The sequence below is a fragment of the Netta rufina genome, assembly GCF_964035555.1.
Source record: "Netta rufina genome assembly, chromosome: 5".
In the NCBI taxonomy this organism is placed as follows: domain Eukaryota; kingdom Metazoa; phylum Chordata; class Aves; order Anseriformes; family Anatidae; genus Netta; species Netta rufina.
In genome coordinates, this window is record NC_140128.1 from 18442869 (window position 1) to 18566797 (window position 123929).

A 123929-nucleotide genomic window follows, 5' to 3' on the forward strand; every position below is an offset into this window, starting at 1 on the left:
TTCTCTTCTGCCATTCAAATCCAGAACTCTGTGCCTCAGGCTCTCAGTGGACTAACCACTCAGAAGAGGAAAACATAAAAGACCTTAAAGTGAAATATCACTGTGGACAAGCAGACACATCTGCAACCCATTGAGGAACAAATTGTATGCATTACAAGCTACAGACAATGTCAGTGTTCTTCTAAGCGACAAATATTACCAAGTCCATAAGTTAAAGATTCCAAGAGGAAAAAGCAGAAGGAGTTTGGACTTTTAAGAACATCTCCGCTTTTTTTATTTATTTACAACTTGCGTGTGCAGGTACTAATAGCACTCATTTGTTTATTTCCTAAAAATAGCCAACAGATATCATTGAAAAGGATTTAGATTAAAACATACAGTTACTCAGAAACTGCTTTGAGTGTAATTTGAAAATCCCTTCTAACTACTACCTAAAATAATTCTGTTTTTCTAAAGCCTAGGTCAGTTATCCACAGTTATGTGTAACAGCAGTAACATTTTATAAGAAGTGTTTAAGAGATAGCAATGTCTTAAGATGAATGCAGGGGTTTCTGTGCCTCCTCTACTTGTTAAAATATGAAGACATCATAAAATGCACGTCCTGGTGAAGGTAATTTAAGTATTAAGGATCCCTATGCTGTATTACTAGTGAGACTTAAAAGCTGTGGTGATCTTGGGTCCTGCTGAAATTCTCTAAAGACAAGACTGGCACAAAACAGTTCTTCCTCATTTCAGTCTCATGAATCAATGTGATTATTCATTTCATTTTGGTAGTGTTCTACTTGTCTGAATGTATTAATTGATTGAGTCAGTCTTGCAACCTCCTTTTAATTAAAATATTTGTCTCCTTAACTGATCCTGTAGTGGGCTCTGTGTCAATATTGATTTCTCTCTTTACCTGTTTCGTAAAGGCTATTAACATGCATGAAGCTGGTGTAGCTTTGCCTAGTTCTAACATAGTTCACAAACTTCAGGAGTTTGGGGCAATTCCTGGTGAGCAGTTGGCAAGCCACTTAGTTTGGCATTCAAAGTTCTTCGTAAACTTAATGTTCCCCGAAAGGCACTGTGTGTAATCTGGAATGCCTCGAAGAAGGAAGGAAATCGGGGAAGCAGTTTGCAGAATACTGCTTTCTTCATGAGTTTATGCTAAGATTTTGCTAGTAGTGTTTTTTCTTATACAGATACACCAAAATTGTCAGATTCCCAGGGGTATCTCAGAGGATCCTTTCCCCACAAGTCAATGATGGCCACCCTGTTATACAGTAAACAAATATCAGCCTTCAGAGGGCTCTAACAGCAAGGAGGGTTGCAAGAACTGTAGAGCCAAAGAAACGTGACACATTTGTTAGGAAATGAATTCTGCTCATTTAAATATGATGTGTCATGCAGGTTATGTAGTGTGCTTTTTGTTATACAACAATCCTATTCCCAGATTCTCATAGGGTTTCAAAGTTTAATTGAAATAATGGGAACTAAAAGCCTGACAGAGTTCAGCTTGTACACCCCACTGTTTCTGCATCCTCAAAGTTTCTTTGCCTTATTCCAGTCATTTCTGGTAGATTTAAATTCGTAGTTATTTGATTTGTTGTTAAACAAAAATGTTTGTTTCAAGGTGTTGCCCTCCTGAATAACTGAAACTATGGAGTCCAGAGACTTTTGAGGGGGGGGAAAATAAAAAATGAAAGCCCTGACCTCTCTCTTCCAAAGGAAAAAAATAGTCCCATATTAGACTTGTTCATTGACTCCTCTTTCCACCTGCCCTTGCAAAATATTACTGGAGTTCTTCAGTGTTATTTCATAAACTCTTAAATAATTGACTGGAGGACAACTTTGACATGAAGGAAGTCACAAAGTATATATAATAAATATCTGTTATGGGGCAATCAACAAGAAATAGACAACTTTTCCAATAAAGTTGGATGCCATATGGAGCCATGTCCTAGTCTCCCACCTAAACTATCTTCAAGTGTTGCTTGTATCTGGCTCAGTAGGTTCTGCTGTTATTCTAAAGCTCTTCAAATGCTGAGTTATACTTCTGTGCATGTACAGAAGTGTCTCACCAAGCAATTTTCCTCTTATCATCCACTTAAGGGTGGAGCATATTAGTTTTTCCTCTCTGCCATATTGCCTGAGGGGCCTAATCCCATAGGCATGCTTGAAACAACCTTGACATTCTGTGCTTTTCAAATAATGTGTATGTTTGTTTTCTTTCTAAAATGGATAAAAGAGGTGTTTCTCCACTTTTTCATGAGAGTGGTTATGTGTGAACCAATATGCAGTTGCTATGCCACAAGAATTGCCTAGGTTCAATTCTCTCCCTAGCCAAAGGGATTCAAAGCTATGATGCCCACCCCTCTCCTACCTGCGGTCTGGGTGGTGTCGTGTTCCTCTCTCCTTAGAAGTTGTACCACAGTGCTAAAAAGAATTCAAGAGTGACAGAGCTGGCCTCTAATTTAGGGGGTTTCTTGCTGGGTTCTCAGCTTACTCCTTGAGTAGGAGTTCTATCCCCATTTTAGTTGTCCTTTCTAAATCTCAGATACAATGTTTAGTGATAATTGCAAGAACAAGATTGATATAATATCTAAACCATTACCTTAGGCACTGTTAAGTTGTACTTCTGAGCCTGTTCTTGCTTCAGTCTCAACCAGGTGCGAGAAAATGGTGTGCCAAGCCTAAGTCAATTGTTCTGATGCTGTTTCTTGACATCCTTCTTGAGGAAATTGCTCTTAAGGAACATGCCTTGTGCATATGCTGTAGAGTTTGAGAAGATTGGTGATATGTCTCTGGGGCCAGAACAAAGCATTTTAAAATGATGAAAGTGCTCTGTTCCCCCTCTGTGGTCATTACTGCCACCTAAAATAAGACAACAATGTGCCTTGAGTACTAGAGGCTGGATACTTGTATGCAGAAGTCAGACAAACTCTGACTGAGAAACAATGAAATTGTTGAAAAGACTACAGATGCTTGTGCAATAGAAAGTGGCAACTTTTATGATACTGCTGTAAGAGCCAGCTGGAAACTGGTATGTGATGTCTTAGTGCTTCCACTCTTACACAGTGCTCATTCTGTCAACTACCTGGTAGACTCTGAAATGTAAAAGCTGGAGTAGAGGCTGAACGAAGCCAACTTGCTAATTCCCTGGTTCTCAACAATGTGTTTGGTACTGAATATGACAGCTTTGCCTGTTTGCAGCAAAATCAAGAGCCAGGAAGGAGCTTTCTAACGAACTTTTGAGTGCAAGTGGTCACATGGACACAGGGGAATAAAGTGGGGAAGATGCTAGAGTGATGATTTGGCTTTTTGTGTGATATGTCATGCAACAGCCAGAGGAGAAGTATTACTGGACCTGGTGATCACCATCAGGTGAACTGATTAAAGAGATCAAGATTAGATGCAGGCTGGGCTGCAGTGATTACTCCATGGGTGGAGTGTGTAACCATGAGAGATATGGGCCTGGCAAAGAGTCAGGATCCTGAATTTTAGGATAGCAAACTTTCAGTAGTTTAAAGAACTAGTGGATGATATTCCTTGGGAAATTGTCCTTAGAGATAAATTAACTGATGGCAGCTCTTTAAGGACACTTTTCATAGAGCACAAGAGGTATCGGTTCCCATGTGCAACAAATCAAGCAGGGAAGACAGGAAACCAGTATGGCTGAGTAAGCACCTACTGGTCAAACTGAAGTGTAAGAAGGAAACACATAAGCAGTGGGAGCAGGGACATATGTCCTGGGAAGAGTACAGGGATGGGATCAGGAAAACCAAGGCACAGATGTAGCTGAACTTGGCAAAGTTCAATATGCAAAGAATAACAGGAAGGTATTCTACGGGTACATTAGCCAGAAAGGGAAGAGTGAAGAGAGTGTACCCCTCTGATAAAAAGATGGGATAATTAATGACAGCAGACATGGAGAAGGCCGAGGTCCTTAACAATATTATGTGATATGTTGAAAAATCAGAATGTTCACCTTTATTCACGTTTATAGTGAGCCAAATAATCTTTCTGTGCCAATTAATCGAGTTGATTTATTTGAAGGTGTTGACACAAAGGTATTGACTAGATCTGTTATTGTGATCTTTGACATGTTAGAAGACACTCAGACTACTGAATTTATTAGGCAAATAACAACAGGGGTAATTTTTAAAAATAGTATTCCTTTCCCTTTGGCTTTCTTTATTGTATAAAATACCCAAGAAATATAATATGAACCTTTAAAATCTCCAGCATCATACTCCAGTGTGAATTAGTCTTTGATCTGTTTTAGAAACCCCGTTTCTTAGGGAAGCCATCCTTGTATGGTGACTGGTGATGTGAGTTCTCTCGTGTGTAGAATCATGTTGGCTGGTCTGTATCAAACTTCACAGTACAGTAGCAGTATTAATAATTGACAGATGAGCACAAAAGAGACTGTGTAAGGAAAAGCTGCAACATAAACTTTGTTCTTTTTGTTATGCGATACCAGAGGATCTCTCTGATTCTTTAATTTTGTGAGAGCAGCTTCACTCCGCTTTTGTTTAAATATCTAGCGTAAAAAATACTGTGAATTTTTATTTATCACTGCACAGTTCTTGTGCCAAAAAATGATGTGCTGGTACATGCAGTTTTATACCAGCACAGTATGGAGAACATTGTGTAAGAACAAGCTAATTATGCAAATCAAGCCTATAAGCTTTGCAAGACTTGCCACATTCAGAAATCTACATGACTGTAATTTTTGCTCTGACTCATAATTCCACTTTTGTGAATAGAATTGTGCATGGTAGTTACATACCATTCAGTATGTAACTGGGGCTTGCTTACATGGGCATGCTTACCCATATACAACCTGCTATATCAGCATCACACAGTCAGGTCAAAGCTTCAATTACCTATGTCTTTGGGGCTATCTACAATGATATTTGTTCTAGACAATCTGAAAACTGTTTAATAAAGGTAGGTGCCTTGGTAAAGCAACACTGATAGCAGCTTTGCATTTTAATGTAAAGTATTTTACAGTTAGCATGTGGTGAGTGATTTTAAGTGCCTTATCTCTCACTACTACATAATATGAGGCATAACATACTGCTTTACACTGACTACACTGAACTTGACTGGGTCTTTCAAGTTTTGCAGTGAACAATCTAAAGGAGATCTTTCCATAGTTGTTATACATTCTTAGCTGTTTAGGCTTTAAATCCATTGAATATATTCTTTAGAAATTTATTTATACGCCCAGTTCTAATACAAGTCTGGTGCAGCTTTGTCCTATGCATACATTCATCACTCATAGACTTAGGCTCATATAGGAAGATATAAAATCAGATTCAATACTGATTAATTACAATGTCTATTTTATTTTCATACATGGACTTATCCAGCGGGGAAAGAGAAGAGCAGCAACTCTGGCAACTGAAACTTTTGTTGGCAGTGATTTAAATGGTAGCTTTTCTCAGAATTTAGTCATTCCTCTTCCATCAACCTACTAGGATGTTTGCAGTCACACCCTCTCCAAGTCCTAGTCTGTCTTCTATTCCTCTTGAACTATGAATTAGCCATAGCAACTTTGGCTGGTTACAGTAGATATGATTTTACAAGGCTCTGGGTGCTCATGAAGCTAAAAAAGGATTTGTCCTCTTTTTCTTTTCCTTTTTTTTTTTTTTTTTTTTTAACACTTGTTGAAATGGGCACTAGGGTTATGCACATGATGAAGAAAAAAAAACCTCAATAATAATATGTATGAAAGCTAATAAAATATATGAAAAAAATAATTACCACTTTGTTTCTGCATGATTTTTCCTTCCTGTGTTTTGAGAGAATGCACATCCCATTAAAAATGTGATTTCAAGCTGATTCCCTTTTTTATCAACATTTTGCCGGGATGAACAGAGGTAACAAATTTCAGACTGTTGCATCTTGCCTTCCATTGGTGCCTGCTCATATTTCTGATGCAGTGTTTCAACACACCATTATGAAACTCCAATTTGCTGAATCAGAAATGATTTTATACATCACCTATACACATGAATGAACAAAGGAAGGGAGGCATGTACGGATCATAAAAATATTCATTATAATAGCTTTAAATGTCAGCTGTGGGACATAAACTAAAAGTTTGATATTGCAGCATACAAAATTTGCTCAATCTATGGGATGATGTAAATTAACCCTGTGAATATAGTTGCAAGCTGTGGGTGTGTGAAAATGAAAGAGATGTTCTCAGGGTACTTTCTAAACCTTTTTTTATTAATTCACTTGTTTTAACTGCTCTTACCAACTTTGAAACAGAAAACAATCTTTTGTAAGAAGCTGTGACAACTGATAGCCAGCGAGGTAAAACTCAGCCTTTCGTCACTGTGTATATTTTTTTAAAAAGCCTATACCCTGTTTCTTTAAAAGCTTTTTTTTTTTTTTTTTCCTTTAAAATTTTAACATTTTAAGCTTTAAAATGTTGCTTTAAAAGCTTTAAAATGTGCTAGAACAGCATGGGAAGATTATTTATTTATTTATTTATTGGGGGGTGGATGGGTAAGGAAATGGGGTAGTGGTGTGGAGAGGGTGCTGTTCCTAACTCCTATTTTTTTCTGCTCTCTTGAAATATGTGAAGGTCATGGCAGAAAGAGGAGCAGAACACCTGCTCTGTCGAAGCATATTAGAATAATAATTCTCTTGAGAGATGTGAAGGAGAGAAGGCTTTGTCCTTCTTGCATTTCTTGAATATATGCTTCTGCTCAGCCATGCTGCCACCCAACACTACAGAGGTTAGAGAGGCTCTTTAGGGATTGTTGGAAGAAAGAGGGCTGCCCACAGGATTGTGATTATAGTCAGGGATGTACTATTACATAAAATGTTAGCAATCAGTGTAGCTTATAGTTTTTTTCAGAACTTCTAGCACTTACCATAGCTTACAGTTACAATGAATTTCTAGAATTCTCAGTTACATGGACTTTTTAGTCACCTGGACCTTCTGCAGATTGGGTCAAATCCTCATTTATTAGCACACAGTACAATAAAAATAACCTAGATTCCAGCTTTGCCTAAAAGAACATGAATCGCTCCCTCAGTCCTTGGAGGAAACAGACAACAGTGGAGGCATTCCTGACCTCTGGCAGGTCATGAGTTTTGCTATTCAGCAGCAGTTCCAGTCCAAGTCCCACTTAGGGCTTGGAGCTGCCTAATTGTAGAGGCAGCAATCTGTGTACTGTTATGACTCCCAGTTCCATGATGGGTGTTACCACAACCTGGTGACCCAGCACCCGTGTTTTGGTAATGCTATTGGATTTACATATTACAAGGGGTCAGGAGAAGGGATATCCTGCAAGCTCTAGGTAGGACTTAGACAGAAACTGGAGTAACGTGTTGCACTTGTTAGATTAAAAATCCATTCAGCAACAGTCATATTGCTAATGGTATCAGTGCTCCTTTTATATCTTCTTTCCACAGAATGAAGACAATGAAAAACCAAAATTTAGACTTTGAGCTTCACTTATGTTACTCGTAATTTGGGACTAATCTTTTGAAAAGTAAAAACAAATACATATCCATTTTTTTCTGACTGAAAAGGCAAAAATGCAAACATACTGTTCAGCTAAGCCCAACCACCAAGCACAGGTGAACCTATTTTTATTATTATTACTTCCTGGGACTGTGCCTAAATACATCTGAACAGGTATATACTATATCGATTTTGGTGGAGGTAGGATGATTATAGCATTTTAGTTTGTAACATATAATCGGTACAGATGATTGAACAATTGAGACAATCATAATTAAGAAAGATTTAGATATAGTGTGAACACACATTTAAAATTGTCTCTCATCTCAAATTTTCAAGTAATTTAACTTCAAATATAATCGACCAATCTTTTCAGAAGATTAGTCTAGGAAGACTATACTTACTGCTAAGTTCTGGTTAGTCAGCACTTAACAATCGTGATAATCAAACCTTTACTTATTTAGTAAAGTCACAGCATCTATAATTATACAAACATGTTACAATCTCATTTTTGAATTTAAGAAATCAGCTCTCTAGTCTCGTTTTTATTTTCAGGCTCTTGCTCAATTAAGGTTTAAATATAACCCAAAGACTTACAAAGAAGGCAGCAAATAAGAACACAAAGCTGATAAAGCAAATGTCTTGGTATATTTCTAGTACAACCGCTATTTAAGCTCCCCCTTATTCTCTGCTCCACGCTAAGTTGAATTTTATTTATCTATCTTAAATGAATGGATGTAGTAATTGTTGGAGATTAGCCACTGGTTCCTGTTCTATACTCAGATCTCAGGGAAAGCTGAAATAACAGTATGTTGTGAATTTGCAGCACTGGCCAAGAGTGAAAAGGGCTGTAACCTAATAAGAAGTTCGGTGGTAAACACAGATAAATGGAGCTTGTTTCCTTGTAATATGAACAGTGTGTAACTTATTAATTCTTCCTTTTCCAGTCTTATACATTAAAAACTAGTTTACTTAGTATATAATTTTAAAATATTTTTATTTTTCAGTTTACCACTTACAGAAAGAAACCACTATTGGCAACAGCAAGACAAAATATTTGAAGATGGTAGGCTGTATCACAGTGAAAAAATAGATTTGTATGTGTAGGTTCATTTATAGCTTTCTTTGGCTTGATGGTTTTGTAACAACATGGGTTGTTACTATTTACCTCCTGGCAGGTTAAAACTTGCATTATGATGAGTTAAGTGTGTTTGACTCTTATTTTAGACTTATAAAATAAAATGAAAGATGAAAATCATCCAATTAAAATTGTGTTTCAGTCCCTGCTTCTTAATCCTTTGAATTACACAGAAGACTCCACTTGCCATTAGTTGCTTCTAAGGCACATTGCATGACAGATGAAAGGAGGTCAGTGGATTGAAAGCCTGCAAGTTCAGCGTTGACATCTCAGCCTCACAGGTGTTGCATGAGTTTGGAGAATTTTACGTTTTCTATCAATACCTATTGTTTGCAAGCCTAAGCCATGTATATTAATTTTATTTAGTGTGCAGTTACACATGCAAGCAGGGTTGTATGCACGTTGAGTCCACAGCAATTATCTTATTTATAGTCTGCCTAATGCACACAGTAAATGGCCAGGATCAGCACAGTGCTAGGCAAAGCACCACATGCTCACCAATGCCAGTGAATGTCATATCCATGCAGTCATTATCTGGGTGGGGAAATGTCAACTGCTGCAACTCCTTGGAATGGGCAGATCCCCAATCCTGCTGAGCTATTGTCTTCTTTCTCCCTGCTTTTATTCCACAGGTCTTTATTGTCTTTCATGTCAGTAATTTCCTCTTGAGTCCTTGAGGTACTTGCTGCTACTGATTCAATGAATTCTTCACTTCTGCTTCATTTTTAGTTTTCTTACCTTCTGTGAGCCTACTTAAATACTTACTTGCATCATCAGCATTTTATTCATTTATTTATTAAGCAAAATTTAATGAAGAAGAAAAAACTAAGGTTCAGCAAACTGAGGCCTACATCACAGACTGCTCAGTCTCACAAAACTGAGCCATGGGCTCAAGTTTCTTTCTTTGGTCTCAACGTTTTTTTGATCCTTGACAGCATGCTCAATCCTGGACTCCAGTATCTGTTGTAAGCCTGCAGAGTAGGTGGATGGTGGTCACCAGCAAGGTCTCCTGTTCTGGAAGCAGTAGTTACGCCAAAATCCTCTCTTTCCTCTACTGGTTCACTCAGGATATAACACTGCTCTGTTCTAACAGCATAAAACAACTGTTGTCTCTACTTAGTAAGCAAGCTACATCAAGGATAGAAATAGTAGAACATGTAATGGTAGAAGAACTGCTAGAAGATAAACTTAGGTGGTGTTATCAGAAAGAATTATTTCCAGTGATGACTAGCTGTAGAATAACTTCAGATATGACATCTTTAACTTACTTTGGGAATGCTGTATAATGACTGAAGTTTCTCTTTGTTATTCTGCAACTATGGTAGCTTAAGATATTAAACATGCTGCTACACTGCACAATGAAAACTGAGATCTGTACCTTAAGGTTATAGCAAATCTGGCTTTGCATTTTCTTTGGTCTCATTGTGAAGCTTTGCTTAACTAGTATCATAGTGTATTAATAACCTTAAAATACAAAAGGTGATTTCATTAGCACTGAACTTTTGCTCTTCTTTAACTTGCAACATTTCTGTACAACATTCTAATTATTTTTGTCACATTAATAATTAAAAATTATAGTATATTGGAGAGTATATTGTTATGTATCACTCTTCAAGCATCAGTGGTTTGTAATGACACTATGGATATGGGTTGATACACCTATTGCAACTGAGATCTGAAACCAATACACTTTTTTTTTTTTTTTAAATCTGTTTTGCATAGGGTTAATAAAAGGCTAAGCCTTATTATCAGCTCAAACCTCAAGCTCATTGCTCCTAGGTGACTGGACTTCACTGCTGTTGCTTTGACTGGTTTCTCTGATTTCTGTGTTAACATGCTGCTATTAATTGATCTGTTGGTACTATTTTCTACTCATTCAACAGAAGGGAGAAATAATCTTTCCCATTTTTTTCTGCGTATCTCAAATTAGCAGCCATCAAATCTAGGTAACGTTCAGTATAGTGGAACTGAGATCAGCAACTGATGGAAATGTCACATCTCCTAACACAATCTGCCTATCCTGTCGCATAACTTGCTAACACTGTTCTTTCATTCTTTGCTCCAGTTTACCTGAAAAGTCTTCTCCTGTCCTTGGGAGTGTGACCAGTGGTCTATGATATAATGAGAGGAAGTGTTTGTAACTATGTAAAGAGGAATCTCTAGTATTCTTTCTTTTGCTCTAGAGAATAGGTTGTTTCTTAGAACTCTATATTTTACAGACTTAGCCCTTAAAAATGCTAAAGTGATAATTGTAAGTTCTCCTTATTAAACAGGTGTTATAATCCAAATAATTATAGACATCTCCTTACCTTCAGGGTAAGCTTTGCACATCTCAGTTGCAATACTTATCTGTTCTCATATTGAACATCTGACAACATGTTCTTGTCCTGTGATTATCTTCTCAGTCAGAAAGGGAAAAAGCAGAGCTAATGTACTGAAAGGTTGCTGTAATAAAAGATCAACTGAGCTGTACATTGTGCTCACTATCTCCTCTAACACTAATCAGTAGCTCACTGAGTTTCAGCATTCTCACTGGAATCTTGCTGTTGACTCATCCCCAGGAGGAAATGGAGGTCATTTATGGTTTGCTCGTGGTCCCCAGAAATGATCCTCCCAGGTTTTGCTTGGTGGTGGTGGTTAAGATTCTCCGACCTACGACAAGTTTCACTAAGTGCTAACAGCACACAGAATAAGGACTTCAGTTTCACCTGTTTTTCATTCTGTGATTTGCTTGTTTGTTTTGTTAAGGTGTTGTATCTGTAGCAATTCTGTGCTTTCCTCTTGACTTTTATTCACACCATTTTACTTGAATATATTTTTAGTAGCATAGCCTTACTGCAGCTAACGTATAAAGACAGAGACAGTTCGGTGCTATGAATTGTCCTTGCCTCCTAAGTGACAAAATGTATTGTGTGATAGATTCATCAGGAACAATGATGTCTTTGCATTGGATCAAACCTTTAACTGATGAGCTGCAGTACTCTATTTGTTTGGTCTTTTTCTGTGCATTTTGCACCTTTTGCTGCACAATGCCAGCTTTCTCAGAGTGAAAGAGACCTCTTAGATTTTCAGCTTGTGAGGAAGTGCACTGAAAAGTGAGGAGACAGCTTTGAGTGAGTTATTTAGTTACGAGGCTATTACACACATCATAAATGACATCTCTTTCTCTACGCTTTTTCTAATAAAGATGGAACATGTGAGGGCCCTGAGTACACTAACAGGCCTTAATGACCCTGGCCAGCTTCACTTCTGACCTTCACCTTGCCCAGGGGCTCATATATTTGTCCCATATAAGCTTAGTGTTCGGTCTTCTCTCTCCCCCTGAGCTGCATATTCGGAGTGCTGGGCTTCAGCTCAGCTGGCCCCTATCCCTGACCTGAGGACCCCTCTTATAACCACAAACTATTTTCATGGTGATCTGGCCTCAGTTGAACTTGGCTGTCATCGCAGGTCTGCCCTTCTCTTGGCCTTGAGACAGACCCTGGCTGACATGGCCCTGCTTGGCTGTGGCCCTGCTGGCTCCCCATCACACAGGGAGCTGCTGGGCTTTGCTGCATCCTGACAGAATTCTCTTCTATTTCTTGATCTGCAGCTAAAGCTTGTGCCTTGAGTGCCACCTAGGTTTTTCTGTGATTAGCCTTAGCAGCTTCACTGAGTATTTGCAGACTTCTGAGCTGACTTATGTCCTGTTGTTGACAGGTCATTTAACCTTTTTACTTGCTGAAGCGTCAGAACAGGTGGGTGATCCTGGCATGAATTCCACAGGAAAGATTATTATTATTATTTTTTTCAGTCTGAATAGAACACTATACATAGGTTCATCCGGTATCGAGGAAAAGCTTTAGGAAAAATATTACTAGTTTGCCCCCTTGTGGTACTGTCCTAGAAGTTAGTCCTAGAAGTGGATTGACCTTTCATTCTTTAATTTGTATGAACACCTCTCTGTTTACTGCTCAAGCTGGACCATCTGTGTCCATAACAGATAGCTTAGTGCTTCCTTGGCCTTCTGAACACTCTCAGTGCCAGCCAGTATTATTCAGACATGACAAGGAGAGAATGCAGTTTTGCCTGCCTTTGAGACACTGATAATATACAATACTAGTAGTCTCGTGTTGCTTAACATGGAAATGTTATCCAAAAAATACACTGACCATCAAAGTAAGTGAGAACAGAGTACAGTTCAGTTGGAAGGGACCTACAAAGATCCATTTCCTTACCAAATTAGTGGTCAGTTAAAGCATACTAATGAGGATATCAGTGCCTCGTGAACATTGCCAGGCATGGGGCATCAGCCACCTGTTTCAGTGTTTTTCCACCCTCGCAGAAAAAAAAACATATTTCCTAATTTTCAGTATGAATCTCCCGTGGTGAAGCTTTGTGCTGTTTCTATGTGTTCTGTCACTGATTACCAGGGAGAAGAGATTGGTGCTTCCCTTTCCATTTCCCCTTCTCAGGAAATTGTAGAGAGCAATGAGGTCACCTCTTAGCCTCCTTTTCTCCAAATTAGAGAACCCAAATGTTCTCAGCCTCTCCTCATAGCACGTGCTTTCCAGCCCTTTTGCCAGATTTGTTGCCCTCCTCTGGACACTTTCAAGGACCTTAACATCCTTTCTATATTGTGGAGACCAGAGCTGCACACAGTATTCAAGGTGAGGCCACATCAATGCTAAGTGTAGTTGGAAAATCACCTCTTCTGACCAGCTTGCTACGCTGTATGTAGTGAACCCCAAAATGCGCTTTGCCCTCTTGGCTAGCTCATGTTAAGCCTGCTGTCAACTAGTACCTCACTTCTTTTTCTGCAGAGCTGCTCTCTAGCCACGCATTTCCCACTCTGTACCTGTGTCTGGCATTAATCCATCCAGGTGCAGAAACCTGGCATTTACCTTTTCTGAACTTCATGCCATTGTTGATTGTCCAGTTCTCCAAGATATTTAGATCCCTCTGCAAGGTCTCTCATCCCTGTTGGGAGTCAACAGCACCTCCCAGTTTAGTAACATCAGCAAACTTGCAAGTGATTCATTCAACTTTTGCATCCAGATCATTGATAAAAATGTTGACCAGGACTGGCCCTAGAACTGATCCCTGATGAATATCACTAGTGACCAGCTGCCAGCCAGGTGTAGCCCTATTTACGACAATTCTTTTGTTAGCACCCAGGATAATCTTCTTCCTAACTTTTCCAAGGATGGACGTTAGACTAACAGGGCTGTAGTTTTCTGGGTCTTCTCTCATGCCCTTTTTGTATATGGGTATAACATTGGCTACCTTCCAGTCAGCAGGGACTGGACTTCAGGCTTCTAAGACCTTTGTTAAATTGTTGAGGGGAGTCCAACTATGACATCCACCCTCCCTCACTACACCGGGGTGAATCCCATCATACTGCATGGAAAAATCTGTTAACCACTTTCCACAGCCAATTGCCATGTGTAACCTCTGCATCAGCAGCAGAAAAATAAGTGAATATTTTAAAAGCTGTGTGTAGTAATTCTGCATATGGGTACTTAGCAGAAAGTACTTAAGCAGGGAAGTGGCTTGTGCTTACTGTGCATATTCAGTGCTTGGCCTTCTGCTTCCAGGGTAGATGAAGGCTCTGGTTGCATAAGGAAGAACAGCAAGTAAAGTGAGGTGACAAGTGGCTGGGTCACATATGGGTCCATAGATTCCCTATGGTGTGATGCTGGCAGGACATCAAAATCTGGTTCACTGTGGAAAACTAATGGCAAAATCACAGTGACTGCAGAAGGTGTTTCCTTTGAGGTAAAATTGTAATACCTTAACCTGTTCCAATCTGTCTCATGAATGATGTGGGAACACAGGAACATTGTCAAAAGTGGATTCCCGCTTCCTCATGCAGGTTCTTTTCTGGAATCTCTGAAATCAGTTTGTCAAGCCCCAAGATTCAAGTGACAGAACTCAATAGCTTAGGGCTTTTTAAAGCTTTAAATACTATAAAAAAATAAGTGAATGTTTTAAATACTGAAGTACTCCTACTCTGACCTCAAAAAACATCTTTGAGCTCTGACTGGTTTTTGGGTTCCTCTTAGGCACTGAGATCAAAGTTTCAACCTCATCTGATCATACAGAAGATGGAAAATTATTGCATCTCTTCCCCTTCTCTCAATTCTATTCATAAATACATAATTCTACTCATTTTTTTGACTACTGAGGGCTGAACTGTTAAGAACTCAGAACTGCAGAGCTCACAATAGAATAACAAATGCTGGTACCACAACGGAAAATGCATCCACAAGAAAAAAAAAAAACAAAAACAAAAACAAAACCGAAAACAACTCAGGTCAGTGTCTTGGGCTAAATGCCAAAGCATTAGAAGTAGCAGGAGTGCTTCAGCTCTCTCCTGATTAGGTTAATGTCTAGTGGCAGACTATGGAGAGAACGGATATGGTATCATGGTCTTGGAGTAGTTTGCATCTCCTTTGCTCCCTCTGTATAATATACCCTGTGACACTCTAGCAGTGGTGGTTGGGACCGACTCCAACAGCCTAGGCTAATGAAATTCATTTCTTTGCCTCAATCTGCAACTCACAAAACCACTGTATGCCTTCTACAAAGGAAAATGTAATTTATGTCTCTGATATATTCAAATTAATTTAATTATGTTGCCTGTAGCCTTCTGTCTAAGGACACTGGGAGATCTTGTTTTATAGGTCCTACTTCAAGATTCAAATTATCCAGGTGTAATCCTAGCTGCTGTCAAGCTCTATGCTTAATGTCCAAAAGACAGCACTTGCAGCACTGGGCCAACCAATGTGTTGTGGAGTGCTTTGCTTGTCTGGCATCACCTCTTCCTTAGGTTTATAGTCTGTGAGCAATCAGTATGTAAGCAACTAGTAGCTGCCCAGGGCTAAGATTAAACAATTAGTACTCTGCTTGGATCTTTAGAGGTAACCCCCAGGTGTAGTCCAAGGCCTCTGTCTGATCAGGCAGGATTATGAGCAATTAAGAGAATTAAAATGAAATATGATAGCCACTAATATCCATCATGCTGGGCTACACTTATGAAGACTAAGCATTTTTAAAATGCTATCAATTTCCTCCCATGGTTAACCGTCTAGGTGGATCACAGTACATCTGAGGACAAAACATTAGAACATGGTGTCTATAGACATAAATGAAAAAGAAAACCATTCAATCTCATTAACCTATGTGACAGTAATCCACAAATCCAAGCAGACATCTAGGGTTTGTGCCTCAGTGAGCCAGATTCAGCTAGGACAGCTCTTGATTCATTGGTTTCAAGGATGTAGATCCAAAAAGAAATGGACTGCAGTCCTGTGCCTGAAATTCAGTGAAGGACTACATACAAACTCTGCTTCATGTTATGTAGGAAGTAATATCAGCTATTTTGTGAGTCTTTGCAAAAGATGAAAAACAGACACATAACAAGGGTGTTGTTGAGGACAAACTATTTTCTTTCACAGTTAGGTTGTTTCTCCCAACTACTTACAAGGAAGTTCACAGTGTCCCTTCTCTGTCTATGGCCATGTATGGATTCACCCTTTTTGAATCATACCAGAGTTGAATCATACCATAGCATACAGCTTCCCATGTTCAGTAATAAGGCTGGTCTGTATCATATTAACTCTAAAGAGCATTTGAGAATGGTAGGACCTAGTTGCAGTGATTCAAAAAAAAACAGAGAACACCAACAAGAAGAGCATGAGTGGTCTTGGGCCTTTTCAGATATGGAGGTCGCAGTTTGTTGTTTTTTTTTTTCCTAATTCCAGTTCCCATTTTAATTGATCCAAATATCCTTTCAGAGATCAGTGCACAGAGGACTTCCAGCCCACCAGATAATGGCCTGTTGCTATAATGGTTTTAGGTGTTCATTTTCCTAACATTTAATATCATTTATCTGTTACATTGACAAACCAAAAGGATAGTTCATCTGCATGTTTCTAATGGCCCAGGTGTCTGCTGGACTAAATGGGTCAGCCTTACCAAAAGCCAGTGGATCTTGCCCTGTTCCCTAGAGTTTGGCTGTATGTTCAAGCCTCTGTTTCAAGATCTCACTTATAGCAACTGAAAAATGAAAAATACACTGAAATCTGACCTCATGGAACTGATGCATATGTAAACGTGGCTTTATAAAAATGCCAAGTTTAAAACATTTTGGGACATAAGACTATGTATCCAATCCAGATATCCTCTATATCTGGTTTTACACTTTTTTGTTGTTGTTGTTGTTGGTTTCTTAAAAACAAACAAACAAACAAAAAAAAACCATTCTGTGAGGTCACTGATCTCAATCATTTTAACACCTCTGTGCTGTTTCTTTTGCAATGTCTTCAAGCAATTTCTGTATTTCCTGTAGATGCTCAGGTGTGAGCCTTTCACCTTCATTGCTCGGGGCTCCCTTTTACCTGGCTCCATTAGAGTATGGAGAGGGTCTTGTGAGATTGTTTCTAAGATATCTGATGAGCATCTTAAATTACTATCCATATTACACTCTGGTATAATTGCTTCTTATCTTCACATTATATTGGTTGACAAGATGTGAGAAGCATTCTTCTGAGACACAACTTCCAACAACCTATCACTAACCAATGCTCATTACACAACAGATATTTTCCCAGATCCTTATTTGAGTCTGGCTTACCTCAGTAAACTTAACTTTTCTTACCTCAATAACAGCTTTGTCAACCTCAGGTGTAACTATTTTTTTTTTAATCTTTTTATGGTTGCTTTTTTACCTTTTTACCAAAATCTTTTAACTTTTTTTTTTTCCTTAGATATTTTCAGATTATGCAATACTGTTTACACTACTTCTGAGAGCTAGGATTAGTGTGGAAGGGGAGAAGCCCTTCCTTAGGGAGAAGCAATTTTGGTTTAGAAACATATTCTTTAGAAATAGTGGTGGAATACATATTAAGATTTTAGCTGTGCTTCAGCATTTGTTTACACCTCTGATACACAAAATCAAAATGTAAGTTGAAGCAAGACAGCAGAAGTACTGTGGATTTCTTTGGCAAGGTGATGGTATGTTGACTTCTGGTGGAACCACGTGAATTCATGAAGGCATTATGATACAGAGCAAGTATCTGAAGTGGCTACTCCCAAGTCTGGAATATGAGAATTAATAGAGAGTTTTGGCTAGGTACCTAACTTTGAAAAGAATATGGGTAACTTGTTACATCTTTATTCACTGCAGAAGTGAAAGGTGTTCCCAAATATGCAGAGAGTAAAGAATCTGTTTTGCTTATAGTTACCAGTTTTTAATATAGATTTTCCCAAGATAAAATTCTACACGTGCTTAGTAACGTGATTCTTCTATAATATCATCAGTTCTATTGATCTGGTGGTCATGTGCAAACCTAAGCCTGGACTGTCTCACAGCAACGCATGAAGGCCTTTCAGAATACAGCTCCTAGCTCTACTTAGTTAGCCTTCCATATTCCAGCATAATTGCGTAATAAGAACAGAACTGAGCTAGACAGATGAATTTAATAACACTCATTCCATACACAAACAAACCTTTCTTTAATGCCTCATTTCCCCTCAGATCATTACTCGCAATTCTCAGTTGTCTTTTAATGTATCATTTAGTTAATTCCTACAGAAAATAAATAAATAAATAAATATTTGCCATAATTTATGAATGTTTTCTCTTATGCCTGCTTGAGACCCATCAAACTTTCCATAAATGACCACTAGGACCAGAGAGCTGAGCTTAAACTCTGCATAGAACAGTGTACAGTTAAACTTTATGATAAGGGGCCTGGTAGCAGAGACATGAAATTAAAAACTTTACCATACTAGTTATGAAACTCATTGTAAATACAATAAAATTGGAGCAATAGCTCTTGTATTATTGATTCTAGTAGCAAATTCAATTTGCTGTGTTCTCCTACATCCTCACTTAGCAAGGAAGCAGAAAATCTGAAAAGAAAGGATGAATTGTGATTAAATGTGGATCCAATCATTTCGGGTTACACCTGACAATGAGGTAACCTAGTAGGTGCTAAGCAAAGGTTGTGCAAGAAACCAGTCCAGCTACAAAATATAGATCCTCCCTTTTAATCTTGATAGTGGTTCCAAACTGACAGAATGAATTACTTTGCCCTGCTTTGCTCCCCCTTGTTTCCCTCAAATAAAAGTGACTAAATTGTTCTCACAAAGTGAGTAGGTGTTTAGGATTTTGTAAGACAACTCTTAAGTGTTCAGTGCACCAGTTCTCAGTTGAGATTGGCTGAATGATTGACCATGATTTTAATATTTTCTTTTCCTTGGGAAGAATAAGAAAAATCAGACTCATTACTACAGCTGAGGTGTGATGAGTGCACATGGTAATTGTAAGAGGGCAATTCTGCAAAAGTTTGTTTGATTTGTTTGATTTTTCTATTTCTTAAGACTTTTCCTGAAATTTGTTTTGATCATTCAGGGAAACATAAACAAGTGTGGTAAGAGTTGAAAGTACAGTTCCTTAAAGACCTCTGTAATTCCATTTATGAAAGCAAAGGTGCAAAGGTAAGATCGTCTCTAGATCAAATTTATGCTCTCCATTTTTCTCAAACAATTACAGAGAAAGAATAAATAAGTCATTTAGACTATGTGGTTTTAGTCAAATAAAGCTAAGTGAATTAATTCATTCTTTGTACCTGAATTATTCCGATGCTCACTTTATCCTGTTTTAGACAGAGCGATGCCATGGAGCACATTCTATCTCTGCACCACTATAGAGAAAAACTTTCTGATACTGAAGAGCTATATTCACTAAAGCACTAAAGGATTTTTTTTTTTTTAAGTTAAAAAAGAAAAAAAGAAAGAAAGAAACCACTACCACACACGCACACAAAACAGATCTGATAATGGGGTAAAATTCATTCATCCATTCAAAATTAAAACTGAAAGTAGCATTCAGTCTGTAACATGAATATTATCATGAAATAAGGCCAGTTTGCCTTATAAAGCCCTTAAATCAAGTGCTACTTGAAAACTAGTCCTACTGGTATGCTTCAGTCTTCCTTTTTTTTTTTTTTTTTTTTTTTTGCTATGATTTTGTGGTCACGTTTTTCCATTATTTCATTTTCAGGTCATTCTGTTTCTATATTAGTCAGTCATAAAAAGAACAAAGACTGCTGCTCAAAGTACTTATCCAGTGTATTTATGCAGTCTGCACATTCATTATTGTTCATATAATGCCTGAGTGCCCTCTAGAGGTAGAAAGTTGTTGTTGTTATTATTACTATTATTATTATTATTTGCAGTGTTACCATACTGGATAAATTACCCCAGGAAAAAGTTGTGTAGCTATACTTTTTCCAATGCCTCAGTTATCTAAAAGAGTTAACTCCAGAGTCATATGAGCTCAGCCTCACTCAAGTTAACACGTTTTTGTTTGTTTAGAGTACGCATACGTGTACACTGAGTTTTTCCTTTGTCAACATGATATGTCTGGGATCACAGAGGAATTCAAAGTCTGTGGAAGAATGTAATAGATTTCCAAATTGGGGAATAAAATCCTAAGTGCTGTCTTTGTTAATGATATCTTAAGATGGACAGGGCTACTGTCTGATAATAACCTGGAAGCAAAAAGCGGGGGAAAGCCTTGGGAGACCAATGACCTCTGTGATCCAATACTGTTGTTCCCTCTATGAAAAACAAAAATACAAACTTAGAAACCATCAGACAAGAAATTATCAGCAGTTAAAGACAAATGCTAGGGCTCTTGTACAAAACTAGGAAAATCTCTTCTAGATGACTGTGCAAACTGTTGGTTGCCAGGACCCCAGGAAGATTAATTCAAACGTGAAAAGGGGCCTCTATTAGGTAAATCAGAGAATTGCGGTGTTGCTCATATGACAGGAAACAAAAGGAACCAAGCACATTTTCAGGTTGTTTTTCTTCAGTATTTTTCTCCAAATTCATATATGTGTAAGTAGGTATGTATCTAAATTCTGTCGAAAAACAATGATTTTCAGCTGTTCTTTGAAGGCTTAAAGAAATGCTACATTTACTCTCACTGATGCAGTGCTTAAAGAAAGGAAGCACCTTTCATGAGATCTAGTGAAAGAAGCACGTATTATGTCTTCATTGTTGCAGAAGTGACTTCTCATGAAGATAAATTATAGCGTTATGCAATGTGTTTTCACCTACTATTTGATGTGACTTGTCTGTACCTGTTGACATACCTCAGGTGGGAAGGCAGGGTGGATCTTTACCTTGTAGGTCAAGTTGTAGTAATCAGTTTTCTCCAACTACTAACACAGAACAAGCTTTCTCCAAATGATATCTGTGAGTCTATGCAGAATGTGGACACAAGCTATAAGCTCCATGTGCAGGAAATCTTTACTGGATTACTAATATTGTGCTGTTTTACCTCTTGAAATTCATAACTCCTGTCCTTTGTAGGTGCACAAGAAGGTGCAGTGGCATGTATGTAAAGAATACTCCTCTTTTTGTCTTTCTTTCCGGAAGAATATGCACAGTAATTGTGGACACTGTCACAACTTTCTCTCAAGAGTTCGTCTAAATGCATGCATGATTCCTGGCTTCTTAGCACTTTCCCATCCCTGCTACTGGTGTGATGGTAACAAAACTATTATCCTTAGGAAGCTTCTCTGCTGACTCTCCACTACCAATGAGAAGCATGTCTCACCTTCTACACCATATCATTTGAGATTGTTTTTGTTCCTTTCCTTTCATCATTTTTGTTGTTGTTGTTGCTAGACTGTTTTATTCAGCCTTTTCCATATACTATCCACATCAGAACATCAATCTCTGAAGATTAGGAAAATAAGTAATATGGTTATAAGACACATTTATGAAAACTGAGGACTAAGAAAATAAGTATAAGTATATATGCAATAGTAATCACTCTCTCCACAGACTGGCAGTGTGAAGTGGAAATCAGCTGGAAATTTTCCAGGTATGCCTTCCAAGTTAATGTTATTATAATAATAACCCAATAATTAATCAATAATTAGTCAATAATCCAGTTAATGAACTGGATAATGAGAGGGCATCTTAGTGGTGCTGTGATAAAGGATTATGTGGAAAGACTAAGGTTTTCTATGGGATTTCAACCCCTCTCTCTGATGTTTTGCTGAACAGATGACAGTGTTACGTGCGTCCTTTGAAACACTCAGTCATAACTCATATTTATGCTGCTTTGCATAGATTATATCAAGTAGCAGGAAATAGGGATTCTCGTGCTGTGGAGATTACCAGTTGTTTGGTCTGTGTTTTTGATTCTAGAGAGGTGAAACTGTGGTGCCAGGATCATGGCCAAGAGGTTAAAAGGGTCCAAATTTTGAGTTAGTGTGTAGAGTAAGATACAGCCTGCCAAAAATGGAGTCACCCACTCAAGGCATGTATTCTCATTGCACTAGCCATGGAGAGTCTAACTGGCCTCTTAATGCAGGAAGTTAATTGAAGTTAGACACTTAAATTTAGGTATGACTCTAGACCTAAATATTTGTCCTGGTATGGAAAATATAGACAAGTTCTGTTCATTGTAATACTAAATTAAATTGAGTATGTGTGTATGTAGGGGTAGAGAGAGAGAGAGGAGCTGGCAGAATAGAACATCATTCAAATAATATAAAGATCTGGGTATAACTTTAACTCTTTTTTTTTTTTTTTATTTTTTTTTTTTTATTTATTTTCAGTCTCTTCATGCATCCTGGAGTAAGTAAGTGATCATGCACCTAATTTTGTGTATAGATTTGAGTAGAAGTGTTATGTGATTGTTTAATATGTCTTCCTTTTCTACATTCTTTTGTATTAGCAAGATAATTGTTGTCAGGCATTGTAAAGTTTGAGATGTGAAAAAGAAAGCTGATAAGAGAAATCATATCTCCATTAATGTTACAATGTCTGTTATCTTATGCATCTTTAAGTATGTGACTACAATAATCTCCATAAGTTTTGGTACTTGGCTTCTTTTTCAGCTTATCTTCCATTTGCCATATTAGCAGCACTAGAATTTATTCTATGTTAACATACCCCAGGAACCAGAGTGTTAGAGGAATGTCCATTTCCTTTGCCATGTTGCATGAGTTGGACAGAAACTTGAAAAATATTCAGACTGTTTGGGTACTCGCTGAGCTATCCTTCCCCACTTGCAACATGTAGTGATAGTTCCCCAAACCACCATGCCACAAGGAATATACATTCTTTGTATATTGTATTCATCTTATTCATCCTATTCTTCTGACACAGTATTTAGAGCTTGGCTCAAATGACTTTTAAATTGTTTTCTGAGTTTCCATCACCTTGAAATGCTTCTCCTTCATCTTGACACACTTAAGTGTTTGTTCAGACATGTAGAGACACATATTTAGTAACTCTTCAGCACTGAATTTGTGACAGGGAACTTCTGGTCTTAGATAGAAATATAACAAGAATGTTTTAACTGGTCACCTGGTGCTTTGACAAGCAGTCTGGAATGAAGTAAATGAGAGCAATGCAGGGTTTTCTTAAGAGTTTAAAAAGTTAAAAGAGGGGACAAAGTGTGAGAGTGATCCATATGATTCCATAATTTCTTCAGGGGGTTAAGGCTTAAGTCCCAGTGACTGTGGGTACAGTTATCAGCAAAACAGAGCATAATCAGCTGTACTAGCGAAAAAGGGTGTAGCATGGTGTGACAGAAAGGAGATGATATCACTCTTTCTATTCAGCATATGTTTGTACAGCAAATCTTGAGTCATACACTGATGCTTTTTGGGGGGGCAGTAGATAAGATCTGTTATTATGAAAGAACACATTGCATCACATGAAGATGCAAGGTGTTACAGTGTTGTTAATATAATAGCACAAAATAGCATAGCATAAAATAGCTTAGCACATATTAATTTAAGAGTGGAAGAGACCTACAGAGGTTATCAAGTCCAACTGCCTGACCACTTCAGGGTTAACCAAAAGTTAAAGATTATTATTATGGGCATTATCCAAATGCCTCTTGAACACGGACAGGCATGGAGCATCAAACACCTTGATAGGAAATTTATTCCAATGCTTGACATCTCAGAGGAGTGGGCAGCCCAAGTTCTGTCATTACTGTGAAAGACTGAGGCAAAAAAGACATTAAATGCCTCTCTCTTTTCCTTGTCAGGTGGTCGATTTCATCAAGTATCAGTCTACTATTTCCTTAGACACCTCTCCTATAGATATCCCATGGAAACATGAGAGCCATAGCACAACTGTATGTGACCATCTTGACTGCTGTGCAGCAGCAAGGTAATAGGTGTAAGCATAACAAATCTGTCAGTCAGAATATTATCTTTTGCATATGCTTTGCCTCTTTACTGACCCCCACTGGCTTACTTTATTTATTTTTTCAGAAATTTCTGCAAAGTAGCACAAATAGAAACCAACTTTGCTGTGTCATTAGCAAGAGGACCTCTCAACACAGTGCTAGTTAACCAGTTGAGCACACCCAAATTGTGTCAAACATCTGGAAGGAATATGTCAGCATCAGCTCTGTGCCACATCAGCTGCTCTAAACACTATGAGAGGCTTGCTCACTTGAGTCTTTTCTAAATCAGTGATCAGGACCATGAAAAATGCTCAGTGAAGAATTTCTAAAGATGTACAACAGGCCACTGCAGAAGTGGCTTAGTGCTCCATAATGTGCTTCTGCTGTGTGGCTCTAGAGGAGCTGTTCTGATCAAGCTACATGCCACTGGTAATCTCTTCTCTAAAACATGATCTTAAATTCACAGTAGAAAAAACAGAGTTCATGGTCAGCATTTTGAACTGGAGGGGAACATGGAGCAGCCTGCTTAAGCCCTCATGAAAGCTATGAAGAGTTTAAGAGATGTTCTGTTATACTTTTATATGAGTCCACCACTATTGACATTTATCCTCAATGAAAATGAAAGTTAAAAAGCACAGGATAAGGACACCTGTCTTGAAGATGAAGGACATAATTTTTGGTTAGTTGTCAATGACAAGTCATATTTAGTAGATGTTAATTTGTGCAGCACTCAACAGGAAAGGTAGAGGGGTTATTTCTTTGTAGAGATTTGTTCATAGCATCACTCACACTGGTTATTTACAGTGTTCATTAGCATTCTTCTAAGACTTAAAAATACTTTGAAAATAATGTTTATGCAGCTCAAGTCCTTGATACTTGAGTAGCTTAGCTAATGAGCAGATCTTGCTGAATCACTTGATAACAGAAATGTGTACATTTGTGTGCTGCAAAACTACTAGACTTTTTAGAAGCTCCTGGTGAGGCTACTCTCTCCTTCCCACTTAGAAATATTTCACAATATTTATGTTGTTATGTACTACCTTGCCTGGAGCCTAGACACAGTGTCTTGTCTAGCAAAAGACATGAAGACATTTAAGCCTTCAACGTCTCTTTCTCTACCTTCTCCCCACCCCGTAAAAAACCTGCTCTGTCCTTATCACAGAAGCCCCTGGCTTTTTCCATGGGCACTCCTGGGGAAAGAACCCTGAGTCTGCCTCCTTGAATTACACGAATTACACTCCCTGGAGCTCCTGCACCAGGGAAATCAGAATAGCAACAAACTTTTTGATGCTGTCTATGTAGACAAGGTATCCTGGAGGGCAGAAGATCTGTATCTTCTACAGACCCACCAGTTCCAGTAAAAACCACACTGTTATGGGTGGCCCAGGGCAGCCAGACATGACAGTATAGGCTGCATTGGAGATACTGCAGACAGCACAGGACACTGATGCTGGCTCCCAGGACCAGGAGTGAAGCAACCTGGCTTCCACACTCTGGAGCTCTACCAGAAAGTATTGTGACCTGGCATTGTTGGCCAGGCAGGAAAGGCATGTCTAGGAGGACAGCTCCCCCAGTGCAGACTACAGCAGACACAGCAGTTTTAAGAGCTTTGAGCAGTGTTTTCTGCTGGCTGACAGGAACTGGAGCATGGGCGTCACACAGCTTCATGTCAGCTCCAGCCACCAGCCGGTGCAGGTGGAGTGAACATAGCAGACTTCCCCATGCTGTGGGTAGTGAACAAGTTGATTTTCTGCCTGACCTCTACAGGTCAAGGATATCTGTCCCACCAACTCTCACTAATCAAAAAGAGTAGCTCCAACACCTTCCTGCAAGGTGAGAATGTGCTGCAGCACTTTTGTTTGTTTCTGTTGTTATAGTTTGTTTGCTTGTTTTTGTTTGTTTGGTTGGTTGGTTGGTTTGTTTTTGTTTTTTGTTTTTGTTTTTGTTTTTTTTTCCTCCAGTTTGTGCATCATTTTGCTGTGTTTAGAGATCCCTGTTTATGGAGATTTTGGTGTCTGCACTGTGGCTGTTCTGGCTATATACATCAGTTACTTGTATTGAAATTCACAGTGACATAGTGAAATTGTTACCATTGCCCACACAAATGTAATGAAGGAGTAAGCCATCAGAAAGATTTTACTCAGTTACAAAAACAAAGGAAGCAGTCTACGCAATACATTGAATTGATTTTCTACCAGTCCAGAATAGCAAATGCAGGAAGGCACATTGAGTCTGATATGCTGATTATCAAGCAAATCAATACCTTGTCTTCTTTCTTGTCATTCAGAACAATTCAAAATATTTGTTGTAGGCAAACCATTGCAAATATGTTGTCAGTTGCCCCTCCTGCCAGGGTAAAAGAACATCCCCCCAGATAGTGTGTTAGCAGGTAGGGACATATTTAGTCTAAAGCATAGCAGAAATGCAAGCACTATTATAGTTCTCATCATCTTGGATTACTTATTAGGACATTTTCCAAATGTAGAAATTGATTATGGAGTCCATCAGTATTCAAGTCATAATCTGTATGGAAATACAAGACTATTTTTTCAGCATTTGTGCATGCTAAAGAAGGCTAAAGACATGACTTTGGTGTCATTCATCTAGCTAATGTTTCTCTGGTGTTCAAGAATCTGCCATGTGGTCCATGGCCTGCAGAAAGGGAACTAACAGAGTTCCTTTCGGAGTCAGCAAGTATTTGAATCACTTATGAGGTGCAACAGCTCAGTTTGGAAAATCAGTGTTCAGACTCTAACCTGTATTCAAGATTCATTTAGCTCCACCCCAAAAACTATTTTTACTTTTAGGCTTGATGATTTACACATTGACATGACACAAGAGTTTAAGAGAGGACCATGATGCAGGTTTGTTCCACTTCACCCTGATGAAAGTGGAGAGGAAGAGTGGATTACAGAACGAGATGTGGGATACGTGAGAGAACTGGATAGCAGGTAGGTAGATTCTCCGGTCATTATTTGATGTTTATCTTTTTAGCAGCTTGATCTGTTCTTGTGAAATGACATTGCAAAATGTGAAAACAGAGAGTAGCAATACTGTAAATACCTAAGTTTAGCTTAATGGCGGGTGGGAGGGTGTTCCAATAAAAAAAAATTGAATAGCTTCATGTAATAGATAGCTGTGACTCTGATTAATGACCTGTTTGTTACCAAATGTATTGTTCAATTGTATCAGTTGGCTGATGCATTAGCAATTATTATTAGCATTTTTTTCAGAGTAATGTCTATAGACCGAGAGGAATGGTGAAGTCATGAGTTCCATACAAACTACATGGCAGTTTCTTCTCTGACTGTATTATGTGGTGCGTTCTGGAGTAATTAAAAGTTCAGTTATCCAAGGGTTCAACATACATACATACATATGTGAAAGTACTTAATAGATTGGCTAACTATCTCCTGAAAGAGGCAGGTTCTCAATGCTGCTTTATACCTCTCACTAAAGTTTCCAACCAACAGTTTCTGAATGAATCATGCTTTATTTATTTATTTATTTATTTATTTTTTTAGCCTCACACCTCTAGTAGTCTAAAGGCATACACATTTTCCACTCTGGCCCCATTCAAGAAGCTTACCAAGTGCAGCTAAGCACTCAGTAATAGTGAGTACTTAGTGTACTAAAAGCCGTAGCATACAGGGGGGAGCTTTTCCACACCCATCTTAGTTATCCAGTGGTACCTGCAGCTTTATGTAAAAGATGATTGGGGGAAAAAAAAAAAAGGTACTTTCTCAGGTATTTTACTTAGTAACCTGTGAATCATTAAAAAGTTAAAGTATCAGAGGGATGTGACTTGTGTACTGCTAGATTTCCCTGGCCATCTCGGTATCCTCAGAGAGGCAGAGATAAAGTTGAAACAGGAAAAATAGGAAATGTCTCAGTCATATTGTTGAAGTTATTTAAATTCACGTGGAATTTATGGTCAGAAAAAGCAGATAAGGAGGAATCAGCTAGGGCAAGAGGAGCTGAATTCTTTCTTTATTGAATATTCAACATTGAGCATTCAATGTAGGAGGGATGTTGAAAGGAACACGTTGTGCTGTAGTCCCAAAGGCGTGTACTGGTGCACTGGAGATGGCTTATCTCAAACATAGTCTGTAAAAAGTACCAAAAGTAAGACTGAGGGATGGCAAAGCCCAGAAACAAGAAGAAAAAGATGTTTTCTGACTGCCTACTGCAAAAGAAAAGAAGAAACAAAACACATCGATGATAATGACTGCTAAACTTTTTCTAAGGCATCTTATTCTATTGGCTGTCATTGGCAGCTGTGCTGAGAATTCAATTAGAGTCTTTTCACCTCTTCTTATAAAGGAGAAAAGCCATAAACACTATTTAAACAGCTTAACTGTGTTAGCTGTAAGATTTCTGATGGTTATTTGGATCTAATAATTTTCTAACCAGAACCATGGACTGCAGAATTATTACTAAGTGAGAACTTTGTTATCCCAAGCAGACTCAAAAGTAAAGGAAGAAAAATGCAAGTGTGTGAGAAATGCTACAAATGTTTAGGAATTAGATCAAGTAGAATATTGCAAATTATGAAATAGCAGTAACTCTGACAAATTAATTTTTCAGATTTGATAACATCCTTTGAAAATTATCTGAATTGTGTGCTTCTCCATCCTGACTGATGTTGATACAGGCTTTAACATGAGTTCTCTTTATATGGAATAATGAAATCATTGATTCAGGTGTGTTTTTACAATATTTTCATGACTTTATGGCCTGTTGTTAAATTAAAAGAGAAAATTATGTGAATGTTATGACCTTTTTAAGAAAGATAGGAAAAGCTGAACCAAGTGCTATTTTGTAATTAATTCTAATTTCCTGGAATTAATAGTACTATTTTTCCCCTGACAGTTTACTTAGTAATTTTAGAAGTGGGAGGGAAGGGCAGGGGGAGAAAAAAACAGTTTAATAGCCTACCATCACAACCTCACATAACATTTTGTGTTTGCCATCTAAAGTTTACCTGAGGTAAAAAAAAAAAAAAAAAAAAAAAAAAAGAGCATAAAATGTGGAGGCCTGAGGAGACTTTCCAGTGCAAAGGGCACCGTGGAAGCCTCCTCCTCCCTGCCCTGCTCTTGGTATATAAATCACCTTTTTTACAAAGAGGTTCATAGGCTGCAATATCCCAACAGAGATACAGAGTGATATTTTTGGGGAGAGGTAACAAGTTACCTCCTAAATTTTTCTTCATAATGTGAAGCCTGTGGGCCTAGTTGCTCCAGCCAAAGTATCACTTCTTCATCCATCTGTTTAGCAACTGGGCTGTGGACAAGAAAATCATCTTCAAATTCTCTGCTACTCCAGTGATACCAAGGTAGTACTACTGCTACAAGTTAAAGCTGACAGAATGTCTGAGAAAAACTCTCCTCCTCAAGGATTAATTCATCCTGTGTTTGGAGCTGTAGAAACCTGATCATTCCCATATTTTTGGAAAGTTGCAGTGCTGCATGCTACGTCTCTGTTTTGCTGAATATCTTTTCTTTGTTCAATTGCATCAGAAAACAGTGTTTTGATTATTCCTGAGAATATCCTAACTTCTCCATCCCTGAGAAGAATGTTGATTTTGGGGAATCCTTCCCATTTTTCTCTGCATTCTGGGTGTTCATTCTTCTTGGAGGAGGTAACGAGGTATGTTTTAAGCAAGATTTTCCCTGATGGTTGGAGAGCCCAGTACGCACATCTTGAGAACAGAATGAGCTAGGTGAGAAAAAGTGGTCTAACACTCAATAGTAGTGCATTTTTTTATGCCTGGGTTGCAATGCAGGGGCCAAGACAGGGAAGAGGAGGCTGTGAGTCTGTCTGTCTGCTTGTTTGGGGAATAGGTGAAGCCCAGAGGGGCTCTGCCTGCATCCAGGCACGCTCTTCAACACTTCTGTCATTTCTCTCAGGGCTGAAAAACTGAGGGAGGCGTGGGCTGGGGGGGCGGGTCGGGGCTTGACTCATCCCTTATACACCTGGGGAGACACAGGGCACGGTGGCTGCCTTTGGAGGAGAAGCAGCAGGAGGATGGTGCTGCTGCAAGGCGATGGGGACTGGGCAGCTGGAGACCAGGACCAGAAACAGGACCAGGACCAGAAACAGAACCGGGACCCGGACCCAGAACCGGTGGTGGCTTCTTCAGCCCTGTGGTCCCGCCGCTGCTTCACCTGGGAGGAGATCGCGCAGCGCTCAGGTCGGGGTCCGCCACCCCAGGACCGGTGGTTGGTGATCGACAGGAAGGTGTACGACATCAGCCACTTCTACAAGAAGCATCCCGGGGGTGCCCGGCTCCTCAGCAGCCATGCCGGGCAGGATGTCACGGTGAGGGATGTCACAGGCTGGGGATGGATGGAGAGGGCAGCGAAGACAGGGGGCACCAGGGTTGTGGTTGTAATCCAGATGAAGACTTCAGGATGGCTCTTATCTCTTGAGCTCACTTTAGAGCTACTGGAAGCGTACTGTGGTGGTTGCATATGGTGAGGAATCTGCAAGTGGTACTGCAGCAGTCCTGTGGCAACTGCAGCAGTCGCTCTCCTTATCTTAGTAAAGGAATCTCTTCCAAAGTGCTTCCCCAACTTAATTTGGAAGGGAAGGGAAGTGAAGGTGGTATGCTCTCCCAAGCAGTTTTCTAGGAAAGTCGCTGCAGTTACTGCCCATAGTCCCTCTGATACCTGGAATGAACCAAATTGGACGAATCAGATGGCTAGCTGATGTCAAGCTGCTGGTCAGTTAGTCTGTGGGCAAAAAGACATCTGCTCATCACCTTTCCTGTTTGACCATTATCTTTAAAGCTATGGAAACCTGTAGGAACACAGGAAATTGTTCAGCAAATTCTCTGGACTTCTGGTGTTCTAGTATGTACAGGTTATGCTGAAAATAGTAGTAAATCAGCATCTATACAAAGATGTGACAAACAGGATTGCATCCTTGCTCTGTATTTTGAAAAGCAACTCGAGGCAAATAGGTTCTAAATCTCTCACACATGGGGGATGACTGATATTCATGAAAAAAAAATATAATAATTTTCAGTCCACTGAGTTTAAACTTCAAATTTTATATTAGCAACATTTTGCATTCCATATTTTCCATCATTCATTTTCTTTAGTTAGCACTGTCAGACGTCTTTCATTTTAGGATACTGGATAGCCCCAGATAATGGATGAACTTGAAAAATACAGGTGCTTTGTTTCTAGGATCTGAGCTAGCTCTTACTGGTTGATGCCATATCCAAATAATAAGCCCTGTCAGAATTCAGCCAGTTTCGTGTGACGAAAGCTCAAAGCTAATTGATACATGTGATACTGGAGTATCTTGTCCTGCTTGAACTGTGTGTGCTTGCAGGCTGTGCATCTCGGCCTCAGAAAAAAACGTGAAAGCAAGTAAAAGATGGAATATTTGCTATAGGCACGGCTAGACTGCAGGATCATGGAGCAGAAAGAGCCAAGCTGGCACTGGTCAATCTATAACAGAAGCAAGATAAATTAGGGTTTGTGGAATTCGGTACTCTACTCTGTATCCTGTTTATATGTGAACCTGAACTATCCTGTTTGGAGCAAACTTTATTTCCACACTGAGTTACAACCTGAATGTTGCAGGGAAAGTTAACATCCCAGACAGACCCAGTACAGAAGTAATTCCTCTTCAGTATTCAGTGGAGTTTCATGAGATGGTATGAATCTCACAGGCCCTTTAGTTGTAGTGGATGCAGACAAAAAGAGGAAGGAGCATTAATTAACAAAATTGAGAAGAGGAGTGGAAATACTGAGTATGATTAATGCCACAATATTAGCAAGGGTCGCACCGCACAAAACTGTAAAGAAGAGCCCTGTTACTGCTGATGCTGTTGAAGTGTCTTCACACAAAGTGTAGAAAAGCAGAGTTAAGGAACGAAGTAACTTAGGAAACAGGAACAACTGTCGTGAGGCTGGGTTGCAGTTTAACCAAATTTGCTTGAGTTTTGAAGGCTGTAATGATGTATAGTGTTGTATGAAATACAGTTACTTGCTGTAGATTGTTTTGCAGAGACACTTCTTGCTTGTTGTTAAAACTGGGATTTATTGCCAAATTTCATTGCTGGAATTGCTGGCAGAGATTCACTGTGATAGTGACTGTGTGCTCAGTACTTAGTCTGAGGTGTATATGCAGCATAGTTAGTCATGCAGTTGCCCAGGCCTGTGTTATTTTGTTATTTCAGAATATAGGACAGATTCTGTAGCAGTTCACTCAAAGCGATTAGCTGAACAGTGTTTTGTTTTGTTTTGTTTTGTTATTTTTTTTTTATTTTTGTCACACAACCATTCTTAATTCACACTTGCACAGAGTAGCCCTGCAGGGTTGGAACACAGTAAAACACTTACTCTGTTCGGGTTAGACTAACAAAAATTGATGCAGACGAAAGATGGTGCAAAAGCAGACATGCCAGCAGAGCAGTAAGATGAAGTAAGTTTGCTTGGTTGGATAAAAGCCATTCTCCACAGCTGGAGAATCTTTGGGAGGAGTTTCATTCCCATGGAGTGAATTCACAGCTTAGCTCAGCCTCAGCTGTGGCATATCAGCATACTCCTGTCTTTTTCAGGGCTCCAGCTACTCCCTACATGCTCTCTCTGTCAGTGAAGTTGTTTCCTCCTCTGTGTTTCTGCCCTTTCTGTCCCTAGCCCTGCCTGGAAGCTATCACACTGTTGTTTTTTCATGCTTTTATCTTTGTGAGAGATCAGTAACACCTAACCAGGCTTGTTCATATAAATTGCATTCTTGCATTAATTTCTGTACAAATATCTCCAAGTGCTAGAAAAAAAAGCTCCCTACGTACATCACTTAGTCCTCAACGAAATCCATCCTGTATTAGTTAATTTGGGAGTGGATTTCTCTTCCCAGGGCTGGTTGGATTGTTGCTGTGACACATTTCCTAAAGCAGGCTTCTCATTGCTATCACCTGTCCATCTCCTCCTCCAGAGCTTGTATTACTTATAGTTTAGTTTTCCATCATTACTTAGCCTTAATATAACATAAGTCTTGATGCTATTACTTGACTAGTTGCGGAAAAGTAAGAATTTACTCTTTGAGAATGGTATATTTCTGAAAGGTCAAAATCCTTTATGTCTGTGAATAACAACCACCAGATTTTTTTTTCCTTTAAGAAGTTGGATTTAAAAGGCAAACAGTCTTCTGAAAAATTTACAATAAATATGTTTTTAGTTTGATGATGGAAGGTATTTTGGACACCTGACTGTCAAGGGTGAGTGAAAGGTCACTAAAATTGGGGTTAGAAGGGGAAGAAAGGCAAGGAAACTAAATTCCACTTTAGACATGTAATTGTGTTCAATTCAATTTTGTATTATGCAGCTTGCATATCCATAATAATTTCAGTCTTTGAAGCCAGATCTTCTCTGTTTGCCAGTTAAATAATAAAATCTCATTTAAGAAGAGATTAGGGTAAAGGTGATGGAGGGGAAGGTGAAAAAATGAGGAGATAGAAAGGTCTTTGTTACTGTGGTTCCTCCACCGTGAATGTTTTAGCATGCACAGCATATTGAGGAGGTCGGGGTCAGTAACATGATGTTTTTTCTTATCTCTTTCTTTACTCTTCTGCATTTGCAGGATGCATTTGTAGCATTCCATGTTGACAAGCTGCTGGTGAACAAGTACTTGAAGCCACTGCTGATCGGGGAGCTGGCACCAGATCAACCCAGTATTGAGCCCACTAAAAATGTAAGTTTATCCTCATAAACCAAAGATTAAAAGCAAATATTCTGAGATTATAACTTGATTTTCTAGATCAGAGTAGTTTCTAGAACAATGTGATCCAGGTTCTTCACAATTTTTTGTTACCACTTAAAAATCCTACATGAGTATTGGTCTAAATCCACATTATTTATCAGAGAATGAGATTCCTAAGAATTTTTTATCCCAGCAACTGCATAAGGTATAGAGGCTTGTTTGGCTCTCATGAATATTTGTTATCAACTTTTCTTTCCCCTGCTTTGAGAAAGAGCTAAGCAACCACTCAGTAGTTCTCTTCAACAGACAGTAACTTTTCAGACTGTATTCCCCTTCTGTTGTAGGTATCTGTAGGGACAGAATGCAGGTAGAGTGCATCAGCCTTGAAAATACACTGTGAAACTTAATTCATTGCCCTTTTGGACAGCCTACTGTAGCAGTCTCAAGGTCAAACTGTGTAACTGCTGATGCCAGTGTGTGAATAACCAATCTTACATGTCAAAGAGGGGTGCAGACAATAGATCAGAAGCAGTCTTGGAGTGCAATTTTCCACAGGGTTGTATGCACCTAATTGCTTTCCTATACTCAAGACTGTTTTCTTCTATTCCTCCTTGTCTGCCCTGACTTCCTTTGCATAATTTCATGCTGAAGGGGAACAAGGTAACGTGCCATCATGTAACCCAGGCATTAGAAACAATTCCCAGAACAGCAAGTTCATAATTCCTATATATATGGATAGAATGTCCTATCCATGTGAGGCTGTGCCTTGCCGATTTCCCACAGCTGGCCTGCACTAGAGCCTGCATGTGCCTTGCTCCTTGCAAACTCCATTTCCCAGAAATGACTGGCAAACTGGTCTGGGCTTCATGGAGCCAGGAGTCAGGCTTGTGAGGTATCTGCTGAGCTGGTAAAGACAAAGGTAAGTTGGTCTAGTATGTGTACTGTGGTCCCTTCTTCTTCCATATTACTTCCTCAGTGACCAATATGAGGTCAGCTGGGCTATGGGTTCCATTTTTTGTACAGACGTTTGACCCTCCCCTGTTAATTGTGGGAAGGGTAAAGTGAAGGCATGCATTGTTCTGGTGAAAGTGATGGCAGAGGAGGATTAATGTCATTATATGCATACAGTATGCCTTCTAATAAGTGCTTTACACACATGCACTTCTTCCCCTAATTTGACTATTTGAGGATAGGTTCTGGATGTCTTTTTAATCTTCATGCCTTCACTATTGCCTGGCAATGTTTGAGTAGTGCTGGGCTCTGGTGACTATGGACCAGTTGCACTCAGAAGATATTACAGCCCTAAACATCTGTTGCATGACCCCTGTGTTATTGCCAAGGAGATGGTGGAAGAAGCACAGGTGCTAGACATAGTCTTAGGAGCTAGGGGTACAGACATTTTCCTCTGTAATAGCTTCTGCTTGCTCCTCTGCTCTATGTGCTTTATTGGGCAAAGGCATAGAGTAGTTGTAGGAGAACAGTGATGAAGTTTACTGGTGTGCAAGTCCAGCTCTTGTCCATTTGAACAGACTTTGATCTTTCTTTCCTCGCTTGAAATGTTTATTGGCTTTTAAGGCTGCAGCGCTACACTCTAGGAGCAGGGAATGTGTAACACTTGTGCTTTCCACAGAAAATGCTTGTAAAAGACTTCCGTGAATTGCGTGCCAGTGTTGAGAAAATGGGACTTCTGAAGCCAAATAAACTCTTCTTCTTCTTGCACCTTGCTCACATCCTCCTGTTGGATACTGCTGCTTGGCTCGTTCTCTTCTACTTTGGAACATCCTTAATGCCCTTTATTGTCTCTCTGGTGATGCTGAGCACTTCTCAGGTAAGCAATAGAGTCCACAACATATATGCATGGACTTATGTCAACTTTCATACACATACTATTGCAGTTTTGTAGCTCTCCACTACCTTACTTGGTACAGTTCTCCTTTGCTTAAGATGACAACTTCTATATGACTTGTGTTTCACAGAAGATGCAAAGAAGAAATTCTTAATTGTGGTGAGCTCCCAGTATGCCTAATCTGTAGCTTTTTTTTCCCTTTTTTTTTTTTCCCAAGATGTATTCACAGAATCATAGAGTGGTTTGGGTTGGAAGGGACGTTAAAGGCCATCTGTGACTTTTTACACAGGCAGATAACTTAGAACCATTCCTCCTTGTCCTAGCACTGAAAGAGGGGAGGCTTAGATTAGATGTTAAGAGAGAATTCTTTACTCAGAGAGTGGTTAGGCACTGGAACAGGTTGCCCAGAGAAGCTGTGAATGCCCTCTCTGGAAATGTTGATGGTGAGGTTGGATGGGGCCTGGGCAACCTGATCTAGTGGGTGGCATTCTCCCCCAAGGAACCGGGGCTGGAACCAGGTGGTGTTTAAGGTGCCTTCTAACCCAAGCAATTCCATGATTCTGTGATATGATCAGGCCATTGACCACAACTATGAGTGTGGCTATGCAGCTATTTCCTTATCCACCAAGTGGTCCATCCATCAAATCCATGTCTCTCCAATTTAGAGGCAATGATGGTCTTGATTCCCCTTTTGTGCTACTCCCAAGATTTCCTTTTTCCTCTTTCAGGTCCAGGCTTCATGGCTACAACATGATTTAGGACATCTCTCAGTCTTCAAGAAGACAAAGTGGAACCACTTGCTGCATAAGTTTGTCATGTGCCACTTGATTGTAAGTGATTGATCCTGGAACAACTTGCTTGATTTGATGGCCTTTCAGCAAGCGTGTGTTCTGAAGATTCTGTAGGAGTGTGCTCAGCACTGGGTGAAGAAGGGAGAGAATCTGGCTCTGAGAGCATTGTGGTTCTCATGCTCTGTTCTTCACTTAAACAGGGAGCATCAGCCAAATGGTGGACTCTTTTGCATTCCCGACACCATGCCAAACCCAACTGCTTCCAGAAAGATCCTGATATTGATATGCACCCGTTCTTGTTTACTTTGGGGAAGAAATTCTCTGTGGAGGTCAGTGTCTGTGTATGCATGTGGTCATATACTAGCAACTGAGAAGAACACCCTACTCAACAAAAAGCACAGTATATCATAAATATCTAAAACTGTAATCATAGTTTCTGAAAAAAAGATTTTCATCTGTCGATTTTCTTTAGACATTGTGAGCAGGTCATAGTTTATATTATACTATTTAAAAGTTGCTCAAGCATTTGAGAAGTTGCTGTAAACAAATAAGAGACAAATGTTCATTACATATAGGAGGGAAAATCCAGTAGGAAAAGACTACTAATGGTTATAGCAACTTAATGACCTACTAGGTTTTGTAACAGCTCAGTAATTACTGATTATTAGATAACTTGTGAATACTAATATAAAGCACGTATGCAGTTAGTCTGGGATTATTTCTTAATATTAATGTCTAAGGCTCACAGATGCAGGCTGCTCTGGTTTGTTTATGCCTTGATGTGAAAGGCAGCTGGCACAACAGTGCTGAAGAAACAGTGGCTGGCTGTTTCTGCAGTTTTCTGGGACTGGTTATTGTCAAGTGCCTCTCATGTGCAGAAGTCATTGACTACATAAGATGCTCTCAGCTTGTACTGCTAGTCCACTGCCAGCAGCAACGGCTGAGGACAATGCTGCAGCCCTTTTACTGCACAAGTTAATCAGTTTTTGAGGCCTTGTCAGAACTACAGCAGTGATTTTATTTTTTCTTCTATTGAAATTGTCACTTAAGTTTACAGAATCAAAGAAAAAAGTAGAAAATGAAAACAAAGAAAACGACTGGTTTTGACTGGTAGTATAATTTAGTGCTGTGGTATGTAAGCTTGTGCCAAGTGACTTATGAATGAACAAGGAACACAAAAACAATAGATTCAACAGTTAAAGTTCACCTCAATTTACTCTCAATTTTTATCATAACTCATGCTTATGGGTCACACCATCTTTTAATGGATAACACAATCAGGTATAGCTTTTACTACCTTATTCCTTTCCAACACAGATGGTGGTATCTGATGGTAATTTATTTCCTACTATGTCCCAAGGTATGTTTTAAGTATATGTAGAACTACTTTTCAGCAATCACATTTCACTTTTCTCCTACTGAAGAAAAGTCTCAGGTTTGCTTAACTGCTTATTTCTGTAGGACTTCACAGAGTAAAGCATTAAAGCAGTCACTGGAGTGAGGGTTTATAGCAAAAGCATGTATGTAAAGTAATAGGACAGGTGCATGAGAGGGAGACAGTACTGATGGTTATGGAAAGTGTGCAAAAAGGGCGCTTTCTGGGGAAGAAAGATGGAAAATGGCAAGTTACCTGTACAGATTACTTATATTCCACTCATTGTTTTATTGTTTATTTTCATAGCTTGGAATCAAAAAGAAAAAATACATGCCATATAATCACCAGCACAAATACTTCTTCATTAGTGAGTATCTTCATTCTCCTGCGACACTTATTACTAATGGGGCTTATAGATCTTACTTTTGAGCTGCAGTCAAACTTCAAAGAGCTTCTCATATTATCTCTGTTTTACCTCCTGAGACCAGCAGGCTCAAGGATCACTAAATGTTAGTCTTCTTTGATGCATGTTAAGATCATCCAGAAGTTTCTGGATGATAGCAGCCCTAAAACTCTTCAGACTACTATCTATATCGAGTAGTTGTTCAGGGATCCTTTGCTTCCAGTTCGCGATTTGATATGTCATTCAGTAAACGATATTACCAGTGATAATGATTTCTCCATTACAGCTCTTCCTCCGCTCCTGTTTCCCACCTACTTCCACTGCCACACATTTTATATCGCATATACCAAGAGGTATTGGGTGGTAAGTATTGCTGTTTGTGCAACCATGGGGTTAGCTGTGGGCTTTCAATCCTTCTCCTGAACATGGAGCCTACTTCTCTCAAGAGCTCAGGCCCAAGCTGCATGACCCAGCTTGCTCATCAGTTAGGCCTAATAAGACAGTCAGGTTGGTGCAGCATTTTTCAGTGGCTATGTATCCTTTCTGCTAAACACATTATGTTCCCCAGCTCGCTGATAAAGGCCTGGAAACAAGCAGTGGGCTATTTGATCTGCACTGCCTTGTCTTGCTTGCAAAATCATGGAGTGCATGTCCACAGTGTTCAGAAACAGGAGAATGTGGATTTGCAGGAGCTGCTGTCCTCTATTTGTCAGCAGCATGCATATAATTTGCACTGCTTCCTATGCCAGACAGACAGTGCTTATGCTTCATTTTTCCTTCTCTTGCATGTGTTACAAATACAGAAAGGTAGAGCAACCTCCAGGCAAAATGAAATAGCTGGTCTAGCACTTTGTTCACTGTGGAGTCATTGTAAATGATTTGATATGTCTTATACTTGGGTTTCTGAATGCCTAGCTATTTGCTAACATATTAATCCACTTACTAGGAATAAATGATAAAATTTAATTCAATTATAGAGTGAAAAGAAAGCATTGATACTTTATTGTAACTTGGTTTTCTCTAGTTCATTCAATTTAGCAAACAACTACAGCAAAAACCTACAGAAGTTGAATGTATAAAGTTTTCTTTTACATATAACATGATGCTTAGAAAAAAAGATTTAGGAAATGCAGTTTCTAATGATTTTATTGTCTTCGGGTTTGGTAGGACTTGGCCTGGATGCTGACCTTCTATATCAGATTCTTTTTTACCTATGGATCATTATTAGAAATAAAGAGTCTCCTGGCATATTACTTTATATTCAGGTAACGTCTTTTAAAAAGATACTTCAGCCTTCTTTTGTGTATTCTTTCCATCTGTCTGCCTCTGCCTTATTCTTATTCTTCTGTGTTCTCTTTTACCAACTCTTTTTTGCTGTTTATTTTTTTTTAAAGTTAAACTCTGCTTAATCATTTTCTGTGAAAGCAGAGATGTAACCGAATGATTACCAAATAGAGAAATGCTCACCTTATGTAATGTTCAGTGCTTTTGATATTGGTTCTGCTACTAATTAAAGAATGTTTAACAGGAAAAAGGGTTACCCTGGGCTTGCAAATGTTTTAATCAGCAGCATAGCCTTCAGTGGACATACTCTGCTTAGATCATTTTACTGTTTCTATCTAGTTTGGTCCTTAGTTAAAAATAAAACCAGGATGAATGCCAGGCTACTTCAGTTTCATACCAAGACATATTAAGTAATGATGAGTTTTATAAGGAAATATGAAACTTCCAGGTGCTGGATTAGTCAGGCTGGTGCTCTCCCATGCATTTGTAAGCCTGGCTATGCTGTCATTTCAATGGCTCATCATTGACTCATTTATTTGTTACTGAATTCTGGCCTCTTGTTTGGTTGTGCAGGATGCTGGAGAGCAGCTGGTTTGTCTGGGTTTCACAGATGAACCATATCCCAATGGATATTTACTACGACAAGAATTTGGACTGGGTGTCTACCCAGGTAAAATATTTTCCCCTTGGGAACTGTGGCCATACAGGTACAAATTCTAACCACAAGACGAGCAGCTACTGTATTGCACTAAGGGTGAATCCTGCTGGTAACTGGGAAGTGAAGGTTAATAGGATGACTGCAGGAAAAAAAAAAAAAAAGAGTTGCTGGAACATGTTTAGAGAAGAGCAATGAAGCTGGTTAAGGGACTGAAAAGCAACATGTGAGGAGTGGCTGAGGGAACTGGGCTTTCTTAATCTGGAGAAAAGGAGTCTGAGTGGAGACCTCATCAGTCTCTACAACTACCTGACGGGAGGCTGGAGCAACATAGGTGTTGGTCTGTTTTTCTCAGATGACAAATGATAGGACACAAGGAAACAGCCTCAAGTTGGGATAGATTTAGATTAGATATGAAGAAGAATTTCTTTGTGGAAAGGGTGGTTAGGCCTTGGTATAAGCTGCCCAAGGAAGTAGTAGAGTCCCCATCCCTGGACATATTTAAGAGATGTGGATGTGGCACTTAGGGATGTGGTTTAGTGGTGAACCTTTTTTCCTGAAGAGATGGAAGTTCATGTTCTGCTCTGGCTGAGCTCCTTTGCACCAAGATGTCAACTACTATCCCCTCTTTGCACAGTGACTTACTGGAGGCTAGCAGTAAAACCATCACAGAAGCACCTGTCCATATCTGCTTTTTCTGGAGATGTAGGTTTGAGAAGACTCAGAACATGACTGTGTTATTCATATGCATTCACAGGAGCACAGAGCCAACCCCTAGTTTTACCATGGTCCATGCTAGCTGGTCTGTATAACTGCTGCTACACAAGGGAAGGAGGATTATGATTCTTGCCTTGAGGTAGCTCAGCTTGGGCTGAAAGAGAACAACAGAACAGAGTAGCACAGTATAGTGTGCTCTTGAGACAAATGGAAAAGGCTGCAGTAACAAACCTGTACATATTTTGCCTTTCTTTTCCCCTTCTCCAGCTCCAGGCAACATGTAATGTTGAGCAGTCCCTGTTCAATGACTGGTTTACCGGGCATCTGAACTTTCAGATTGAACATCAGTGAGTATACACCCTGAGAGTGTTTTGTTTGTTTGTTTGTTTTGTTTTGTTTAAAAAAAAAAAACAAAAAAAAAACACTATTATCTGCTCTGAACCAGTGAGTTTGTCTAAATCTGAAAACCCTAAAGATCATGATAGTGTTAATTCAATACCTTCACTGTGGGCCCACAGGAAGATTGGAATTATGATTGAAAATGGAATATGGGCAGGATCTGTGGAAACATACAGGTAGCAACAAGTATTATTCAAAGTGGTAGTTCATATGCATCTGTGAAAATGTGTGTGCCAAGGCAACCTGTTTATACCCTGATGGAGTAGTGAGATATGCAATTGAAGGATATACCCATCTCCATTCCTGTGCTGACTAATTATGGAGATGATTACAGCTGGAGAAAGGGGGCAGAAGTGGATTCTGCTAGTTTATGGTATCACTTAATTTGGAAAAAACAGAGATATGAAAGACAACAGTAGAAGAATAAGGGAGGGGTAAAGCAGGAAAATATTATGAGTTCCTTGGGCTACAAGCACAACATAAGGAAAGAGGAGACAGGAGCAGCAAAAAGCTCTGTTTAGTGTGGGCTGTAAGAGTCCTAGGAAGTAATAATGAACAGAACAGGAACGTTTGAAAGGTAATATTTCTTGTGGGGGCACTGAAAGAGAACTTGTCTCCTTTCACAGCCTATTCCCCACAATGCCAAGACACAACTACTGGAAGGTGGCTCCTCTTGTGAAATCCTTGTGTGCCAAGCATGGCATTGAGTACCAATGCAAACCGTTGCTCACCGCCTTTGCAGACATTGTGCAGTAAGTAACAGTTAACACATAGGGAACAAAACTGAAGAAGGATATAGGAGAGACTGAATTTTTAAGAACAGGGGTTGTCTTGCTCTTTCTAACAAATCTGCATGTGGAGATGCTTGTTTCCCTTGTCCTCACCAACACTCCCTTAAGCACCTACATGTAATGTGCCCATTTTCTCTCTCTCTCTCTCTCTCTCTCAGCTCTTTGAAGAATTCAGGAGAGCTCTGGCTTGATGCCTACCTACACAAATAGGAAGACAAAGTTTGATGGTGCCACATATAGCCTACTATGTCTTTGCATCCCCAGTAAGCTGAGGAGCAGGGACAACGAGGGACTAAGGAAGAATAAAATGGATAAGAACTGAAGGATGCGATTCCAATCCATGTGAAGTTATCTGAATATTTCTTTTGTTCTTTCCTGATATTTTGGTTCAGATATGTTAAAAGTGAATAAGGCCAGCAGGAGCTGAATGGTTAGATCAGGGAGAAACTTTTTGTTAACAGTGTCTGAGTAAACAAGGCCAAGAAGCAGTTCTGAGCATGTGTTCAGGTCAGATCTACGGACTGGTGTAGCTGCACACACAAGTTCATGGCAGTCTCCTCATGTGCAATGTTTAACACCTAATACAATGTTTCCTTACTTGAAGTCATTTGAAATTGCACAAGATTTTGAATTAGTGTGGTGTCCTAACAATGCACTTACATCATAATAAACTACAAACTACACTTGGAGTATAGCAGTTGTAATATGTAGTTGAATAACAACATAAGCGTTGCTCCTATTATTGCTCTCTAGAGTATTTGCAACAACACCAGGCATTCCCAGTTGCCACGCAAAAATACAGTTCAAGCTCAATTCACTTTTCAAAACTTCTTTACTGCCTTTTTTTTTAGCCTCCTACTTAGGTACTCTTTGGAGCATTCCTCATGTGTGTTTCTTTGATCTGTTATATTTTACAAATCTGATCCAAGCTCTTTGATAAGTAAAATAGCTAACTTTCTTTTGTATTTCTTTTTGAAGGATTTTTTGAGGAATTATAGCAAAGGAGGCATTAGTAAGTAGTAAGAGCAGTGAAAGCCAGCTGCTAATATAAAATACTCAGATTGGTTTAGTGTTTTCTATCCATAAACTATATTTATGGTTATTAGCCATAAAGATAAAAATAACAGTATTATTATCCAGTAGCGTGTATGAGTAATAAAGTAAGAAGTAATGCAACTGAATTCCTGGAACCGTGCACTTGCAAGCAAATGTGTATTAGTGCTAGTAATTTTATAGTAAGAAATAATCCTAGTTTCTTTAAGGAAAAAAGTCGCATTCTCTTCTGTTTAATGAAGGCAGAACCGGAACAGATTCTCAAATATGCAGCCATACTATATTTCCCTCTTGAGGGAAATGCTGTGATTATTGGCATTCTTAGTCCCCAGTACACTTCCAATATATTTTCAAACTAGTACAAAATGATCTATGCATTTCAACATAATCATTTTGGAAGTGTGTGTGTGGGGTGGATACATTACATGTATCTACATGTATGCCTCTAGAAAAATACCTTCTTCAGTTCTGTTTGTGGGAAGTCAGCTGAGAATTTCTTGTAGTAGATAAGAATTGGACACATGCCCTGTAAGTCCTCAAACTGGCACTGGTTTGAGAAATCTAAATGAACCTTCATTTAGGGGTGTGGTAATGATGGTAAAAATATAATAAAGGTATGGGCTAATTGAAAACATGGAAAATAAAATTTTTCCTAGTTTTTGGAAAAAAAGCATGATTAGCTTAGACAAAAAAAAAATCTATAAATCAACTCTGCCTTCTGAATGGATTGCCTTCCACTCAGCTTTCCGCATTGGACTGAAGAGAAGAGGTTTGTATTACAGACAAAGGACTTTGGAAAAAACATGAGGTACAGAGATCGTCTGTTTACCAATCTTACTGCAACTCTGAGGATGTACAGGGGCTAACAAGGGGGGGGCACACTGAAGGCCATAGAGTATGTGAAAAGGTACATGGGTGGCTCTTAGGTGCATCAAAAGGCAAATCAACCTCTCTGGTTTAGACCACCAGGCAAAACAAAGACTCTGGGGAGCCAATAAAAGAGAGATTCTGGGATCCTAACCCAAGACTTACCAGAACCTTGGCTGAGGACCACCCCCTACCCTGATAGCATAGGGAAAAAACCACTTGGGGAAGAAACTTCCTTGCAGCCTTGCCCTTCTTTTGGCAGCTCCTTTGCAGCTACACATCAGTGGGTGCTCTAACCCCAACCCTTGGCTGAGCTTTGTCCAGTAGTAGAAAAGAGCTAGCTGGGATAAAAGATTTTGCAGTTTATCCTGTACTTTGGTAACTTGCAGATGGCTCCAGAGTCTCAAAGAGCTGTAAAGGACAGCACAAGGCAAAAATATGTCTGGGGTAAACTAAAAATTGCACAGAGGACTCTGGGTCTCTGCTGCTTTACCTGCATCCTCAGGGACGGGCTACCAGCACCTGCTGGCAGTACTGGTCAAGCAGGGCCAGAAGAGCCGCAAAAAAAGCGGTAGAAAATGCCTAAAGAGTTGAAGTGGCCAAAGGAAGAAGAGGCAGCAGTGACATTGCTGGGGGATGGAAAAAATACAGGTGGTGCTGGCTGAAGGGAAACAGCTACCTAGGCTCCTTGCAGAGATAAAGCTCTTTGTGCCCCAAGTAGCAGAGGCGTGAGGGCTCCTGGTAGGCAGCAGCAGGACCAGAGATGTCCTGCTTAGATTGTTCAGCCCAGAGCAGGCTGAGGGGAGGCCTCATGGCGGCCTGCAGCTCCCTCATGAGGGGAGCGGAGGGGCAGGCGCTGAGCTCTGCTCTCGGGACAGTGACAGGACCGAGGGAATGGCATGGAGCTGGGACAGGGGAGGGTCAGATTGGATATGAGGAAAATGTTCTTCACAGAAAGTGGTCAGGCACTGGAACAGGGTCTTCAGGGAAGCAGTCACAGCAGCAAGCCTGACAGAGATCAAAAAGCATTCAGACAACACTATCAAACATATGATTTGATTTTTGGGTTGTCCTGTGTGGAGCCAGAAGTTAGACTCAATAATCATTTTGTGAATCCCTTCCAGCTTTGGACATTCTGTGATTCTATACGTTTCTTGCACTTCAAACAAATATTGGATCTTCTGCACAGCAAATTACTCACAAGGCCATGGAGAACATCTGAAGGAACTTGTGAACAACTGCAAGTGGGTTAGTGTTAGGATTAGGGCTAGCGTTAGGATTAGAATGGTGGTTAAAGTTAGGATAATGGGTTAAGATTTAGGGTAGGGAATAGGATTAGGGATGGTGTTTGGTTTAGGATTAAGGTTAGGGTATGGGTTATGACTGAGTTTTGAATTTGGGTTAGAGTTTCAAATAAACATTAAAATGGGACTGGAGTGCACCAAAGGCATTCAGGGGGCCACAGTGCTGCACAGAAGGCCCTCGTAGAAGACTGGGTCTTGGTTATTTTCAGTCTGTGAGTCAGGGTAAGCACTGGGTATAGTGAAAAGGCTTCATGTTAGGATAGGGGTTTTACAGCTGGAGTCAGGCATTGGCACTCAGAGGGACCTGGCACCCACCAAAGACATGTAAAACCATGCTGATCTGGAGCAGATACTTGTAAACCATCGTGGAGGGCAGAAATGTGCACAGATGCCCCTCCTGCAGTTCAGTGCCCTCTCACAGTCATGTGAAGCATACAAGAAAAATACTCAGAGGGCCACAGATGGCACTTAATCCACTGGAAGTGGATCAGTGGCCTAGTTTGGGATTAGGTTAAGGGTTTAGAAGTAATTATATTTGAGATTTTACATAGTATTTGGATTAGTGTTAGGGATATAGTTAGGATAAATTATAGGACTGGATATAGGTACTCTGAGGCACCTGGGGTGTATCAAAGGCACTTCCAGATTCCTTACTTCCGATAAAAGATATACAGAGCCCTGTTGGCATACCTAAATGCATTTGGAGATTCCTGGCATGCCCAGAAAGTCACCTGAGATCCTGGTGCACATTAGAAAGCACCAGCAGACCTCTCTGGAGCACAGAAAAACCCTATAAGGCCACACGTGCATCAAAAGATTCTGGTTGATCACAGTCCCCTTGCTGCAATTCAGAGCTCTCTCAGATTCAGGTAAAGCACACCTAAAAGCAATCAGAGGCCATGGTGCTCATGATAGAGATGAGGCACCTGGATTTGGTTTAGGTTTAGGGTTTGCAGTTTAAGGTTAGCATTAGTTGGGTTAAATTTAGTTTAAGGATCAGAGTTTAGTGTTCCCATTGAAGTTTAGGCTAAATTTTAGTATCAATTTAGGCTTAAAATAATTGTCGGGATTAGGTTTTGAAGTCCAAGGCACCTGGGCAATACCAAAGGCATTTCTGGGCTCTTTAATTCTAATGAAAGACACACAGAGGGCTCTGTTCCCATACCTAATTTTAGATTCCTGGCATGCCCAGAACATTACTTTAGCTCCTTGTGAGCATCAACAAGTACTCATAGGCCTCTCTGGAGCACAGAATGTCCTTCCAAGTCTGCAGGTGCACATCACAAGGCACTTATCTGTAGCAGAGAATCAAAACAGATATAGATACCTCTGCTGCTCTTCACAGCCCTCTCAGATTCAGGTGAAGCACACCGAAAAGCACGTGGATGTCCACAGTGCTCATCAGAGGACACTTGAAAATTATTGTAAGTAGGTCAGTTTCTTGGACGCAGTTAGGTTTAGTAGACATTAAGGGTTTTATTTAGTAACTCATCTATGTTTAGGGTTAGGATAAATAGTAGGAGTAGGGATTAGTACTCTGAGGCACCTGGGGTTTACCAAAGGCACTTCCACATTCTTAAGTTCTAACAAAAGACAAAGAGAGGCCCCTGCTGGTATCCAAACTGCATTCAAAGTTCTGGTATGCCCTTAAAGTCACCTCTGCTGCACGTCAAAATCTCTCCAAGGCTCCTGGTGTCCACCAGAGGGCTCACCTTGACAAAAACAGAGAGACGTGAACACAGATTCTCCTGTTGGTCTTCAGTGCTCTCAGCTTCAGAAAGCACTCGGAGGGCCACTGTGCTCATCAGATGGCACTTGAAGACTCCCAAAAGTGGGTCCGTGTCTGGATTAGGATTAGGTTAGGGGTTTAGAAGTAGTTGGGTATTTGAGTCTCATTTAGGATTAGGGCTAGAGTTAGGGTTATGATTAATGACAGGACTAGGGTTTAGCACTCTAAGGCACCTGATCTTGGTTTAGGGGTAGAGTTTAGAGTTAGTGTTGAGTGTTAAGGCTAGTGCTTTGGGTTAGGGTAAATTTTAGGGTCAGGGAAAGTTTAGGGTAGTTGTCAAGAATGGGCTTTGGCACCTGGGAAATGCCAAATGCACTTCCAGGTCTTTTTCGTCCAAACAAAAGCACACCAAAAGGCGCTCAGAGGACCATCACACTCATCAGAAGGCACTCAAAGACATCTGGAGTTGGTATCTCTCAGGTTACGTTGCTGAATGCAAGAATATGTGTATGCTGCTGCGGGTGAGGTGTCCAAGCTCCTGTCTCCTTGCCCTTGCAGCAGTGCTGAGGAGGCTGGTGTGTGGAATCCCCATGCCCAGGCCCTGCATCTGCACTGAGCGCACTGCAGAGGACGATGTTTCCACAGACACGCCTCTCACACAAGGCTGGGTATGTTACTGTGTCCGTTCAGGTGCTTTTCTGTGCAGTTCAGAGACTTCCCAGGCTTTCCAGTGAGGCCTCCAAGGCTCCTTGTGCCTTTCTGTGCTTCCCAAGGGCCCCTGAGTGTGTTTTGGTGCATCCCTGAGGACTCCAAGTGCCTTACTTTGCAGCCTAGGGGTTGTCCAAGGAAATTTCTCTTCACCTTTTAGTCGTTGGTGTTACTTTCTTTGTGGTCCCAGACCGTTCATATACCTTCCAGTGAGACCCATGAGCCTCCTTGGCCTTTCCTGTGTGGCCCAGTGGTTGTTGTATGCATCTCAGTGAGGTCCTGTGGCCTCCAAGTGCCTCCTGGTGCCTGTCAAGAACCTCCAAATGCTATTTGCTTGTCAGCAGCCCCTGAGTGCCTTTGTGTGTGGCCTGGGGACCTTCACGTGCCTTCCTGGGTAGCCCCTGGGACCTCTGTGCTCCTGTGTGTCCCAGGGGCCTCCAAGTGTGTTTCCAAGTTCATGTTTGTTTGACCCATGATCCTCACTCAGAGTTTCCTAGGACAAGACTTTTGAATGGGAAGCACTGAGCATTTGGGCTGCTTGTGAGGACAAGCTGGGCATGCAGCTTGAGACTGCTGCAGAGTTGGCTCTAGCAATTTGATTCACATGCCAGTCTTGCTCTTCTCTTTTCTGAAGCTTATTTTGTCTTTAAACTGTTGGATTTTTCTGTTAGAGTCAACTGAGTTTAGTTAAAGTAAACTAAATATTTCTGGGAAAACTTAAGTACTTCCAATAAGTAGATGTGCTACTAACTACCACCTGTAGTCCATAAGCACACCTTAGTTTACAAGAGATTCTTGCACAATTTTGTGCCTTTGGTGCTGACTATGGGTTGCTCAGCAATCTGCTCTGTAACTTACGCTGTGTTACTTCTTATCCCCATACCTTAATAATACATAAATTTGAGGAGAGGATTGTAATGGTTTTGACCAGGCTAGAGTTAATGAGTTCACACACTTTTACCTTTCTGATTCTCTCACTCATCCCACCTGGGGAGAGTGAGCAAGTGGCTGTGTGATGCTTAGCTGCTTGCCAGTGTTAAAATACAAAAGTGAATTTTGAGAACTATCTGGTGGCAGCATCTATGAGAGAAGGGTATTTCAAATACTAGACATGCACCAAAAATACACAGTCTTGGACTTTCCTGTTTTATTTGTCACTCCTGCTTAGGTGGTCTTGGAGATTGTGCCCTAGATCACATTATTTGTGGCTGTGGAACACAGTAGGCTGCAAAACCTAGAAGCAATTTTTAATATAAAAGCTACTACTGAGCATGAATTCTTGAATTCTGGCAGGCTTGGTGCCATGACCACTTCCCTGGGGAGCCTGTTCCAGTGCCTGACCAACCTGTTGGTGAAGAATCTTTTCCTGATATCCAGCCTGAACCTCCCTTGTCACAGCTTCAAGCCGTTCCCTTGGGTCCATTTCAGCGGGTATCAAAACACTTCTGCCATGTCAATGGATAGTATTTGGTGGGATTCTGCTGAACAAGATGTGATTGAGCCACACTTGCCCACCCCCTCTGTCAGAAGTCTGGAGTGTAAACACCAGAATAGGTGATAGTGTCCTAGCACCAGTATTTACAGAGGGAGAGATAAATACATTGCTAAACCTTGAACCATATGTCTTGTCCAGTTCAGGAGTCCATTCTGGGCAAGGATACGAAGTGTTTTTGTGCCTGTGTCCTTTTTCAAAAGGACAGGCTATTTGAGAAAGACTTCCTCTCTCTATTTGTTCCTGCCATTTGCTTTCAAGGTCAGACTCAAAGGTATCCACCAACTCTTGACTGCAGCAAGCAAGGTTGGTAGGGAGGAGCAGGAATGGGAGACATACCTAATTTTACTCAGTAAAATCAGGTCGTGTAGCCCTATACTGACTATTTACCCTACACTTATACTACCTTATGAGTACCACACCTGCACAGGCCACATGCATTAATTAACATCCCTCCTTCAGCTAAGGAGGGTGGACAACTGACAGCACCCTACATGCATAATTCCAGGCAAGAACAGCCTTGCTCTGTGCAATGAGATGCAATACTGGCATCTCATTACACTACAGGGTGATATTTCCACTTGGAGGCTGCAGGTACAATGTGGGAAGGCCAATCATGAATTCACAGGGCTGGTAGTGTCCTCAGTGTAACCACCCCATCAAAAGAGGATTGTGAAAGCACGCACCCAATAGAAGAAAAACAGAGATTGTGCAAGCTCATCTGTGTTTCATTATTGTTATAGCTGTTGAAAAGTAGTGATGGATGTGGCCAGGAGCCCCTCTACAAAGCCTAGCAATGAAAGGGGTGAGAGATGTTACCAAATCTCCAAATATTCCAATCACATCTGCATATATATTCATGTATTTTGGATACTTTCACAGGAGGTTCAGCAGAACCACACAATTTTCTCTTTGTAAGGCATGTCCAGCCCAAATCCTGGGGTGGGGTTGGGGAGAATGGGCAGTGGTAACTGCAGATATCTCTGGGGAACCTGCAATCTGTAGGAGTTTGTACAAAAATAAATGCAAACAAACAAAAACCTTAAACTTTCAAAGGGCCTAAGAGAAGTACCTTGCGAATAAGGACAAGAGAAGATCTCTGCATTTAGCTAGTTTCTCAAATACAATAATCAAAAACTGCTTAAATAAATTTCAGGCTGGTCTTTTTAAGAACATTGACCTTCCTAAAAGTAGTTCTGAGCAAATTAAGAAATAACAAAAGATTAGTCAGAGAAAACATTGGATGAAAAAAATGAATCCACAATTTGCTTCCTCTCTACAAACAGAGGAGCTAAATACCACCTCAGATTTAGAAGAGCACAGAAATAGGCAATATAAAATTGCTGGGCCATCCAGTCAAGAGCTAGGGTAAGACAAATCACAGCTGCTTCAAAGGCAAGATCAGGAAGTTTCACAATGAGAAAAATGCGCAGTCTGTGCTTTGTGAATGCCTGCTTCTAGTAGTTATGTTGGATTCAGTCCTGGAAAATAAATTTTCCAAGGCCCTTTTTTTTATCAATAGCCACACGAGGGCAGTAAGCTCTATTTTCTATTGCAGAAAGATTCTTCCCAGCTCGGGTACTGAACATGTTGCACAAAACGCTTGTTCAATAAAATAAGTAGCTGATATCTGTTCACTAAGGACCTACTGTGAAACAGTGAAATAACTCACTAAGTTTTCACAGTGATAATTTCAGTGCCTTGAAATTTTCTGACATTAAATTCAGCATTCATGAAAATTAAAATATTTATGAAAGACCTAATATTATGGCCTTTTAAAAAACTGCACTGTTTTAGCTGTACATGTAATTTTCCCACATGTGTTCTTTCCAAAAAGTCATTTTCATGTATTTGTTTCTAAAACCAAAATCTTCCTGCATAAAACTCACGATTCAAATCGCATTAACTTCCTAGAAAAGCCGCCTAAGATCAGTCACTAGCAGAGTCATTAACACTTTGCTACAAATATTAGGATTGCATTAAGAAATCCTGAGAAACACTGCCATTTTCATGCAATTTGGTAGACAGTAGTCAGTTCTTGTATTCTGTGATGTATAGAAATATTACTTTTCTCCACTCTTTGTCATTTAAAATCATTCTAAAAATATACTTTTTGGAGGAGAGGTTTAATTTCAGTCCCGTCTCTGACCAATTCAATTACTCGTATATTGTCATATAGGAGAACACTAAGACTTTTTTGCACTCTGTGCTTTTAATAATTCTTCACTCTAATGGCTTTCTAATCTTAGTGATTTTTCCCTTGTTATTTCTGTTCCTTCATTAAGGTACAGGAACATATTTATGTGTGGTGGTATTCTACTTATCCAGCATGTCATCTGTGCACTTCCTAAATTCATTAGCTTCCCAGGCACAAATGCAAGCAAAACTAATTCTCACAGACGATGGGAGTGCAAAGGCTCCAGCATGCAGAACAAGGGGCTTTGCAATAGTAATTCCCTGGCTGACAGTATTTTGAAAAGCAGCCTGGCAGATACAGCTTAGGTAGGAAGCTGACCTGCCTACAGGTCAGTAAATAGCCTACAAAGTCATGTATATTATTTTTCCTTAGGTTCTGAAAAGCTTGTTTTCAAAACATGTTGATGATCTTTGCTTTCATTCACCTTTCTTTATTGTCCTCAGCTCTTCCAGTGATTTGGATGTGTATTTTAGATATGTATAGGTAGAATTTGTGCTTGGTGCATGATCACAAAACTCAGCAGTTCTACACTGAATTGAACTATTCAGTCACAAATACGGACAAAGTCCACTGGATGCTTACATCACTTCGAAAAATTAGCCAAACAGCACAGGAGTACTTCTACACTGCTTGGTTTACTTTCTGTTGCCCATCTTGATAGGAGCTGTAGTTAATGTTTTTAAATAGGTCAACCACTTTGCTTTCTGTAGCACTTTTTATTACTTATTAGAATGGTTTGATGAACACAACAAGACTGTTAAACATGACTAAATACTTTGATTCCTTCGGAAACTGAAAAATATTAAGGTGCTTTTCTTAGCTATTTACCCACAAAGCCAATCTTTCACCAAAGATTACAGAGATTGGCCTCACAATCATGTCTGCCAGCTCCCTTAGCACCCATGGGTGCAACCCACCAAGGCCCATGCACTTATATATGTTCAGTTTGCTCAAGCATTCCCTGATCTGATTCTCTTTGGCACATTTTCCTTGCTCCAGCGTTTCACTCTGGTCTTGATTAACACCACGAATCCACAAATCAGTAGTGATATTTGCTTACACAACAAGCACACGGGATGACCAGGGAAGCTAAGGCTGTGTCCCAACAGCTGTGGCGCAGCCAACACACAGAGTATTATGGCACGTTGCTGCAGGTGAGGAGCTGTGTCTGTAACCTGGATGTGCAACATCTAGGTTAACTAAGCAGGGAGACTTTAAGCTGCTTTTCTTCCAACGCAAACATTGCCAATACTTATCTTAGCCAGAGTTTCTGTCTATTTCAAATAATTGAAGGCTTCTCCCTTCTGGGGCTGCCAGTGGAACTTCCTTTGAAAACTCAAAGCTTGGAGCTGTGCTGTTGCAATGCTGCTATCATTGGCTTCACCTGTTGCCTCTTCTATAAGCTGTCTGGCACTTGCTTTCTCCCATCTTCCTCTGACTACTGAAGGTTTCACCCCCCCACTTCTTACCACTCAGTACTCTGCTTCATTTAAGTTGGTGGTACTACAGAAGGTAAAGGAAGCATGTGGCAAGTACACTATGTTTTATTATGGCTGCAGGTATAGAAAGATAAGGAAATTCAATAGAAAAGGTACAAAGGTAGATTTTAATTGTATGTGTGCACTCAGCCTTGACTGAAGATGAGACTTGCATATGTTGCAAATCTACAGGGCTTGAAAATCTCTTGGTTATGCATTATACATCTGAAACAAGGGCTGTGGAATTGAGTTCATATTGAAGCCTGTTTATGGAAGCCTACTGGTGCAACAAGAGAGCAACTAAAGCACGGATAGTTTTTATGCTGGCATAAATACTATAATGAAATGGAGATGTCTTTGGGGACTATGCATAGTAAGAATATCCTTTTCTTTCCTGAAAGAGTGGTTGGTGAACAATCCTTGTAAAGGGCAGCACTGTGAATTTTAGTTGCTGACTGTGACTATGGTGTTCAGTACAGGATATTTTCTCTGGCTCAGTTTGCAAATATCACTGGCACTGGTAATAGATGCCAAAAGAGGCTTGATGGGAGGTGGGGTTTTCCTGGTCCACATTTCCTTTATTTTCTGGGAGGTATTCTGAAATGTAGAGCAATACAGTCACAAAGCAATGGGCGGAATGATAAAATGTGTCCTCACAAAGCTCTACTGGTCATTAAAGAAGACATACCTGAGTAGGCATGATAATTCATAAGGAAAATGACATGAGGAATTGTGGACGTGCTTCAGTTGCCTATGGATGAACTGCAAGCATTTAAAGGGAAAAGACTTAGACTGATATAGCCATGCTACGTAAGCAATAGTGGTCTAGTGAGTGTTGCAATGCATTTTTTTTATTTTTTTTTTCCAAAAGCTATAAACAAAGTGAAAGAATAATCTAATCCATTCATCTGGAGGCAAGTAGTCTGCATTTTTTTATCCTGTCTAAAATGGTATGATCATGGGAAATAAAGGAGTCTTTCTTCCCTGCTCCTCAGCTGCACAGATTATTATTATTGTGTTTTTTTTGTTTTGTTTTGTTTCGTTTTTTTGCACGGTGTTCCCATGGGCTCTGCTTATCTTGAACCATGAATAACATTGAGGAACTGAGCTGATGTGCTTTGTCCCTAAAGTCCAAAGTGCAGCAAGGAATTGAACTCCCTTCCTTTGATTTTGGCCTGGACTCTAAACAGCAGATCAATCTCTTTCAGTCTCTGGACACAGTCTGGGAATTACTGTAAGGCATATAACTGGTATACTAGAAATGAAGCAAATATTCACAGATACTTGACAATGCCATTGTCCTCCCAGACCTATGTGGGTAGCAAACAAGTAGAAAATAGTACATACAGTATCTCTTACCCTATGAGCCCCAGAAATCTGCAGTACAAACCCCTCAAGGTATGCCTAGTATTTGAAACTGTTAAAGGAAATTATGCTATTAATTTGCGGGTGAATGTTAGTCTGAGAGACAGATTTTCTATTGACAGTGGATTACTTTAAATGTTTTACAAGTGGACCTGATGTCTTCCAAAATGTACCTGCCGGATTCTTCAATTTGAACAAATAAACTTCTAAATAAAATTTCAAATAACCTCTAAATAAACTTCAAATTTTGCTAGAAATAATGGTATGTATTTTCAGGCCAGATGATTTTCTTTCTCAGAATTTTGCAGAATTTAGGGAGTGTCCCAAACACAACCACTATTAGGTTGCAACATTCACTAAAGCTTTTTCTAATTAATATACATGGACCTTTGGTATTGTGTTTTTGACTTTTCCCTTACTTTAGAAAATGCCTGCCTACATGCTTCCCTTTCAAAACTTGGCCAGGCTCCATTTTGCTACTGTCAACATAACCTTAGGCACATGCTGTAAGTAATGCCCTTTATACCTGGGATGCCATCCATTTTCTCACATCAAAGATGATATCACGTGATCCATATTCCTCACCCAATGTGACTGTGGAGGACAAATACTCAAATTCAGGGAAAAGAACTGAAACATCAGAAGGAGAGTTATGAAAAACAGATAGTTTAAAAATTTCTGTGTGTGGCAGATCTAACACGTGCTGTCAATTCCTTCCAAATAGGCTCTTTACATATTTTTCTGAGCAGAGGAACACCTATGAGCTTGTCTAAAAGGACAGTCTCATCTGTATGGCACTGCAGTGCTGTTCATTTTGCTCTTACTGTTCAATATGTATTAAAAATATATTAGAGAAGAGAGTGCAGTGCTTGGAATGTTGTGTTTTAAGCATGCAGATGCCACAATTCCTTTTGGACTTTTTCTCAAGTATGTTCAGGCACTTTTAAAAAAAATCTCAGTGGATTCTATCATCATTATTTGATCATAAATTTAACCCTTTCTGTAAAACTTCTCTAACTGACCTGCTAAGTTTAAGGACAATTCAGTCAGCAACATGTTAGGCTTATATTTATACACTTCTCAGTGGGTATTGATTAGTTTTTCTGTTCACTTGGTCCAGGTCATATCTTTGGAGGTTGTGTTGCAAAAGGTAGGAATATCTCATGTACAAAACAATAAGTCCAGGCACTGGGAGCATAACCCTGGCCATGGAGAATTCTTGGGTCAAATCTGGGGATATTAGGTGGGTTTTCACCACCTGAAGTGATCATTATGAAATTTCTAAAGCAACACTGTATTGCTCACTAGTTGAGCGGCATCTGTGAGTGTTGACTTTCCAAAGATGCCCTAAAGCCTAGTTTGACAGCCTAAACCAGGGGTTTAGAGTAGTTACTGGAAAGGTACACTAAACAAAACCTGTCACGTGTTCTGACCAACCATTTCACAGTTTGAATGAATGTAAAATCAGAATGCTCATTCCACTCCAGAAGAACTAATACACTAGAAGTTCAGCTCAAACAGTGGTAATGTTTAAGAGAAGAAGAGCATATTTATTTTCTTAGGACTTCTGCTGTTGAAGTCACAGATACACACAGCATGCCTTCTGCTAGGTCTGAATGTCACAGGATAGGCTGATATCCCTGTTGACAATGCAGTCAAGCCATGTCAGTAGTGACCATTGTATCTGTTTTTGTTTTTGTTTTTTTTTAAAAAAAGGCAGGGTAAGACATGACAACTCACTTTTTTCTGTTTAAATATCAATTGGACTGCTTCTATATCCTCATGAGAAAGTATTTAAGAATGAAGAAAAAAACAAGCCAGATCAAAGTCTTCCTTTCCATTACTCTGCTGGTACATTTTGGCATTAGTCAGTATTAACAACGGTGGCTAAGATGGTTGACTCATAGCAGTAAGGGCCTGGGAGTCAGGAGTGGTCTGAAACATGTAAGAAAAGAAGGATGCGGCAATGCATGGGTATTATTTCTGGTAGGCAAAATCATCCAGGGATTTTCACTAGTCAGTATATGTGCTGACTGGTGAATGCAGTTTTGCAATGGTTCTTTTTTGATTTTTGACATAAATTTGATTCTTGACATAAAATCCTGTACCTTTTGGCTATTGGGTTTTGTAAAGATCTCCGCTTTTCCTACAGATAAATGCATCTATTCTGTGAGTGTGCACATGTGTATGTATGTATACTGTCAGGACCCTGAGCAGGTTCCTCAACGCCTCCGTGGCTTTTGGGTGCAAGGCCTCAGATACAGGGTGCAGCTTTCTAGCCTTGATAAGAGCTGTTAGGGGAGGATCTAAGGGCCCCAGCGTGGCTCCCTGCTTCACTTGGAAGGAGCTTTTCAGCTGAGGCTTTTGTCCTTGATGCCCTGGCCTTGCAGCCAGTCCCCCACCTGGCCACGCTCCCTGTTGATCTGGACCCTGACCCTGACTCAGTTTTCCAGCTTGACAACCTTGGACTTCCTCATTGCTGCAGACGTGTCAAATGATCTGGCTGACCCTGTTTACTGTCACTGGACCTGTTCTGCTCCCCTTGCTCAGGTGCCAAGGGATGGTGCCCTTGTCAGGGAGGGCACTGCCTTGCCTGCCTTGCTCTCACCCTTGACTCCTGGCATACAAACATGCGTGCACTTAGCTGTCTACAAAAGGTGTATTTTGGAGCTGTTCTTCAATTCACTTACTACTGATGTGTTTTGCCACTCAAATTATCAGTGATAAATTGCTGAGGGATGCTGGGTTACCAGTGGCTATGTGTCCTAATTATGAAACGGAAACCTTCATGTTCAGATATCACAGGAGATAATACAAAGGAAAATAAAATAAAATGTCTTGGTGATGTTTAAAATGAAACTGTCTGACTAGCAAGCAAACTGGGACAATAGCTGGTGAAGCAACTAAGACTACATCGAACAATTGTGTGCTGAAAATCTTGAACAATTCAATTCCAATAAGCAGAATAAATCAGTTTCAACACAATTCAAGATAGTTGGTTGTCTATATTAAAATTGCTTGACTTCAGCTATTTGAGAAACTGAATCAATGTAATAATAATAAAAACACCAAAAGAGAACAATGCAAAATCATGTTGAGGATAACGAGTTTCCATTGAGGATAACCAACTTCCAAACATGATCCAGGCTTAAGGTTTAGTGATGTGACATCATTAAAATCTGTCAAAAATAGACAAAAGCAAAAATAATGAGCAGTACTGGAGAAGAAAAGCTGCTGCAAAGAAGCCATGTTGCATGTACAGAAGAGAAGAAATCTTGAAGAACTGGGGTAAGCTGACCAGAAGGATTTAATTCAAGAGGTACATATCTATAATGCTACACTTAAACTATTTCAGTCTGCATAGTTGTCATTGATTATTTTGATTTCTTTGGATTGTAAGAATCAGAATTAATTACTAGGAGGTCTTATAGTACCAAGCACATATTCAGTATGTGAATTACGGTGGAAAAAATGACTTATCTTTGCTGGGCAGCGAAAGGTTAGAATTCCAGGCCACATTGCAGGCTTGCAGCTGACTACAGTTCCAGTCATGAGAAGCAGAATCACCTTATGTCCCTAGATGAAGAGAAAGCGTACTTAGCAGAGAGAATGGAGCAGTAGCCACAGTAAAAGATGGTCCATGTTCTGATTAGGACGATCTTACTTGAGGAAGTATTTGACTTGTTTCACCTGGGTTAATGGGTGAATAGAGCCTGACCTAGGTGATAGTGGCAGGACCACTGCCATCTAGTCACAGGACTATCTCTAATGTTATGTTTACATCTGCCAGCAAAACAGAGCCAAGTCAAGTTTGGCTAAGACACAATCACACAACCTCATGTAATGCAATGCTTTTCATGTCCTTATGGAGGTTAGTTGCAGGGGGCTTAGAATCACAAGTTTATCTGGGTGTTCCCTAATTCATGAGAAGAAAATAAACAACACCAACAACTGTTCCCAGCTGACCGATTCCTTCCTGATTACCGTGTAGATGAACACGTTGGCTGGGGACAAAGATAGGAGGAAACTCCTGGTAGAATGAGAGAAAGCAGACTTGTGTTGGTGTAAATGTGTGTTTTTTGCTTGTTTAATATTTCAAAGGTAAAAAGCACCCGGAAGAAAAAACATTCAACAACAAACATCAAGATATTTTAGGTTGTCTTTGTGCATAATGAAAAATATGCAGATGATTTTTTATTTTTAATCTCCTTGTAGAACACGTACACCAAAGAGACAAAACTTATTAATTACCTTCTTCTAACTCTTCAAGTTACATTATACGTTATTTAGCCATTCCTGTTATGGCTAAATACATGTAAACATGGATGCTGCTGAACTTGGGTGCATAAATGGGTTTGTGGTGATTTATTTATTTTTATTTTTTCCCCCCCCTCTTACTAATACTAATAGACCTAAGCCTCCTCTCCTTGTTTTCTTCTGGGCTTTATGCTTCTTCCTGGAGTAGTAACATCTTAAAATCACATCATTAGGCATGGAACACTGGAGGTGAAAATTCTGACCAGTAGCGTTTCGTTTTATTGACGTTGCATGATCTTAAGGATGTGGGAGAGGCTCAGTCTGTAGTGTCCATGCTTCTGGATTTCATCATATGTTTGTGTGCTTTGGAGCCTTCAGGCACATCCTGGAAATTCCAGCTGGCAGGACTGTGGGGTTGGGTGGATCTGCCCACAAGGGAAAGATTATGAATCCCAAATTGTCCTAGTTCAGAACTGTCGTGTCGACACCACCGTAGTCTGACGTCATTTCAGACAGGACAGAGACTTCCTGCACCTGTCATACTGAAGTCAGAAGGTGCATCAGAGATATTCAAACTCCAAGATCTTGACACCCAAAGGCGACTGGCCCATTGCAAGCATAATATTTAAGCATTTCAACTTTTGCATGCTCTGGGACTGACACTTTTATTTAGATTGCTTCCATGATTTTGCATTTTTGGAAGCCTGCAATTACTTTTGGGAAGCACCGAGCGCACCTCCTTCGTCAGCCCCCTCCCTGCATTCGTTGCACCCTCGCAGGTCCCCCATGTGCTACATTACCCCAATTTACACCCATATCCCAACAACTCTACACCCCCACTGCCTCTCCTCGCAATCCCTGGGGCTTTATCGCCCGGGAGCGGCCACCTCCATGCCTCAGGAGCCCTGTGAACCCCTTGACACCGCTCCCCTTCACCCCCACAGCCCCATCCCACCTCAGCTCCATCCCAACTCCCCTCAGGTCGCCATAACTCCCCCCTTCAAACCCCGCCCCCCTGGGCGCTGCCCACCAATCACCCCCCAGCACCCCCCACCGCCAGCCTATCAGCGCCCTCCTCCCTTCCCGCTCCTCCGCCCCGCCGGCGAATCCCCGCCCTCTTTCCCACAGGCAGCCAATGGCGGGGCGGGCGGCAAGCGCGGCTCCGGCGGGGCGTGTGAGGGGAGCGGCCACCGCCCTCCTTCGCTCCCTCCCTCCCTCCCTCGCCGCCTCCCCGCTCCGCCACCGGTCTCCTGCGCTCGGCCGGCTCCGGGCCGCCCCTGGTGGAGCCGCTGAGCGGCGGCCCTCAGCAGGTGGGTGGCGGCCGGCCGGGCCGGGGGAGCCTCCCGGAGCGGGGCTGAGCCGCTGGCGTGCCCCGTGAGGTGTCCCCGGTGCGGGAGGCGGCGGAGGGGACGGGGTTGTGGGGAGGGGGGCACCTGAGGGGAGCCTGTGGGGCTGCTGCCCCCTGGTTTGGGCTCCAGAAGCTCCCCCCCAGGGTTTTTATCCCTGCTGCCGAGCTCTGCGTGACACCGGGGCTAAAAGCTGTGAAACTTGCACGAAAATAGCGCAGTCACCGTAAAAAAGTGTTTTTTGAGGTGTGCTTGGGCTCGTTGCGGCAGGGAGAGCTCAGGGCTAGCAGCAGCTGCTGGTCCCCGGTTGCTCGCCGCGTTTTTACGCACCGTGAAGGTTTTGTGCCGCGTCTTGGGTTTTCAATGGGAAAAAGCAGCGTTAGGCGTGACTTTGGTTGTTTATTATAGCTGTGGTGCTGGTGGCGGAGCTGCAGCGTCAGGTGCCTTTTTTTGGGGGAAGGAAAAAGTGCAAAGCGGGATGGAGAGAAGCGGCCCATTGTGCCTCTCACCTGGCAATTTGTCAGCGCTTGAAGGACGATTGTGTTGAAACTCCGCAGCGTAGAGGAAATTACTGTACGGAGGACTACTCATTTCCTTATCACGTGTGTAGGAGTGCAGCAGTGGGGCTGGGGAAGATGTTTTGTGCTGGGTTTCTCAATTCTATTTTCCTGCCTGCCCTCCTCAGTTTCTGGATCCATGCGCTCGGCTAACGCGGTCGCGTGTCCTCTGCCCAACGTGAGTTGTACAGTAGGCACCGGGAACGTGCTCTTGGTTCGTTGATACAACTAATAATTACCGAGCTGTGATGTTGTAGGTGAGTGAGGTGGCTCTCCATTAATTAACGCAGAAGCGCAGCTTCACCTGCTCACACAGAAACAAGGCTCCGACAGAGCCGTGACCTGCTGGGAGCTCGGGGATGTTCTGGGGGTGCGACAGCCTCAATCCGAGCACCCTGCTGCAAGGAAAAGCTACTCCTAGGTTTAAAAAGGACCGTGACATGCCACAGCTGAGGCGTGTGAGCTGAGGGCGCTGCGCTGCCTTCGGGGCAGCCCTTGGCTCGGGCTCGGCGCCGCGACCTTTCACCCACTTCCCGGCGCGGTCACGTGGGCGGGGGGCGTGGCCTGGGTGGCGGTGGGTGTGGTTACGGGGTTTGGCCCCGCCCACTGGGGGGGGGCGTGGTCAGGGTGCGGGCTCCGGGCGCCCTGCGGCGGGGACCGGAGCGGAGTGGGTCGGGACAAACCGGATCGAGGGGAACCGGATCAAAGGGAACCGGATCGAGCCGGCAGCGCGTGGAGCGGCTGGAGGTCTGGTGCGTGCGTGGCGGAGGGGTGTTCGCGTTGGCTGCACGCAGGGGTGGCCGGAGCGCTGCATCCCCAGCGTGGTGCGTGGCCGGTTCTGGAAAGTCTTGTGTAAAAAATGACCTAAGTGGAAGCTTTTATTTAAGCGAAATACACTTTTCTCTCTCTCTCTTTTTTTTTTTTTTTTTTTTTGTATATATTCTGAAGATACTGACTTTGCCCTGCACTGTGCTGTATCATAGTCCCAAACTCCAGAAAGACAAGCTATATGGCTGAAAAGCATCCCTCTTTCCTGTGTCTGGATTAGCTTTAATTTGAATGGTTGGCTTAAATATTAGGAATATGCTTAGATGTGGCTCTTCGGTATTCCAGACTTTCATCCTTACACAGTAAATAATCATTGAACTGCTGTGATAGTAATTCCTTCATTTTGTCCTTGGTCACCTGACATTGTGGTCATGTTTTTGGACTTCAGAGACGCTGGAAGATGGACATCTTGTAGGGCTGCTGAAAGGCCTGCAGTTCTAGAAACGTTTGTTACCACAGAGGGGATAAACATAATTCTTTACTGCATGAGCTTAGAAGCTAATTAGTGCAAAGGGATAAAGAAGGGAGACAACTACTGTAATTAAATGCCTAAGTGATGGCTTTTATAGCAGTATTTAAAGTAACCAGATCCTAGTGCTTAGGTTTTTGAGGGGGGAGTGAGGTTTCTGCGTAGTACAGTAGCTGTTCAGTGTTTTTTTTGTGTGTGTGTGCTTATCTCTTACTCAGCAAGATTATTGTGAATTTTGAGAAGGTCAGAAGAGGTGGCTTGCTGGAATGTGTACTGTGTAACATATTGCAGTGGAGACTAGAATTATCTAAAATACCTAGGAACAGTGCAGTATGTGCAAACCTGTAATGAAAATGTTGTAAATAATGACAGCTATAAGAGTTTCGGTTTTGATTACAGTTGTGGAGTGTAGCAGTGGAGTTTTTGTTGTAGTTGTTTTTGATGGAGTGTACATTACAGAACCATGTTGTATAGCAACATGCTATTCAGGAGGAGGAGACAGGCTGTATGATCCATAAGCTGTAGGGATTAGCCTGGTAATTAGCGCATTGTTTGATATACTTTCCCGTCTTTGCCTGGCTGTTTGCTAGGTGAGAAGCCAGCTTACTATCTGTGGTCTTTCTCCTGGAGGTGTCAGTGAAAGCAATCTGTTCTGTGAACGTGTCTCCAAAACATCTTGATAGTATCTGGTTTGACTGTAATGGGAGATTAAAGCCTATAAGCAAACACTTGCATTTACTTGTCTTAAACTGCAAGATGAAACTAGCCTTGGAGTCAGGCACCCAAGATCACCTCTCTTACTGCAGCTAGCCAGCAACCACTAATTTCATCCCCCAGAAATAACCGGGAGGGTAGCAGAGTAGTGGATGAACTTTGTTCATCCCACGGTTCTTTGCCATCTTGGACCTGTTACATGCAGACAGATCAGGCCAGTGTATTCATCCAGTGTAGTAAAAACCACTGTATCAAAGCTGCTGTTTGTGACAATTTTCTCCTTTGGCATCAGTTCTGCCTAAATGGTTCCAGTCAGATCCAGTCGTGAGCCATTGAAAGCTGTGTGTGACTCAAAGTTCAAACTGTTTTTCTTGACTTTCTGTTTCAGAGCTGCAGTTAACTGTTTGCCATTGCTGTAGCTTAATGGATATTAGCAGCTGACAGCATTGGAATGAATCTGGCTCTGAGCGTGTCCTGACCTACCCAAGAGTCCAGCTGCGGTGAGCCTGTGGGGCGGAAGACTTCTGTGTGACAAGCAGGTTTCAAGTCCTTTTTTGAAGCAGACAGAGCTGTTCAGGTATGTTCACATTTCATTCATTGGTCTGTTTGTTTGTCTGTGGGTGTTTTGTTGTTATCTCATCCTTTCACATATGCCTGTCATTCCAGTCCCCTTCTTGGGAAGGGGATAAAGAAATTGGGCCAAGATTCCAAAGAAGTTGCCTGCAGAGAGTAGCTAATCTATACCCAGAAGTGATCTTGGAAAATGCTGGACAGGTCACAAACTGATAGCTTGGTCAGTGGGGCAGTACTGCTGAGGTGTTCTGATTTCAGTGTGCTATGGGTGAGGTTTGCAGTGTTGCTGTACCTGTAGAAGCACGTGTACTCAGGTCTTCTGCTAGGGTTAAACCATAACATTTGTTCATTTTTAGATGTAAGTAATTCTTTAAAACATTGCAGTGTAAGGGGACCTCAGCCATAAGTGAGGATGAGAGCGATCAGAGCCAATGATTAGCAATAACAAAAAAAAAAAAAAAAAAAAAAAAAAAAAAAACAACAACAACAAAAAAACCCACCCACAACCACCAAAAACCACCCTGCAAAACTTTCATAATGGGTAGTGAGGGAAAAGCTCCTTTCTCTTTGATGCTTTGGTTAAGCCACTTCACACATTGGCCTACTAGTCATATTTTGGGAACTTTGAGAGAACTCATGCATAAATAAATATCACCTTCAGCTTCTAGGAGACTTAAAGTGATTTTAGCTTGTTTCAGTCACAACTAACAAGGTATGAGAGAGCCCGTCAGTTTAACTTATAGATTAACATCACATTCAGTCGATCATCATTTAATGCAAATTTTAAAGGGGAGTGATTGCTTGGTTTGTTTTATTTCTATGCTGTAGTCACCAGCTTCACCTGAGATGCCCTATTGAGTGACTTAAATCCTCGTGACTGTTTATTGCAAAGGCATGGCTTGGCTTTACTCCTCAGATTTCTCTTAATGATTTTGTGTCTGTAGACCCGTTAGAGTATGCTTAATCACTGTAAGGTGAGTTGTTGGTAAGACTTGGGCAGCAGCCTCAAGCATGATTTTTTATTACTGAAAATTGGTATGCAAAGAAGCTAGTTAGAAATAGAGATTCTTAAGTGAATAACACTGTTGGTTAATCTTTACAGCAAGTTCAGAAGTCAGCTACTTGCAAAATATCACATGGTTTATGAATAAGCCCTATACTCTTTCTGAGCTATCTTGTTACATTTTTGCAGAACTCTAATCTACACTGCAAGAAAGTGGCATTAGCTAGTAAAATATTCAACAAACAAATGTCTTTTTGGTCACGATTAAATGTTTCGGCTGTGTATTTGATGCTGTTTACTGAAGATAATTATAGATCAAAAACAGTTTCCTTTGGGAGGCGTAGTGACCTTTTTGGAAACTTTAATGCATGTACATTCAGACAACTTTGATCTTTGTTTGGATTTCTGTTGAACTGGATGCTTTACATGTTGGTTTGAGCTTTGTTCAGCTGTGCATCACAGGAGCACCAGATGCTTGTGGGTGAAAGTGTCTATGGCATCCTCTGGTTAGCTGCCTGCCCTACCAAAATTCTGCCCCAATGCTAGAGGATAGGCTGTGTCAGGTACTGGTACAGAGGCACTCACGTAAGAGCAGATTTGACTGAGTTACTGCATTGGTGCTGGATACTGCTGTGCAGTGTATACTTCAGTGACTAAACCTGCTGTACTTGTAGCAAACTGTGAAAACGCCTTACTGAAGTCACATCAGCTTTGTTTTATTGAACACAGGCTCTTGATTTGATAGGGCCAGTCACTGTTTTCCTTTCCTCTAGCTATATGCGTGCAACAGTAAGTTCCAAGGGCTCGCTTTTTAGTAGGAGTTAGTATTGTATCCCACCACTTGTATCAGAAATCTACCTGCTCTAGACTAGCTAGCTTTCATGCAACCACGTAGTAGTGTTCAAAATGACTACGTAAGTCCATAAACCTTGTATACTAACACACTGGTGCTTTCAGAGAGGACAAAGTTACTGGAATAATGTTTAAAAAAAATCAGGTGAAGAATTGTCTGAAAAGTTCATGTAAAATCTACAAATGTACAAATCCTACTGCAAAATCCAGCTGCTTTTATTCTCCAAACTAAGGGTATTCTTTTGTCAGTTGCAGAGAACTTGTTCCACTTAAACATCTGTTCCCAATTTGATTTCCAAGGTGTGCTGTTCTTTTAAAGCAATTGAATTGTTTATGCCTAAGATTTCTTGTTCAAGCCTTATTTTTTGAAATAGATCTACTTAAAAAAATCAAATTTCAGGAAGAATCTGTGGTAGCTCTACAGTTAAAGCTCTGTTTTTGAGAAAGGTTTTGTATTTATGCTCAACATGAGCAGCACTAATGAGAAACTGGGAATCTTGTTCTACGTGCAGGCTCTGCTGTAAATGGGATGCTACAGATACTGACTGCTGGAGTTTGGATGCTTTGTGTTGCACTCAGGCCATCCCGAGGGACTTTTTTAAGGGGATAATGAACTTTGCACGACTCGACTGAGAACTTTATTCTTCGTCTGTATTGATGTTTTGTTTTTTTTTTTTTTTCTTCTGAACCCAGCATTGAAATTCTAAACTTTGTCATTCTTTCCATGCCTTTGAAGGCGTTCTTCCAGCTCTCCATGTATTCTTTCCTGAAATGTTATGCCTGGTACATAAATATGTAAAAGGAAGATTAAAGAAGAAAAGCACGCTGTTTGTAAGGCACTTTGTGCAATTGCTTCTTTTTTCTATTCTGCTCTGTGTGTAGCGCTTGTTTTCTTCTCCCTGATTGCAGGACTCAAGATCCTTGAATGCGAAGTGTCCCCTTGCTAAAATAATACAGGATTTTTGTTTTATTTTGCTCTTATGCCAACAGTCCCAGAATGGTTGAGGCTGGAAGGGACCTCTGGAGGTCATCTTATCCAGCTGTCCCACCACTCAAGCAAGATCACCTAGAACTGGTTGTCCAGAATCACGTCCAGATAGCTCTTGAATATCCAAGGGACAGAGACTCCACAGTCTTTCTGGACAAGTAGTGCTGGGCCCCATCACATTATAAAATAAAATAAAAAATCCTCACGTTCAGATGGACCCTCCTGTGTTTCAGTGCGTGTCCAGTGCCTCTTGTTCTGGTACGGGGCACCGCTGAAAAGAGCCCTCCTCCGTCCTCTTTGCACCCTACCTTTCCGGTATTTATACCCTTTGATAAGATCCCTCCTGAGCAAGCCTCTTCTCCAGGCTGAACAGCCGTAGCTCTTTCAGCCTGCCTTCACAGGAGAGGTGTTTCAAGTCATCTTAATCGCTCTTCACTTAATTACTACCCTCTCCAGTAGCTTCATCTCTGGTACTGGGGAGCCTAAAACAGAATTCCAGATGAGGCCTCAGCGGCCCTGAGGGCAGGATTACCTCCCTTGACCTGTTGGCAAGGCTCTTCCTGATGTGTCCCAGGGCTCTGTGAACCTCCTCTGCTGCAAAGGGCCCCTTGCTGGCTCCTTGTGCAACTCGCAGGGTTGATTTCCAGCAGGTCTCCAGCGTGTGGTAATGCACCGGGTTGTGATGCAGGACTTTGCACTTCTCTTTGTTGACCTTAATGAGGTTTTAACCTGCCCACTTCTTCAGCCCATCTGAGTGGCAATACAACCCCCGGTCTGTCAGCCACTCCCACCTGTATGTCCATCTGCTGAATGGTGGTTCCTTCTTTTTTTTTTTTTTTTTTTTTTTTTTTTATTTCATGCTTATTTAAAAGGTTGGAAAGATACTACTTTTTCTGCTAAACATCTGAGAGGGTGCCAGTTTGATAAGACCTGAGAACTTCTGCAGAATTCAAATAGGCAAAGACATCCTTGATGACTGTTGCCCAGCTATACTTAAAGTCTTGCAAAAAATGTCTTTATGTTTGTGTAAGAAGAAATCCTGCTGCCTAATGTAAGTGTAACTGACAGAGGAACATCAATGGCAGAAATCTGAAGAGAAATAAGGAATATTCCAGGAAGAGAATTAGGCACCTCAGTGCTCATGATTATCTTACTTTTAGTATCTGGTATGAAGTGATCAGTTTCGGTCACGAGCAATTATGAGCAATTATTGGTTTATATAAACAAAATGCACTCGTAGTTTTGACTTTCCAAGGAAGTCGAAAATGCATATTTATATATTAGAGCTTAACTTGGAGAGACAAAATACTTGATTTGTCTTTTAAAACAAACACAGTGCGGGTGTTTTAGTGTTTTAACCCAGGGCTCTGATTCATTAAGTCTGTCCTTAGACTTGGCATTCAGTGATCTATCCTAAACCACCAAAATAATGTTAACAAATGAAGATGCAAATGGGATTTTTTTTTTTTTTTGGATGACCATTTCTTCTAAAAGCTGTGGCAAGCTCATCTCCTGAAGGAAGTTCAAATTGTTTTTCTTCCTTAGAGATGTGTGCATCTGTGTGAGGTTTCCAGGTTCTGCTGAATCCAGTAGCATATTTTAACTCTTAGCACGGGGCTATGTGATGCTGCAAGTCTGCCCACCACCAGCGAACAACAGTTTGGGTGTCAGAGATGTCTGTCTGAGAACTGTGGTAGTATTAAACCTCGCACAGGGTGGTATGTGATGGCATTCCCAGCAGTCACTGTTCTTCAAGAAAAGAGTCAACCAGTGACTGCCAAAGTAGAATCATTGAAGAGATTTGTTGGATGAACTGAGTTTGATTCTTGACAGATATATGCACCATATATAAAAGCTAATATACAAGTAGATGTCAAAATAGTATGAAGAGAGCTTCAGACTAAATTAATATTGCTTGAAGTGGGAGTCACAGAATTCTTTCACCCAGATTTTAGCTGTTCAGGGCTGTATGAATAAGATTTCTCTGTTTTTACTCTGCACTTGTTAATTTCCTTCCTTTGCAGGAGAAGGATCTGTGGATGTGAAAACTGCATTTAAGTAACGTCTCTTCCTGGTGACTGGACTATATCCAAGGAGAGATGGCTGGATTTTCCCTATTGCAAGAGGAGTAGGAATTAGAGAAAATGTATGAGTTGAGCAGGGGGCTAGGATGAGCTCTGAGATTAGAGGCAATATGGATATGGAGAGGAGTTGCTTTTTGTGATGAGGAGGTGCTGGCTTTCCTTAGCTTTTTTTTAAACACTCTCGTTTTATCCATATAAAGCCTATGAAATCTGCAGAAACATATTAAGGCTTATACTCAATAGCATTTCCAAAAGTATCTGATTCAGGAATTAATAACTTATTTCGCTCAATGCACACTAATACGTTTAACTCTTTTGTATGATGGCCTGGTGCTTTTTAAGATACACATGAAAATTCTTTCACTGTCTTTTTAGACATTGTGTTCTGTATTGTATCTCTCAGAGAGGTTACCAACCAGAAGTGTCTTCTTGCATGTCTGACTAAATGTTTCCTGGACATGGGATCTTTTTTAGCTTCAGATTTCCCAGAGCTGAGACCAACATCTCTTTGGAAATAGGAACATGTAGGCCCTAATATAAAGCTGGCTGTTTGGGGGTTTCACCCTGAAATCACTAGGACTGTGGGCATGAGAATCTAAAAAGTTAAACCTTGGTCTTTGTCGTGACAATGTCCTGAAATTGCAGAAACAGCACAATGAGGAGGTTTTATGTGTAGTAGACAAACCAACATAGATTTTACATTTTACCATTTTCAGACCATTAGATCTATCAGGGCTTGAGCCTCACAGCATGTTTTGTGTTTTCTTGACCAAAAATCTGACTTCCAACCTAGCAGTATTTTGTTTATAACAATGGAAAAATAATGTGGTAAGTTTTGATTGGCTCAAGATGCAGTATGAGAAGGGAGGAGGAGAAGCATTTGCAGCTGTTACAGCACGTTCAAATTGAACTAAAACCAGAAGAGAGCAGAGAACAGCTTTCTCCTTCAATAAAATAAAATTGAACCAAGTTAGGGGGCAAACGTGTCTGTCAGATATGTTAATTCTATAAAGGAACGCTCAAAAGTATGAAAATAACTGTTTAAGTTTACTTGTAGAAATTGTGTTCATCTTTCTCTTTTTTTCCTTTAAGACTTGGCCAAGCTGCTAAGGCCGTAAGCTCTTCGTTATGGCTCGCTGCTGGGAATAGGGCTAATTAACATATGCTGTACAGAAATATTTTGCTGACCAAAACGCCTTAAGTTAAAAGAAGTTATTGTTTCAGTCTTTGCTAGCTGATTGATGTGGGCTCTGCCTTACCAACAGTGGTAAGTGAAGTCTAAAATCTCGCGCATGCTCCTGCAGCCTGTGCTCTTTCACCTACTTTGTGAGCAAGCACGTGATGGCAGAGGAATGCAAAGGAGGGGAAGTGTACAGCAGCTTATGATTGAATTGGCCTTTAAGAGCTAAAAGAAGTGTTCAAAGAAAGGCACTCCAGGAAGTCTCTTTGGTACTTCGCCATCATAACTCAGAACAAACAAACTAGTCTTAAAGACTTATTTTCCTTCGGTAAAGGAAAAGGATATGAAAAGAAACAAGCCGTTTGGTTTTATATCTTTCAGGGTCAAGTAATACAGTCCTATAACCAAACCTGTCTTTGTTTTCAGGGCTTGTTTAATTGATTCAGGATTAGTTTTCACTTTTGCTTCATTTGGTAATAAGGAATATTTTCCCTATTGAAGCATATTTAATGATCATGCTAAATTTAGTGTCGTTAATATATCAGGTTGACGGTTTCTGATGAATGCTATTTATAACTTTTTCTACATTGGACAATAGAAACACATGCACTTCAGAGGGAGGGTTTACTGAAATCCTTTCTCTTCGCAAACCAGGAGGAGGATTTCCAGGCTGAGAAGCCATAGGGGACTTGAAGGGTAACAGAAACTAGTTCATCTGTTACTTTTATGTTCTGGGATGCCAGTGTCTTATTCTATGTGTGATCTGGAGAGCCAGGTGGCTCTTTCGAAATGAGTCTGTGGGCCTGATTCTCCACATAGGGATATGGTGTGTGTGTGTGTGTCTCTTTGTTTTTTTGTTTGTTTTTTTGTTTGTTTGTTTGTTTGTTTTTAACCCTGGTCTTAATAATAGCACTAAACTTACGATGAATTCTTTGATTGCTCTCTCCTTTTTTGAGCCCTGTTGTGTCCAGGGTGTGCCGTGTATTACTATTGCCTATTTCATCACTCACACAGTTTTGGCCTCAATGTAGAGCTGATGCACAGTTTACATGAATGAATACCCAGCTGACTGACTTCCTGATGCTTGCCAACAGCACGGCCCCTGCAAATGAGCGGTTGTTAGTGACTGAGTCATGAAGTGCTACAGATTGCAGTTGTTGCTACAGCATGCAGGACTTAAAGGTCCTGAGACTCATGTTAAAAGCTGATTTTGTTTCTTCATTGTCTTAATGAAATGCTGTACAAGCGTAGATCCAACTGCATTCTATCTGTACGGCATTGTGAGCTTTAGCTACTCTTCTGGAAGCCAAAAGTCTGATTCACCAGGATTTTGAGCCTCTAACACTTGAGCAGTGACTGATGGATTTGGGAGATCTCTGAATTACCATCAGCTGCTGTAGGAGCAGTTGTATTGCAGAGGCGGATCATTAGAGGCTGGCTGAGGGACAGGTACTTTACATATATTGCAGTCACTACTTGTTGGTCAACTGCCTTACTAGATATTGGGCAACAGCACTTATCTTGTTCTTCTGCCTAGTGCTCCTTCTCTTCCTATATTTATTTCCTAGGCCTGTTATTAATGTAGCATTCCCTTATAATCCTTACCATACACAGACCTTTTTACACCTTCTGTCCTCCAGATGGTTTTCACGTTATAGGATATTTCCAGCAAAGAGGAGGAGCATTATAGCATAATAGACTGCTTTTGAATTGCCCAGCTAAACTGCACTGGTTAGCTCTGACTTACTGTTTTACAAGGGATGAAGGTCAAGCAGAACTTAAGTTTTGCTAAGCAGTTTAAGCTTCAGATTTGTGGAAGAAATGTAAATTTAAGCATTTAGGATTCAAAAGGTATGAAGCAGTTGTACTTTTCTGTTTAAAGACAAATGCCAGTGCTACTTTAGAGCGCTTAGTGTTGATTACATTGTATTTTGTACCAGTAAAATGTGAAGTTAAAACCTGCCCTTGAATCCTGACCTACAAATGGGAATACGGATTCCTTTACCTCCCTGCTGTACTTCTAAGGGGATGATGGTTTTAAGTTTATGCACAGAATTTCTGGTAAGCTAATAAATGCGTGTGTACAACAGACTTTGTTATCACAGTGGTCTCCTCAGGAATATATGGACTAAACAACTTCAATGCTATTCATAGAGCCTGCCTAGAAAAATCTGTGTTTTGTAGACCATCTATGATTGTAGATGCTCAAACAACATTACTGTGATGATGAGTAGGGGTAACTTCCAGGGTATCTGTGTGGAAATGCTGCTTATGGAAAGAAAAAAGCTATGAAGATAAGTTGATAAAGAAGAACTTAAAAGTTCAATTCAAATTGACAGTATCCTCAGAGAGAGTTAAGACATGTATGTGAACTGGATCTCAGTTGGGTTTCTATTCTAACTGCTGGTGGATTTTATTTTAGCCTGGTATGCCTGCCCGTTATGATGGTCTTTCTTCTGTACTTGTGTTATTGTTGATTTGTTACGTTGGCATAATTAGTTCAATTAAATTTCCTCTTTACTTAATTTCAGATTTGTTTATATGAAGGTTACTTTTCTGATAGTTGTGTTTTTTTTCCCTGCTTGGCTTTAATTTTTGCATTTATTTGCTGGTGAGAACTGGGGCTGTGCTGTCGTATTGTTTTGACCTCTCAGCTTAAAAGTAAGGGAAGGAGACTATTTCAGAAGAAGGCATGGCCCAAAGCTGCTTTGTTTTGCTAGCTGAGTTGAAGACTTTAAATACCTTTTGTTTCTAAAATTATGGAAGAAAAAAAATCCCTTTATCATAGCAGAATGAGGTGCTACTTACCTGCAATACACTTCTTCTGAATATTATATCTTTAACTTCCTGCTCTGTGCTGGGGATTTATATATTAAGTGTACACACGATATTCAGCTTACTGAAGGCCTGCCAAAACGCTGAAATTATATATGAGTGTTTTGTCTCCATTTTCAGCAGCTGTGGTTAGAAGTAGTACCTTAATTAACATACTGGAGGCTCAGACTGAAGTGCAAGCATAGCCTGTGAAGAAGAGGGAAGTTCTGTGTGTAAATTTGTCATACTTTGAAATGTTTTCCAAAATGACTGTGGAGAAGACTTCTTGACAGAAATGGGCTAGTTCCCAGTACCTTCGAACAAAGTCTAATTTTTTTAATCTTTTTTTTTTTTTTTTTTTTTTTGACAGAACTCTTCAAAAATGGCGGAAGCCCATCAAGCGGTAGCATTTCAATTTACAGTAACTCCAGATGGGATCGACCTGCGGATGAGCCATGAGGCACTCAAACAAATTTATCTGTCTGGTGTCCATTCATGGAAGAAAAAGTTCATCAGATTCAAGGTACTTAAAATTAGTCAAGCCTACTAAATGTGAAGGTTATTCAGTGTTTCATAGATTTATCGAAGTTTTGTTTAAGCACAACTTAATTTTTATGCCTCTGTGGCAAATAAAGTTCCTTATCGTGAATGACTTGTATGGATTTTAGTTAACAAGAGATAGTAAGGAAGGTAGCACTGGCTGATGCTGTGCTAAAATGACAGTGTCAAGACTGCAAGGATACATCTTTTTGATCTGTTCTGTGGAAAGCAAGACAAAGCAGGTGTAGAAATTAATAGTAGTTTTAGTTATCTTCATAAGAGATGATGTAATTATGTAATCTTTTAGCACAGGTCAAAAATATAATTGTGACTTTAAAAGTCATGTCGCTTAAAAAAAAAAACAAAAAACAAAAAACAACACACAAACAACTGTACTCTTGATTTACATCTTTACCAAAATTAAATTTTTCAAATTACAGAAAATGTGGGGTATATTCAAGGCAGATCTTCAGGTAATTTTTGAAAGAGTTATACTATGTAATAATGTTTCTGATCTGTATTATGGATATAAATGAAACTGATATTTGATACAGATTTCTATGAATTTATTTGTTCATGGGATCCTAAATGTATCTATCTTATTAGTAAAAAGCTAGGTAAACTACCGGTTAATTTCAGCATCTTAACACTCAAATTTATATATTTTAAAGTAGTCTTAATAAAGATTTCTTAAAGCTTTGAGGACTGCTTCCATGACAGAAATTTTCCAGTTTTCAGTGTATTGTTTAGTAGAATATTTTCTGCCATTTATTCATTTAGAGAGGCCTGATCCAGAGCTAAGTGAGAATTATTGAAGTGCCATTTGCTCCAAGGAAGTTTGCTGACTTCAGTATTTTTAGTAAGACTTGAAGCACTGTCCGTATCATCTGCAAAGAAACTTTTGAAGTTCCTTTAATTATTGGTATTGTTGTGACAATATTCAGTAGCAGTTAAACTTCACTAAAATCCATTCCTTACTCATGAGTTAAGCACGTGTAAGAAAATGCTGGATAATCTTAACTTCTTGTTTAAAACTAAATGACTTAAATGTGTTGATTTTTGTTTCTTTCCATGGTAATATGAAGTCAACCACTTTGGTATGAAAAAATTATGTGAAGGCTTTTCTTTCCAGAATGGAATTATCACTGGTGTTTACCCTGCTAGCCCATCTAGCTGGCTTATTGTAGTTGTGGGTGTGATGTCAACAATGTATGCCAAAATTGATCCTTCTTTAGGAATAATAGCTAAAATCAACCGAACCCTTGATACAACGTAAGTAGCCTGAAAACTTACTGTTCTCTAAACCAAATCAGTTTGACAGGATTTAGATTAAGAGTATTTATATATAACTGTGTAAGTTTTTGAACAGTATGTTTGTGATAGAGTAAGCATAAATCTTAAAGCAAAAGGGTATGAAACATGTAGGTTGTTGTACCAGTATTACTGCATTGTTTTATGAGTGTTTGGGAAGCACAGTTGGTAACTTCTGTTGCCTTTGTTCTTCATGTATGAGAGGATGTTTGTAAAGGAGTTTAATGAAAATGGGCAAACAGGCTTCTGTAATGTCCGCCTGTAGTACCACGGGACTTAGGTTTGCAATATTAAGTTCTCTCTAAAACTTAAACTGCTGTTAACTGACAGATATTGCCTTTTTTTCTTAAAATAGTGGCTATATGTCAAATCAAACACAGAACATCGTCAGTGGAATACTTTTTGGCACAGGGCTTTGGGTTGCCCTTATTGTCACAATGCGGTACTCTCTCAAAATGCTGCTTTCCTACCATGGTTGGATGTTTGCTGAACACGGCAAACTTTCTGCAGGCACCAAGCTTTGGATGGTAAGGATATATTGTCTTTCTGTTTTATCTTAGTGTGCATCTGATTTGTTTTCAAGGCCCTAAAAAGTATAACTTTGTAGGTTTTTTTCATTCTCGCTTGCATTTCTGTATCCTAAGATGGGAGGCTGTTAAATATTTCTAATTACTATCATCTTTTTGATGCTATAATTAAACTGTTCAGTATGGCCTTGTAGAAGGAAGAGTAAACACTTCAAGAATAACTTCTAAATTTGCCAACGTCTTGGGACTCTGTGACTCAAATACCTACTTCTCTTGGCACGTGGCACCAAAAAATCTTGTTTTCCCCACAAACTGCTACCCTAATTCTTTGTTGAAGTTGAATGTTGGTGTTTCTAGTCATCCATTCCAAACTTAATCCCACGTTTGAAGAAAATAACATTAAATGTCCCTTCAATCAATTTTAGTGGTATGACTCCAAAAAGAGTTGGAGCAAAAACATGAGGTAGGTAGCTTGTCACACAATTTACACAAGATTTGAGTGATTTTGCTCCTCTCGATAATTGAGGTGCTTTGGAAAAGGATCTAAGAGGCTGTCATCTCCCTGAAAGGCAGTGATGAGTGTCAAGTGAGGGAATATACATATAGGTGCTCCAAAAATGAAGCGACTTTTGTTACTAAGACTTGGTTGTTTTAACTCTCTTTCCAATATTAATGTAGAAATAATTAAAGTGCTCTACTAAGATAAAATAAGTGTCTCTAGCCTCAAAAATTAACAGTTATGTTTAACAATATGTAATGATTTATTATGGAAGGTAATCAACAACATCCAGAATATAGATTAAAATAAAATTTCATTTGTAACAGATGAATATTAAATTTCTAATCACTAGTTTCTCCTGGAAGCACTGTCAAGAGCCTCATGACTCGAATTTGTACAGTACAGGCTCTGAATGGTAAGGCTTTCTGTCAGTTGCTTGAAGCTCCCGCTGTCAGGGTTTTCAGCATGTCTTACCAAATAGATGTGTCAAAGCTCTTAATCTTAGCTTATAACGCCAGCCTTCAATAGTGTGAACTGTAATGCTACTTACCATGCCCTGTTGTGTATTATATTTATATACTTCCCTATATTATAGGTTGCATATATTTTTTTCTATTTTCTTGTGCGTTACATATGCTTTAGAAACAAGTCTCTATATAAATATATGCCCAACAGTGTCCCATCTCTCCTTAATATGAATCTTTATTTTAATTCCTTACCTTTTCTTCAGCTAGTTCCAACAAAAGAGAAGACTGGTTTCCCTAATGAAAGTACCAAGTACCTTAGCTTTCTAGATTTTTATCATCCAGGAGAGGTTTCTATGTGTATGTTTGGGGTTTTTGATTTTTTTTCAGCTGCTTTTCATGCTCATTAACAGCATGAAAATATTAGCATGGGTATATTGTTCTCTGTTCAAATAGTCGTGCAGATAGAAAACTTGAGCTGTGATTCAGTCACTGTATAAATTGATTTGCAGGCTGGATGAAAATTCCAGCCTCTAAATAAGTCAAATTTTTTGATCAGCATGAGGGGAAATTCCAAGTATTAGTTGCAGTTTAAAAATAACAAAAGACAAACATTCTTGGAACAGATGCAACATGTGCAAGAATGAGATCATTTGCTGTGTCTGGATATGAAAGTAGAGAAGTAATTATGGATATGTGTCTGTCAGTTCAATTTAATGGTCTCAAACTGTTAAATTCTCATTGAGTTTAAGAGAAATACTGTGAAATGTTTTCTGTCTGTCAGTTGAGCAGGTACTTTCTTTCTGTCTGAAGAAAGTGTCAGCCTTGCCTGAGTTCTGGAATAAGATTGTCTTCATGTAAGGAAAGTAGGTTTTTCTGTGAAACGCTGAGTGTTTTTCTCATTCAGCTTTAAATTTGTCTCATCATGAAGCACATTCAGATTTCATTGGGCTGATCACTGTGGCACATCTAACAGATCTGTTTGTTGCAGGGAGGTCTTTGTTGCTAACACAAACTCTTAATGTCTGTGCTGCCTGAAACAACCTCCTGTAGCTGTGCTGACCAAGGAAATTGAGAGGAGTGAATATTTTAATAAGTAGCCTTGTCAGTTGTTTGTAATTTGGGTATAGAGGGCAAGTTCTTGCAATTAAACAGTGAAAGGAAATCCTCAGTTTTCTTCTGTCTTCAGACTATTAGACCATTTAGTATGTTGAACTGTGTGCAATGTGCTGTGTAGTCTGTTGGGCCCAGATTGGATTTCACAATAAAGGTTCCACTGGATCAGTGGTTTAATGCTTGTTTTTACTTTCATGCTGAAATGGGGTGATGGTTCCAATATCTTTGTGTATAATCTAGAAGCTGCATGGTCTAGACTTTCAGCCTAGTGCATGTCACAGCTCAGAGGCAGTCACAGATAGAAATGCTGCTTCTGTCTTCAATCTCATGGAAAAGTAGGGACTGCTCTGAAATCTGAAGCTGAAATGGTAACTGTTGGCTTTTGTCTGTTTTGTTTGGTTGTGGTTTGTTTTTTTTTTTTTTTTTTTTTTGATAACAGAAGGACTGAGTATAACACCGGCATGCTCACACAACTTGATGTGTTCAAATTGTGCAGTAGATTACCTGGGACAGTCTCATGCTTAAAGAAACTCCCTGTAAATCTATAATACTGATACTGAGCTCTAACTGTGGAAAATATCAAGTCATGATTCCAAACCATTATTGTTATTTTTAATGATGCCTGTAGTTATCTAAGATCCTTAGCTGAATGAGGGCTTGATAATGAATCCTGTTTTAAAGTACAATGTAGGGTGTTTCTTTTTACTGCCTATTATAAAAGTGAAATATCAACAGGTAGACTCGCTTCTTTAGCCTTCGCAGAGGAAATGTGTGAAGAAACAAAGCACTAAGTAACCATCTCTGTTTTTCTTTGAGATCAAAGTGTGCCACACAAGAACAACAGTATTGCTTAACAACTAAAAGATTGTGTGGGAAGACAGGAAGACTCCATGACACAATTTCTGCAACTGACACAATGTTTTAACCTTTAGGAAGTTAGTTTCTGTCAGTGCCTTTTTAACTTTGTGAAACAATGATAAAGGTGGTAGTTTGCTAAATGTATCGCTTACTGATGAAAGGAACTCAGAGCTATGTTATTCCTTATTACTTTTGTCACTTTCCTTTGTGGAATCTAATAATTTGGGGTGTGTATTTTGGTTTTGTTTTTTCTTCAGTCACTTGTAAAGCTCTTCTCGGGACGTAAGCCCATGTTGTACAGTTTCCAGACGTCTTTACCACGACTGCCAGTTCCAGCTGTCAAAGACACAGTCAATAGGGTATGTTGAACTTAGTTCACTTTCCTTAGTAAGGTTTAGTCAGTATTTAGATACCATTGTGATTTTGTTTGACTGTTTGGTTTTGTTTTGTTTTCCCATGTCTTTTAAAATCATTGCATGGTAGTATTAATGTTGTCTAATGGATTAAAATGTCTCCATAGAAATTAAAACAAGGCCTATGACAAATCACTAAAACCAACGACAGTTTGAAGCTGGCTTGCTTCATGTTGAACAATATGATATCAACTTACATAACGCTGTCCAATGAAATGTGACTTCCAGGGCTTCTGATACATCTTGGTTTTGTTGCATTCCCTAACGCATACAGAAAAGTGTTTTATGAAACAAAAGTCTTGCAGCAAAGTAGGGCAGTATGTCATAGAAGCTGAAGATTTGATTTTATTGTTTTTGAGACAAAAAAAAAAATTCTCTGCATCATGCTAAAGAAGCAGAATCATTTAATTTCTAAGGAAGAAAAACAATTCCAAAAGTTTCCAACTTATTTTGAAAAAGGAAAAAAGAAACAAGTTAACGCTTATATACTGAGTTCTTCAATACAATAAGTACTTTAAGATATGTTCTGCTCTTGAGGGGAGAATGTATGTTAGAAAAGTGACCTTTTTCACTTGCAATTTGCTGACAAATATGTAGAAAAGATCTAATTTTTGTACTTCACAGGCAAATATTTAGAATAGAGTATAGTCTTAACTGTAACAACATAACATTTGAAACCTTATGTATTCAGTCTGAATACCCTGTCTACTGTTCAAATATTTTGTGTAGAAATGATAAGAAGCTACATGTCGGTGACTACACTGATGCTGATTCTTTTCCTGTGTTCTAGTATCTGGAATCAGTCCGGCCACTTATGAATGATGAAGAGTTCAAAAGAATGGAAGGTCTTGCCAAAGACTTCGCATTTAATTTAGGACCAAGGCTTCAGTGGTATTTGAAGCTAAAATCCTGGTGGGCCACAAACTATGTAAGTAGATAAACAGGAGACTTAACTATTCAACTGACCTTATTTTATTTTCTCTTTGTTGCATTTTTGGCTTAACATTTAAAAAGGAATGAATGTTGCAGAAAGCAACTGAAATTGACTAATATTTGTGTAAAGTGGAGACCACTTGATTTGCACAGAAATGATTTGATCTGGGATTTAGTAAACAGTGTCGCAAATGGAACTTGAAAGAGCGGATCTTCATTTCTATGTTTATTCTTCTGGAGCTGGTAATTTAGCTGTAATGATTGCTTTTAAGCTGTTCATTACCGTGTTAAGATTTATAATTCAACACTGGGTGTGGCTGACCAGATAGAAGAGGGATTTAGGACAATTTTTTTATATAGAACAGGTAAAGCATATGAAAGTGAAGTAAAGAATCATAACAAATATGTAGTTTTTTATCAAAAAGAAAATCCAGACTCCAATACCATAGTGAGAACTGTGCAGCATAATTCCTTCCTGAGGTATTATCTAAAATATAGCTGTACGAATTAGTCTGAGGTAAATTATGATGTTCTACAGTTACCCTGGCATACTTCACATTCAGGAGATCTGATGCATTTTAAACATTATATGAAGATGATGCCTTCAGAAGCTTATGATCAGTGAGCTAGAGCTGAATTTATTTTTTTCAACCTTTGTTGTTGTTTTCCCCTAAATATTAACAGAATTTAGTGGAGGATTTTGGTTTGTTTGCGTGTTCCCTAAGTGAAAGGGCAAGCTAACAGTTTTCATGCTGCTTCTGTGTGGAGTGTTGTCGAGTCATTAACATAAACACAAACTATGGAAGTGATGAGGTCTTACTCATTTTCTTGTTCTTCATGCTGCAGGTTAGTGATTGGTGGGAAGAATATATCTACCTTAGAGGACGTGGACCAATTATGGTTAATAGTAACTATTTTGCAATGGTAGGTAAATGCTGTGAACATCTTGTCTGCCATAGAACCACTGTAAAATTTCTGCCAGTGATTTTTTTCATTTCTTCTGTTTTGGAACTCCAGTTTGTGGTGATTTTCTTTCTTGAGTATAACCTGAAACTAATATCTTAAGTACAGTGCTATTTTCATAATAAACTTAGCACATCTGTCATTTAAGCAGACTCATGCAGTAATGAGTTGTTATCCAGTTCTGTACTTATTGCCACAAGCAATCTTTAAAATCTCAATGTAAAACTTTCATTAGTAACACAGCTGTATGTTCTTATTTACAAGTTTACTTTCTGTACAGACATTTGCAAAAGACCCTTATGTTAAAAACAAAATTAGGAAATACTGTAGTCTTGAATTTAACTTTTTAGTAATAGTATTTGGAATGACTAATAGCTGTCATGTAGGTTTTCAGACTGATGCTGTTTAAGGAGACTTTGACTACTGAAGAAATTTTAAATTCGAAGTCGTCAAGTCACTGCACTAGCATACTTCATTATATTTTAAAGCCTCTTCTTTACTGACCAGAATAAACTGTAAGAAAAAAATGAATGAGAAGTACTGAGTATTTTTTTTCCCAATGTAGTATGGTGATAATTAACTTAAAATTCTTATTTGTTCTACAGGACTTCCTTTATTTAACACCCACAACCCTACAGGCAGCTAGAGCTGGTAATGTTATCCATGCCATCTTGCTCTACCGGAAAAAACTGGACAGACAAGAAATCAAGCCAGTATGTATATAAGTTTAAATGGCTTTTGATCTCTTCCAGCACAGCCAGTAAGAAGTTGATCTGTTTTTCTGGAGCAGGAAAGGAGAGGAATATCTTATGCCAGAACAATAAGTAAGGTGCAGCTAGATCTGTGATCTTAAAACATTTTGGTTGTCACCTGAATTGCATGTAGGCAGAAAGTACCAGCTATCAGAAACACAGACTTCAGTCATGCTAACTGACTTCAGTATTTGAAACTGACGTACCTATTTGCCCAAAAGAAAATAGGATCTTCCACTTGTGTATGTTAATCGTACCACCTCACAAATTATTGGTATGTACCAAGCACGTAATGGTACTTCCAAGCCACTGAAGTCTGAAAATCTCATAGGAAAACATTTCCATATTTCTTGCTAATACTGGCTTTAAGGATGGATTTTAAGTGGAGTAGCATATGAAAGTTGTATGCTACACCGAATGCCATAATGCTTGCTATATTTTCATGTTGTTCTTTTGGATTTATGCTCATAATTATCTAGCTTAGTAGGTCCACCAAATATGATGAATGTATTTACTTAATTTATCAAGATGGGAAATAAAAATCTGCAGTGTATAGCTGAATTTATTCGTTTCTTAACCTGATGCAACAATGATGCTAGAGAAACTAAAAAAAAAAAAAAAAAAAGTCTTTGAACAGAAGTGTAGAAACACTTGATTTCCACTAGATATGTACCTCATACCATTCTGACTCTGCACTCGCTGCCTGAGGCAAGGAGTAGACCCTGAGGTTAAGAGTGGGCCAGTGGTAGCCTAAGGGTAGATGACATGAAAATCCTATGGAGAGTTGTGCTGAATTGTAGGCAGCAGAGATAGGCAAGATGAATCCCATTCTGAATTTCTATCCCGCTCTGTGACTGTGTGTTGTAGTGAACAAATATTGTTAAAGCAATTAAGGAGTTCTGTTGAAGATCATGGCAGGGGTGTAATTAGTTGTATGCAACTGCATGTCTGAGAAATTGGAACTTTTTAAACCTCCTTCTGGCTGTTTAGGAACAAAAAAAGAAGTGAAGAGGTAATGCTTGCTGCATGTGTATCTTTTGCATCCAGACTGACCATAGAGAGATCCTTGGATTTCTGATGCTAACTAGTTTTAGTTATGCCTCCTGAAGGGAGAGCTTTGGTAAGGTGAGGGGGGATGTGGAAATGCAGCTACTGGAATGTCAATGAAACTTTCCGCATGTAGTTGAAGTCAAGATGAGGACCACAAAAAAACAGATGCATTATAAATCCCATTGTTCTACAGCCTGTTTTTTAACCAGACTGTTTTTCCTTCCTTGTTAATATTCTAACTGTATACAAATTACAATTTAATGTGTATTTGTGGTACAGATTCTTCTGATGGGATCAACTGTTCCGCTCTGCTCAGCTCAGTGGGAGCGGATGTTTAACACATCCCGTATTCCAGGGGTGGAATCAGGTAAGCAGGACCATCCAAGGAGAAAAAAACATCATGGAATTTACAGTTTAGGGAGAATTTTCTGCTAAAATCGTATTTTCCCATGTAAGGATCTGAAAGACAGGACACCAATAGTGTTGTTTCTGAAGAAGTAATGAATTGCCATAAAGTGTATAGATGACTTCTCTTTCAGAGTAATTTTGAAAGTTTAGTGTTTTTTTGTCTCTTTCTTTATAAGATGACTTCAAGAAATTGTTTGCCCCATATTTTTAATGTGTATATAACCTTTACTTTTTTTCCATTCTGCTCTTTCAGGTTCCTTTTTGATATCTGTTTTTTTGTGAAAGTTGTGTTCCTTTATCAAAGTTATTTTAAAATATGTCATCTCTTGTTTTTTTTCCTTTCTGTTTATTATTCACAATAACATCATAATGTATTTTTCTCAATATGAGCAACAGTATTGTTTACGTGGTTTACAGGCAGTCTTAGTCCTGTCAGTTTCTTTCAATGCCAGTATTGCCTTGACACTTGGTATGCACTGTAAGATAACAGATAAGTGAAATCACCTGTAATAAGGAGATTGTCCAAAACTTTCTCTGTAATGCATTAAGAAAATGTATACAGTGTTGGTGGTGGTGAGCTCCTGTCCTACCCTAACTCTAGTAATGGTCTGATTATCCTAAGTGATGAGTAACTAAATTTTCACATCTTAGTGTTGAATAAAGGGAGGCAGCTGTTGAATTACAGTAGGGTCATTTTCATCTCAGTCTGCTTCTGCAACTTCTACATACTGCGGAACATTACAAATACGTTTATATGATCACCACAAGCAATCATATTAGCTCAGCCCCAAAAACATTTGTATCTGCAAGTTAGTTCAAGTTAGTTACAAGATAGTTCATGTGTACATTCTCATTGTAGGTGTAAACATGCTCTCATTACATACAACAGAAGTTGAATACATCTTGAGGGAACGCAGATGTGTGCATTCGTTAATAATGCCTATAGATAGAAAAGCAGGGTTTGTCACATTCTACTTTCGGTCCTCTCTCATTTAGGTCCTCTCATTTTCACTTTAGGTCCTATGCCTGTTGAAGTTAGTCATGTAACTCTGGGGTAACTCCAGCTCCTCAATTTTTATTTTTATTTTAAAATGCCTTCCATGATGTTATGAATCTGCATGTTCGATTGCGCTTTCCAAGTGATAGTGGTGCTCTTTAATAGTATAATAGGCTCACAGAAGCATGAAAATGCTTCTGATCAATGGATGGAGCATACCTGTCTAAACTTCATTAAGTGTTCTATACTTTATTAAGAGTTCTATACTTTGAGTGCTCTGAGCACTCTTTCCTGGTGCAACAGTTCTCAAATTTCTCAGAATCATGACTTAGGCTTTTTTTCTTTACCATCTCCTTAACTGGTCTCCTCAGATGCATAAGAATGAAAACAGTTCTTTGGAGTAGTGAAAGAACTGAACAGTTTTCATCAAATGAGGACTTTTCCTGGCTGCTTACAAACCTTCACTTGAGGTTTGACACAATGCCTTCATGACATAAGTTTAGGCTTATCCCAATTGGATTTATATTTGTAAATAAAGTGAGGACAAACTTGCGGCCTAGGTTTCTTCTTCACTGACTACTGTAATGTGACACTTCATGCCTATAGAGGTAGTATTCTGTCTGCATGTGCCAGGGTAAGCATGAAAAAAAGCTTATGAACATGGATGTACCTTCTGCCAGACTTACCCAGCATGTTCTCTTGCTGACTGCTTCATCAGGCTACACTGGTACTGCTTACTTTTTGGATACAGAAATGCAGATGTAGTTGCTTTAGTTGTCTCCACCATGGAACTGTTACGTGATTACCAAATCTGGGTATTTGACTGTTTCGTGCAGCAATCTTTGTGTACTAAAATCCTGAATTAACGTGTGGGAGTGGTACCTCTTATTCTACATTTTATTTCTTTGTTAAAATAAGCAAGCTGTGGCTAACTGGTAATACATACAGCAGGCGTTTGATGTTATATAGTGTGTTATTGGTATTTTGAAACTTCAGCTTTCTTCTCACGTAAGTGATTACAATTCTAGATACTCTCCAGCATGTGAAAGACAGCAAGCACATTGTTGTGTACCATAAGGGGCGTTACTTCAAAGTGTGGCTGTACCATGATGGTAGACTGTTGAAACCTCGAGAAATTGAACAGCAGATGCAAAGAATTCTTGATGATGATTCAGAGCCTCAGGCTGGTGAAGCAAAACTTGCAGCTCTTACTGCAGGAGATAGGTATGGTTATTATCATTTTTTTTTAAATTAATATATTAAGAAGTATATTGCTGACATGTAACGGCTATGCGGCCCTTTGTAATAACAGGGAGTTAAAAGTAATTTTGCAGTGTCAGTGCTGTATACAGGCTCCTTACACTTAGCTGAAAAGCGGGGGAACTCTGCTTTAATTGTTTGCTGTAAGAATAGTAATTTGAAGCTTTTCAGTGTTAAGCATATTGAACTAAAGCTTAAATCTGCTCTGAGGCTTCCTGGCATCTTAAAGAATATCCTAAAATTTAAGATAGAGAATGTTAATTCAGTAACTGCTGTTCTATATTTATGACTTGCACCTACAAAATAAAGCAGCATATACTCAGTTCTAGGTGCAAGATCAGTTATTTGTTCAGTTACTAAATGTAGATCTATGCTATACGTTTGGGGTGCAGCAGACATGTTGAACTTCTGAAGAGTAAGGTGTGCATGTGTGATGATATCATTGGATGGTTTGGCTTGGAAAGGACTTCACAAGTTCATCAAGTTCCAACCTCGGTGCCATGGGTAGGGACACCTTCCTCTACACCAGGTTGCTCAAAGCCACATCCAGAGACAGAACATAAACTTCTCTGGGAAACCTGTTCCAGTGTCTCAGTGCCCTCTGAATAAAGAATTTCGTGCTGACGTCTAATCAAAATCTACTCTTTTAGTTTCTTTTAGTTTGAAACCATTACAATTGTCCTATCGCTATGCTCCCTGATCAGGAGTCCCTCTCTAGCTTTCTGTAGGCCCCCTTTAAGTACTGGAAGGGTGCTATAAGATCACTTTGGAATTGATAATGAATTGCTTCCTAGCTTTGCATTATATCTGTGTTCTTAGAATTTCCCCTTCTGATGTAGTTTAAACATAGTGAAAGTAGTAGCTTTGAATTTGATAAAAGTAGGAGAAATGTTGCATAGTGATTTTAAGGGTAATAAAATATTGACTGATTTTTGTAACTTGGCTGTAAACCAAATTCTTTCTGCAGAATACCATGGGCTAAGGCTCGACAGACTTATTTTAGCCGTGGAAAGAACAAACAGTCTCTAGATGCTGTTGAAAAAGCAGCATTTTTTGTGACGTTGGATGACATCGAGCAAGGGTACAAGAAGGAAGATCCAGGGAAGTCACTGGATGCATATGCAAAGTCCCTAATACATGGCAAATGTTATGACAGGTACAGTATCGATTCTGTGGAAAACATCTTATTTTTAGAATTTTGCTAATACATGAGTTAGTGACTTCTAAGCCAATAAGTTTGTCTGTTTATTAAAAAAAAATAAAAATCAAACCCAAACAAAAAAGCATTGTGCATTTGAATGTCTTTTTGATAGAGATGAAGATACAGTGTAAAAATGTTCTTAAAGTATAAAAATCCATAACATAATCTCAATTTCTTTTGTAGGTGGTTTGATAAAACATTTACTCTTGTAGTATTCAAAAATGGCAGAATGGGTCTGAATGCAGAGCATTCTTGGGCAGATGCGCCTATTGTTGGACACCTGTGGGAGGTAAGTGTTTTATTTAAAAAAAAAAAAAAAAAAAAAAAGGAACGTAAAAGATAACATTATTTGGTCCTCTGAAGATCATTGGATTTGTCTTCAGTCCCCTGCATTTATTGAGCTGATGAGGATTTACGGACCTCTTTCAGTTTTGTCTATTTTCGGTTTTACACAGCAACTACAGAATTTTTTTTAAAATGCTTAGGAAGTTGCTATGCCTTAAATTTAAGTCTTAATTGTATTTTAATGACAACAGATGCATTCACAGAAAAGTGATACAGCATTCCATCCCGCTTGTTTATAGTATTCAGTATAAATACACTGTTGCCTGTTTAACACAGCATTTTATGGTGCATATATGCATGCTTCTGAAGCATTTAAGCTTCCTTGTGCTATCCAAACCCCGTGCTTATTTTTAAAATTTAGATATAGGCTGGAGTATAACTTTTCCTCTAAGCCATTTTTTATGAGGTGTAGACTGATATGTTGTTTTAATTAGCTCGTTTCACTGCAGTGAATGGGATGAAGGCACTTTTTAACAGATTTCTCCATCATGAGCATAGTTTATTGCCTGAAATCCTATTTGAATGTTTTTTTTTTCTCTCGAAGCTTAATCCTATAAACAGTTATGTCTCAATCACTCATAAATATTAGCTAATTCTAATTTCATTATGTATTTGTGCAAATGGGACTCAGGCCTGAATGATGCCCCCAAGTCATGTCCTGATTTTATTATCTGAGAGCATCTATTTGTAAGAACAAGAAGTCCTAATTGCATTCGCTAACCAGGGGAGAATGTCAAAACTTGTTTGAGGTTGACTGGACTGTCTAGTTCAGACCAGCTGTTCTGGGTAATGGAAAAGTTACTTGTCAGTGACTATACTAAGATATACTTAGTTCATTTGTTTGTTCTTACTCTTAGATTTTCCCTTTTCTGCGAAGAATTACAAAGCTCAAAATAAACTGAGAAGAATTCAGTTTCCTAGGAAATTATCTATTGTTAGGTGTTTATTATACACGGTGTGTTTTGTAGATATAATGATTTTTTTCATAGTTGGCATGTTCTGTCATCTAAGTGAGAAAGTTAAATTAAGAGACTGGAAATATGTATGTATGTGTAACAGACTTTTGTCAAGTTTTTTTCTTTCCATGTTGAGCAGATTGAAATCTGCTTTGTGTTTTTACATTGAGGATGTCATTTGAAATCATATGAGGTAGAAATTTTTTATCCTGTCATTCAGGTTGTATTGTCCATCCTGAAAACATTCCACTTCCTCACACAAGAAGTCTAATGCACATATATAAACACTGAATAGGATGCAAATCTTAAAGAGAATTAAAGATTTCTGATAAAATTTTTGCAAGGATATGCACTTAATCTGAAATAAACTTTTTTTTGATGATAACCTTGCAGAAACTCTTCAGAATCAAAATTGAACAAAGTTTGTGAAATATAAGACTCTAAGACTTTTTGTTACTACTGCTAAGTTGGAGGTGGGATTTTAATTAAAACACTGATTATTTCGGTACCATGTAACAAAATGTACTGCAGCAGTCAGGTATTTTGTACGTATCTCACGTTTTCCTGTGAAGAAGACAGGCAAAAATCCCTTAAAGTAGTAGGAAAGCATCTATCCTCACTCTTTGAAAACAGACCATGTACTATACTTCACTATCTATTGAAATTGTATTATGCTGACTTCAAAATTCTAATTTCATAGCAATATGTTATATTTACAGTTTTGAAAATGTATCTTTGCAGAATGTAATGGCAACTGAGTACCTTGAACTGGGCTATTCAGAGGATGGACACTGCAAAGGAGATACCAATCAAAATATTCCTATGCCTACCAAACTACAGTGGGAAATTCCAGAAGAAGTAAGTACAGAGCAGATAATGCTCTGGGGAAGGAGGTCCTTAGGAGGTCCTTTTTTTTTTTTTTTTTTTTTTTTTTTTTTTTTTTCCCCTGAGCAGTCAAATCAGTTTAGTAATTACTGATAACTTCATAAATAGCTTGAATTTCCTTGACCCCTGTAAGATATTATTTCACCTTACCCAGTTCATTTAAAATGATGTCAGGGTTTTTAACACCCGCTTTTTAAAATTCTGGTTAGGAAATTTCAACTTCTTACTAGAAACGTTCTTGCTTGGCAACATATCAAAAACAAGTGGCCATCCATTGTAAATAGAAACTGTACGGCTATAGAGATTTTTTGCTATGGTTTCATTATTGTGCTTGTGTAACATCTCCTTTTGATTAGCTGTCTTTAAGTATTAAAAGTTCTGTACAGAAGGCTTTTTCTTTATTTTTTTCATGAGTTCAAGACAAACTGCCATAACCCTATTTCATTTTAATTTAAAAAGTAATGGCTGGTGATACATTTAATTAAGTATGTTGTGTGGTTTTTTAAGCCCAATTTTGGGCTCTAAATGAGTATTGGCTTAAAACTCTTTTAAAGCTCTTTGAATCTCAACTTTCAGGCAAAGATAGCTTCTCCAAAGGAAGAGTAATTAGACAATGATGTTCATGGCACACAGAAAGGCAACATTTTTTATGTGTCAGTTAAAAATGCGTGCGCTTCTTCAACATTACTCTTAGATGCCTTCTAATGCATGCATATGTATATATTTGCATATAAGTAAGCAATTTCTTTTTTTATTATAGTGCCAAGAAGTGATTGAGAGGTCTCTGAGCACTGCCACGGCTCTGGCAGATGATGTGGACTTCTGTTCATTTTATTTTGACGTTTTTGGGAAGGGACTAATAAAGAAAGCAAAAACTAGCCCTGATGCCTTCGTTCAACTTGCCCTGCAGCTTGCTCACTATCGGGTAAGAACAGACTGCTTCTGGCTTATAGAATCATAGAATCGTTCAGGTTAGAAAAGACCTCCAAGATCATCTAGTCCAACTGTCAAGAATGGACATCTAGATTATAGAATCTCATTAAATTGGGAATAGTATGTTTGCGTACTATTAGTACGCAACTGTTTGTTGTGGTTAAAACACGTGGCTGTGTAAAGTACGCTGTACTTTAACTTCGCACTGCTTGTGCAAGGTCATTCCATGGAAGTTAATAGAAATGCGGAACAGATTACTTGCTGGAAATTCAGTGTCCAAAGGTTGGCTTATTGATGCTAATGCGGCTTTTTCTTTTCCCGTTAGTTGTTCTGTCTCTGGATACTTCGTAGATATGAAAATTCTAGCATGTGTGTTTTCCAGTAGTGTTATTATCTAAATGGTATTAAACTTATCTTTTAGTTGGAAGTTCCCCTTAATTGGGTAGTTGGGGACATTCCCAAAGAAGATTAATAGAAGTGCCTGCCTGTTTTTTTTTTCTTGTAGCTCACTTTTTCTGCAGTCTGTTTTCAGAAAGCACCAATGTAACGAAATTTTAATTTCTTTTCCCTCCTTCCCCCCTTTTTCTTTCTTCTAACCACCTATCCTCTTTATTTTAAGCTGAACAGACTTGTGATCTGTTCTGATGTATATTTTGATCAGGAAGAGTTGCTAATGTGTTAGATAAGCTTTTACAACTTTTTTTTTCACTTTCAGTTTTCACATCCTTGAATCACATTCTTTCACATGCTTTCCATCCCCATGCTTCCATTCATCTACATCCTATTAAACTTTGGGTTGAAAATATTCTTAAGGATGTCACAGTCTTCTAGGATGTCATAATCTTCTATGGATTATGTACCATAGTTGTATTAATTAGGAAGCCACTGAACATTCTTATAGGTTTTTGGTAGTTTTTTAATTGGTATCTGTTTATAACAGACTGAAAAAGACTGTATATAAAATGCATGGTGTAGTCCTTGTTAGTCCTTTCTGGTTTGGTTGTTCAACTAGTATTTATCAAATCCCATTATTAATCTTGTTTTTTTTAATCATCTGTAGATAAGACTGTTAACGGTGGGCTACTAAAAACTTAACATTTAATTTGTGGAGTGATTCGTATCCTGTGTGCTTACCTTGAACCTTACTGTTGATTAAGAATGGGGCTATGTTCAAATAAACCTTTAAGTCCTTATTTTTCAAATTTAAAGGACATGGGAAAATTTTCTTTGACATATGAAGCCTCTATGACGCGCTTGTTCAGAGAAGGCAGGACTGAAACTGTCCGTTCATGTACTGTTGAATCATGCAATTTTGTTCGAACCATGGAAGATCCAACTGAAAGCGTAAGTTTACTGTGTTGTTTCCTAATACCATTCATAAGTCACATGGCTATCGGTACTTATTCATACAAGCCCCTGAATTGTTTTAAAAGATTTAAGGAAAGATCTATGCCTTTGTTTTGAGGAATGATGTGTAGCATCAGATAATTGTCTGCATCCTCCATTAGTATGACAGGAATTGAAGGCTTTACCGAAGGTGAATGGCAGTAACCACCAGAATACCAACTTCTACAGACCCTGAATTACAGAAAACTGAGGTGACTATAATAATCAGTAACTCAGCACTGATGTAGCACGCTCAGTGTCACACCATTGTGGAAGTGTCAGCATTCAGTTTAGTTTGTCTTGCCCTATTATTTTTGTTAGTCCTTTTTCCCCTGTATTTTTTCCTTCCCCTATTATGGCCTTAGCTGGCAGGGTATGCCCAGCTTTGGACACCACACTTGAGGTATGGATGGACTGGAGAGAGTCATCATGAAAGTGACAGAGATCCAAACAGGATCTGTGAGGAGAACTTGAACTTCTTTATTCTTGCCTAGTCTAAAGAAGTGAACTTAGTGTAGTGAGAAGAGGTAGGAAGCCAGGTTGTCCTCAAGTGGGGGGAAAAAAGCTGATGGAAAGATGATGGGAACAATCTGTTCTCTTTCCCAAGAGGTAATGGACTTAAATTTTGGCACGAAACACATTAGGGAAACATTTTCTGCTACTAAGGATAGATAATGAGTAGCAAAGTAAATAGTCAGAAGCCTCAAACAGATTATTTTTTTTCTCTTAAAGTAAGTTACATAACGGTTCTTCAGGAAGGAGCTTTAGTTGATCTGATCTTAGGGAAGAGAAGAAGTCGAAGTAGATGAACAGTTCTGGTTCTTTCCAGCTCGGTGATTCTATGAATAAACGTTCATGCAGGAAAACACTATATTGTAGTTTAACTTTATTTTTTCTGATTAGCTGATGTGTATATATTAAGAAGTGAGTATTTGGAAATGACTGTTATACATTGTCAACATTGGTAATAGCCAAAAATTACATGGTCATATACCACTTCATTAGAAAATTAATTTAAGAAATGCCAATTATTGCCACTTGTGGACCTGGAATAAAAATAGTGATCCTGGATGATCTTCAATATGTAACTGTTCCTTTAAAATGAAATGAAAACACTATTTATTTATTTTGAATTTTAAGTTACTATGTATAATGTCCAGCTTATTGCTAGCAACCTACAGGTTTATGCTAATTGTTTTCAGGTAATTGTGGTATCACTCGGAACCTAAACCCTTGATTCCCATTAAGGAACTTTACTGGGAAGGGGGTGGGGCAGGGTGAGGGTTGAATGGCTTGTGGCATAAAATACAGTGATGCTAGACATAAGAAGTGACAGGTTGCCATATTTTCAGCATTGCATTCCATATTATAAAAATCTTAAAATAGCTATCTAAAAATGAGCTTGGAACTAATAATTTCTGTCAGCCTCTGCATTACGTTCATATGTTGTTGTCAGTTAGCCTTCTAAAATAGCTGTTGAAATTCCTGCTTTTCTTAAGTCATGTTGAGACTTGCTTTTCTGTAGCTAAGAAACTAAATATACAAAGTAATAAACTACAGTTGTAATCATGTTTGTTTCTGTGGTTATATCACATTTAAAATATTGTTTTGTTTTCATTTTGCACTATTTACAGCAGGTAATAGCTAATACTGAAATAAAATACATGAGGTTGCAAAGTGAGTGAATTCTAGTATTTGGTCTTAGTTGCCTGCCTTGTCTTGTACTTTGTCCTTAAATGCTCTAGGCTCAGGAGCCATTGCTGTAACTTAGTTATTGTACCTCCACCCTCAATCCAGTTCATTACCTGATTTTCTTCTTCTTTATTTCATTTTTTAGAATGAAAATAAGCTTAAGTTCTTCCGGGTTGCAGCTACCAAACATCAGCACTTATATCGTCTTGCCATGACTGGTGCTGGCATTGACCGCCATCTGTTCTGCCTCTATGTTGTTTCCAAGTACCTTTCTGTAGATTCTCCTTTCCTTAAGGAAGTAAGTGATCTTTATTGGTGTCTATTGATTACAGTAAATAATCTGTGTTTACTTAGTGTCTTCTGGTATCTGCTTACATACTTACGTAATTACAATTTTCCTCAGAAAAAAAGGTAAGTGTTTAGGTAGCACTGCTTAACATTTACTGGTAGATTACAACTTGGTTTTGTTTTGCTTTATATCTACACTTACTAATGGGCATTTTAGTAATGTTATGTACAGGTTATAGAGGTTTACAAGAGAGATGTAATATGTATTAAAAAAAATACTGGCTACTTGTGGCTCTTAGCATATTTTCAAGGTATTACAGCCTTTCTCTTAAGAATGCTCTACTGGAATTGTGGCAAAAAAAAAAAACTTTGTTATAAGTTAATGTGAGCTAAATCACTAATTATGATTTTTTTCCACGGCTTGTTACAGTGACAAATGCTTTATTAAACCAGGTTTTAAGGCTAGGATTTATTTTTAAAAAATTGTACATCTTTTGAAAATAAGAGTGTATTCCTGTTTTAAGTTAAGAATAAAACAGCCTTGTACAACTTCTGTAACCTTGCAAGAAACTTCTGTATATTGTTAGAGATTTTTCAAATCCCAGTGAAATACTGTGGTAAGTCATTGGGATTTGAATGCTGCCTTTCTTGGTCTTATTAACAAGACCTGGTATGCAGGGTTTACCAGGTTATAGACCAGATTTATCTGTTTTGAAATAACATTTCTTGCAGCAGAAATGCTATTTTTTGAGAAATTAACATCAAGACCTCATATATGGCCTGCATATCGGGATAGGTTCAGCTGTTTCTTTTAACCTGATTGATTGATTGTTCCATTAACATGAACTGGAGTTATCTTTAATAATTGCTTATTGAATGTTTAATAACTTACCTGGATTATGTTCTTAAGCAGTATGTTGTACTTGATTGCATCCCTTTCTTGTCTAACAAAGGTGTTGTCGGAGCCTTGGAGGCTGTCAACGAGTCAGACACCACAGCAACACATTGATCTGAAGAAGAACCCTGAAATGCTCTCCAGTGGTGGAGGATTTGGACCAGTATGTTTGCTAAGTACAAGTGTCTATTTTGAAAACAGTTTCAGACTAAAAATTTCAGAGGTGTAATACCTTAGTGTTGCACATTAAAAGCACGTGCTGCACTTTTAAATGTATGTGTTTAATGTTTTCCAAGATATGGATGTGCTTAGAGGAAACATCATGTTTTTTGCCTTGTCCCAAGGGATTATGGAATGGATTATTCCTAAGGAAATGCACAGTTGCCAAATGTGCTACAGGGTTCCATGTTCTGATAAGCTGGGGGCTTTTATCACATCAGTTATGCCCAGAGATTGATTATGCCAGGCTATTATTACAGACAAATGCTTTATTACTTAATCTGGATTTTAAGGTTGGCATTTGTAGAAGTAATTTCACTTTTTTTTATTATTTCCTGATTAATTAAAAACATGTTCATGCTTTCTTTTTTTCCAAATTAAGCTAATTAAACTGGTATGCTAGCCCTCCTAAATGTGAGTAGTGGCTAGATTTAGGAAAAAAAAAAATCAAACTTTGTACAACTTTCATAGCCTTTAAAGAAACTAGTATGTTTTTAGAAATTTAAAGAGCTGCTGACTTTGCTGTAGTATTTTTTACCAGGATTTGAATGTGATAGTTGATAATGTGTCAGCACTGTCTGTTAAGTAGATTTTACCAAGCGATAGACTAGATTTATCTGTTTCCAAAAGCATTTGTATTAAACGAACAGTCAGAGGGACTACAGGACTGCTCCTAGAAATTAGAATAGTTAGTCTATTTTGGTTGGTTTGTCAAGATGGAAGCTTACAGAAAGCTTATTTTTTGCTTCAGGAAAAACTGCAAGGGATGTTAAAAACTGCACAGTGAGAGTTGTGTAATTATGTACAAGATCGTGTAGAAAATGAAGGAAAAAAATAGCACTTGTTTTTGTCTTTCTTTAGGTGGCTGATGATGGTTATGGTGTTTCTTACATTATCTTGGATGAAAACTCTATCCATTTCCATGTCTCCAGCAAAATCTCCTGTTCTGAGACAGTAAGGGACAATTCTTTCCTGTATTTTAATAAATTTGACGAATATCTGCTTGTAAAACTGTTCTACTAAACTTTTTAGACAATGAGTAGGACTTACAATGTTGTTACACTGTGGGTTTTGACGCCTGTTACACCTGGTTTTGTGGATGACATATGCTGTATGTTAATTTTTTTCTCAACTTCTATAAACTTAATAGCTTTATGAATCATGGAAACCATATGCTACTTCACTTATGCTTTCAGGCATAAGGAAGGCCATCTTTACGCAGGTATAGTTCCTGGAATTTATGTGAAATGACTCATACCTGTCCCATAAACAGTAAGATAGGAATCTCCTGGTTTTTGTTTTATATTTTCAGTTTGATTTGCCTCTGACTGCAGTTGTAAAGATAATGAAATGTGTGCTCTTTATTCTTTGAATTTGCTTGGTCTAAGTAGTTCTGAAAGGAAGTTGACCCATAAATTGTAACCTGTGCTTGGGAAACATAATTATCATAATTTATCAGAGTAACACCCAACTATTAGAATGTCGCATCTGTTCACTATCCTGCTGATTCAGAAGCGTTTATTGAGTGAGCTTTGATTCATCCTTCCTCTTTGTCTTACGACACGCTCAGTTTTGGCAGGATCACATAGCTGAACTAGTTTTCCTCTTTTGACCTTAACTTGTCCGAGAGATCTCGATGCCTTCAGTTAATCATTAAATATTAGAAAATACGACTTTGTTCTTACATAGGCACTTGAAAAACAATTTCAACTTTTAGTTTATACATTAGATTTCCCTGTAATTTTACTTATCAGTCAAGGCAAAAGTCCATACAGGGAAGGCAGCACTTCATGTGCTTGGCCTTGATACTAAGCTGTCTCTGCAATAGGTTTTATAATGTAGCTAATGATTTATATTTGTAATTTTAGTTTCTTCCTTGTACCATTCATCTGACAGCATGAAGACTTTGTTTGCACTTAAGTAAATGTAATTTTCATTTTCAATACTTCATGTAATTCTTCAATAGTAATAGTTTCAGGATTCTGGTAGAAACTCAACTGAAAAATGTTTTTATGCTTTTTCACAACTACTAAGTTGTCATACACTTTCTGAACATTCTTCTGTCTTCTAAAAATCAGCTTTTACAAAATCTTCATGTATAAAATAGTTGTCTTTTTTTTGAAGTCGTAATACATAGTTATAAGCACATGTTCTGAAAAGGAGATTCTCCCTTCTCTGTACGGAAACAAATACATAATGAAGAACTCATCAGTTAGTAACAGCATATACCTGGATTAATTTATATAGCATTAGAATTTCTGTGGTTTATATCCCAAAGTTTGAAAATTTAATGTTAAAATTCCTTCTTTTGCTTAAAAGACAACCGTTGCCTGACTGTGCTCATAGTTCTTGTTTGTTTGTTTTTAAGGATTCTCATCGCTTTGGAAAGAACATCCAAAAAGCAATGGTTGACATCATGGGTTTATTTAACCACAGTAAAAACTGTACAAAGTGATTTGCCGTATTGGTGCAAAGCAACCTCCTGTTGTTGGAATGGGGACTCTTCTGAACAGTGAATGAAAGCAAGGCTTGTCAAACAATAGCTGGTGAAGAAGCTGAGTCACAATCTTATTGATCATCTATGAAAACCTTAGCAGTGGCTTGAATGTTTCATGATTTTTTTTTTTTCCAATGTTTTGGAAGAATTTATTTCCACAAAGGGTGTCTTTTGAAATCTTGTATGTTTCTAGGGATGAAGTATAGCATTATTGCATGAAGGTATGTGTATTCTAACTCCTGCAGTTTTCCCTTAATCTGTATACCCCTGTTCTTTTTTTTTTTTTTTTTTTTTTTTTTTCCCCTTTCTTATAATTGAGTCTACTTCCCTCCCTGAATGGAAGGGATAAAACATATCAAGCCTTAAACTCAAGTCCTACGAAAGGTTTGATTTGGTATATATTGATAGTAGAATGTTCTTCAAAGTATCTGCTGCTTTATGTCAATGAATGACAAAACTTGTGGCTATTTACCTTCATTGACTTCCTTAAAACTAATTTCTTAAAAATGTTAAAAAAAAATAAATATATTTATATATATACGCACACACAGTGAATCACACCTCACTAGTGTAATATAAACCAGTGCATCACACTCAACTAGTGTAGTGGATTTTTTTCTTTTTTTTTTTTTTTTTGGAAAGTATGTGCTACATTGAGTAGTAAAATACTATGTAAATTAGAAGGTATCACATTTTTCTTACTACTTACAAGCACGTTTGCCACATTGTTGATTTTTGTTTCCATATAAATGGACCTGTGTGCTTGTTCATGCCAGTGCCTTTAAAAAAAAAAAAAAAATCTAAACCCAGGAAAAAAATCTTATGCTGGGAGTCAGTTTTACATTATTTTAGTGATGGGTGAGGGGAAGTAGTAATGCATATCTAGTTCTGAAATTATAACTAGGTGGGTATGACATAAGTAGACTTGAATATCTTTGTGTATGGTGCAGCTAGGTTCAAAGCTCTAATGAAATAATTTCATATTAAATAGCAAAGATCATTCTCTATGAAATGTAGGAGTAATTGTTTCAGAGCTACAGATACTCATCAGCTTATTTTGCTGAATAGTGTCGGTGCTCAGCTGAGGTAAGTTTGAATCCCAGGGAATTGTAAAAATTATTTAAATGCAAGCCTGTTGGATTGTCTGGGAATCAGGGCTGCCTGTAGAGGTTGAGCAATTGCAGTCTTCCTTCTTTCAGCCTGGAAGGACCAATACTATGTATGGCCAGCTATCTACATGAGAAAAGCTGTGAAGGCAGTAGAAATCAACTCTAGAATGGGGAAATCCTAGCTTTATCAAATCCTTCCTGGGAGATGCCCTTGATCAAGCAGTTTCTGGAGGATACAACAAGAAATTAGGGTAGGGGAGTAGGGTGGACAATTTCACTGAAAAGGGGGCATAATATTTCCAAGTGCAGAAGTAAAATGGTTACTACAAAACCGAAGTAACTTGGTATGTGATGCTTCACTTCCGCGGGCTTTATTGGTGTCATTACTTTTTAGATCATGCAATGCAGTGTACCTGGTAGGGCAACAAATTTATTTTTCTGGGAATGTAAAGTACACGATGTTTAGTAATACAGTAAGTGCTGCTCCAGAGCTGTGCTAATTTTGAAAGCACTCTGGGGAATGATACAAAACTTCTCATTAGATTTTTGGATGTTTTCTGGCCAGTATTTCTAACTTTATATGCCTTTTCCTGTTTTTTTTTTTGTTTTGTTTTTTTTGTTGTTGTTGTTTTGTTTTTTTTTTTGTTTTTTTTTGCAATGTTCTAGATATTAAAACACTTCTGTGTGTATGTTTGAGGTAGGAAACCTTAACAAAGATCCAGTATGCATACTTAAGCAAATATATGCTTACATAAAGGACCCCCCATAGAAATTGGCCAAAGACTCATTATTCGATTGGGTACAGTGTGTGGGAAAGGAGACTTTGAAATAAGCCTTACTGCAGCTGACAGGCCTGGCATTTATCAGACTACTGCAACAACATTATTAGTGATATATTCCTTTGGAGCTGCAGAAATAATACACTGTTTTTGTATTGACCACTGACCAATCCATACTTAAATTAACATAGGGCATATTAGCTTGTAGGTTTTCCAAAAAAAAAAAAAAAAGTTTAGATTTGACTCTCAGGTGTTAAATGTTTTAAGTCTAATTATAGTTAGTGCAGTTATCAATGCAATTTTACATTCTTAGAGTAAGCATAATTGGCACAAAGTTGTTTTTGTAATTGTAAATGTTTAAAAGTGGTGTTAAATGTATCTTTTTTTTTTTTTTAATTTGGGATAGATCATAATTCCTAAACAGATAGGATTTTATTTCATTCCTTAAAAACATCAACAGCGTGTAAATAAAATATGCTTTTTGGATGTAAATCTTAGCAATCCACAGTGAATGTAGGCTATTAATAAATAATTAATTTAAATCTTGATGTTTGATATGTGTACATACAGTAAAACTTACTTGCTTCTTTGCTCAAAAGCCATAGGAATGTAATTGAAATTACTTAGAGTTGAATGAACTTTATAGTACAATGTACTTTATTGTTGAAGTAAAATGTTTTGGAAAAATGATTCATCCATAACTAAACCTTGAATCCCTTGAATCACTTCTTGATGAGTGATAAGAGTTCAGGTTAGGACTGACTAGGTAGTAAAAGTCAGGTTGAATGATGATAAATTAACCTGTTTATTAAATAGCAGTGTGGAATTGATTGAATACCTCGAATACGCATTTTCAGAATTTCTTGATTCGGCTATTTAATGCAACAGAGTAGGAGAGCTTTGGTGCGTTTAGAGGCTACCATTGTCCAGAATTAACACCACTCAAACTGAATATTCTTTTAAGGGTTGATCTTCTGAAGGACAAAAGAGGTGTGTGCCTGACCTTGAAAATCATGATTCTAATTCACCCTTTGTACCAATTGCTTTCTTGTATAAAATGTATTAAGCTGTTTTTTTATCTTGTTCACTTACTCTATTGTGGTTGGTTATTTACATTCAACACTGTGTCAATGTTCTACCCTCTTCTGTGACTTCAAAAAATAAAGTTTCACAATTACCACTACTTAGTAAAATGTTTTTGTGTCTTTTTTATCTTTTTTTGCTGGCTCCCTTGCTCCCATTTCTGGGCTTGTGAAATAATTGCTGTTAAATCCAGTTAGGAATGGTAGTAGGAGACTACTCAGCGTATTTTAGTAATTACAGGGATGTTTTAGAAGTTCTGTAGATATTTTGCTGGGTAATGAACAATTTTTCAGGGTCAGTAGAAAGAAACAACATAAGTTTTTAGTCCAGATTTTTTTTTATGAGGTACAAATAGCTGCTGGAAAGTTTCTGTGAGACTGCCTGCAAGCCAATAAACAGCACTGGTTTTTGCTTTACAGTTAATAGTAATCCAGTATAGTAGTGAGTTGTAGAAAGGGCTTTAGGAGCAGAAGTTGGAAGCCAGCTATTTCACAGAATCACACAATCACAGGATAGTTGAGGTGGGATAGGGCCTCTGGGCCCATCTGGTCCCAACCCTACTCAAGCAGGATCACCCAGAGCAGGTTGCTGAGGACCACGTCCAGGTAGGTTTTGAAGATCTCCAAAGTGGAGACCCCACACAACCTCTGAGCAGCCTGTGCCAGGGCTCTATGCACAGTACAGAAGGACTTCCTGATGTTTAGAGAGAACCCCCTCGTGTTCCAGTTCGGGCCCATTGCTTCTTGTCCTTGCATTGGGCACCACTGAAAAGAGCCTGGTTCTGACCTCTGCACCATCCCTCAGGTATTTATAGACGCTGGTAAAATCCTCCAAGCTATCTCCATACTGAACAGGCTCAGCTCTCAGTCTCCCCTCTAGGAGGGACGCTCCACTCCCTCCATCACTTGTGGCTGTTCTTCAGGCACTCTCCAGTAGCTCAATTGTAGCTCTTGTATGGGGCAGCCCAGAACTAGACCCAGTATTCCAAGTGTGGTCTCACCACTGATCAGTAGCAGTCTTCTGCATAACAAATTATACCTTTTGGCTATAACAAACAATAGCTTATCTAGTACCAGGGCTTTGGGACTCTGACTTATTGTAATGTGAGATAATTTCCAAGAGGGGAGGTAGAGCAACTCCCATCTGAGAGCCTCCGGCTCCGCATTGAAGGATGAACTCTGAAACAAGAGTTGAAATTTAAATAGAACTGCCACCAATTAAAGTGACAGCCTTTGCTGTTCCCCCATATTTAACAACTTATTTCTTTTTAAAAGGTAAAGAAGAGCAATCTCTAATGTTTATGCAGTGTATAGTGGAAGGAAATGCAGTTGCTGGGTCATAATTTCTACAGCGGGAGAGTAACTACTGCTTTTCTCAGGACACAGTGGGAAATTGTAATGTGCCTGCTGTGTTTTGGTACCAGCTGCCCTAACAGTAGTGAACTAAGATTTACTCTTTCGGCATCTGCCTGGAAATACTCAATAGTTTTGGTTTGTTTTTCATTTCAAGCTGCCGTGGGCGCCCTGTGAGGGGAGGGAGGTTTCCCTGTGTGGAGAGCCAGCGGCCGTTGCCCCCGGGCGGGGCGTTATGGCGCGTGCGCGGCCTCCGGTAACGGCCGGGGGAGGCCGTGTGTGCCCTGCTCACTGAGGGGGCGGCGGCGGCCCCCGGGGAGGTGAAGTCCCTGGGGAAGGGGCGGGGGGCTCCCACGGCCCTGCAGGTGGAGTGAGGGGCGAGTCCTGCCCCGGGGGTGTCCCCGAGGGGGTCGTGATGGGTGCGTGTGGAGCTGAGAGACCTCAGCCGTCCCTGTCTGGCGTGTGCTAACGCTTGAGCCTCCCCGCGTTGGTGTGGTCTGAATCCAGAAATAGGAGCGATGGCAGCTTAATGTTGGCACTGTGGTACTTAAAGGGCAGGGAGGAGCCTGGTCTGCCTCTGGCAGTAGTGGCACGGAGAGCATTTGGTCTCACCGGGCTGCTTAGGACTATGAACCTGAAGCAGGATAATTATTGCTCTGCAAGCAACACCTCTGTCCAGGCTCTGTGGTAGGACAGATTCGATTGCTATTAAAAAAAAAAAAAAATGATTCTGATTTAAGCCTGAATGCTGTTAACATATTTAAAAGTTACAAGGGCACGTTCTTATGGTAACAAGCAGCTGTTTGCGTTGGAGTGGTGGCCTGTGTTTTCTAAAAAGCAGATTCAGGACCCTAACGACCACTTGCAGTGTTATATTTTTAAGTTTCATGTTAATTGAATCAATCTTTAGTATTGTGTGTACTTAGTCTATTTCATTCACTTCTAGATATAAAAGCTGTTCAGAAGAATACTGAAATAGAAAATGTAATTATCTTCAAATAAATGAGAAGGAGCTGATGGTCTGTCTATGACTATGGAGAATCAGATATTGCTCGATATAAGATCAGTTATAGATGGTGGACTTGTAACTGAAATATTTAGTCAAAATAATCCTTTTATTTCTGAAAATTTTAATCTGGAAACTGCAGTAATAAATAATCAATTTGAAGAAGGATTGTCATCTAGTCAAGGCAATCATTTATGCACTGTAAATACGGGAGAGACTCTGTTGGATCACTTTAAGTATCCTCCTACCGCTGAAAATCAGAATGCAATAGCAAAAGTAGAAATATATCCACATGGAAACAACAGCTGTGGCAATGAAGATCTTGGAAATTACAAGGAATTAAATCTTCCAGAAGAAGATGAACATACATGTTCACCTTATCTGCCTTCAGATGGTGTCCATTTTCTTTCTTCTGTCATGACACAGCATAAAAATTGCAGTGTTCCAAATTCAAGCATTTTCTCAGCAGAAGAAACAGTCGATCAAAATGTCAGAACTGTACCAGTAAGATTAAGTGAAATAGGAATTTTGTATGTGCTTATTTGTGCTTGAAATGTGGGGAACTACCACATTAAAACTTACATGAGATCCACATTATGTCTAAAGTTACATCGTAAATTTTATACTATAACAAAATTCGTAGTAAATACAGCAATAAATTTATGTTTTGTATTACCATAAATAACATGAAGTGAACATGCAGTTCTGACTGTTGTTTTATATATTACCATTGGTATTAGCAAGTATTAGGTAGTTGTACAAATTACAAATATTGTATTAATTTCTAGTTCTACAGGTGAGTCAGTAGACATCTTAAAAAGTATGGTCCAAATGAGCTAACAATTAATTAATTTGCAACAGTAAATTGTGGCCTATATTGTTAAATCTCTGTAGAGAAAGTAGTTTTGTATGTGGTGTACTTTCTACATTTGGCAAAGTTTTTCTGTGTATTTTGAAGGTAATACCTCTGTTGCTTCAGTTACTATCTATAAAGTATTATCTATCATTAAACTTTCTGTGATGCTCACAGGACCAAATCCATGTGCTTTATGCAGACTAATCATATTTAGAATACTTTTGTGTGCTTCTATATTTCTTTATGGTTGTACAGTATCTTCTGCAGAAATCCCCTCATTTTGTTTTTGCTCTGTGGGCTGCTATTAGAGGAGCACCAAAGCTTAGTCTGAGAAACTATTTTGAAATCCCAGCAAGGTGCTAGGCTGAAGTCATGTGGCAGCTGTGAGGCTACCTGTGCAGGAAACCTCTCATCACAGAACCTATTGCTTACATTACCCAGCCCTTTGCATTTCACAGTGGCATTTCATCTTGAGATGCTCAAAGTCTACCATGATATTTACCTTATTTACCTTACATGTTTTAGGTTCCTTTCTGATTTCGGGTTATGGTTTAAAAGGATCTCTGGCTTGGGAGTTTCTCTACGCTCATGCTCAATATTATCAGTAGTTCTTTAATAATCAAAATAATCATCTTAAGTCTTTTGACCTTTTGATAAGATTCAAATTTCTCCAGAAAATAGAGGTATCAGTAAGGCACAATGGTTCCTTTATTCAAAATCAAGCTGCAGGTAACAAACATTTGTTAGCCTTGGGTCTTCTATACAAAGGGTCTAAAAATAAGATTTAGAAAAAATCTTTCGGACCAGCTGCCTTCCTATTACCCTCAGAGTTTACCACACTAAATCTGTGTTTCCTTAATCAGTCCTGTTTCTTGAAGGTATTAGAACAAAATTATAATTGGGTTACGCATACTTTTAGTAAAATAAAAAAGCTGATTGGCTGTGTCTGTGCTGCTTACTTACCGTTCCAAACTGCTGTCTATATTATGTGGAGGAAGTAGGGAACATAAAGACTGAGAGCAAATTGTCCAATTCAAACAATCTCGATCCTAATTTGAGACTAAGAAATAGTTGGTTTTTATCTTTTCCATTTTCTCTTAATTTGCTTTATTATTGAAAATACAAAAGTAGATGTTAGGTATGATGCTATTATAGTTACAGGTATATTAGATCGGAACCATTACTACATGTTGAACAGAAAATGGAGAAATAATGTTCACATTTCAGTGGTATCTGGTAATGCTGTTTGCAGCATTTATGTGCTTAATTATATCTTGAAAATGTAAATAATTTATAATTTTGAAGGCCACTATAAATCATTTTTGTTTATTTGTTTGGCTTTTTAAAAATGAGACATTTAATATATACAAGTTATAAATTAAACATATTAAACATTCTGTTCTTCAGGTGTTTAGACCATTAATACCTCCAGTTGCAGGTGAGAATAACTGTATTTGTTATGACCAATATAAGGGAATCCAAACCAGCCCTATGCAGTCAAAAAACTTGCCAGATTGCTTAAATGGTAAGTGCCTCAAGTGGCTGAGTGGAATTTTTTTTTTTTTCAATAACCTTAAAAAAGCATTTAAATAGCTAAATAACATACTTTCTAGATTTGGAAAATTGCATTATGAGCCATTGAGCCATTTCTGAAAACATTAGTAGAGCTAAGAAGGCTTGGAAGGAAACAAGGTTTGAAATGGATCACCATTTCTTTGTGTATGTTCATGTTGCTTCAACCATGTAGTTGTCTTACTTTTGATTTTTTTTTCCTTGCTCCTATACCCCTTCTCCATTCATTCAGGAGAGTGTGAAGAAAATATTCCTTCTTGCAAAAAAATTTCCCCTTTGGATTTTGTCAAACAATGTTTTTATTTCACTTTGAAGTCTGACAAGAGGTGTTAAAACTGTGGTTTGCACTGATACTGCTGATGATAGTAAGCTCTTGAGTTGGTGTATTCTGCCTGTTCACAACCATGCTCAGGGTTAAACCGACTGCTAGATTTGGTCTGAAAGGATAGTTTTTCCTGAAGTCTGAATGGACCAAGAGCACTGAAGAAAGTTGCCTTCTTTTCTGATGTGGAATGTAGTCTGCTTGCTCTAATGGTATTGAGGAGACTTATTTAACAAATATTCTGTATTTGCAGGGTGATACTTCGTGGCCCATGTTGTTTTCTGTATCCCTCAAAAGAATGATTGAGTTTCCTTTTTGTGTACCAAGCCTTGTATGTCAGTCAGTGTTAAACAGACAGCCTACTATCATGTAGATGCTATCTAGCAAAGCAAGTGTTCTCAAGTTGTTCTTTCTGGCATATAATGTCCCTTATAATGCATTTAGTCCCGCAGCCATCCTTTGTATGTTAGCAATATACAGTCTTTACGATGGAACCTGACTTATTCATCTGCCTTGCTAACGTAATGTCATTGCTAAATGAATTTTACCAGATGGGCACAATAAACCTTTTAGAGACATCAAACAAACCCATACTGAAGTCTGTTTTTCCCAAGTCTGTCACAAGAGAATATTAAATATTCTTTCATAAGACTGTAATGCCATAGTGACATGAAAATCTGCCTTTATTAACACTATAAATGATCTCTTGGTATAAAAACACTGATCTCTTAGTAAACAAAATATTCTTTATTTTATATACTAGAATCTTCCAGCGGTATTTGTGGCTTACCTCAGACTAATGCTTCTGCCTATGATGAAATAGTAAGTATGCATTTATTTTTTTTAATTTATTGTATTTGTTTGGAATTCAAAGTAGATTTTAAAGCATGGCTACTAAGATGTAATACTTGATGTTTCAGGCTGAGGTAAGAGAGGCAATTAGAAATGTTATTGAGAATTACCAAGACAGAACAATTTTTCAGAGTTCAAATGTTGGCGAATCTGGCTGCAAGTTATTAGCATTGCATGGTGTAGTGGAGGAACCCAGATGTTTACACAGAAATGATACCAACCCTGTGGTGATTATATTCTGTAACTGATAGCAGAATTGTATGCTAAAGAAAATTCTTAATTTATTTATACCACACATGCACCAAAAAATCCTACGTAACAAGCCCTTTGTCAAGACTAATAAGACTTCCTCAGACTCACAGTCTAAATTTTATCAAGTACAGTGCTATTTTGTATATAACATATTATTTTCTACTTATCTATACTTGCTAGAAGCAAATATGATAATATGAAAACTACCTCACAAAGGAATCGCTTCTAAATAAGTGAAATGAAACCTTGAAACAGAATGTGGTGTTTTATGGTTAGGGAACTGAATCTTAGACCAGCATAGTAGAAAACTAGAGTAAAACAAAACAAAACAAAACAAAAACAAAACAAAAAAAAAAAAAACACACAACAACAACAAAAATGCATAACATGCAAAACACTCCCCATGCAACAATTTAGAGAACCAGGAGTCCATCTCAACTAGATTGAGGGGATACAGTACGGTACCTCAAGAACTGCTTCCAGAACCAAACAAAGTGAAAGGGTCAAAAAGCAAACAACTTAATGCATAATAATGAGTTTGTCTGAAAGACTCCAGTCTGTGATTATGCAGCTTTATGAAACGCATTGCCCTTATGAAAACCTTTATATCTTCATGTTAAGAATTAAAGTTTCTTAGATGAAAGCTAATCATTAGTTATTTATTCCAGGTAATCTGTCAGTTGGAAGGAGGTACTCAAATACTCTGCATAAACAACTCTGCCACACAGGAACTAAAACCAGTTTATCTATTGCCCCAGTATCAAGACCAACATAATTATCTTCAATCTGGTAAAATGAAAGTTAAAATTATCTCTAACATGTCAGATAGCAAGCACATCATGGTTAATGTGCAACTGCATGTGTTTATATTCTTACGCAGCGACAGTGGGAGATGAGCCACAGTTAGCATAGCTATCACAAGTTATTACATTATTTTATAACTGAAAAATGCTAGGCACTTCAATGCAATAAGAAAGATGAAATGAATATGTAGAATACAATGCAAGCATAAATATTTGCATATATTTGCATTTACCATAGCTTGCCACCAAGTGTCACTGTTTCTGTATAAAACAAGAGCAGCTTCGAGGGCTCTCAGGTATACTTTAGCCTTGGGATTTAAAATGTCCAACTGATTTTTGCATCATTTGGTGAACTTGAATTACCATCCATTTTTAAGGAAGGTGCTTTCTGAGGCCCTAAAGTTAATGGTTTAGCTATTCTGATGTTTGGTGGAGTAATACTTTTTCATCTTAGAAGCAATACAACACTTGAGAGAATATTTCTTTACTGAAATATAGCTTCCTCAGAAAGATAAACATGGCATATTTCATTATTTATCACTGTCATTTTATTTATTTAAATTGTTAATAATTATGTATTATTTTATTAACTTCATTACAGTGCTGTATGTTGATGTCAAAGTGAAAAGAAAGCCTTTTAATATTAAGCACCATACATAAACACGTTTCAGACATTTTTATCTTATCAAAATATTATAACTCTATGCCATTATGCCATTTGTTTTTTAATGTTCTTGGTGTCATAGAGTAAAAACAACCTGTGATCAAATTCCTAGCTTACAAATTGGCGATTTATTCTTCTTTAAGTTTTTTGTTGGTGGTGGTGGTTTTGCTTTTGTTTTGTGTGTGTGTGTGATCAGCTTTTTATTCTTGTTCTTTGCAATGAAAAAAAACATTCCTGGAGAGAGAACTTCCAGGCCACAATTCATTCATTCATTCATTGACACAATTGTAGAGTAAGCTTGGTTTCTAAAGTAGATTGTAACAGGAGGTGAAGAAAGAAGACAGACAGTGTCAGGGAAGTAATTTCTTTGTCAGTATAAGAAGTTCAAGCTACCTATTTGCAGGTATGCTTAATTTAAAAAAAAAATGCAAAAAATAAACTGTATACACGTAGTAGTTCTGCAGTCTTCAGGTAAATATCTTCTTTTCAGATGTGGGCAACCCTGTAACAGCTGTACTGGGGCAGTATTTGCCTGTTTCAGGTAAACTGGATCTTAATGAGCAAGAGGTAAAGAAGCTTTATTCTTTGCATTTATCAAGTAGCAGCATACATTCTTTTTACTTTCCTTAATAAGGGTTATTATGTCTATGTCAGGAATAACAACCATGAATTTTCTAAAGACAGTTTAGTTAGTCTGGACAGATTAGTTTTGCATCCAATACAATTTCTGTTGTGGTTTAACCCGGCCGGCAGCTAAACACCACACAGCGGTTTTCTCACCCTCCCCTCTCCCTCTCTGGGATGGGGGAGAGAAACAGGAAAGTGAAGCCTGTCAGTTGAGATAAAGACAGTTTAATAAGACAGAAAAATAATAATAACAACAATAATAATAACAATAATGATGATAATAGTACTACTACTAATAATGTGTATGAAACAAGTGATGCACAATGTAATTGTTCACCACCCGCTGACCAATGCCCAGCCTAACCCCAAGCAGTCCACTCCCCCCCCATGGCTAGCCACCCCTATCTATTGTTCAGCATGACGTCAGATGGTATGGAATACCCCTTTGGCCAGTTGTGGTCAGCTGCTCTGGGTCTGTCCCCTCCCAGCTCCTGCTGCACCCCCAGCCTGCCCGTTGGCAGGACAGAGTGAGAAGCTGAAACGTCCTTGGCTTGGTGTAAGCACTGCTCTGCAACAATTAAAACATCAGCATATTATCAGCACTCTTCTCATCCTAAGCCAAAACATAGCACCCTACCAGCTACTAGGAAGAAAATTAACTCTGTCCTAACTGAAACCAGGACAATAAAGGTATCACAGAATCATGGAATAGCAGAATGGTTGAGGTTGGAAACTTCTGGAGATCATCCACTCCAGCCCTCATGCCAAGCAGGGTGACCCGCAGCACGTTGTGCAGGATGGCATCCAGGCAGGTTTTGAATATCTCCAGAGAAGGAGACCCGACAGCCTCTCTGGGCAATCTGTTCCAGTGTTCTGTTGTCTTCACAGTAAAGAAGTGTTTTCTCGTGTTCAGATGGAACTTCCCTGTGTTTCAGTTTGTGCCCGTTGCCTCTTATCCCAGTTTCAGAATTTTCTGGAAACAATACCAAAATTAAAAATAGTTTTCCCTGAGAAAAATAAATGTTTTCCAGTTTTCAGAACTTGAATTTTGAATTTAAATAGATTATATTATTTCTCAGAACTGTTATGCAACTCTTTTGGGGGGAGGGAGTAGGAAGGCATATTGGCTTTTACAGAAGAAGGGGACTGTTTTCTTCCAGTAAAATTCTTTACATTCTCCTCATGATTAGGATTTAGTAGTCATTACGTCTGATTAAATCATAATTCTTTCATGTTTCTTTTTTGCTGATGGAATAAGTGGTAGAAAAGTATTTCAATTTATTTTTAAAAATGAAAACTGAACAGAAGACCAGAAATCTTTGCAGAAGTTTGATTTCTAGTGTGTTACTTCCAACAGAGCTGTTAGCAAAAATCACTGCAAATTTTTACCTGTTAACTTCTGATTTATGTGAAATGAATATGTGATGTCAGTACGAGCACAGCAGATGGGTTGTGAATAGCAATCATTGTCATAAAGGAGGGAACTGAAAACCCAAGGGCTAGAGGAAACAATCAACTATAGAGTTTTTCAGCACTAGAAGTAGTATATCAGCAAATTTGTGTCTAAACATTCTGGCATAGTGATATAGGCTGGACAGCTATTCTTTTCTCTTTAATTTTATCCTCAGTCTGTTGTTCCCTAAATTTCTTCTCTTGCTTTAAATATATTAATTTTCCTCTTCCTTATGGTCAGCTAGATTAATCACCAATTAAAATAACCATGATTTACAGTTACTCACAGCCCCTCATTTTACGTGTATTAACAGCATAATCCTATTTGTTCTTCCCTTCTCTCTCCATAACCAGGCTGTTATTAATCGCATATCTGAAGAGACAACAGATCTGCAGTCTGTTTTGTTGGCCTGTGATCTAATTCTTTTTTAAAAATTTGCTTAGTCTTCAACCAATTAGATGTCATATGGTAGATGAACATAATGTAAATTATCAAGTCACTAGCCAGTTTCAGTTGACTACTGGAAATAAAAGCAACTGAACATAGAATTATCAGTATGTTGAAAACAGTACGCTAATACTGCAGCACTGAAAGCTGTTCTTGGTACTTCACGCCAGGGGAAATGGGGATCCTGACATACCGAGCAGTTTCACAGAGGACATGCATGCAATTTTAATGGTTTTAAACTTCTATGAGTTTTATCACTATTCATGGCAAACAAAGCATCCTTGGAGCATTTTCTCAGTGCTACTTTATCTCTTCTAACTCATGAAAGTCTTTTTAAAAACTTAACATAAACTAGTTATATGAATTTTATCTTAAACAGTTTGAACATGGATCCTTACAGTCGGCAGCTAGCACTGCCACATTCCAGCCAGAATCAAACGTGCAAGTGAAAGTGCCTTCAGCTGGGTAAGATGAGTGAAACATTTAGTCCATGATGACTTCTGCATTTTATACTGGAAATGACTCCTAGACATCTTTGTGTTACATGGCTGCTTCTCTCTTGTAATACAAATGCAGTTCTGTACAAATGCTTTCTGTGTGTATCTCAGTGGTCATGAAGCCTGTTGGTGGTGGTCAAGGCTGTCTAGCATGCTTCCAGGGTTTCTTAGGATCAATGCAATTGTGGTGTCCACGTGTCTGAAAAACATTTAATTTTCTGAATTAGTGAATATGTTTCCAAATGTAAGTAATGTGCTTTGCCCATATTTCTAACACTAGTGGAATTCTTTTAATAATATTTAATTGGAGATCATTGTTAAATACAAGGCAGATGCAACCCCAAGGTGAGAGGAGAGAATGCTTTGCAGTTGCTCAACTATCACTGGATTCTGTGACTGGGGGCTGATTTGCCCCAGGTAGAGACAGCTGGTGGGTAGCAGGAGATTACAGGTTATTTAGTCTTCTCTTTTTGTCATCTGCTCTGTGACTCTACATTTGTTAAGTAGCTCCAACAGTGCTGAGGGAAAAAAGAAAAAACAAAACAAAACAAAACAGGTTTTTATTGTTTTAAATGTATAGACTAAATTTCATAGTAGCTGTATTTGTATTTTTTTTTTTCTAATTTTTTTTCCTTTTTCAACCTGTGTAGCCTACCTTGTCGTTCAGGGTTTACAAAGTCTAAGAAACCATGTAACTGCACAAAATCTCAGTGTCTTAAATTGTAAGTAATAGTTTATCAACATTTCATAAATGCTAGTAGCAGTGTATATATGAAAGGACAAACATACAATAAATGTATTCCACTGAACAGTCCATAGGTGTCAAAAGTTACTCCTCTGATCCTGAGTTAAAAAGATCAACAGTTTGTGTAAACTAATGTTCACACAAGCTCAGAATGTAGTGCAGAGTTTTGGATGACTGAATATAATAAAAAATACGGAAAATACAATAAGAAGCTAGAAGGTAATGATCAATGTGTATCCAGAAAATAATTTATGGAATGTAATTGCTGTGTAGTGAAGCATCTATCTGGCTGCCGTGCATAATAATATATGCATAAATATTATGCGCACAGTATTATTATGTTTACATGCATAAACATTATTTACATAAATAAGATGCATGGAGCCGTGTACATAATGATTACTATTTGATTCATTTGTGGAGTGGGCTTGTTTTACAAAACATAAAATTGAATGAAAGAGAGAAGGATTTTGTATGGTTTTGGGTATGATTATATGACTGAGGAAGGGGACATTTTTCATGAGTAGAAACTATAAATTCTGTCTTGAAATAGAATAACATTTAAAAGCAGTTAATCTTTTCATTTCTTATTTTGCCTTATATGTTAATCACAGATATTGTGATTGCTTTGCCAATGGTGATTTTTGCTGCAATTGCAACTGCAATAATTGTTACAACAATCCGCTTCATGAAACTGAACGATTTAAAGCCATTAAGGTAAAAAAAAATACAGACCAGTATCATCTTTGTGAAAAATACGTATGAAAAATACAGAAGTATTGTTTTTTCTCCAGTAAAATTCCTTGAAATGTTATTTTTATATTAAATAGCACTGTGGTGTCTCTATATTTTTCTTACATAAATAAATACCTATATATACATATTTAATTTCCTTTTATAGAACTTCTGATACTTTGGATTAAAACTGGTGGTATGATAACTGAATGATAATTTTCATTCTTGGAAGGAAGTATGGAACCCCAAGTTTAATTTCAGAAATGTTTTCACTTAAAGGAAAATTTATTGTGTCCCCAAATTAGAGGAATTTAAAGGAAAACATTTTATCATTATCCAAATTATTATTCTCATTGACAGATCTTCTGCAATTGTCTGTACCAGTCTTTCTGGTTGATTTATTCATGAAAGATAGAGTACTATGGGGGCTGATTTTTGTTTGTGTTTCAAACTTCAAAATCTGGGCAATAATTTAATCTTAGACGTATATATGTCTGTTATGTTTTGTAAAGTTTAGAGTGAAAATGAAAGGTCTTATTCTACTGCTGATACTTTAAAATTAGGATATATTAATGGCTTTGTTATTCTTGCATGCAACTCTCCAGAGCTCTTTTGTATCATTCAGATAATCTCTGGATTGTAGAAGAATTTGATCTAATTAGATTTATTACTTTGCTGAATTCGACCAGTGGAAGCTACATCAGTTTTTGGGATCAATGTGCAACAACTGGTTTTCAAATCAAATGCTCTTCAGTAGTTGTACTGATGGGGTTGTTGACGTCTGTTGATGACTGTCTTTCACTGTTGCAGATGGCATCCTGGTAGAGAATAAGAGATCTTGTCTGTGCCTGAGGAAAGCATACTAGCTTCTGTGTCATCCATAAATATTGGACATAAAGTGTATAGAATCCCTTTAATCAGCCTTTTAGTAGTCCATGGCATTTGTGAGGTCTTAGGATGTGAAAAAAACTACATTTCCAATGGAATATCCAATGCTGATTTCATTGAATGTTCTTGTATTGGAACATTAATAAATATCATTAATACTCATGAGATGTACGTGACCATATGTGCACTATTTTTCACTGGCAACTTTTTATTTCTGGTGAAAGTAGGGTCAGCAGCAAGACAAAACCAGCCCCAAGTGAATAGCAGATGGGTCATTTAGGATATTATTTGACCAATTTGAGTTGCTTTCTGTGATATAGCCCAGTCAGCTTAATATTCTGGAATCTTTGAATTTCTGCTTTCACATGCTGTAGAAGACTCTTTTATATATGTTCTTCATGTCACCAAGGATGAGTAGAAAGTAAGAAATTCGTAGTTAAATATTGCACGGCACTCTTCAAGTGTTTCAAAGTACGTCTTTGAATGTCTCATAATTTAACATTTTTTGTTTCAGGTCTGTCTCGATAGAAACCCAGAAGCTTTCCTACCAAAGATTGGGCAAACAAAACTGGGAGAAGTTAAACCTTACCATAACAAAGGATGCAATTGCAGGCGTTCAGGATGTCTCAAGAATTATTGTGAGTGCTTTGAGGTGAGTCAGGTGAATTTTCCTATTGTTGATTATTACTTTAACATTGATTTTATTTTGTAACTAGTTCTTTCTTTGAATTGTTGATCATAAATTTTTTTGAACATAGGAGTCACAGTCTCATTCTTGTCATGTCTTTGACTTCAGAGAACTGAATCTAGCTGAAGTTGATGAGTTAAAAGGCCAGCCAGCTTGCTGACCAGAACACTCTTGCCCCGCTTGGTCAGGTGCACCCCATCCTGTGTCAGCATTGCCCTGTCTCTTAAAAGTATGTTTGAGATCGTAGAACCCAAAACCTTGAGCATGGCACCAGCCATGCAGCCAATTTTTCACTTGGTCTGTTCATCTCCTTCTTCTTTGGTCCCAGCCTCCAAATGGGAAGATGGAGGAGAACATTGCTTGTACTCCTGATCCCTTTAACCTCCTTCTGAGGGACATAAAGTCCCTTTTGATATTTTGGAGTCTCTGTGTTGCAGCCTCATTAGATCCTGCATGAAAGAGTAGGAATGGGTGGTAGTCTTCAGGCCCCAACAGGCTTGGAAGACTCTTCATAATATCATGAATGCAGGCAATGTTTTCTGCCAATCCAGGTAGCTTTAATGCTCAGTCCACAAATTGAAGGGGAGCAGTCTGTGATTTGTCTGTGTACAGAGCAAGGGAGTATCACTATTCTCCACAGAGAATCCTTGGAGGGAACTGACTTGCTTCCTCAAATTGATACCGACAGTCTCACTCTGAGAATATAGACCAGTATATCTAGAATAAGTCCCTGGTGATATAGGTCTAGTTGTTCTTCAGTTGTATGTTTAATTTAAGTTTTATATAATTTTTATACAAATATTCTGTATTTGCCAGGCTAAAATTATGTGTTCCTCTATTTGTAAATGCATTGGTTGCAAAAATTATGAAGAAAGTCCAGATAAAAATCCACAGCTGACTGCGCTAAACTACATGGACATAGGAAGTAATGAAGGAAATAACCCAGTTTTAACATCAGCATTGGAAATATTACCAAAATTGGAGAAAGACAGGTGAATAGTTGGAAATAGTAATGCATAACCCATTGGTCTATCTTCAGTAATGTGTCATGTAACCAGTATCATATTTACCTAAGAAATAATGACTAAAATGACAGGTGGTTTGTATAAAAGGAATTACCTTCACATAGCTTTTTCCCTCTTAATTAAATAAATACATAAAGGGGAGACTATTCCTATCCCTTAGGAACGTATTATGGAGACTTCAAGGACTTACATATTAGTTCTGCTTTAAAAACAGAAGTTAGTTTTGTGTTGATCACATAATTAATTCTCTTCATAATCCCTTCCAGTCCATTCATTTCTAACAAAACCTTTCCCAAAGAAGTAGTAAGAAAATTGTTTTTATTATGTTTGTGGTGTTCAGACAATAATAATTTTGAAAATATTTGAATAATTTCTGCTGTGGATAATGTATAGATGGGGTAGATAATGTCAAATTATGCCTTTATTTGAATTGCATAAAAGAAAGAATAATGTTAATAATGTAGCCGAATACAATGTTAACAACTGGTAGTTTAAAGAGTTTATTCAAAGGAAGGGGTGGTAAAATGCCATTTTGGGAATCCTTGAGGAACTTGGTGCTGTTTTCTTTGCCAGCAGTAGGCTGAATTTACTGTTAGTACCTTAGTTAAGAAGTTTGAAGTTTGTCTTTTTAATTATTTTCTGTATTTAAAATTGATATATTTTATACTAAATTATTTTTTCTCTGTCAGACTGAGATATCTATCTTGGGAAGAAGTGAAAGCAACATGTACTTGTCTCCTGGTGCAAGCTGAAGAGGCAGAAAAACGAGGATATTCTGACTGTCTAGGTGAACGCATGATCATGGAGGAATTTGGGAGGTGTTTATCCCAGATTTTACATGCATAATTAAAACCTGCAAGACTGAAGGTTTTCAATAATTTTCCATGTATTATAAAGCCAATGAGTATTAATATGGATATATTGTCAGTCTCCACAGTGCCGCTGCTTAATGATCTTACCTTGATCTTTCATAGGACTAATTTCATTGACTTCTCATGAATTCTTTCTGGGTTATGCTGGTGTAAGTGAAATCCATGTAATATCCAACATTTTTTCAAGTAACTTAATACAAAAGAAAGCTTACTACATTTCCTACTAAAAAAGATTTTCTCTGTACTTACGATTTTCTGAAGAATTGGCCCAGTCTTTACCTAGACTCTATTAAAAGTCAGTTTAACTTAAAATGACTTTGGATGTTTTTGAGTAGACATCCAGTAGAAACTAAGTAAAAATTTCCTGTCTTATTTTGGTTATTATGTGAATGGTGAAGCAATTTAATTTCCAGTGGTAGTAGGCAAATCTGCTATGTTTAGCAGATTTTAGCTTTGGATCTTCTCTGGTTTGGCAACTTATTTCTCCTGTCTGCTGATGTACTATTTTTGGAAAAGAGAGCAACATTGTCAATTGGTTTGGTGTTCATTGTTGGAAAAAAACATCTAAAACAATACTGGCATCCTTTTCTTAGTGCCACTCTCCCTCTTCCTCCCTCACTTCCTACTCCCTCCCCCTAACTTTTTTCTAACAGTGGCTTTAGTAGACATAGAGCCTGTCTAATAAAAAGTAGGAATTTGACGTCCTTTTTTCTCCTATCTTAAAATACAAGAGTATGTGACAGAAAAATCTTTTATGAATCTTTTAAGATTATGAAATCTTATGAAAAGATTTTATGAATCTTTTATACAGAATTAAAATTTGCTGAAACCTAGATTTGCAATCCAGTTTCCCTTAAAGTTTTGAATAACTTTTGTTTGTTTATTTATTTTTGGTATGTTTAAAATCTAAAATGCTACACACTCAGTATGTATAAAAACTAAAATGTGTAAAATTTTCATATCTTCTCTGTGATATGTTTTCTGCTTCTCATTCTCATTGTTGTTCAATTTTATTTTCTCCAGCAGGAGTAAGCTATTTGCTGCCATATTGTTATCTAAATGATTTGACAGATTATATCAAAAATAATGCTGTTTGGTTTTAGATGTATTTATGCTAGGTTAATAATATTTGCTTGAATATTTCTGACTTTTGTGCTGAAAAGAATAAAGATATTCTCCACGTCATGTTGATTCATTAAAAATAATCTTGCCAGAATAGTAGGTAAGAATTCATGCTATTTAAAAATAAATAAATAATAATAGCCTTTATTTTTGTCGGGAATATTGGAAAATTTTAGTAGACACAGGAAAACATTTGTGTCATTTTATAAAATGTTGTCAAATTTTCATTTGGAGTACCAAGTACAGTTCTGGTCATCTGTGTTTAAGAAAGATAAAAGTTAATTTGGAACAGGTGCAGTTCTGAGAACTGGGATCAATGTGTGTGTGTGGAATATCTATCTTTAGAAACAAACAAAGGAGATTTTCTGCTTTATCTAGGCAAATGAAGGCAGAGAGGAGATACGATGACTCTTTATAAATAAATCCAGTGTATAAATATCAAAGAGGAATAGAAGCCATTTTAGATAAAAGATGTGAGTACAAGTCACATACATTTAGAATGGAAAATAAACTCTCGTAACCATTCAAGGAGAAAGGGGCAGAATACTCTTCTGGATATAGTGTGGGCCAGGAATCTGAACAATTTAAAAATAGAACCTCATAAATATATGGAAAGAATTGCATAAATAAAATATTTTTCCTGGAGACAGTATGTTATGTCTGTCCTACAAGAGTTTAGGTTCTTGTACATTGGCATATTCAAGAGATTTTTAAAAGCAGAGCCAGTAGATTATGTTATATTTGCCTTGCATGAATCTCATACTTAGCTTCTACTACTCAGCTTTGGGACCCAGAGAAACAATACTTCTTGCTATGTCATTCTTAGAACCCCTAAGTACTGAACATGAACAGATGCTGAGGCAAGAAGCAGGCAGACTGTATTCACTTTCTCAGAGGTATTAGAATGCTAAATGTGCAGGCCTGAATTAATCACTTTGGGATCATGAAAGAATTTTCAGCCACATGAGACAGGAAATTCAGGGGAATTTGTTTTGTTTGTTTTCTTATGTAACGTAGGTCTACCTAGGATTTTTATTTTTTTATTTTATTTTTAGTTTTAGTTCTTAATGTTCTGCCAGTTCAAAGTCATTTGATGTTGCTGGTGCCCTCAGTCTCTGACTCTTTCTGTGGCACAGTAAGTACTGTTTTGAATCTCTTATGTGTGAAATGTACAAGAAATTGCTGGCATATTTGGGAAATGTAACATGGATGTTCCATGGGCCCTTCTAAACCGAACACAGACAAGACTCAGCAGCAGCAAGGGACTATGTTTGAAGATCCAGCCCCATGTGCCTACAAACCACACCAACAATATGCATGGTACCTCATCAAAAAGAGCAAACTAGCTCTTGTGACTGTAACAAAATTAGCCTATGGTCCTATTTGTTGCCCAACAAGTCCATAGTGATGAAGTAAATGCAATGTCATACCAGGAATTTAAATCAGTGAGTCAGCATCACCATGGTGGTGATGCTGGGCCCGGTTGTATCAGTGAAGTAATTCAGAAAGGAGCAAAGGCCTGAGCTTAAATTGAGCTCCTGAGTGATAATGGAGCCCCCATCAAGGATTCTCATAGCACTGGGGTCTTAAGAATACAGTCAGAACAATAGTTTTATTGTGCTGTTCCAGGTTGTTTTGATTAGGCACAGATCTCTTCAGCAGGGACCCATTTTACTCCCTCTCAAATAAACAGCCCACCACCATTTTATTCTTTTACCATTATTTCCAGTTTTACTGATTTTTTTTTCCATCCTCGTTTGATAGTTTCATCCTTGCCATTGACCCCACTAAGTCAGAACATGTCCTTTCACTGTCTTTTCAGTTTTCACCCAAAGGGAGTTCCTGACTCTGCACTTTCAGCATTTTACATCTAGAAATTTGTTCTGTTATTATCCTATTAGTTTAGCCCCAGGTTGAGGTTGGTCTGCTGACTTTTAGCCCTTCCCTTGTCTACAGAATCTGGCAATTTCTAACATTGGTGCCCTGTTGGGTTAACCCTGGACAGGTCTGGGCATCTGTATGCATACTTAACAAGTAATGAATATTACTGAAAGTGATGAACTTTGTACACACTTAAAATTGTTAGATTAATTGCATTGTATTTTACTACACTGATAGCAATAGCTTACTGTGTGATAGAACTCTAGGATAGTGTCATCATTTGATCTCTGTCTTTAGGTGATTTTTCTTTATTTTTATTTTTTGGTTGCAGGAATTAAAAGGAAAAAAAGGAAAAAAGAATTACAATAGCCATTGCAGTGAGAATTGTATAAATGTTTGGTATTTGGCGCATGTCTGTATTTCTGTTTCTGAAGTAAAGCAATTAAGTCACTTCATTCTGCAGAGCTGCTTGTAATCAATGAATAGGGTACCTGTACACAGATGGTCTCCATCCCAAATATTGCAGCATGGCAACCTGCTGTAGCATACTTTGCTGTTTACTCATTAGAGTTCTTTTTTACCGTCCTAGTCAGTAACTAACGAAGCTATATCAGACAGGCCTTCTGAGAAGTGCTAGTAGTTAACAAATGTTATTAATTCATTGCACAGCACAGAGCTCTGTGTTACAGAAAGGGCATGGTTTGTGGCTAAGGAGCAAAATGGAGACTTCGGGGACCTGAGTTCTCTTCTTAGCTCTGCTCTAGACTTCCTGTCTGGTCTTGAGAGAGATTCACTGAATTTCTGTGGCTGTGATTTAGGGAAAAGGGCCTTCTTGAATTATAGTTCTTGTCTGTTCTGTAAAGCAGGATAGCAGACCCCCTTACTGTTTTTCTTTAGTCTGCCAGTTATTTAGGTCTCAGTCCATAAACAATCCAAAGTCTCTCCCTTTACTTCAGTAGGATCTTAGGCCTTTAGAAAGAGTCAGGAATATCTGATCCGGAGCACGGACCTAACACAGTGGGGCCCAGATCCCAGTTGAGGTGTCTACTGTAGTAAAAATTACAGTAATACTGCTAACATGTGAAGGAGAGGAAGAGGTATATGGTGAATTTGCAAAAAACAGTAGCATATCCTATAAGCATACCCCCCAAAATAATGCTTCCATAAATCTTCATTGGAGCGTGGATATTTGCCATTCAGTATTATCCACTTCAGAGACCAAATGTGACTCATTATTAAATTACTACAATCTGTGCTGATGTAGAAGCACCTCTGACACATCTCATTGTGAGTCATTTTTTCAGAGTAATTGCATTAGTAATAGCCGATTACACAGCAATCTTATGTTCCTACAAAATTAAGGTAATTACTGCAGCTAGAAACACATCCCTCTGTATTCTGTCCTAGCAAGGAGGCTGGTAAAAGGCAATGTAATGCTTCAATTCTTTGTAACAAGAGAAACATTAAGGTATAATTACATTATTTGGATGGGGGAGGGGAAGTTTTCACATTTGGACAGAACATGGAAACAAAGTCATAGTTTTTAGCCACAAATTCCTGCTACCTAAAGGTAAATAAATAAATAAATACAAATAATAATAGTTAAATAATAATAATAATAATAATAATAATAATAATAATAATAATAAAAAGATCTTTTGTGTTTATGTTAACCAGTATGGAGGAAATGTATTTGAAACAAGTGAATGAGGTTCTGTTCTGTACTTTGAAAATCACAGTTTTCTGTCTTTGAAGTAGATTTATTATGCAAAATGTGCATTTTTCTTTAAACTGGATGGTCCAGAGAAGCTGGTATGGATTTATTTTTACACTGAGGTAAAATAGGTAAAAATTTGTTCACATGGCAGACCTGAATACCAGCTTCTAATTAGTCTGTGTGCTAGAGAATTTGTGTTTGAGTTTTTAAATTTCTTTGTGTTTTGGGGGGAAATGTGACATTTCACATTTTCTCACATTATTAGATGTTTAATATAACAGGTGAGGAACAATGGACAGGCCATTCCCTGTAAATTTAGCTAAGCAATTCAATCCTAAATAGTCTAGAAGGGATACTGAAAAGCTGGTATTATGCAGTGTCAACATTCATAGACAAAGGATGCCACTTGGTTGTTTGAGACCTGCAGCTTGGGTTGGTGATGCTTGATGCAAGTTCTGCCTGCAAATTTTACTTTCTCTTGCCTTAATATGTCATGTTTGAATTGCTGGGTGCAAGCTGATAGCCGTGGAGTAAGAAAGAGGTGAAAAAGAAAAAAGAAAAAAAAGTGGTGGAATATACAAAGTAAAAAAATAAAAAGAACAATCTGGTGCTCCAAATTGCTTTGATTACAAAGCCCAGCACCTGAGTACAGATTGCTCAGTTAACACAACAGGTGGGAAAAGTGTCAATTTAAGCTAAATTCCTTTGATGCAAGCATCTTAGCAAATGTTGTATGTAGTTGTCATTTATTAGCCATATTTATGGTGAAAAGAATGGCTCCTTTGAAATGACTAGAAATCAAATAGGATCAAAGTAACTACATCAAAAATAATTTATTTTATTTATTTATTTATTTATAATGATGAGAAGTGATAGAAGAAAATACAATACCGCTCTGGTATAGGGCTTCTCCCAGCAGGACTGGGGACAATAGAAAGCTATTTCAGTGTGGAGTTGTCCCTGCTTACATGTTTTTCACTTTGATATCATTAATCCAGACTCACTTCATTGCTTATCTTTTCTTTTATGCCTTGTTTAGAAGCCTATTAAGATTTAGATACTGTAAAAAGCAGAAACAGGTAATTCATGAGAGATTCTGACTGCAGTGAGTAAAATAATAATAATAATAATAATAATCAGAGGTTGCTGCAGGTCTGCCATGATTTGAAAGCTGTCAGTGCTAGTGATGATATAATTATGGAAGGGCATAGGTTATGTATTGTCAAAGTCTGGTAATGATATCTGAATTGTTAATAGAGCTACGTTAGTCACCATTACTTGTAAAAATTAGAGTAGCAACAAAAACATTGGTATTTGAATTTATCTGTTTTATTTATTTATTTATATTAAGGGGAGTGCCATAGTACTTCTCTGTCTCTAGGAGTAAGTTTATGTTGTTGATCATTTCTTTTGTTTGTTCCAATCACATGTACACACACATGTTTTTTTTCTAGCTTTAGTAGAAATGCATAGGCATACATCTTTTTTTGTCTCTTCTATGTTTTAACATTTTTCCTTCACTTAATAATTTATTTTTAAAAAATCCTGGCCTTAATCATTCTATTTTCCCCTAAATTTAAGCTGGTGTACCAAACCAGGGAATAGATCTTCTGCAGAGTATGTAATTCCATGGAGTTAGAACTACCGACACCAGCAAACAATATTTCTATTTTTCAAGGATTTTGCTTTTAATATGATGAAAAACATCAACAAAGAAGTAGCTATAACTAATATACACTTGTAAGTTATGAATGTTTTTCTTTAAAAATTACTTTTTAAAAATACATAAAAATTGTCTAGATTAAGTTTGTAATACTGTTCATCATTGTCAGTGGCATATCTCCTGCCATCTAGTGATAAACAAGAGAAACAAGTCAGAAAAACTGTTCCAACACAGCATCCAGTTCAAAGCAACAGGCATAAATTGTATGAAAGAGACTGGGTCCAGACAGAGGAATAATCATGCAGCTAGTACAGAACATCAATGCTGACTTCAAAAGACAAGGCTCTGCTCCTGTCTCAGATAACCTGAAGGTTATTGCAGTAACCATGAGTTGAGATTTGCATTGCTCAGGCAATTGATTAGATTAAATCGCGCAAATTCTTCTTGTAGTGTTTTAAATAAAGAAATGTCATGGTACGTGGGGTCTGGTCATCAGCATGGGACAGAAGATAACTGGGTAAGTGACTTCTATTTAGCTAAACTTAGGCAAGATGAATTCTGCCCCTACCTCAACTCAGTAATATCATTACTCATCAATATCATAATCAAAATGCATGTCAGTAATGCAATTAAATAACAATCTTAGCAGGCTTTGTGATGCTTTATAATGGAATTACTTATTTCCACCACGTGTATGTGGAGTGTTTGGAGAGTGAAAAGTACATAGTACAGGTAAAAGGATGATATTTCACATGAAAACTCACGTCTCCTTTTCTCTGTAAAATCTGCACATTCTGTATGGTGGCTATAAGAAGTGTGGATATGAAGAAGAAAGAATGTGAGAGCTCAAATCACTTCTTGCAGAAAAATCTATTCTGGGAACTTGAAGTCAGCTCCGTAGTTTAGTGTGATTAGAACTAGAAGATGTCTGGTTTATGTTTCAGAGATTCTTTCCCTTCAGGTGCCACTCTCACTTGTGTATGTACAATAGAAATGAGTAACCCAGAATGTATCTTCCAAGATCATAAAATGAGCAACAGTTACAACATCCACCACAGTTATTTATTGACAGCTCCTTTTCATCTTCAATTCACAATCACTACTTTGTCTGATGTGGTTTGGAGAAGAGTCTTGGTTTGCAGGCTGTACTTAGATTGCAGATGAGGTCAAGGTAACTATTTGTCTGAAGGTATTTTCAGAGTCAAGGTAACTATTTGTCTGAGGGAATTTTCAGAGCGATGTATGGTGGGAAAAGAATGGTACTTAGCTCTGAGGGGCCAGGATCTTTAGCTGTTATTCCTCTGAACTGATTCAATTTTGGGAATCTGTGATATAGTTTCTTGTGAAGAAGTAGGAGGAACCATCGGCTGTTTACAGCTAGAAAGATGATGTGAAATTCTTTGGCTAGGAAGCATTTATGAGAGCAAAGTCTGTAGATGATAAGATTTTATGCAAGCTAAAAAAACTAAAACTTTAGCTGCAAGTTTTTAGAAGGGAACATGCATATGTTTTTTGTTTTTGTTTTGTCATGTGGCTCTTGTGACACTAGATAAATAATTCTGAACTAAGCATTTTGTTGCAGGATTTTAAATGCCAGTTCTCATTATTTTTAAGGCTAGCTAGTGCTAGCCTTGCTTTAGTGATACTTAGAGGAATCTTCATAGTAAGCAATCATCTTATTATATTAATAATCAGGCAAAGACAAGTGCTTGTAAGTCATAACTGAAAAGAATTTGAAGTTTTCTTCTGTTTGCCAACAGTATGTCACTGAGTAGGCAGCCCCTCTAAAAATACCTTTGAAAACAAGACATTTGAATTAATAATATGCTCGAAGAAGAGAGGCTTAATCATCTACTCAGTATCTTTGGATTTGCTCCAGAAATTGAGGACTACATCTGACCTACTCTTTTGACTTTAAGGATTTATGTGCAGTATTTCAAGAACATTTCAGAGTGATTGATGGCCCAAGAGTTACTGCTATAATGCTACCTGCCCTTTGAGTTCCAATGTCTGAAGTTGGACTTGCTTAAGGAGTTTTATACTAGGCTAAGACATTATTAGAATGATCTTCAAGTGGTTCAGCTTGAAATAAAAACATTTCTGAGGTGCACACACAATATGTCTGAGATAAATTTAACTGGTTATAGGATTATTCTTCAAAGTAGGATAATCTTGGGCTAGCATCAAGATGTCATAATGCCATATGCCAGTTGCCTCTCTCTCACTGGGACAATGAAAGGAAAGATGAGCTGCAACTGCATCTTCCACAGGCTTCCTCATCTACTATCCAGGTCCAGAAAACACAGGCAAATGCATTCCTATGCAGCAAAAACCTTGTTCAAATGTAATTTCCTGTGGTGAGGCAGGAGAGTGTTATTTTCAAATCTGGTATCAGTTCAAGGCCTAAATGTATCACTACACATGCTCTTTAGTTCTCAAACTGGTAATATCCTGACAAATTGAATCTGATGTTATTTTTCTCTAGCAGTGATTACAGTGCTTTTTAGGCTTTGTTTTAACCTAATGTTTGTCTTTATTATGTGTGTTCAATTACGATTTCAGAGAGTTACCAGGTATGTGATAAATAAGTTACTGAAACTGTTCCAAGAAAAATGGGCAGTTGTACAACTATTTACCACTCTGAAACAGTGACTTCATCTGAAAAGACCTGATTGTTTTAATAACTTCATATCTTGCTTTAAAACATTAAAGATATGCTGGTGTTTTGCTCTGCAATTCCAAACATTAAGCATATGCAAAATCCTGAACTTAAATATGAGCAGTTTTTAATTTTTATGTAAAAGCTTTGCTGCCCTAAGAGCACAAGATTCATTCTGAGTCATCACACATAGCATTCTGTTGTTTATAATGGCTAGTTGCAGATATTTATAGAAAACCGTGAGGAAAAAGGCATTTAAGGAATTAGACTTCTCTATCCTCTGAGTCTCAAGAGGTCACCAGTGTTAAAGAATGCATCTAGATAAGCAGGTTTGGTAATCAGACAGCCTCCATCAGGGATTAGATTTTAATCTGTCCATATATTTGATGCAGTCTTTTGTTGTAATGAGCTCTTCAATGTGCTATGACAAAGTATTTCCATTAGCCTAACTTGACCTCACTAACTTTTGCATTATGAGAAACGTACAAATATTGTTCCATATTGACTTTTTCTCCCTATTTGTGATTTTGTAGAACTGTCAAATTTTAATAATCTGTTTGTATTCCTTCTAAACAGAAGCTATCTATTGTATTTAATTTCTCCTTCTAATGGAATCTACTCCATACTTGGCTTTCTCAGTACCTGTTCTACATCCAGAACTGTATTACCAGTTCTACAAAGGGAATTGTTTCGCAATTTTTGTAATTTGGGGACCATTTTGGGGACTGCAGAAAACTTCAGGTCTGATTTTTAACATTTAATACCCTTTGTTTCGTCCATAGCTTGTAATGAGAAATAAGTAAGCATTTTGCAAATCAAGGCTTTTATTTTTTCCATGAACCAGTCTGCTCAGGCTATGAGATCTTTTCTGTTTCTAGTCTGGACTTTATTAATTAACTTATGTTTTCTTCAGTTAAAACAGACTTTGAGAAGCACTCCTCTTAATGATTTGTCTGTCTCACTCCACTGATCTGTGTGACGTGTTGTTAGGCAAAAAAAACCACAAAAAACAACAACAACAACAACAAAAAAAACAATAACAACAACAACAAAAAACCCTACCACAGAGGTTTTAATGTTTATTAGTTCTTTGCACAATTTCATTTCAGGAAAGCCTTCCAATTTACTGAGGATCACATCACACACACAGTGTTAAATGTGCTATCTAAAAGTTTATTCTTTGAGGGGAAAAGTGAAAAGGTTCATTTGT

At 38.5% G+C, this 123929-nt stretch overlaps 3 protein-coding genes across 9 annotated transcripts; all 3 read left to right on the top strand.

Annotated features, from left to right (window-relative positions):
- Positions 1-29853: 29853 nt before the first annotated feature.
- On the top strand, positions 29854-42014 carry LOC311209756 (acyl-CoA (8-3)-desaturase-like; the record flags this gene model as incomplete). Its single annotated transcript, XM_084287268.1, has 12 exons — positions 29854-30147; positions 33424-33534; positions 35174-35371; positions 36118-36219; positions 36381-36509; positions 37862-37922; positions 38245-38321; positions 39126-39223; positions 39816-39912; positions 40882-40961; positions 41640-41765; positions 41963-42014. 12 exons carry the CDS (start codon positions 29854-29856, stop codon positions 42012-42014), a joined length of 1425 nt encoding a protein of 474 aa, XP_084143394.1.
- A 17445-nt stretch (positions 42015-59459) lies between these two features.
- CPT1A (carnitine palmitoyltransferase 1A) lies at positions 59460-98113 on the top strand. Of its 7 annotated transcripts, XM_084287739.1 has the most exons (21): positions 59502-59564; positions 60009-60335; positions 62557-62745; positions 72033-72185; positions 73335-73474; positions 73869-74040; positions 77235-77336; positions 78181-78318; positions 79170-79247; positions 79892-79999; positions 81368-81455; positions 83522-83717; positions 84721-84909; positions 85138-85243; positions 86997-87113; positions 87901-88065; positions 89283-89417; positions 91297-91449; positions 92393-92497; positions 93415-93507; positions 94922-98113. In XM_084287739.1, exons 4-21 carry the CDS (start codon positions 72045-72047, stop codon positions 95006-95008), a joined length of 2313 nt encoding a protein of 770 aa, XP_084143865.1. In that variant the 5' UTR covers positions 59502-59564; positions 60009-60335; positions 62557-62745; positions 72033-72044; the 3' UTR covers positions 95009-98113. The 7 variants fall into 7 exon arrangements, with proteins under 7 accessions (XP_084143862.1, XP_084143865.1, XP_084143863.1 ...); XM_084287736.1 differs by lacking the exon at positions 60009-60335 and having other exon boundaries at positions 59460-59564; XM_084287737.1 differs by lacking the exon at positions 59502-59564 and having other exon boundaries at positions 60315-60414.
- A 1495-nt stretch (positions 98114-99608) lies between these two features.
- On the top strand, positions 99609-113651 carry TESMIN (testis expressed metallothionein like protein; the record flags this gene model as incomplete). The annotated part of the gene is made up of 9 exons (XM_084287269.1): positions 99609-99629; positions 102643-102760; positions 106191-106267; positions 108607-108692; positions 109375-109446; positions 110084-110186; positions 111607-111744; positions 112597-112772; positions 113495-113651. The coding sequence occupies 9 exons, from the start codon at positions 99609-99611 to the stop codon at positions 113649-113651; spliced, it is 948 nt and encodes a 315-aa protein (XP_084143395.1).
- Positions 113652-123929: the final 10278 nt, after the last annotated feature.

Excerpts from the sequence above, each read along its gene's own strand:
- CPT1A (XM_084287736.1), top strand. The coding sequence starts at position 72,045 with ATGGCGGAAGCCCATCAAGCGGTAGCATTTCAATTTACAGTAACTCCA. Across the intron at positions 84,910-85,137 it reads CATGGCAAATGTTATGACAG|GTGGTTTGATAAAACATTTA; the intron begins GTACAGTATCGA and ends TTTCTTTTGTAG. Across the intron at positions 88,066-89,282 it reads TGCAGCTTGCTCACTATCGG|GACATGGGAAAATTTTCTTT; the intron begins GTAAGAACAGAC and ends TCAAATTTAAAG.